This window comes from Suricata suricatta, chromosome 10 (assembly GCF_006229205.1).
Source record: "Suricata suricatta isolate VVHF042 chromosome 10, meerkat_22Aug2017_6uvM2_HiC, whole genome shotgun sequence".
Lineage (NCBI taxonomy): Eukaryota > Metazoa > Chordata > Mammalia > Carnivora > Herpestidae > Suricata > Suricata suricatta.
Window position 1 is genome coordinate 69,800,512 of NC_043709.1, and position 144,179 is coordinate 69,944,690.

Sequence of the window (144,179 nt, forward strand, 5' to 3'; positions counted from 1 at the left end):
AAGAATACATAAATAACTCTCTACACTCAATAATAAGAAAATAAACTAAGTTTTAAAAATAGACATTATTTGAACAGACACTTCACCAGAGAAGTTATAGAGATGGCAAATAAGCTCATGAAAAGATACTCTACATCATTACTCATTACAATAATGCAATCTAAAACCACAATAAAGTAGCGCTGTGCACATGCCAGAAAAATTAAAATTACCAAGTCCGACCACAGCAAGTGCTAGAAAGATACGGAGGAACAGGAATCTTCATTATTGCCAATAAAAATGTAAAATAGTACAATTGCTTTGGAAAACACTTTGGCAGTTTCATAGAAAGTTAAACATACATGGGCCATATGACCCAGACATTCCAGTCCTCAGTATTTTCCCAAGAGAAAAGAAAGCATATGCCCACATACAGTGCCTGAATGTTTATAGCAGCTTTACTTTAATAATTAAAAACTAGAAATATCTAAAATGTGCACCAACAGATGAATAGACATGCCAGAATATTCATACAATGGAATACCACTTGGCAATACAAAGAAAGACACCACATATAGATAGACACGCTATAGATAAATTTCAAAAAAAAATCAAGCTGAGTGAAAGAAGCCAGACCTAAAATGAGCATCTACATGCAAACTAATCTCTAATGGTCATAACAGGTCATTGTGGCAAAGAGTAGGAAGGATGACACAGTAAGTTTTGAAGGTGATGGACATGTTCATTATCTTGATGGTAGTGATGCTTTCATGGATGCAGACATAGATCAGAATTCCTCAAATTTTATACTCTACATATGTGCAGCTTATTATTTGCTAATAATACCTAAAGTTAAAGTTAGGACAGATGTTGTGTAAGGGTACAAACTTTAAAATTGTAAATAAATCCTAATGAGAAATCTAATACATATAGTATAGTAAATATAGACAACAATACTATATTGTGATCAAACTTGCTAAGAGACTAGAAACTAATTATTCCAACCACTAAAAAAAATGATAGTTCTTATGTAAAGTGATAGAGATGATTATTATGGCTATAGTGGCAATCATATTACAATATATAAATATATCAAGTTAATATATGTTGTACACCTTCAATTTATACAGTGGTATACAACAAACATATTTCAATCTTTTTAAATTTTAAATAATGGATAACATTATCAGAAAAAATAAAACCACCCTGCCTTTGATTAAGGTCTAATCGGTAATATTAAAACTGCTGACTTATTAGAGATCATCCAGTTCAATGGTTTTCAAGCTGTACTCTGAAGAGGTTCTTCAGGGCATGGAGAACAGCTGTGGTCTACATACCTTCCTTCTTTTTAGGACAAGCATTCTGTCCCTTATTCAACTTTTATATTGGGCTTTCTTTCAAGGTATGCTCAGAAAAAAAGGGGAGTCTGTTGCTTCATAAAGTTTGGGAATTACTGACCTAATACAAACCACTTATTACACGGAAGAGAAACTATAGGCCAGGTGGAGTGATTGCTCAAAGGCACACAGAGCTGGAACCGGACAGAACTCAAGGCTTCCAGATTTCCCACCTCCTGCTCTCTCAAATGCATACCACTGCCTCCCTCAGAGGCCTCACAATAATGTTGGCAAATGGAGCTGGTTCCAGCTAAAGAATCTCAGAATGAGGTCCTTGTCTTTTTTACATAAGTAGAAACACTATCCTGGACCAGTCTAAATGATGAACTATTTCCAGGTATCTTATAGACCCTTGTACTATCAATGAAGTATAGAAATAAAGTGCTAGGGCTGTGTTGTATGCTATTTGTTTCTTCATTTTTAAGTTATTTTTAATTAAAATTTTTAATGTTTATTTTTGAGAGAGAGAGAGAGAGCACAAGCCAGGGGAGGGCAGAGAGAGGGAGACACAGAATCTAAAGCATGCCTCAGGCTCCAAGCCATCAGCATAGAGCCTGACATGGGGCTCGAACCCACAATCCATAAGATCATGACCTGAGCCAAAGTCAAGTGCTTCACTGACTGAGCCACCCAGACTCCCCCGCTTTGTTCATTTTTTTAACTTCATGGAATATTAAATAAATGTTATTGAATACATCAAAACTTTGCCTTTGACTTATTGAGATAAATCAGGAGGAAAAGAAGTATCAGTAGAAGCCAGTGAGACAGAATATAGACATTGGAATCTGTCATGTTCAAATCCCAGCACTGCAAATTCCAGCTATGTTTGTCAACAGACAATTCACTTAGCTCAACTCAGCCTATTTGCTCATCTTTAGAATGGAGCTAAAAAGCACTCACTGTAGTGAGTTGCCATGGGAGGTACATAAAACAAGACATGTGATGCATTTATTGTGATGAGTGGAGCAGGATGAGAGAGGCAGACAAGGATAAGATCAAGGGGGAATATTAGACAAGGAAGCATGACTCTGCTTGATTCAAAGTAGGTGCTGTCAATATTCTCCACTGCAAGAAGAAGAGGTGAAGAACAGGACTAGAAACATGTTTGTCTTGTCCACAAACACTTAAAAACTGAAATGAAAATTTCAAGCTTCATTTGGAATAATACATATTTTAGGAACAAGGACCCTGGCAAGCTGGACTCCTAACAAGCATCAACTACCTCAGTTTTAGTATAAAGGGGACAGTTCCAAGACCCCCAGGGGATATCTGGAACCACAGATAACACCGACTCTTATATATAGTATGTTTTTTCCTATACGCACATACCTGTGATAAAGTTTAATTTATCAGTTAGGCACAGAATAACAATAACTAATAATAAAATAGAACAAGCATAACATACTGTAGTAAAATTAATGTGAATGCACTCTCTTTCCCCCTCTCTATCAAGATATTATACTGCATTCACCCTCCTCCTTGTGGTTATCTGAGATGATAAAATACCTACATGATGACATGAGGTGAGGTAAATGATCTAGGCGTTATGACACAGCGTTAGGCTACTATTGACCTTCAGATGGTATGTCAGAAGAAGAACCATCTGCTTATGGACTGTGATTAACCCTGAGAAACTGAAACCAAGGAACCAAAAGGCAGATAAGGGGGAACTGCTATATCTTTTTGTTTTTCAAGGAACAAAACACCTAGACCTGAGGGTCCCAATGAGGTATGCCAACATGACTGCAGCTGAGATGCTCACATCCCACTGTCTCCTGGACCCCTCCACCTGCTGTCCCATAGACTCCTCAAATGCAGATTGCCCAGCTCCAGATTCTTTATTCTTAATGCTGCCATAATTACCACTCTACAACACAACTCACAAATTCTGCTTCTCTCCATGTATTCTCCACCTCACTTGTGGCTTCAGCATGGCAGTGACTATTTCTACATGACAGAGAGCTGGGAATCATCCAAATTCCTCCCTCATCCTCCACATTCACCAGATCTTCAAGTTCCAACCATTTTCCATCTAACACTATTTCCTCTTGTCTGTGTCATGTCTCCAGTCTTCTTACTTACAGAAGCTACCATCTCTTACCTGAAATTTGTTGACAGCTTCCTAACTGGCCTCCCTCTGTCAATCTTATCCTCTCCTAAATCAGCTTCTGCAATATTCACAAATGTCTCCCTAAAATATAGGGGAACCAAATCACTCTGCTGATTGAGCCCTTTAGTGTGTCCCTATAACTACAAGATAAACACAAGCTCCTTAATGACATAAAAGCTGCTTCCTGATGTGGCTTTTACCTAGATTTCCAGCCACAGAGCTGTTGTACCCTCACCTTCCCATCTTTCTGCTCTGGCAATGATGCATTTCTAATTACCATAAGATACCATACTTCTGTGCCTTGAACACATGATTCTTTCAGCCTAGAAAACAATCCCCCTACCACCTCCTTTCTTCCACCACATAGTGAACTAAATCGAGCCTTCCATGACACACACCCCCATGGGTTCCCCCACAAAGTTAAATATTCTGGTGTTTATGTCTATACTGTTGCCCACATCAGGCTGTACTATAAGCATATGTTTAAATGACTTGCTACCACACTCACTATCGACTTCTCTTGTTTAAGTGTCGTGCCTCATTTATCTGTATATCCTCATTACCTTACTCGGTGCCTGTCGTATGGTAGGAGCTTAATCCAAAGTAACTGTTTACTGACTCCTTGCTTCTCTTCATGTTTAGACAGATAATGTTTCTTCAGCATCTACTCTAGGAATTTCTACATGCCCTGGTTATAAAGCCTAACAGAAATCAACTTTGGAATAAAACATCTTCAGTTCAAAACAGAAGAATTGAGGGGCTAAGCGTCGGGAAAGGGGACATTGAGACCAACATCAGGGTAAAAGCATTCCTGCAATGAGCATCATGAGCTAGGACAAGTGACGTCCACCCTGGCATTGCGGAGGTGGCAGGCATTGCGAGGGGATCCGAACTTCATCAGTGTTGATGCTTTAGGGACCATAAATCAGTCTTTGGCACTCCCTCTGGCAGGTGGTGACCTCCATCAGGAAAAGATGTTCTGTCACAATGAGTCAAATGTTTACTGCAGTGAGTCAGCAGCACCAGCTCTTCTCTGTCAGTACTCAGCTGAATGCTAACAACATCTCATTAACAAACAGCAAAACCCACGTGTCTCCTTGTGACATTCAGCATCAAACTGGAAAACGCTCAAAGCCAACTTTCCTAAATCCAACAGGATTGGAAACATGATAATCATCTCCTTATTCTGATTTATTCCACACCATGGTTATATAATTAATGGATTCGTTTAATGGCCTCCAAAACTTAATATCCTTATACTAACTTTAAATATCTCTTCCATGTCTGTTTTGCCTTTTATGTGAAGCTTCTTTTCTTCTCTTATTATTAAATCTAAAAGAGAAGAGGTTTCCTTTAAGTTAACCAATAAAGGCAGAAAGATAAAATTTATCAGTATGAAACTGTCCTTTATGGGAAAACAATACCCAGCATTCTAGAGTATGATGGCACATTAATGACATGCAAATTCCTCATGTGCTAAGACCTGGTTTCTGGGAATTTTCTTTCAGTAGAAATCTCTCTCTCCACTGAAAAATCTAACAGAGAATCCAGTGTGCTCTGGTCAAGCAGGAAGCTCTCTCTCTACTAACAAATATGATTTAAACATTTAAAGAACTCCATAGAATGGGATTCCACCTTGACCATGCAGAAAGTCCCAGAAGAGAGAGCATTCTCTGTCATAGAAACCGTAATGCTGTTCTACCAAGAAAAATGGCATGGCCTCATTCAGTTGCCTTTCACTGCTGCAGATAGTTTAGTTAAGTCTGTTTTCTGCCCACAATAGCACAAACTACATTTCTGTTTCTTCCATTTCAGCGAACCCTTAACTTGAGATTAAATACCTGCACCCAGACAGCAGAATATTATTCAGCACTAAAAAGAAATAAGCTGTCAAGTTATGAAAATGCACGGAAAAAACCCTAAATGTGTATCACTAAGTGAAAGAACCCAAGCTAAAAAGACTATGTTTTGTGGGATTCCAACTATATGATGTTATGGAAAGGACAAAATTATGCAGACAGCAAAAAGAGCAGGGGCTGCCAGGGAAGAGAGAGGGATGAGAAGGCAGAAGAGAGACATTTCAGGGCAGTAAAAGCATTCTGTGGGATACTACTGCAGTGGGTAATATGTCATTATACATTTGTCCAAACCCGTAGAACACACATCGGGAGTAAACACATAATATAAACTACGGACTTCTGATGATAATGATGCATCTGTGTACATTCAACCACTGTACCAGATGTGCCCCTCTGGTACGGGATGTTGACAGGGGGGAGGAGGGCTGCAGGGGGCAGGGACAGGGAAATACAGGAACTCTCTCTACTCTCTGCTCAGTTTTGCTATGAACCTAAAACTGCTCTAAGGAAATAAAGTTTATTAATTTTTAAAAATTACATACCTGATTAAAAAGGCCTGTCCAACCTGCTTATACAGAATGCCTTTTCTGTTTTATTGAGCCATTCCCAAGTCCTTCCTACGCAGAAGAGTCTTGGAAAATCTCTCTTTAGATTTCTATTTTTTTAATGGCAATCATCTGTCCCCTGTCTGGTCCCAGGCAGTCTACATAGAAGAGCTAAGGCAGAACTAAGAATAGTGGAGACACACCTTGCTTGATTTGCTCTCCTTTACCAGAGGATGCTGGGTTTCCAAAGAGAATAAACATAATGGGATTCCATTTTAATCAGTGTAATTGTTGCTGCCTTGGTACTGATCTATTACGTTTTATTCACAGATACCAATTTCACGGAAGATAAATTGCAGTGGGTGAAAAATACTTCCGAACAACATAACAAAAACACTCCTAGGCCGTCACACTCTATGCTGTCGGTTGCCATAGACAATCCTACTCGGAGCATATGCGGCGCGCTCAGACCCAGACACCCTTCAGATCAAGACGAAATTCATAAAGGTTAAAAATGCATGTCGCTGCTACATCTAGCTTCCTGTAGCACAGCTAGCTCCCTCCTTCCTCCAGCTCTTAACTCGGGCCCACACTCAGTTTCACCATAAAACCCTAGACTTCTAATAAACGATAAAATTAACCAGAGCTCTAAGATAAATTGCTCTTGAAAGCATGCAGTGATTAAAAAAAAAAAAAGAAAGAGAAAAAGAAAAATCTTCCAAGGAGATCTGGGTAGAAGCAAATGCAAGCCAAACTTTCAAGATTTTACAGGAGTATGCAAAATGTCTTTTCCAGCACTACGGACATGATGTTGCTTGTCTCGGAACCACAAGTGTGGGGGGCCAGCCCGTGAGAGATAGCAGGGAGCATTCATGCTGTTTCTACATTTTAGACAAAGATTTCCTAATGGTTTCTCCACTTGTCCTTTGCTTTTGCAGCTTTCATTTGTGCAGGTAGGGCGGAGCCCGTTTCCCCTCTGGCTGTGGGTTATGCAGTTCTCAGGCAATAAAACTTTGGACCTCCCTGTCGGAGGAGCTCCCTCCACATGATAGCTCTCTCACTTTTCCACTCTTCATCAGTCCCCCACCCCACTGCCCACCCCAAGCACACACACATACAGTTTATATTACATGCTCTTTCTTGTAAAAACAGATGCTAAGTGCTGTCCTACAATGGATTAAACCAACCCTATCTTCCTACCTCCTTCCACAGGGATTTTCATAGCCTGGTAATCCATAAACAGAAAAACATAAATGTTCAGAAACAGGCCCTGGTATATTAGCTGCAGGCTGAACGCTTTGGTTTGAGCAGCGGTTTTATAATTAATTTTTTTCCTCTGGCACTAACCCAAGTGCTTGGGAAAAGTAAATCATATTAACATGTTATCTTCACGTTGCTACCCTATCTGCTGCGTTATTTGGCACCTTGGAGGAAACCCATGCCGTTTTCCTACTGACAGGAAGCTCTCTGAGCCGTTACCATAGGCGGTCTCACACCTGCTTCTTGAGCCAGAGCACCAGCAGCTGTTATTCTAAGACCTGATTTGAGTAGGCTGAATTTTGTTGACACATTTCCCTGGTGCCATTTATGAGGTAATGTTTGTGGCTTGAGACCATGTGAATTGCTATGTACCCGATTGAAGAAATCACAGTTTCTAGCATGATCTACTTTTCTCATGTAGCGTACACACACACCCATGAGATCCTCCCACATTTAAATTTAGTCACAAAACGAAAGCCAGAAAAAAATCAGCATGGTAAAAAGTGAAGAACAGCAATGTCCTTGTCTCTGCATCTTGTATTTTCAGCTTAAACACCCCCAGGAGTCAACAGCCTGGGCTACGCCAGCCCCCTCTGCCAAGGATTTCATTGGCCCCAGGTAGTCTGCCTTCCAACAGTGGATGTGTATCAGACATGAGATATGCATGCAGCAAGGAAACGGTAAATAGCCCTCCAAGACAGAAACGATCCAACAAAGATCAATACATCAGAGCTATAACCATTCTGACTGATGTCTGAAGGATAAGCCTATTATCAATTGGAGGTATAATCATACAGATTAGATAATGGGTTCCCAAACAAACAGAAAAGCCTTTCAGTGCCAGAGTTTTGTAATCCAAGCTATATAGTACGAACTCCTTGTAAATTGTTTTCGGTGTTCACAAGCCACCTGTGGGCTGAGTGTGCATATACCTAAAACTCTCTAAATCCTATGCACATGACATGAAAAATACATTAGTCAAAATGTGTTTCTCTGTATTCAGTGATCTTGATTATATTCCTGAAAAGTTCTAATGACAAATGCCTTGGGACAGATCACAGGACATTTGTTATGGTTCAAAGACCTTCCAATGTAACATCAAATAAGTCATGACAAGGTGTTATTAAGATCCATGAATTTATTCTGTGTCTCCAGGCTAAAGCACCAGTTGACTACTACCATCAAAGCTTTTCAGCCCATAACACCAAATCCCTCATGCAGACCGTGGTTATTTTATTTCCTTGTACTGGTGTGCATTTCTATGAAGAACTAGCCCTTCCTGTGGCCCTACCTTTTCCCTTCATTCTCCACACTAGCATTACAGCACATGTACACATGGCTTATATCTTGTATTACATATAAAATAAAGCAAGGTATTTCGTGAACATGGAAACATTTGGTCAGACTAAGGAAGATCAATACACAGATGCAATTACCCAAGTGCAGATCATATCATCTTGCTTTCCTGAGGGGTTCTATCTACTGACTTGTACTTTTGTTAAATCCTTAACTTTCAGCACAGAAGAATCGTGGGGAACTTGGTCCACTGCCTCTTTCAGGGTTTTCTATATAATGGCCCACATTGAAAAACACAGACCTAAGTACTTGGAAAATTTTTTCTTTCTTTCAGGAACAGATCTGTTTTCCTTAGCAACAGACCAGTATAGTGGTTAAAGGCACAGACCCTGGAGTCAGATGGTCTGAGTTTGAAATTTAGCTCTACCAATTGCTAGCTATCTGCTCATGGGCAAACTATTTAGCCTCTTTGTGCTTTTTTTCCTCATCTGTAAATGAGTGTTGTGAGGGATCCATATGAAATAGGTATATAAAGCACTTAGAATAGTGCTCATCTCAGAAAGAAATGTCTCTCTCTTTTTTAACAATAAGAATTATGTGACTGCCTTTTCATTTCGACCATCAGGAACTTTAGGTCAAAATTTCAGCCCAGTTGCACCAATTGACAACACTTTGCATTCGAGGGATCTAGATTCTGTTTGTTTTTTTCCTCAGTCTTTGACTTTCTCCAAATCTATATTTTTGCTATTACGGACTTTTTATTGTTAAATTTTATCTTTTAGTGACATAATTCAAATTCATTATGTAAGGAGGAAGAGAAAAGTAAGTAATACTAGAAATTATCAATAAATATGTAGCTACAAATGTATAGATTAGGAAGTACCTAAACGAAATCTGAGTAACTAGGATAACTTTGTGATTTTAAAGAGGAAATTTAGACATTGTATTTTGAGCCGTCATAAGAAAGCATTCATCAGTGACATTCTGACTTCTCTGAGCCAAAGGTTTCTCACATGTAAATGCTGGAATTAGTGATCTCTACCTTTCAAAGTGGTTCTCAGGATTAAAGGAAATAACTATGTAAAACACCAAGCACAATGTGTAGCACATAGTAGAAGGTTCTGGTGGTTATTTGCTGTCTGTTCCTTCATATCCATTCTCAGCTCTTCTCTTGCCTCCTGAATGCTCTGGAGAATAATCTTGATGGACTGCAAACCTGGGTTCCTTAACCGTCTAGTTAAATCAGCAGATTGGAGATTGGGAGAAGAATAAAGATGGGATATTAAGTCTCCAAATCTATACCCCAATCTCTACCTCCCTCACTCAGCTGCCTCTCTGCTGGACCTTGGTTTAGCAGCAGTTACATTCTACTCCTATTCTGCCATGTCTGTCCCTGGGCCACAGCCTTTTTTGGGTCTCAGGAACAACTCCCTCCTCTAATTAGAGTAATTTCCTTGTCCAACTTTTCCTAGGATTTCCTTAGTGTTAGCATTCAATTCCTATATCCCAGGAACCCTTTCAGGCCTGGGCAGACAGGGGGTGGTTGGCTACCCTACCCACCCCCTCGCTCTTTCAGTCCCCAGGTAGAATGCTAATCTCTCTAAGCCTTTCTCAGGTTATTTTCTAAAGCTCTGGGATTATGAATGATTTTTACTTTTCTTGGCAATTTTCAGTCTTTTTTCAGAATAAATAAATATGAGCAGAACTCTGGAAGGTAGAAATCTTGTATTTTAGGCTGAACTCAAATTACATGGTCTTGGAAAAATTACTTAACCTGTCTTGCCATCCTCCAGATCATTTGTAACTGGATGATCTTACTTGCTGCACTGTTGATGTTGCCTTCTTCCCAAGGGAACACCAGACTATATCAATACTTACAGGTCTCTCAAGTCATGACCTAAACAAATGTCTTGAAAGAGAAACAATTTCCTATCTGTTGCATAACCCCTTAGTTTGGTTTCCAGACCACTATTCTGCTGAAATTGATCTGATTCAAGTCATTAATAACCTTCTTATTGTCAAATCCAATTGTATGTCCAGTCCTCATTTCTTTGACATTTGTTGTGATTTACTATTGTCATTGAATTGCGATCCACAAAAAGTTATGTCCCAACCCTAACCTCTGGTATGCAAGAATGTAACTTTATTTTGAAATAAGGTCTTTACAGATGTAATTAAGTGAAGAGCCTCAACACGAGACCATCCTGGATTTGGTGTGGCTCTAAATCCAATGATTGGTGTCCTTAAAAGAAAAGAAGAGAGAGATATGAGACATGGAGGCAAAAGGAAGAAGACCACATGCAGACAGAGGCAGAGACTGGAGTTACATCCAAGCTAAAGAACACCAGGAGACCCCAGAAGCTAAAAGGAGGCAAGGAAGGATTCTTTTCCAGAGCCTTTGGAGGAAGTGATCCTGTTGGCCTCTTGACTTCAGACTTTCAGCCTCTAGAACTGTGGGTGAATAAATTTCGGTTGTGTTAAGCCAAGTTTGTGGCAATATGCTATGGCAGCCCTAGTAAACTAACACACTTGTTCTTCTCTGGTTTTCAGGAGAGTGTTCCCTTTCTTCCACTCTTACCCTTATATACATGACCAGTTTTTCTCAGGTCCCTTCACTGGCTCTTCCCTTCTTGTTCCCTACAATAAAATGTTCCTGCGAAGCTTTGTGTTTGGCATCCTTCTATACACCTAACATAGGTTTCCTCAACTGAGCAATTCCCCATCATGGTATCTCCATAATGTGTATCTTCTGCAAGAACCCATGCATGTCTTTCTGGATGTTCTACGGTCAATTCAAACAAAATGCATCTAAACTCAAACTCATTGTCTCCTCCCACAGACTCATTCCTCCTTTCCTATTCCCTAATTCAGTCAGTGGCAACATCCTCATCTAACTATTCTTCCAAAGCTACAAAGATATCATCCTTACCACACAGAGTAGTCATTTCTACCTCACAGAGATTTCTGGAAATTCTTCCCTCTCCATTTTTCTATCCCCAAGCCACTGTCCAAAATCTCTCCTTCCACTGATTCTGTTTACAGCTACTGCCACCAGCTCTCTGGGACAATCATCTTCCCGTTGCTGTGCATTTTCATCATCACCATCAAAGTTATTCTCAATAGTCATAATCATCTTCTTTCCCCACTGTTCAACTTCCAAATCTCTGTTGCATTCCTGTTGGCTAAAGCATGGCTGTCAACGTCTTTTCTGGCCATACAGAGAACAGATGCTCATGTGCATCAATGGGTCACGGTCCTACACAATTCTTTGCATGTTTGTCATAGCCACATCCTTTACTCTCCCAATGAAGGAACACATCAAAATACGAATTGAGATGACATATTTACCTAAATAACTTCAAGTCTTCTTTAGTTGAGAGTAAATCTAATTATTTGAGGAGATGTCAGCATTTTATTATTCATAATAAATAACTTATAATTTTTCTCACAGGCAATCTTCAAGGTAGCATGGGATTAAGGACAAGTAGCCTATGGAAAAGTCTAATTCTCCTCGGCACGTCATACAAAGCCTTCACAATCTTGCCGCATTTTTTCTTATTGTCTCTCATTTCTGACGTCACACTTTGTACTCCAGTAACACTGATTTACACAGCATTTCTTGAAGTTATCATGTTTATTAACATTGAATTTGCCATTATGTCCCTCTGTCTGAAATGTCTCTCACCCCCTTGTTCACATGGTGCACTACTCTTTTCAAAATTCTGCTTAAATGGTATCTTCTCTGAGACACCCTCTCCGACCAGACACAGCTGCCCCTAGCTCCTTCCTGTACAGCATATTATACATACCTGTAATTGTTTCCTAAGGCTGTCATAATGAATTACCACAGGTGGCTTAAAACAACAGAAGCTTATGTTCTCACATTCTGGAGGCCCAAAGTCTGAAATCAAGGTTTCAGCAGAGTTTGTTCCCTCTGGAGGCTCTGAGGGAGAATCCCTCCTTGCCTCTTTCTGTCTTTTCATGGCTGCTGGAAACCTGAGCATTTCTTGGTTTGGGGCTGCATAAATCCCATCTCTGCCTCTGTCATCACACGGCCTTTTCTCTGTGTCTCAAATTTCCCTCTGCTTTCTCTTAAAAGTACACCAGTTAACGATTTAGGGCCCATCCTAAATCCAGGATGATCTTGCCTCAAGACCTTTAACTTAACTGCATCTGCAAAGACTCTACTTCCAAATAAGCTTACATTCGCAGGTTCTAAGGGTTAGGGCTTGCACATGTATTTTTGTGCCACTACAATACTTCCATCAGAACTGTATCATAATAATTTGTTCTCATGCATGTCTCTTTCATCAGACTGTAGGCTTCCTAAGGACAAGAATCATCTCCTACACTTTGGTCTTAAATAATCCCCACAGCTTGCCATAAGTCCTATTACCTACTAAGTGCTTAATGAGTATGTTTGTGAAGAAGCAAAAACAAGTGGGTAGGGAATGAAACTGTCTCTCTCTTCTTCTTACATGCAGCTTCTTTCAGCCCTTCGCTTCCAAGAATCTTCTATGCCCAATATTCTTCACTATAAAGGACCAGCACCAAAAGGCCAGGTGAGACAGAAGGTTTTCTTGTCTCTTCAGAGTTGCAGACGTGAAAGTATTCCAAAGTCATTTAGTCTCTGCCTTGAGGCACGTCTGCACAGTTAGATTGTCCTAGCATCTGATAAACTAGACTGGGGAGAATCATTCCTGCTTTTAAAGGCCAACAGAGAACACAATTTTGAAAGTCTCTCTTCACGATGCCATTCCCATTAGCACTCAGTTTAGAAGAAAAAGAAAAAAGAAGGAAAGAAAGAAAAAAACCAACTCATGTATTTTTATACATCATGCTGCTGACCATATAGTGGCCCACATTTTGAGACCCTCAGAAAGGCTTTCCAGTTGCTTCCTTGCCTTTGGAAACAGAACACAGCTCAAGAATCAGAAAATCTAGAGCTCTTGGTCTACGCCAGACCACTGAGACTTCCAAAGGCTCATCAGTGAGGCTATGAAGTACAAAGATATGCATCACACCACTTTTTGGGAAGAGTAGTGGATCAGCCAATTAATTACTAGAGAAGTTTCCATCTACAATTGTACATCCAGTACTCATCCATTTTGTTTCCCTTAACCCTAGACATTCAAGCTGCCTATAAAACCAAAAATATTATATCTTGCTATTGCAAAATTAAGTTCATATTTGCCACAGAAAGAAGCCAAAGCAAAAAGGAGAGAAGGAGAGTGAAACACCTCTAAGCCATGCATAGTTAAGGATTTGGTTTCAGATCAATGTTAAAAAGCAGAGATAATTAGAAACATCGTATGATTTGTGTATAACACGAGAGCTGCTTTGCTAACTAAAACCATAACTGACCTAATTTCACTGAATGTTCCAATGAAAATGACAGACATGCAAAGAAAGAAATATAATACAAGCAGTGGATGAGCCGTATTTTCCCCTTGGGTTTCAAACACATTCCTCCACCAGTAGACAATAGTGACATGTTAATGACAGTACAGACCCTCACATGGTCAACAAAAGGATGCCTGCACATCAGAAAACCCACAAGATTACAGATGCTTGACCCCAATAAGACTAAAGTTTGATTTGGTTTGGTTTTTATTAAACCTCAGTGAATGGAACAGAAAGAAAATTAAAAATCAATCCATCAGAAACATCTTCCCTTTTACCAAATCCATTAGTGAAACGTAAAGGTACTATAATGGAAATTCATTTCTCTCTTTCAACACAGGGCAAAATTAGCAACATCTCTATCCTCCCATAAATGATTCCCGTGCCTCCAACTGTACACTGAGGGTGAACAAGTGACGTCTCAAAGTAATCTCTCTCACACAGACACTTTCTCACGCCGTGTTGTAGGCATTCCTGAACGCAAACATGCTGGCGAAAAGGGCACGTTTCGTAAGTTATCTCAGATCATCTGGCAGGATTTAAGCTCTAAGCTGGCATTTTATTTGCCTTGCTCTACTTGGAAATCCCTTACCTCAGCCCTGCTTTCACAAAAAGAGCCAGGCTGTGCTGCTTTCTCTTATTCTTTGATGAATCCTGTTAGGCAAATGCTTGTGGAGCCCACCCAGCAGAGCGTCAAAGGGAGTACAATAGCAGCAGCAGCAAGATTGAGGGGACCCAGGGAAAAGTCGTGTCTGCAATAAATAAGAGTGAGAGCACCAGCAGATTGGAACATCCAACCTCTGGAACATCTTATCTCTATTGAGCCTGTGCTGCGTTATCTAACACCGCTTATCTGCCTCCCTCTTCAAGTAAGCACCAGGCATGCATTCCCAATGCCCACAGCTTTAGCAGCTAAAGAAAGGATACCCTTGCCGCAGAGGTGACTGAGTTCACTATTGTTTAAAGGAAGTTCGTTTATTAGGGAGGCGTTTCTCACAGAAACAGCGGATAACACTACTAGCTCCCTGTGCACCCACTGAGGTATTGTCTCTTCAAGGCTCAGGTAAAGATAGGGCAGGCCTGTGGCTAACCTGCAGATTGTTCCCACTGATGACATTCTCTGATGAATAGGTAGCAACTGCAGAATCCAGATTTCAAAGGACCACGAAGGCTTGTTACTTTTTCACTGGAAAGCAACTCTGTTTTTCCATGAATAGGGCCTTGTGTTTGATTTCTAGAAATTATTCTGTAAACTGCTCACTCATTCAAGGACTGTTGACTGAATAGGAGACGCGCTGCTTTGTGCTGGGGAGGCTCGTGAGCAACTCCCCCTTGCACGCGTGATGTAGGGAGAAATGTACATAGGAGATCATCATGATCTAGAACAACACTTGCTGGAAAGAATAGAGTTAACAGAACTGGGGTCAGAGTGCAGCTGTACAACATGCTGCTGTCTGATCGTCAATAATCTTTGGTGATTCTAAGTACCAGCTACCTGATCAATATAATAATCTTCTTCATAGATGTGCTTTGAGAACTCAGTGAGAAACTGTATATAAAACACCACATGCTGTGCCTAACACATAGAAGATAGTCAACAAAACATAATTGCTGTTACTGCTTTGGGCCCAAGTGCATGGGAGAAGGGGAGAGAAAGACTGCCTCTGCCCCCAAACATAATGCTGCCCAGTGGAAATAACATAGGAACTAAGTCTTGACGAATATTGCTTCAGGTACTTATTTCTGTATAACAAATTGCACTAAAACCTACTGCCTTAAAATATCGGTCTTGTTTTGTTCATGATTTTTGTTGGTCAGGAATTCAGGAAGGAAACGGGTGGGTGGTTCATCATGTGGCGACATTGAGGGAGCTGGGGCAAAAGCATCCACTCCCAAGAGGTTTCTTCACTTGTCTGTATGGTACTTCATTGGCCCTAGACCTCACCCTTTCTTCCCATGACATCTCATCCTATAGGACCTCTCCACGGGGCTTGGAATTCTCACAAGCATGGCAGTCTCAGGGAAGACAGGCCTATTATACGACAGCTAGCTTCCTCCAGAACTAGCATTCCAAGAGGTAGGAAGTAGAAGTTGCCAGTCCCGAAGGCCTGGGCTCATCATAATCTATTGATCAAGCAGTCACAGAGCCTAACCAGATTCAGAGTGAGGGAATACAGACCCATCTCTCAGTGAGAGGAGTAACAAAGCTTTGCAGCCATCTTTATCACAGATGTGTGGGGAATCATCAGGTAGGACAGTGGAGGGAAGCATGTCCAGACCTAAAGAACAGATTGTGTAGACAGAGGTTGGAGATGGACCCAGCTTCGTCTTCTCCCAGTTTGGAGGGGCAGGCACATAGTTGGAGTCAGGGGCAAGAAAAGGATATCCCCTGTCGTTCAACTTTTTAAACCCTCACTCCCTGTTGTACCTGTGAAGAGCTACGGGGCATCATCATTTCATTGGAAGTAAGGAAACTGATCCTCTAATTTGGCATTTCTCATCCTGGTGATTCCATATGTAGGGGTGATAGAAAGCCTAATGTTCAGAAATATTTTTATGTCCTCTGGGTCATATAACAGAGTATTTATGGCAGTATGTTGATATCAGAGACATTTTTTACTCATGATTCCTCACTGAACTGTCAGTTTGGGCCTGCATCTTCCTATCACTCACCTTAGCACCATGCCTTATCCGTTCTGAGTCAAAGACAGTTTTGGTTTTGGGAAAACATAATAAGATACAGTTTGTGTCCTCAAGGGACTTCTCTTGCTGAGAGTCAGTGAAATGAAGATAAACCACTACAACGCACTCTGGCAAACACAGAGCTAGAGGAAACATACAGCCAAGGTGGAGATATGTGTAAGCCAGCAGGCAGACTCCTCTGGGACCATCACAGGTCCTCAGGTGGCTTTACAAAAAGAAACATGCATAAATGCACGCGCGCACACACACACACAGTGAAAGAATGGCTAAGATACAAATTTAGAAGAGAAAAACATTCTCGGAGCAGCATTTTAGGGCGAAGCATATGTTTTAGGGGCGTGACATATGTTTATCATATAAATGATATAACTAAACCTTTTTTTAAAATTCTGGTTAACTTTTGCCTCAAATGACCTCACAAGGGAACTTTGGATTAGCAGGCATTTTCTTCTGCCTTAACTACTACTCCTCTGACCTAAAGTCCCATCATCTTAACTATCACTGAAGTAACTAATGAATTTCAGACTAAGCTTGGCATTCTCAACCAATAAAATTCACCCCCTTTCTTTTCAACCCACACCCAGACTTCCCTCTTGGTGTGAGATCATTCAGAGTGTACATGGAGAACCTTATCGGAAACAGAGGGAGGAACAGGAGCCAGGCAGCCAGCCATGATGAGCCACCCTCTGCTCTTCCCACACATTCTCCACTCTGGTTCTCTTCCTCCTTGTTCTGCTTCTCTTCCCTCCATCATCTGTTTCAAAGAACTGTCATAAAAAAAAAAAAAAGCATTTAAAGTCAGCTTAACCAGCTCTGTACAATTTCTATATAATTTAAAGGGAATCAAAGACCACCACACTCAACTTCTCACTTTGCAGAGGAAGAACTGAGGCCCAAATATATGGACTCCACCCCAACATCACAGAGTTCCTGACTCACGAAAGCAAGTGGCCTCTCTAGCCAGATCCAAGAGGTAAAGAGAAGGAAATCTGCAGTCTTTACTAAAAGAATTGTGAACAAAGATTATAGGAATGCAATTTTTAAAAAATATTAGCTGTTCTGCTGATCTGATTATAGATAACCTAAGAACATCTTAAGTTTACCCAAATTCAAGACAATAGGCTTTTTTAAGCAGGTAAAGACTTCTAATGCAAGTCAAGGAATGAAGCCAGAAATGCATAATTCCCTAAAGAAAGAACACACGAGATATGTCGGTGTCTTTTCTAACTGGAGAGAACATTCATTAATCAATTATTTTGCATGAAAATAAATTCTTCATAATAATTCACCCTAAGAATAAGGAAAGTCTGTGTTTTTCTTTAGGAATAAAATTCTTACCTTCCATAGAGAGGTAGTGATGATGTTGAATAAAATTTTGTCAGTATAAAATGATGGATGAATCCTGAATGATACAAATAGGGTTTTATTAACACACAAGTGACATTGTTGAATGGCTGTAAGAAAAGACAGTCCCTTCTTTAACCAGCAAAAAGGAAATTGGTTTACATAATAGCAATTATATAATTAGGAGGAACTACAATAATGTTTGACTATTCTGCCTTAATAACCGTTATGAGAGAAACAAAACACTATGTTATCCTCTCATTGTAGCCAATAAAAATTATAAGGCAGCTGATTTTATTTATGGATGTCTATTTATTACAGATTTCTTTTAGATTTAGCTACCACAAAAATGACTTTTTGGCTATAAATATGGATGACTGGATAATTTAATACTATACTATCTTAGCCAAATCAAATCAAACCATATTGGACTATTCTTCCACCAAGTAATTTTTCTTTCACTGTTTTTCTCTAAGAATTCTTGATGTGTTCTGACTCACTAGCTGTCTAACTTTTGGTTAGTGACCACAGTCATCCAGAATGACACTGTGCAGAACATTTAGGAGTGAGTCTTGCAGATAAGTCCCACAAGCACAAGAGGGAGGTGGCACCTGAGGATAATGAGCAGCTGCTTAGCAGCATCCGATGACAAAGCTCAGGGCTAGAAGGTAAAGGGTAGAAAGTAAAAAAAAAAACAAAACAAACAAAAAAAAACTGTTTCTTATGTACCAGGCCCCATAGCTGGAAGAGGCTGGAGGAAGTAAGCCCCCAGTCCTGAGGAGGTAGGGAGCAGTACTATTGGACAAGCAGACCCTATCTGTTCATGCACAAGCAGGCAGCATGTGTTAGCATAACCCACATGTAGAGTTCTAGCACTTCATCTATGGTCCAGATTGAATGAGACTGTTGGTAGGACAGTTTGTTGAGATATGACAAGCAGTGAGGAAAGCAAAATTCCTCATTATATCCCAGCTGGGAGTAAATTGTGGAGGTAGACAAATCATGGATTTAGTAAGTGAGATATGAAAAATGAGAGAACAAAGGGTAATCATAATGCTAAACATAGGAATGGCAAATTCATGGACCATTAGGATGGAATTTTATAGTTCTTGTTCCGGCTACATTTTTTTCCTTACAAGGCCATTAAAATATCTAGCTCAGGGGTGCCTTGAGGGGCTCAGTCAGTTGAGCATTCAATTTCAGCTCAGGTCATGATCTCACGGTTTGTGAATTCAAGCCACACATCAGGCTCTGTGCTGACAGCTCAGATCCTGGAGCTTGCTGCAGATTCTGTGTCTCCCTCTCTCTCTGGCCCTACCCTGCTCAATCTCTGTCTCTCTCTCTCTCTGTCTCTCTCTCAAAAAAATAATAATAAATAAACATTAAAATTTTTTAAATATCTAGCTCAAACTTAGAATATCTTCTGGTCATTTTTCTTTTTGTTTTAAAACACATTTTACCAGGTTTTCCTTTCTTCTTACATCTTTACAATGTGAAGATGAACATCTAGCTTTTCATCTATTTGGTACAGCTTCAAATAGGAATATAAGCTGCCTGAGGACATGGAACAAATATACTACTTTTATATTACCCAAGATGATTAACATGGTGTTGAGTGTTTAATTGGTTATTTCCTATATCCAAATGTCTCATTCCCAGGAGGTAACCGGGTGCCTTACCTTAAACAAGCACATGTTATCACTCCAAAATAGTATATAACACATTTAGTGCTCTTATTTGAAGGACTGAGTAATGTGAAAAATGCTTAGTACAATGGTTGGCTGAGGATGGAAGGTGAGCATGGAGATATTTTGGGGGCACAGCATTGGGCTAAATCTTGAGTCCCAGAAGGGGGGGTCTGCTGCCTTCCTGGCATCCAATGCTTGTTTGTGGCATTATTATCTTTCTGACAGAAAGACAGTGTATTTTTTTGAGTGACGTGGTTGCCAGCAGATAGATTGCCTTTCTGTTGCATAGTGTCCCTTTATCCCAAAGGATATAATAGTCTGAAAGGACTAATCCTAAATAATGTGTAGTCAGTATTAGTCAGGATACATTAAGAATAAAAGTAGTTCCTCAATGATAAAGTGCTCTCACAAAATAAATTCTGTTTTCTACTTAAAAGCATTTTCAACCTCATCTGAGTTTTTATATTATTCCATAGCAATGCAACAACATTGGACTTACAGTACATCAAAGCTTTTCCTTTTCTGATGTAACAGTAATGTAAGGAGGCAAAATAACTAGTTTTGTTAACAGGGCACTGTTTAAACTAGCCTATATTTAAGTTTACATTCTTATCATCTTCTAAATATTTAGGTGGTATGGGGTGGGTGGGTTTTCTTTTAGTTGTTAGATAGTTTTGAACATAAAAAGATATTGAAATGTTAAATAGTTGGCAAGTATTTACAGCCTCCTCACTAATATTAGTTCTTTACTTTTTCTGATGCGTTATATTTGCTTGAATTACTTTGAAATGCTATATGACTCTGATCAGAAAAACATATGGAACAAGGTACAGGATAAGTGACAAAAATCAAAAGGAAAAAACTTTAAAAGCCACCGAGGTGCCCAAGATTTTATTCCTACACCATCAAGTATTTATCAGCACTAGGAAGTATCCAAAAACAAATGCTTTTACTATAACTTTCTTTCTCTATCGTTGCCTAGTGCTTGATGGAAGTGCTGAGAAGCAGAAAAATGACAAAAATAAAAGAGTAGTCAAAATCAGGAGGAGAATGCCTAACATAGATGATCACAACCAGCCCCAGACTCAACTCAGGAAAGCCATGTCAAAGAGCTGAACTTATTGGGATCCTAATGTTTTTTCTAGTCCCAGTTTGTAACTATTGTTTAACACAGAAGAATTTTCCATGAATTGTTTGATTAATTGATGAATTAACTAATGATTTCATGGTCTGTTGACCTACAATTTATCTCTCATTGAAATTGTCTCTTCCCTAGCACTGGATTGTTTTCGGTTCTCATACATATTTGCCTAGATTCTTTTCCAGCTTGTCTTGAATATATTAGCCTATTACTTTTTTCTCCTATACAAATTAATCATTATTTAGGCATTAGACTCTCTTATCTTTTCACTCTTTGATCTCTCTAGGAGCTTTGGACAATACCCATAGTGCTATTTACCAGTATACAGATGACTCACAAATGCGTATCTCTAGCCCAGCCCTCTCCCTGAGTTCAAACTATATATCCAATAATTCACCCTTGATAATTCCATTTGGATGTCTAAAGAATCCATAGCAATGATTGCCCTACCTCACCCCAACCAAATATCATCTTTTGCCTGTGTTTCTCAGTAAATCATACTACCATCCATCCGTCTTCCTTAACAACTTCTACTTCTTCACCTCCACATTCAGTATCTTGAAACCACTAATTTCCTTTGGTCATTATCTTCATTGATATCATCTAGTCAAAGCTGCCATCATCTTTCATCTTCACTACTACTGTCTTTACTATATCCCCTACCATACTAAAAGAAATCAAAATGCAGTGGGGCTGTTCCCTACAAGTTCAAGGCCACAGCAATCACTCACTATCTCAGAATATCAGGGGTATCAGGAAACACCCTCAATTTGCATGGTTCTCAGCCATTAACACTGATGCCTCAAACGAAAATATACATGCATAAGTAAGATTCACAAAACAACACATTTGCTACCTATGGAAGGTTCAGTGTTCTTTACTGTGTATTGATCTTTCTACTCTTCCCATCCACTAGCCTTATCAACTTTCTAGTACCAATTTTAATCACAAGGCCCAGATCTACAACTCCCTTATCTGCATTGAGTACTTGCTTAAGGTCAATGCCAATGAGTGCCAAAGCCATGATCTAGACTGATTTATTCAGAGAAATGTTAAGTATTATAGCTTTAACATCTTCATTTTCACCTCTCAAAAAAAAAAAAAAAGATCCAGAATAATGACATTCATCAGGTTCATTTATATGTTATAATATTTTGGAAGGCGAGCTGGTGTGGCGGACTTCAGACGTGAAAAAACCAGAGTCTCAGCACAGTTCCACCACTTAGTAAATGGCTAATCTTTGGCAAACTTCTTAAACTTGGAAAATTGTTGGAAGAGTATGTGGAACAATAGAATAATAACAAGTGTAATGTTGTGCCTCTAGACTTTTGGGTATAGACATCAAGGACACTTACAAAAATTCAGGAGAGTTTCCTAACCTTCTCTGGATCCCAATTTCACCATCTTTAAAGCTGGAGACACTTTACTTACTTTACAGGATTAAAAAAAAAACAACAACCAAACAGTTCATAGACAAGTACTTGGAACAGTGACTGGCACTAGTTGCAATCAAGAGGCACCTGCAATGGGGAAATAAACTAGAAGAAAGTGAGACACATGCTAAGCAGGTCCAAGACCAGGAAAAAGGTGAGAGGGATGTGGAACAAGTTGCTGGGAGCCAAGTCAAAATGCAGGAAGAAAGAGAATAGGAAAATCAGGACACAGTTACCTAGAGCCAGAAATCTATCACCAGTTAGTAAAAATAAAAAGACATAATGAAGAAAACACCTAAAGTGAAGGAAATGAGAGACCATATAGTCCCAAAGAGAGAAAATTAGAGATAGTGGCTTCCTGATGATTTTCAGTTCATTTGGAACAACCCATAATTCATTTCTGTGAGATATCTCTACATTATTTTAACAACAAAACTCTTTTTAAAAATAACTGTAAAGGGGTGCCTGGGTGGCTCAGTCAGTTGAGTGACCGACTTTGGCTTAGGTCATGATCTCTCAGTCTGTGAGTTCGAGCCCCATGTCGGACTTTGTGCTGATAGTTCAGAGCCTGGAGCCTACTTCAGAGTCTGTGTCTCCCTCTCTCTGTCCCTTCCTGATTGCATTCTCTCTGTCTCTCAAAAATAAACATTAAAAAAAAATTTTTTTAATAAAAATAACTGTAAAGTAGAGAAATCTGACAAAATTACCTCAGCCAGGCGATCAAGGTCACCATTCAACAGTAAGTCATATCAATAGTATGTAACTTTGAAAGGATGTGATGACAACACTACTTTATGTTTGTGGTCTTCCTCTCAAAACACGTAACCCCAAAGTACAAAAAAAGTACCAGACAATCTTCAGTCATGAAACATTCTACAAAATATCTGACCAGTACTCCTCAAAGCTGCCATAGACATGAAGAACAAGGAGTGTCTGTGAAACTATCACAGCTAAGACACACCTAAAGGGACAAGATGATTAAATGTAATGTGTTATCCTGGATAGGACCCTGAACAGAAAAGGGTCATTTGGTAAAAACTAAGGAAATCTAAATAAACTATGGAGTTTAGTTAGTAATAATAGGCCAATCCTGATTTATTAACTGTAACAAATTAACTATACTAACCTAATATATTAGCAATAAGGGGAACTGAATGTTGAATATAAGGGAACTCTATACTGTCTTCACAATTTTTCTGTGCATGTTCTAAAATAAAAATTTTGTTTTAAAAAAAAAAACTCTTTCATTCTTTGATCTTGACTGAGATGAGGTCTACCCTTGCAAACAAACCATCCCCGGCTAGACCAGATCAAATCCTGGCACTGGCATGAGCTGACCTTGAACAGGTTACTTAAAATCATGGAGGTACTTTAGTCATCTATAAAGTGGACAGAATGCATTATAAGATTTGCTGGTGGATTAAATGGCTCAGTATGTGGACAGAGTAAGCACTTATTAAAAATAACTTAGCATTTTTACTCTCATTACTATTATTATTTAAAGGCACATTACCTACTACATGGTAGTATTATTTCTTTATCCATTCCCCCTGTACTAGTCTTTTATTAACACTTAGATACTCCCTAGGGTATCAATAGGTTTCAAATGTTGTCGGTACAAACTCTATTTAAACAAGCAAAGTATACATGCTTTACACAAAATGTCACACTAGACTAGAATAACCCATCTACTTAAGGAATCTGCTGTGGAGAGGTGTGCACTACATCCCAGGCCCACGGGCTGACAGTGTGTCATGGCTGTCGTTTGTCCCTTTTATCTTTTCCTCGCTCCAGGTTGAGCTGGCCTCAGCCTCACCCACTCATAAAATATGCCAGTGTTTCTACATGATCTGGCCCCCTATCCCACCACCAAATAAGGAGAGTTAAAAAGTGGTGAGGGATAAATAAGTTATCAAGACTGCATGTGGAATTTGAATTTTTAAAAAATCTTCCTATAATGATTTTTTAAAAAGCCAACTTCCTAACACAAGTCTTTACTGTGCCCTTTGTATTATTCAGGATGATATAAGTATAGCAAAAGAAGAAAGTAAGATTTCATTTTCTCTCTATTATTTCCATAAGGAAATTTTTTTTCCTATAAGCACAAAATATAATATAGTTAACATACAAAATACAGAATGAACAAAAAGGGAAAAATATTTCCAAGTTTGGAAAGCACATGTTTCCCTATCTTAACTCTGATATTTAAAATTCTCAACATTTCTTTGGTTTCTTTTATGTCAATAGAGAATGTTTTCAGGCTTGGTCTCAGCCTTGGCCCTATCAATTCTAATGTAATTCACTTTTATTTAATTGCACAAACATTTGGAAAATGTAGAATATGTACTTGGCCCAGTGCTAGACCTTGAGAGAATACAAAAGAGAAAAGACACGATCCCTGTCTTCAGGTGGCTTATTATACAGCGCAGGAAATGAAACATGAAGACAATTATTATATGTGTCTGGCTAGAAGATGCTGAAGGCTAGAAAGTATGCTTATTCAACTTGCCATTACACTTCCAAGGACAGAGAAGTTATTTACAACCAGAGGAATTAAGAAACTCATGAATAAGAGTTTGTCCTGAAAAATGAGCAGTATTTTGACTCCTGGAGAAGGAGTAGGAGGGTCCCAAAGGAATCCAAGCAGCATAAGGATCTTTTTGGAGCCAGCAAAGTGGAGTTTATAATCATTTAGTTTTAACTGTTAAGTAGTTAAATTTCACATCAACAGCACTTTGTTGCTTATTAAAGGCAATATCTCAATATTAACAAGTTTACTTCTTTAACTATCATTCTTCTTTAACCATCATTTTAAAGCTGGGTGATGTTCAATATTCAACTTTGCCTTAATTCCTGAAGAAACTTCCTTTCTGGATCTCTCCAACCTTTTATAGAAGAGATATGTGATGTCACCATGTTTGTTCCTGTTATTCCATTTGCCAAGTTCAAGTTTTGTTTGTGTGAATAACTCAGCATGACTCAGAAATCTGACTTTTAAAGAACCAGTACTATTGTGAAAGAGGCAGTACATGCTCACCAGAGTTACCTTATTTAACATTACACTTATAAACTAAAATATCTAAAAAGAAATGCGTTCACAGAACTCAGGAAAACTTCCCCCATCATTCTTGCCATCAATTGTCCTAACAGGGTTCCAGTTCCTATACAGTGTCAACCTTTTAGAGTTGTAGAATGTTTCAATCAAGTATGTGACCTTAGGCAGATGCTTGAATCCTCCTGAACTCCGTTTTTCCTGGGTAAATTAGAAAGCTGAGATGTCAACATGGAGTCAGAAAATTCATAGATCAGAGTTCAGAATCTGCTGAGAAATGGGCTTAGAAATATAGTTGAACCTTACAAGATGTGTCCCAACACCTTACAATAATTCTCAAATTTCCCCAAACCACTTAGTGAAACATGGGTGGCAAAAATGGTTCCCCTGTGACCTAAGATACTTTCTGTGAGATAGTGCTATAGCCTAAGGATAGCTTTGGAAAAGGAATGGTCATGACTAAGAATGTCTGTGATATGCCTGGGGTGGATCCTATGGACTCCCTGCTCATGCTTATCCAGTCTGATCAGCTCCTCTGGATAGAAATGGTCTTCCTTAGACTGTGACCAGATTCCTTTCCTCATTCTAATGTGAGAGCTCTAAGAAAAATTTAGTTGTATTTGTATAATTGTATTTCAAGGGATTGGGTCACAAGGGCTATGATATACCCAAATATTAGACATATAATTCAATCAGCTATCTTTATAATTACATTCAAAGCATAGAGGAGAGGAGAGGGAACAAAATGTCAGACTGAGTGTTGTAGAAACTAAGTCTTCTGCCCGAGTTGAGAAAGGCTTCCTGGAGAAGGCTGCATTTACTGAAACAACCCGGAGACTCCATCAGCAGCTGGTATGTCTGGTTAAATTGAATCTGTCCAGGACTTAAAATCAGAGAAACTCAAGTGGATTTTACTGTAGGAATTCCAATCAGGGAAGGCTTGACATATTCTACCTCATCTAGAACTAGCTGCACATGTCTTATTCCTCTCCTGAAGTGCAAGATGCCTAAAGGCAAGAACCTCGATAATATTGAGGGCCTGGTACGTGACACTTGGTAGGTGTCCATTAATTGGAGCAATTCATATCATAGTCCCAGAGCTGGATTGGTTTGGAGTCAGAGAGCTGTTACTCATTACTCCTGCCAGGATAGCTGGACTCTCTTCCCAGTCACGATCCTGTGAAAGGAGATGGATAATCCTTACAGATGGGAAGGATGAGAAAAAGCTCCAGTTCTGGTCTTTCCCCTCCCCAGGTGCAAATGTGCCTGAACAGAAAGCAGAAAGGTGGGCATATACGCTGGGCTCCTCAAATATTGCACATGAGCAAGGGTGCACTCTTTCCCCTTCCCCAACTCCATCTCATCCCACTTCACCCCATCTTCATGTCGGGGATGTATGGGTTATATAGACCTAAATGCTATTGCTAAGTTTAGTTACATTTACTGGGTACAGTGGTAGATTTTGTACTATTGTACCAAAAATTTGCTATTCTTTCCTGTAAGAGAATTATACCTCCCTTTCCCACTGGAACAGACTTGGCTGTATGATTTACTTTGGCAATGAAATGCAAGTGGAAGTAACTCTCTCCTCTGACAAGAAGCTTTAAGAGTTGGTCTGTAGTCCCACATGGTCGCTTGTCCCTTCCCATGAGACTTGCAACATTCCAGATAAAAACTGCTCATCAGTCTGGGTTCCAGATTAAATAAGTTGTGGAACAGAGCACAAGCTGACCAACCGTGGACATATGGTATAAACAAGAAAATAATTCTTTTTCTCACAAGCCACCAAAGTTTGAGGGTATTTTATTAAGACAGCATAACAGCCTGTTGCTGTTGATGCAAGTATACTTTGTAGGTGTCAGGCAATATGTCAGATGCTAAACCACACAGGTAAACGGCATGGATCACCAGGTTGAGTTATAGAGACAGAAATATTCTCAGCAAAATACTATATGACTCAGATTTGTGAGAAAAATTTCACAGAATCTCTCCTGATAAACTACCTTGAGAGAAAACAGTATAGGAGCACACTGCCGCTGATTGGGTAATACGGGTCACTGTGACCAAAGAGTGGCATTTGGAGATTATAGTATCCAGGAGATTCTAAAGGGTGCTTATATTTCACAAAAACCAGGTTGGCAGCATGTCCCAGTTGGCCCAGAACAGTTCAGGTTTATATCGTTTGTCCTAGTGGCACTGTGAACATCTTCTTTTATGCATCAAAACACCCTAGTTTATCTAACAATTATATAATCACCCTCACATTACCATGACCAGAGCTTACTGGTTGCTAATAGTCTAAGGATGGGATATTGAAGAGGTCATGTGAACTAGACAGGAGAAAATGCATACCCATAGATCCCTACTAATAAAGCAGCCCAAGAGACTCTTTCAGGGGAAAAAAAACTAAACACATATGCCTTAGCATTGGCCTAATTGGCCCTGATACTCTAGCTACAACTGATTAAACCTGAGAATATGCTGCCCAAGTTGACTATTGACTGTATGGAAATCCATGAGACCGACCACTTTGAGGTACCACATTCTGAAACTTGTTTGTTCATTCATCAAAGAAGTATTTATTGAGCATCTACTCTGGGACAGATCCCCCATTCTGGATAGTAGCACACTAGCCTAGCCATATGCTCTCTTGGGAAGTATGACAGTGAGATGCACAGGGAGAAGGAAGCAGCATGGAACAATGGGCTCCCTTTTGGAGCAGGTAACAAGAGGGCACATGAGCTGTGGTCAAATCAGAACCTAATGGGCCATTGTTCCAGCACTCCTTACTTCCCACTGAACACCACGGCCACAGAAGTGCTGGGAACCTATGTAACCAGTTTTGAGGCTGCAGAGGTAGGTTAACATATCTCCTGATTCTTACGTATATCCTTAAAACCAACCCTCATCTAGGGTTGCCAAAGGAGGTAAATAAATATACAGTAGTCACCACCTTATCTGTGGTTTTGCTTTCCTCACAGTCAACTGTGGTCTGGAAGCAGATGGTCCTCCTTCTAACATATCCTCAGAAGGTCAATAGTATCCTAGTGCTAGGTCACACTGCCTGCATTAGTCACCCACCTCACATCAGCTCCTGGCATAGGCAGTTTATCATCTCACATCATCACAGAAGAGTTGAGTACAGGACAATAAGATATTCTGAGGAAGAGAGAGACCACATTGATATAACTTTCATTGTATGTCATAATTGCTCTATTTTATTAATAACTATTTGTTGTTAATCTTTTACTGTGCCTTATTTATAAATTACGCTTTATCATAGATATGTATGTATATAAAAAACCATAGAATATATAGGGTTCAATACTACCTGTGGTTTCAGGCATCCAGTGGAAGTCTTGGAAGGTATGCCCTGTGGATAAGGGGAGAACTACTACACAGGATGCCAGTTATATTTTAATTTCAAATAAATAATGAATACATTTAAAAGTAATATCTGGGACATATTTATACTAAAAAATAATTTGCTATTTATCTTAAGTCAAAATTTAACCAGGTATCCTAGATTTTTTCTGGTACTCTTACCCTATGGAACAAGCAGGAATGGACAGGACAGGAGGTAGAGCACAAGGAGTGTGGTTGGCATAATACCAGTAGTCCAAGGATTTTATAGCAAGTCAACTGTGGTGCTGGTTCTGCTTTCAACATTCACAGACCTTCTACTTTGAAAACTTCCCCACATTGAATTCCATTTCCAGAATCTGGGACCCTACACTCCTAAGTTCTCATTTGGTCCCTTGAGTAGTGTGGTTTCATGTAAAGAGCATTCAAAACTTGGCTTTGCAATTAGCTGTGTAGGTGACCTTGGGCAAGCCTCCTAATCTCTGACTCTCAGTTTTGTCGACTAAAACATGGGATTAATAATACCTTTCAGGGTTGTTGAAAGATGGAAGGTCATTCACTCAATCAATTAATATTTACCAAAGCTTTCTAGACACCAAGGTTTCCTGTTAAATAATCAGGACATAGGCTCATCCCTCAAGAAACTCACGACTCAGTGGGAGATCCAGAAGTGAATAAACAGATGAAATGCACCACGACATGCACTGTGATTGGTGTACAGAATGTTGCTGGCCCAGTGCCTAGGTCAGTTGCTCAGTAAATGCTAACTGATATTGTTAGTCTCCAGGGTCTCTCAGTCTTTCTACTCCAATCTAGCATTGTTCCAAGAGCTTAAGAGCTACTCTGGTTTTCAGCCCTAGAGTGAACCCCACGCCCCACTCCCACCCCCACCCCTCACCTCCCCTACCCCACAGTAAGTGTCCCTGACACTTCAGACTGCCTTTCCAGACCTCCACCTTGATGTTCTGTCCCACCCACAAGCAGAGACCTCCTGGTACCTCCCTCCAGGCCTCCCTGATGCTGACCTCCCACTCTGACGGTTGGCCCTGACCCAGTGGTTCCCTCAGTCTCACTTCCAGGGATCAGGCATCCACAGCAGACCTTGTTCAAGTGAGGACAATTCCCACTGTACCCTTTCACTTAGGCAAAAAATATGCCTGTATCATAAAGCAATTCCCATTTTAGCAAGACCTTGTAAACGTGGGTAATCACTGTGTGACAAGCATAGTGTTGATGTTAAAGATTTATAAGAGTGTCAGAGATGGAAATAAAATATGATCCAGGTTTTCCAACCAGGAACTGTGTCTATTCATGGAGCGACCTCTTTAATTCTACTTCAACTTTCTAGTTTCTGGGTTGGCTCAAGCAATGTCAAAACCTGTGTCTGCAACACCGGCAGCTTGAGTGTGGGAGTGTCAGTGCAGATCTATTTCTGTGGCAAGTTCAGTACAGGCTGAATTTAAAATATGAAAAACAAAAATGAGGCTCATGGCTATTCCACTGAAAGAGGGAAAAGAAACACAGGACTTCTACAGAAGCACCATCACCCTTTTTCCCAACTGCGATCTATTACAAATGTTTCTCTATTCCAGCTCCTAACATGATGTGCCAAACTGAAAAAGAGGCAAACCATTGTGGGGTTTTACTGTGCCTGCTTTCAGTAGCCAGCTCTGGTCCTGCCAACCCTCCTATCCTCTCGCCAAATATAGAGTTGCAACACAGAGGAAATTGTCTTCTGCTGAGTAGAGGAATGGCAAAGTCCCCACAAATGAATAGTTGATGAACTAGTCTTACTGTTGCTTGGAGTCCAAATGGAAAAGGGAGGGGCATGGCTGTTGCATTACAGGGTCACACAGACTCTCCACAACATAGCAGGCATGGGGGTGGGGGTTGGGGTCACCTGGGAGGGGAGTGCTCTGTGTGTGTGTGTGTGTGTGTGTGTGTGTGTGTGTGTGTGTGTGTGTGTTAACCTAAGTGCTCAAAATTGTCTCCACCAATAGCTAGAGTCTAACATCAGTGAATAAGATTAAAATGACCCAATTACAAAATTAGCATTTCTAATGTTAGGCAGTCTTGTGTGGCAGTTTGTGTTCTTTGTGTTTCCTGATGGAATGCTATGCATTAGCATATCTCACATGCCCCTGATAGAGATAAAACTAGTGAAAATGCTGTTATATGGGAACTGACCCGGCATGTTCTAAGCATCCTCACCCATTGATTTTGGCTGGACCTCCTCAGTGACTTGAGAGCACTAAGATCATCTAATTTCTTCCATTCTTGGCTTCAGGGTGCATGAAGAAAAGGGAGCATTCCTATTTATAATAAGCAAGGAGCTTAAGATAACAAAATGGGGAGAAGGGAGACATAGGAAGTAGTTCCCTTTTGTTCCCTAAGGTCTACCCTTGGCTTTGCAGCATCTTTTGTCTGGAACAGCTTCTGATCTCATGATCTTTCATTGTTCAAGTGGTGATTTGTGGTGCATGGTTGCTGACTAAGTTTCCTTTCTCTTTAAATTCCTGTGTCTGCCTTTCTGGCATTTTCATCCTTCCACTCTTCCATGGGAGGAATTTCAAACAGAAAACAGAAGAGAGAATATTCTTCCTTTTATAAATATATAGGAATAAAAAATATAACAAAATATTTTAATACAGAGCTGAACTCAAAAGACAAAAAGGAAAATCTACCAGAAACAAATCCAGATCCAAAGGCAAAACATTTAGCTCACAACCCAAAATGATAATACAGTCTGGGGGTATATTGGATCTATCTGGCCATGCAGCAAATATCCAAGCAGTGGTAGGAAATATAGCTTTGAGGCCAGGCAAGGTAAAGATCTGGAAATGAAAGCTTTAACCGGGACTCAGGAAAAGAAAGACTGTCACCAGCTTTGGGGAAGTGTCAAGATAGATTATATCTGCTCAATTTTTATGGAGATAAAGTCTCCCATGAGAAATTGAAGTCTCAGGCCTTTAACACACAGGTGTGAATAGAGTATCATATTACCTAAAGTCTGAAAGAAACTGTAAAATGATAAAATTTTAATTTTAAGATTGTTTCTGGATCAATGAAACCCTTGGAGCATCTCATAGGAGCAAAGGTAAAACTACTATACAGCAACCTCTACCATTCAAAGCATGAACATGAAAGCCTTATAAATAAATACGTGATAAAGATGAGTTCAAGCACAAGGGGAGATGGTTTGCTGAGAGAATTAGAAAACTTAACAGATTAATCGAATATAAGATAAAATAGCTGGCAGTGACTAAATCTACCTCCTTAAAACTATTGAAAGAGTAAGAAAGAGGAGGAAAAAGTAGTAAAAAATAGAAAAAAGGGCAATATGAAAAAATGGCAACTTGAAAAAGAGCAATATCATAAAATGAAAGTATTAATTAAAATTAAGAACTCAACAGAGGAACAGCGTATTAAACATAATTAAAGAAATAATTAGTGAATTAGAAAATGACCCTGAGGAAATTATGTATAAAGGAGCACAGAGATGGCAAGTAGAAAGGAAAGGCTAATGTAAGATCTATCTGAGGAAAAGAAGACTCTGCATATACCTAATAGGAATTACAAGAAGAGAGAGTAAGCAGAAAGAGAGGGAGTATTTGAAGAGATAACTAAGAAATCTTAAGAATTGGCAAAAGACATCAGTTCTCAAATAAAAGAAGCATGCTAAAGGGCATAAATAAAAACCATCTCCCTCATACAGAATGAGACTACAAAATACCACTGATGTGATAAAAATCTTAAGAGCAACCAAAGACAAAAACAGTAGTCTGGTAACATACCTCTCATAATAAAAGCCAGAAGATAATGGGGGAAAGATTCTTTTTTGATAATGTTAAAGGAACAACAACTGTTATAACTCGGAGGCAAAAGATTCATTTAACTCCATAATTGAAGAGAATTCAATAAAAGCATTAGATACAAAGTATGAATAAGAGTAGGGTTTAGAAAAAAAAAAAAGCATCAAAGGATACACAGGCTCACCGACAGCTAGAAATGATACTCCTAAACCTGAAGGAATAAGAGGGAGGAGCCATTACTAGAACATGTAGAAAGTTGATGGGTAAGGCCACCTAACGACAGTGTTGGCCTTCTGTCAAGGGAAGCAGTCAACTTATTACTCATCAGAGAGGAGTTCTAGGAGGAAATAAACACCGCATCTTTTTCTCCTCCTTCCAATCTCTCTTCTACCAGTCTCCATTGTTTTATCCAACATGAAGCCAAGGAGACACCAATTTAGTCTGTATGGATCTCAGTCTCTTGGGCATCGAGAAGGATGTAGAAGAGTGGAGAGTGAGTCTAGGCAAGGCAAAAAGTACAAGCATCATCATCAAATCCTGCACAAACCAAACTATCCTTCAAACCTGAGGTCACAATAAAGATTTTCCCAAAGACTGAGAGATTTTACTACTCTAGATAGCTGAAAAATCTGGTAAAAAAATACATATATGTCAAAAGGAAGAAAGTAAGCCAAAAGAAAATAATAGGTTAAAGATTAATTAGCAAGAAATAAAATTGTAAATTTTTAGTAAAACCACACAAATATAATTGTAAATACAACAGTAATAGTGGGGGAGGACAACAATTTTGACATGGAAGGAAATGGTGAAGGGTATTACAGCATTAAAGTTTCTGTATTTGGCGAAAGAAAGAAAGAAAGGGATACTAATTTTTTATTTAGCCTTGATGTTAAAAATGTAACAATAACTACAACAAGAACAGAAATAGAATTTTTAACTTCCAAATAAGTAAAAGGAAGACAAAGAATGATGAAAATGTTGTGAATCCAGGAAAAAAATCAGAAATTTCTTTTTAAAAAAAGATATATGGTAACTAGAAAACACAAAGTAAGAAAGTGGAGATGAATTCTAATAAATAAGGAAGACGATTATACAATGTGCAAGAAGACAATTCAAATGTGATTGAAGCAATCTCTCCAATGAAAAGACAAAACAAATATCCTATTACAATGGCTTCTTAGTATCTCACTTAACACTTTTGCAATAATATATACAAGGCTCTGCCTGGCTCTGAATTTTATGATTATTTTGACTTTAGGTGACAGAAATCAAATTCAAACTTGCATAGGCAAAAAAAGAAAAGGAAAAGGAAAATAAAAAGGGAAAAGGTACGATTTGTTTGCTCTAGAACAAGAAACTGAGACGTAACTGGAGTAGAGATTTCAAACTACACTGCGACAGTCTCTTGGTTTTCTTCCAGAACTCTATGCCTGATTCCTTGTAGCATTCAGTACTTTTCTCTCAGGGTGCTGAGAAATACTTGCATATAATTACATAATAACAGTGACTACATTGCTATAATTGCTTATTTATAAGTCTGTGCCCTCGACCCAGTTACCAAATCCTTTGGGAACAAATACTGTGTTCCCCTCATCTTCATATTTCTATCCCTACTGTAGATCCTGACACTGTAGTAAGCTAATACATGCTTGATGACAAAAAAATATTAATGATGTCTCTGAATAGTTCTTATTTTTTTTAATAGTTTATTGCCAAGTTGGTTTCCATATAACACCCAGTGCTCTTCCCCACACGTGCCCTCCTCCATGACTATCACCCCCTTCCCCTTTCTTCCTCCCTTTTCAGCCCTCAGTTTGTTTTCAGTATTCAAGAGTCTCTCGTGATTTGCCTCCTCTCCTCTCCCTAACTCTTTTCCCCCAATTTCCCCTTCCCATGGTCCCCTGCTAGGTTTCTCCTGTTAGACCTATGAGTGAAAACATATGGTATCTGTCCTTCTCCGCCTGACTTATTTAGCTTAGCATGACACCTTGAGGTGCATCCACTTTGCTACGAATGGCCAGATTTCATTCTTTCTCATTGCCACTTAGTATTCCATTGTATATGTAAACCAGGTCTTCTTGATCCATTTGTCAGTTGATGGACATTTAAGCTCTTTCCATGTTTTGGCTATTGTTGACAGTGCTGCTATGAACATTGGGGTACATGTGCTCCTATGCATCAGCATTTCTGTATCCCTTGGGTAAATCCCCAGCAGTGCTATTGCTGGGTCATAGGGGAGTTCTATGGATAGTTTTTTGAGGAACCTCCACACTGTTTTCCAGAGCAGCGGCACCAGTTTACATTCCCACCAACAGTGTAGGAGGGTGCCCGTCTCTCCACACCCTCGCCAGCATCTATAGTCTCTTGATTTGTTCATTTTAGCCACTCTGATGGCGTGAGAATAGTTCTTATTTCTGTACATATACTCTCTTCCAACAGAATATCAGCTTCTTGCCATGGTCTCCTTCCGTCTATCTCTACATTCAATTCTCGAGCTTCACACACTGCAAGGCACCCAATATGCATTGAGTGATTAGGTGAATGAATAAAAAAGATTTTATTCCTTCATTTTAAATACAACTGACCTGTACAAATTAAATGCTATAATGTGAACGTTCAGCTTTAATTTTCAAATGCAATCCCGAAGTTATTACAAATGTGCTTTATACCAAACACCGTGTCAGTATGTGCTGACTCAGCCAAAGCAGAAGTGAATGGAGCCGTGTGCTCCTTCTGCATCCGGGATCCGAGTCTGTCCATGCAAATATGAGCCTCCAGCGGAGGCTTTTTCCACCACATTTCAGTGGTTCCTCAGTATTCTCTCCAAAGACACTTGCAAGCGGCATCAGTAATTTTTAATATTACCACATGTCAATCAACAAAAGATTATTACCCATTTACTCTAATACTACTAAAAAGAGATACTGATTGAACTTGACAACATTTAAGTAGAATCTTTATTTGTAAAATTAGCAAAAGAAGAGAATAAAAAGCCATCAATTAGCAGAAATGTAGGTAATCATGTAAAAGATTAGCAAAGGCACAGGTTGGGTAAGGCAGAAAATGAATGAGGACAATGTGAAACTTGTCTGGTAAGCAAATTCTCACCCTCCTTGTTCCTCCACCTTCCTAATAGACATTAAAAGCACTTAATTAAAACCAGTAAAAAAATTATAGCAAGGAAAAAAATGGAGTGCACCAGTTATAATTAGCATTGTAAGTGCCTTGGAAAGCCTGCCTAGAATAGTTTTTTTCCAAGCTTGTCAAGTTTCAGAGCTCACAAATCTCGTCATGCAGCTCAGCTCAGTTCTCTCCCATCCCCCTGCTCTGGTCCTCTTAGCCTCCTGAGAATGCATGTATTTCCATATGCTTATTGTGTGTCTCATAAAACGCATTGCCTCTATATGAAAAATGTATGAGACACATCATACTGAGCAAAACAATGTCTCCAAATTGGCCAATTATATTTTGTGCAAGTTCAGAATTGTTCATGATGATTCTGATACAGTGCGCTCCTGGCTGTGGGAACTGTGTTCCGCATAGTTAAAACAGAGGACTTGATAGCTTAATTGTGCTTAATGAAAGAAAAGGTGCTTAAAAATAACATGGAGAGTGATGCCAGTGTTTTCAAAAGGTCTGCTCTAGCATTTACATGTTACATAACCCTTTCGAAAAAGAGAGAAGTGTATCATTTTTAAATTGCTTAAAGTGGCTAGTGTTCTTTCTCCCCTATCTTTCCAAAATAGGAAGTAACCCCCCCCCCATCCAATATTTCCACTTCTTATCTGCTGCTATATTTATCCCCAGGTGGCTAATCCTCTCTTCTGACCCATCCTTGCTGTCTGGTTTCCATATGTTAAACTCAGTCATCCACTTATCCCATGGACCAGCTTCCTGTGTGTCTCTCTCTTTCTCTTTTTTTTTTTTGTCTTCTCTTATTTAAATACACACTCCCTATTAACTCTTTTCCTTCTGATGCTTGTATCACATGGCCTTTGTGAGACTTTATCTTATCTTTTATTTATTTCTTATCACAATTCCTCTGGTTTTTCCCAACTGTTCTCTGAAGTCCTCTCACTCAAAAGCTATCACTGAAGTGCAACCTCTATATTGTTGATCTAAATATTTTGTAAAACCCTCTGGTAACAAAAAAGACACATGATGATCTTTTCATGAAAGTATTCTCCTAGAAGTAATCTTATTAATATATTAGGAAATGTCCTTTCTCCATTCCTACTGAAGACCGCCCAAGAGAAATCTGTATGAACTCCAGCAATAAATACCTTTGTTAAACATAAAGAACTTTGAGACAGTTATTCTCTTGCAACAATGGTTACCAAGATAAATTTAAACTCTCTTTTTAAGGAGTCCTTAAAAATAGAAAACCTTCTCTAACTCCATTCACAGGGGTAACTTCCTTCTCTCCACACCAGAGTATTTATAATCTGAGCCACTCAACTCAACAGCTAATTACACACTGCCTTATATCATTATCTGATTATTTTGTGGATATATAGCTTTTCTCTGTGGTTAAATTATAAGCTCTTTGGCACAATAGTGTTGTCTCTATTTGTATCACCTTATAGTTAGTGATTTGTAAATACTCTGGCTTAATCCAAATACATTCATGATGGAGAATGGTTTAATGAATACTGTCCTAGTTAAAGAAAGGAAGCCATAGAACAGGGACAAAAATAGGGACAAAAATTAAGGTTCCTTCCAAGTTGATGATGTTTCCATCTTCCAACTCTTTTGTGAATTTTGCTCAAAATCAAATGCCAATATACTTTGCTGGCTTCCTCTGTTTCTTATGCCACACTCAGCTCCCCTTAGATAGGGTTTTCTGATAAATCTTCAGTAGAAATGAATCAAGTTCAGATGCCAGTCAGTCTACCTATAAGAACCATTTTTCATGAAAATGGTTAGGGGTATCTGAGTGGCTCAGTTGGTAAAGTGTCCAACTTTGGTTCAGGCCACGATCTCACAGTTCAGGAGTTTGAGCCCTATGTCAGGCTCTGTGCTTACAGCTTAGAGCCGGAAGCCTGCTTCAGATTCTGTGTCTCCTCTCTCTGTCTTTCTCTGCCGCTCCTCAACTTGAGTCCTGTCTCTTTCTCTCTCTCTCAAAAAATAAAGAAATAGACTCAAAAAATTTTTGTAAGAAAATGGTTATACTTACACTGACATGTTTGGGATAAAAAGTCCAATCAGTTCTGTGGTTCAATGTTTGAAGGCAGTGTTTTCCAAAATATGTTCCACAAGAAGTCAATGAATGTTACACACAAATTTTCCCATAGCAAAATTAAGTTTGGAAAAAGTGATTGAAACAATATTAACAGAGTTTCTTTTGCTACAGGATTGATCAGAATCCTTTATGTAAAATTTATTGCAGAGAACCTCAAAGAAGCAACACAGTATGCAGAGTTTATGTAACCACAAAAAGCTTTTTTCAGCCAACTGGTCCCCAGAACACATTCTGAGAAATGTTGCAAGGCTGAATGGATGAATAAAATAATTTTTGAATAAACTAGTTAATTGGCATCCTTCCTTTTCTAATGGGATGTGCATGTCTGGACAACATATGCTGCAACCAAAATTTTACGGCCACTTATAACTCACCAGAACCCTTAAATTGATTTTATTTGTTAAAATTCCTCTTTTGTACTTGTTAACCTGTCATACCTGTTGGGCATAAAGATACATGACAGGCATTGGGGTGGGGAGGAGATCAATATTTCCTAAGTACTTTAATGGTAGTGAGCACATTTTATATTTCTTTTTATCTCTATTCTCAAGATAGACCTTGCCAATTGGTTCTGTATCTAGAAAGATAATCAGGATTGTGCGGGGAAAGGGGCTATGTCAAGTGATGAAAACCTGAAGGAGAACGGGATTGCAAAACTGTCTTCAAACACCTGAAATGGATAAGGCTTTTCTGTTTCATTCCGAAGAACTGAACTACAATAGATGAGTGTAACCGAGGGATAATTACGTTCAGTACAAAGAAGAATCTGTAGCCCTACAGCTGTCCAAAAATCAAATAAAGATTATACGTTTTCAATGATTACTTTTTGGCAATGCTATTGAGTAGATTCCTATTTTGGGAAAATACTGATATCTAAAATGAAATAGAAAATTATTCATGTCAGTATGGCTGGCCTACCAATCATATACGAGCTGCATTCCCAATGAGAAAACAAGGAGAGTTCTTCAAGAAATACTATGCTTTAATTATAGCTTCTAAATATAACAAAGCAACCTTCACATAGTATGAGCTCAACAAGTGGGCTGTGCCTGAAATGCCAGGTTTTTGTACTAATTTTCTCACTACAGATTCTTAGGAAAGTCTCCTCTTGCCTGTCTCAATTGCTTTTATCTGACAGACTTCAAGGTTTATTCCAGCTTTAAAATTCCATTGGTTGTCTGTCTCCTAAATGTATTTCCAGGGAAGGCATTCCCCCTGAGAAGTCTCTGGCGAAGTTAACGCAAAAGGAAAGTATCTTGATTCTGTGCTGCTCCCTGCCTCGCCTGCAGCAGCTTTTCTCTGGCATTCCACGTGTTCTCCAGCCCGGCCCCTACTCCAGGCCCCTCACCCTCCCGCCCAGCCCCACCCCAGCTCCATTCCAGCTCACTCTTCCTTGCCCAATATCCAGTATCCTTCTGAGTGAAACCTCCACCACAGCAGGAATTAACATGAAAAACTATCGACAAAGGCTAGGGGAGCTTAAGAAATCTCCACCTTGGCTTATGGCGCACCTTGGTCTCATCTTAAGCCAAACACTGACCAGTGGTCAAGGAATGCAATGCAAAGATCCAGGTATTTACAGAATCAGTATCACTCATTCAGTTGCACCTCAATCACACACATTTCAAAAAATTCACAAAGAAATCATTTAATTTTTCACTGTATTGCACCCATTACAATCCAGGCTAAGTAAACTAAAGTACTATTCTAAGCACTTGACATGTATTAACTCAGAAGTAGGTAGGTAGGTAGTGATTACTGAAGTATAGTTGACACACAATGTTACATTAGTCTCAGATGTACAACACAGTGATTTGACTAGTTTATACATTATGCTATGCTCACCCCAAGTGTAGCCACCGTCTGTCACCAGACAACACTATATATACTAGTGACTATATTCCCTATGTTGTGCTTTTCATCCCTGTGACGTTTTCATTCCACAACTGAAAGCCTGTATCTCCCTCTCCCCTATATCCATTTTGCCCATCCCCCTCCCCGCCAGCAACCATCACTTTGTTCTTTGTATTTATGGATCTGTTTTAGCTTTTTGCTTTAACTTGGAAGTATTTAAAACCATAGTGATTTTAAACTATAATTCCTCTATAATTATTGGTGAATAATTTATCACTTTAATTGATCTCTTATTTATCCCAATCTTACCCATACGTTTTGCATAGAACACATGAAAAAAATGTGCAAATTTTGCAACTAAATTAAAACAACCCATTATTAAAGTTCAAAACTGAATCCATAACAAGCAATAGAGTGTGCCTTAGATTATCATTTTCTATTTCATATATATTAAAAACCTCCTGAAATATCCTAAAGCAATGTCAAACTAATAAATGTGTTGGATGTCTAGTGTTATCAGCAGATATTATAAATCAAAGGCAATGTGTTAAAGGGAATTATAAAAGAAATATTTCTAAAAGAGACTGATGTTTAGAATGAGATGCCTGGAGCATAACCAGACTTCTTTTTTCAATCCAGATATTTTGATCCTTAAAGCACGTTGTGATAAGAGTTTTTATACTTATATGCTCAAGTAATAAGCCCATATATTACTCCAACTTCTACTGTCAGAACTATAATAATTACAGACCTTTCTTTAAAGCTTAAAAAATGTATGAAGTCTGCATCTTCACAAAAGTGAATGTCCAGCAGTAAACCCACTCTGGAATGATTTAGCATCTGGATGCAAGATCACATATCTCTTTTGCTATTTCATTATTTAAGGATATCTTTCTTAACATCCTTTCTCAAACTAATACTTTAAATTTCTTCCACTTCTGGCCAAGATGAAGAAAAAAGGACTAGACTTGCCCTCCTACTTAAAACAACCAAAAGGAAAAAGAAAAAATGTATGAAACAGTGGTTGTCAAGACCCTGGACATTGGAACAGAAATGGAAAACTGATGAGGTAAGCACTGACTGCCCCAACTTCCTTCCTTGAAGGAGTTCCCAGAAAGTGGTAATGAAAAATGGGGAATAATAGGCAGAGGCTGGTGGACTACTTGAGTGGAAGAGAGACAAAGTAGGTTACCTGTGGCAGAAAGTTATACAGGAAGGAATTCCAGAGATCACCAGAGGTCACCTTCAATCAGTAGTCTACCAATCAGCACAAATGTGTGAAAAACTACATGAGGCCAAGGAAAGAACTACCCAAGGGATCAGGATTACCCAGCACTTAACGCAGGTCAAGACACGGCACCTGTTCCCATCAGCCAGACTGGAAAAGCTAATTTCCACAAGGTATTGAGTACCCAGAAGGGACTTGCATCAGCAGTAGGGAATAATCAGCCCTAGATTAAATACTGTTCTGGTCTCACCTAACAAATCTTAAAAACAAGACCCAAAATTACTAACTGATTAAAAATAACTAAATTATACTCCAGAACAAAGTTGAAGTTGAAGACAGTCTTCTGGGTCTCATAAAAGACCCAAATAGGAATATGAGAATATCCAGCATCCAAAAATATAAACTTCACAATATCTGGAATCCAATAAAAAATTACCAAGCATGGAAAGAAGCAGGAAAATGTGACCCGTGATGAAGAAAAAAAATGAATTAGCTGGTATCAACAGGAGCTTACAAAGATGTAGAGTTAGCAGATAAGAACAATAACAGCTATTATAACTCAACTCCATATATTGAAACTCTAAGTTATAAAAGACCTTTAAAAAGGCACAAACTAAACTTCTAAAGATTAAAACTGTCTGATATGAATAATACACTAGACAGGATGAAAAGCAGGCTGGACATTGCAAAAGACAAGGTTAGTGAACATAAACATATTGTAATATACACTAACCAAAAACGAAACAACAACAACAACAACAACAACAACAGCAAACAGAACAACAACAACAAAAGGAATAGAGCATTAGGGATGTTGGGAAACTCTGAAGCAGTTAAATGTATATATAATGAGATTCCTCAAAGATTAGTATCATGGAGGGCACAGAAAAACATTTGAAATAATACTGAAAAATTTTCCAAGCATTATGAAAACTATAAAACCACAAATCCAAGAAACACAGATCCTAAGCACAATTTCTTGAACAAAGCTCAAGAATATTCATATGGTGGCACCTGGGTGACTCAGTCGGTTAAGCGTCTGACTTTGGCTCAGGTCATGATCTTGGGGTCTGTGAGTTTGAGCCCTGCATTGGGCTCTGTGCTAATAGCTCAGAGACTGGAGCCTGCTTCAGATTCTGTGTCTCCTCTCTCTCTGCCCCTCACCTGCTAATGTTCTGTCTTTCTCTCTCTCTCTCTCTCTCTCTCAAAAATAAATGTTTTTTAAAAAATATTCCTAGAAATACAGAAGTATCCATAGAGAAAAGTACCCCAAGGTACATAATAATTAGAGTGCTTACACCAGAATACTTTAAAAGATGTTGGGGGGGGAAAAAAGGCATGTTACATACAGAGGAATCTAAATAAGAAGTCCAGAAGATTTCTCATTGGAAACAATGCAAATAAGAAGACAATTGAGAAACATCTTTAAAGTACTAAAAGCAATTAGCTGTCAACCTAGCATTGTACACTTGATGCAAATATCTTTCCAAAATGAAGGTTAAATATAGATGCTTTTGGGCATACAAAAGCTGGAGTGTTGGATCTGATGACTACCACATCTTTCCATAAAAAAAATATTAAAAGAAGTCATCAGGCAGAATGAAAAGCATACAAGATAGAAATGTGTGTTTACACAAAGAGATGAAGAACACTGTCCATGATAACGACGAGTAAATAAATAAGGTTTGAAATAACTCCAAACCAAAAACAACCCCAATACCCATTGATAGGAGAATGGATATTTATACCACATTATAATCAATAAACTACACAGTACAGCTTTTTATGCAGTAGCGCAGTGATCATTTCTGAAAAGTACTACAAATTTGGTTTTGGTCTCTTCTTTTACCAACATTATCAATGTATTCACTTTCATGTCTTTAGTTTTTTGATTTTTTAAATGTTAATTTCTATAACTAACATTGCTATCTTTATCTAATGTTATATGCATTTGTCTAATATATCCACTTATTTTTCTTAGTTATTTTTATTATTCAAGAGGCCTCTTTCCACCATCTTGGAGCATTTGGGGGTCTCCTTGCAACAGGACTCCTAAATTGATAAATATGTCTGAAAGGCTGTGGCCCAAGGCCATTTTTGCTGGCTATCAATGGGGTTTCCAGAACCAGAGGGAAGACACAGCTCTTCTTAAATGGAAGATGTTTATGTTTGAGATGAAACTGAATTCTATTGAGGCAAGAGATGTGCTTATGTGTACAAAGCAAAGAACAATACGGTGGCTCCTGGTGGCAAACCAGATATAACCAGAGTGATCTGGGGAAAACTAACTCATCCTCAGGGAAACAGGGGCATGGTTCATGCCAAATTCCAAAGCAACCTTCCTATTAAGCCATTGGCCATAAAATGCATGTGATGTGCATGTGTGTGCACATAAAATGCATGTGTGTATCCCTCAAGGATTTAAATTATTGAAGAGTAAATTTAAAAAAATGTAGATTTGTTCTCTTGTTTAAAAGAAAACTAAAACTTTTTATTATAAAAGAAAGATTTCACTTGGCACATAAAAAAAGTCAGGGTGCAAAATGGCATCAAGTCAAAGTCTCCATTCCCTTAGCACACAAACATCCCATTCCCTGAGATAATCACTCAGTATCTCTAACATTAGTTCCTCTAAGGTGTTCCATTATTATATTATATTAGATGCTTTTATCTCTATTTCTTGACTTATAAAACTACATCTATTTTCTTCCTTTTATGATGAATAATGTACTTACCCTAGAATCCACCTCCCATTCTCACTCTCAATTACTATTTCTGTTTCTTTTATGCTACCACTGACTTTTATTCATCATTTCCTTTATAACTCTGAATAATTAATTTGATCTATTCTTATAACCCATTATATAAGAACATATATTGACTCAACCTAAGCTAATACACAATGCCTATTGTAGTTATTTATAAGATCTGTTTTAAAAATAGGTAAGATTTATCTGGAAATCTCTTCTTACTTTATGAGGTACTATACATACAGTACATATAGTACCTGGCATGAAACCAACACCAACTCCCAATGTTTTGCCTTTGAAAATCTCTAATGTACTGTAAAGCTTGAGCTCACAGAGAAGTCAAGGCTACTATGAAGTAGGAAAGAAAGGAAGAAAAGGATAAGAGGAGGATTGCCTATAGTGAAATCCCTAAATAAATGTGGAGAGAATGTGATGACCGGCTGAGTGGATTACAGTCTGGCACTATTGCTCACAGAGAATTTTGACAAGAAGACCTGACAGAAAAGGACATATTGGTAACATTCATCTTGGACATCCATCAGAATGGCATTCCACCTCCCTCAACCAGGACTGTTTAAGTTTCTATTCTATTGAGTGACAGTTTCTACCTTTGGGTTGCCTTGGGGGAATACATCTCTCAGCTTTACTGGCAAAAGACTTCCTATTGTGATAGCACTCCAGTTTCTACATTGATTAGCATATTCACTAGGTGAGCCAGGCCTTTTAAAAGGATTCATATTAAAAAAAAAAATTATCAGATACTTCCCTGCCATATTGCTACAGGTTTCAGAGAGACTGTTCTATATTAGAATAGTAATAATGCTTTATGCTTGCGTAGAGCTTTCCAGTTTGCTCAATGCTTTCCCATATACAATCTAATTAGATGCTCACAATAATCTTCAGTATTTTTATACCCATTTTAAACATATATAATTTACAAGAATTACATATATTAGTAACTTCTTTCCATAATGATGGACAAGCCTGTTGTAGACCACTCTTCCCATGATGAAAAACAAGATATGAACTATGTGTACATGTATACCTATGTATTTTATTTCTTTACAGGCACTAGATAGTCTCCAAAGCTGTGAAAACTAAGGGGCCAAGATCCAAAAATTAAGGGAAACTTAGAGGGGCAATGCCAACATTTAGTATCGCTTTTTCCCTTACATCAGTTTTGGATTCCCAAGTGGCTACTAAGATATAAAGAAGCTGAGCAAAAATGGCAACTTGAGAGGCTAAAAAGCTGAGCAAAACTTTTTACAGTTTCATAAGACTGAGGGACAAAAGTTGGAGTTCAAAAAGAAAAGTCCATAATAAACTACCCAGATTTTTATTACAGACCACAAAGGCCTTAACTTTAGGAATAGAGAAAAACCTAAATTAAATCAATACTCACAAAGACTGCATTCCAGATTTGAATTAACTTAACCACTGATTTGGTTAAGGTGATTGACCCATACCCTAGCTGCCTGACAGATGCAAAATTCAATTCTCCAGGGATGCAGAAAGCACCATCCAAAGGCTCACTTTATCTCTGCAACTGATGTCCTGCAGTCAATCAAACATGATTTGACAGCTCAGAAAATAAGACTTTGCAGCCCCAAACCAAGGTAAATAAAGCAGAAACAAGCCATTAGAAGAAACAGTAAGTTATTAGACCTGTACTTTAAAATACCTCATTAATATGTTGAAGAAATAAAATTTTATCTAAAAAAAGAATCAAGTAGTAACTGTAGAACTGAGAAATGCATCTGCTACAATTAAAACTGTAATAGAGGGGTTAACAGCAGAAACAGACAGAGATGATTAGTGAGACTAAAGGTCAAAAGAAAATACCCAGACCAAAGCACTGGAGACAAAAGGTTGGAAAATATGGGTGGGGGGCGGGATGCAAAAGTGTGGTGTTCCAAGAAAATGTTTGGAGTCCCAGAAGGAGAAGAAAGAGAAGAGTTCAAAAGTAATTTTGAGGAAATACTTGCCTTCAATTTTGCAGCACTGAAAGAAGACATCAAGCCATAAATTTGAAATGTGTTTCAAATCCTAATCAGGATAAATTTGAACAAAACTATATCTACAAAGGATAGTGAAACTGCTGAAAAGCAAACACAAAGAAAATTTTGAAGCAACCGGGGAGGGGGTTTGAAGAAATATTTTCTTTCAAGAGAATCAATATGACTGAGGCCTGACTACTAAGCAGAAACAACAAAATCCAGATGACAACAATGAAAACTGAAAAAAAAAAAAACCTAATTACTAAATGCCAACTTAGAATCTGTTACCAAAAAAAAAAAATTCATCAAATCAAAGGCAGAAAGGAGATTTTTCAAACCAATAAAATGGACCCACATTAAATGAAACATTAAAGCAACTACTTCAGGATGAAAGCACAAGACGATAAGGTCGGGAAGAAATAAACATCAATAGAAAGGATAGAAATGGAAGTACATCTAAGTTAATGTTGAATTTATGAAGTAACAATATCTGCAATATCTGTGGACTTTAAAATTCATAGAATTTAAATACAAGGCAATATAACAAAAAGTGGTAGGGGGAAATGGAGTTAAAATGTACTAAGGTCCTTACATTATCTGGAAAATGGGTAAAAGTACTAACTGGTATAAGACATTAATAAGTCAAGACTATATATTGAAATATGTAGTAGAATTAAATTAGAAATCAAAAAGATTACTTAGATTATTTTAAGATGTGATTTTAAGAACCTAAACAACTTACTGATGAAGGAAAAATTATAATAGAAACTAGAAAAACTTTTAACTAAATGGTAAACAAAAACCATGTTTTGGAATTGGTAAGATGCAGCTAAAGCTGTTTTCAGAGGGAAATTTATAGTCTTGAATTCATTTATTAGGAAAATATAAAGGCTAAGAATAATTGTCTAAGCATCCATTTCAGTATGCCAGAAGAAAAAATAATTTAAATAGGAGGAAAAAATAATGAAGACAGAAGCAGAAATTAACAATAATATAAAAAAATATACAATAGAGTCAAGAAAGCCAAAACTTGTTTATTAAAAACACTAATAAAATTAATAAACCTCTAGGAAGACTATTCAAGAAAAAAAAGTAAATAGGAATAAACTCACCAATATAATAAGCATGAAAATGTAGTTATCAGTATACATTGTACAGACATTAATAAAAAGATTACAAATAACTTTATACTAATAAATATGAATAAGAAATTTAAAAATTTAATTAAATCTATAATGAAAAATCTTCAGAGAGAGAGAAAGAGAAAGACAGACTATAATACCTCGAGGTTCAGATAACTTTATTGGTAAATTATACAAAAAAATTTAAAAAGTAGTAGTAGCCATCTGACTCAAATCTTGTAGGCAATTAAGAGAAAAAAATGCTTCCCAATTCATTTAAAGAAGACAGCAGCGACTTCATACCAAAACCAGACAAAAATATTTAAGGAAAGAAAAATACAAACCATTATCTCTTGTAAATGTGCATACAAAAATTAACTAAATTCCATAACTAATCCAGGAATATATAAAACATATATATACACACAGTATGATCGGGCGAGCCTTATCCCAGGTATCCAAGGTTAGTTTAACATTCAAAAAAATCAATCAATGCAATTCCCCAATGAATAAAATAAAAGATAGCAATAGCAAGTACATGATTACCTCAATAAATGCAGGAAAAACTGAAAAAATTCAACATGTGTTTGTGATTAAAAACTCTTAGCAAATGGGAATAAATGGGAATTTACTTAACCTGATAAAATTTATTTTTAAAACTCCATAGGAAACATTATATTACATGTTTTAATATTGAAAGACTTCCCCTTGAGACAATGATGTGTGCTATTAGCACTTCCATTCAGAATTGTGCTGGGGGTCATAGCCAATGCAATAAGACTAGAGAAAGAAAAAGAATGAAACTACTAAAGATTGAAATGAAAGAAAATAAATAAACTTGTCACTGTTCACAAACAAAATGTCTCCATGCTCAAAAATTTTTTAAAACCTTGGATAAACTATGGGAAAGAAAATATGATAAATTCATTTGGAAAAGCTGCTGGATACAAAACCAATATTTATAAAAGTCAAGCACATGTTTATATCCAAGTAACAAACTATTAGAAAATTAAATCGATTACTAACTATAGCATCAAAAATTATGTGTAAGAACACTATACTGAAAATTGTTGATATAAATTAAAGAACTAAACAAATATAAAGATAAACCATATTTATAGATGGAAAGGTTCATTATAAGGATGTCAATTCTGTCAAAAGTTGTCTATGGATTTCATGTACTCCCAATCAGAATTCCAACAAACAAAATAGCCACACAAGCGGATATTTGAAAAGTGGCCAATGCACTTCAACTGAGGGGGAAAAAATGCCCTTTTCAGCAAATGGTGCTAAGATACCTGTGTTCCCATAAAAAAAAAATAATAATAAGTACAGATCCAAAACTCACACCTTATGCAAAAATTAATTCCAAAGGAATCGCACAACTAAATGTAAAACATAAAGTTAAAACTTTGTTTTCTTTGAAAAGGAGAAAAGTTGCATGACTTGCTTTTTGTGGTGTATTTTTTAATAAGACATCAAAAGTACAATTTACAAAAGAACAAAACTGAGAAGTTGGATTTTATTAACACTAAAACTTTGCTCTGTGAAGGACACAGTCAAGAAAATGAAAAGAAAAGCCACAGACAAAATATATATAAATCACATGTCTAATAAAGGACTTGTCATCTCCAGAATATGTAAAGAACTCTTAAAACTCAGAAAAAGAAACAACCTAATTTTAAAATGGGCAAAAGATCTAAGCAGACACTTCACCAAAGAAGATATATAGTTGTCAAATGAAAACATGAAAATGAAAAGATAAACAACATTATATGCATTAGGGGAATGCAAATTAAAACCACAATGAGATATCACTACATACTTATTAGAAAGACTTAAATCCCAAAACTAACAATAAATGCTGGCAAGGATGCACGTGATCAGGAGCTCTCATTCAGTGCGGGTGGGAATGCAAAGTGATACAGCCACTTTGGAGAAGATTTAACAGTTCTTGTGAAGGTAAGCATATACTTACCATAATACATAGAAATCACACGCCTAGAAATTCATCAATGTGACTTGAAAATGCATGTCTAAACAAAAGCCTGTATGTGAATGTTTCTAGCAGTTTCTTTCCTAATTACTAAAAACTGGAAGCATCCAAGATGTCCTTTAACAAAGGAATGGATGCTGTGACACAGCCATACAATGAAATACTACTCAGCTATAAAAATAAGTGAGCTTTTGATTTATAGACCAGCATGGATGAATCTTAAATGCACTGTATTAACTGAAAGAAGCTACACCCAAAAGCCTACATAGTATATAATTTCACTCACATCACATTCTGAGAAAGGCAAAATATAAGGAATGAAGACAGATTAGTGATTGCCAGAGAGATTGGAGAAGAGAGAATTTTGAATGCAAATGAACTTGCAGAGGAACTTTTAGGGTAAAGGAGCCCCTCTGGGGTGACGGACCCAGGACTCTATATAGTTGTCAAAATTCACGGAACTACACATTACAAAGAGTGAACTTTAATATGTGCAACTAAAACAAAGAAACCAACTCTCGGAAAAATTGTTTCGACTAAAAATTATAAAACCATAGACAAAAGAAATAGTACATAATTACTATACTCTCATTGACAAATTTCTTTCTCTTAGAGATAGTTTAACCATTCTGAAACTCCTTTACTTGTCTACTAGGGTTGAACAAATAGGTAAACAGATAATAGATGGTGAGTGCCAGGTACTCACCAGAGGAGAATTACAGATAAACAAGCAAGGAAGTCTAGAATGTACCTGGTAGTACTCAACTAGATATCAGTATAAACTCATGTTTAGTTTAATATATGAATTATTTGGTATATTATATATACAGACAGATATCCACAGAACACTTCTAGCTGAGCATGTACACATCGGTTATTCATAGATATAAATACACGCACATATATATATATGTATACGTATATAAATATATATATTCACTGCCCACTAAGATGCCCTAGAAACAATGGTAACCACAAGCACATTCAATGACCATTTCTTTGTTTCTAAGTACCATTCTCCAATAAAAAGAACAAGCACTCATTGAAGAAATCACTGATTCTAGGTCTAGGGCAGGGAATACAAAAGATAGGTCCAGAGCATCTTGTAGTGCCAAAAGGTGAGGAAGTGCTCTATAATCATATAGGGATATCAAAGAGACACAGGAACCAAGTTGAAAATTTCCCCATGACCAAACCTGGAACATCAGTTTGAGCATCAAAATAAATAAAGTGGAATGGATTATAATCCAAAGTATAAAGTAAATGTACATGAGTCCCTACTGATACAAATAAATGACTAAATCCATTAATTAATTAATATCTTTCCTTCAACAGGAAGTGGGTCTTAATGTCCTTACCACCACCACCACCACCACCACCACCACCACCACCACCACCACCACCTCCTCCTCCTCCTCCTCCTCCTCCTCCTCCAGTGTAGACCAGGCTTACTGACTCATTTTCAAAGAACAGAGTAAAAAGTGGAAAATATAACCTTAAAAGGGAGAAACCTGGCAAGCACTACTTTAACCAGGTGATGAAACCTGGCATCACCAGCAACTCCATGTGTAGATAATGTATCCCCTTATATAATGTGATGAAAAGGGTAATTCAACTCCGTTGTGTTCTTTCCAAAAACTCTAGAATAATCATAAAAATAACAACAGAAAATTTCAGACTAGAGACATTTTACAGAATAATTGGCCAGTACTTCCTATGGCTGTCAAAATCATAAGGAAAAATAAAGACTGAGAAATCATTATGGAAAAGACTAGAGAGACATGACAACTAGATGCCAAGATTGAATCCTGGAGAGAAAGAGCACGTGAATGGAAAAACTGGTGAAATCCAAATAAAGTCTTAAGTTTAGTGAAGAGTAATATATCAATGTCAGTTTCTAAGTTTTGATAAATGTACCATAGTAATATAAGATGTTAACAATGTGAGAAAGTGGATGAGGGATAAACAAGAACTCACTTTTTTCCCCCCACACATTCCTGTAAGTATAAAATTATTCCAGAATAAAACATTAAAAATTTCCCAACAGTTTGTGTAGAAATTTACAAGATAATTCTACATTTGCATTGAAATGCCGTGAACCAAGAATAGGCAAGAAAATCTTGAAGACAAACTGTAGGATTTATGCCCAAGATATCAAGGCATCTTAAATCTATAGCTATAAAGACTTTGTGGTATTAATATAAGAATAGATCAAAAGAACAATGGAATAAATTAGTGCATAAACAAACTTGATTTATGACAAAGCAGTTACTAATGAACAATGGGTAAATTTACAAGATGTTCTTTTTAATAGATTCCTGATCAATCAGATATCCAAGTAAATGAACCTGGACCATATCTTATACCATACACACACAAAAAAAAAAAATCAATTCCAGGTGAAATGTAGATGTATATTTTAAAATGTCTGCGAGGCTGTGGTCCAAAGCCATTGTTGCTGGCTATCAGTGGGTTTTCCAGAACCAGAGGAAGGGCACAGCTCTTAAAATGGAACGTGTTTAAGTATTACATGGCAATGAGAAAGAATGAAAGATGACCATTTGTAGCAAAGTAGATGGACCTCAAGGGTGTCATGCTAAGGGAAATAAGTCAGGCAGAGAAGGACAGATACCTTATGTTTGCACTCATAGGTCTAACAGGAAAAACCTAACAGAGGGACATAAGGAGGGGTAGGGGGAAAGAGTTAGGGAGAGAGAGGGACTCAAAACATGAGAGACTATTGAATACTGAAAATGAACTGAGGGCTGAACGGGGAGGGGAGAAGAGAAGAGGGGTGGTGGTAAGGGAGGAGGGCACTTTTGGGGAAGAGCCCTGGGTGCTACATGGAAACCAATTTGACAAACTTTTTTTTAAAAATGGAAGGTGTTTATGTTTGAGATGAAACTAAATTCTATCGAGGCAAGAGATGTGTTTATGTGTACAAAGCAAAGAACAATATGGTGGCTCCTGGTGGCAAACCAGAGTAATCTGGGGAAAACTAACATCCTCAGAGAAACAGGAGCATGGTTCATGCCAAATTCCAAAGCAACCTTCCTATTAAGCCATTGGCCATAGAATGCATGTGATGCTGTATCCCTCAAGGATTTAAATTACTGAAAAGTAATTCTGGGTCTCCCTTTCTCTCTGCCTCTCCCCTGCTCATGCTCGCTTGCTCGCTCTTGCTCGCTCTCGCTCTCTCTCTCTCTCAAAAATAAACAAACATTTAAAAAAAAGAAATGGGAAACAGTGTTATTTAACAGCCCTCCATCCAACTCCAACATGCACCATTACAGGTAATTTATAGATAAGGAGAGTGAGATTTAGAAAAGTCACATTACTACCAACACCAAGATATGACCTAGGACTACCCAACTCCAAATTCCATACTCTTTCCAGTGTATTGTGCAGCTTCCAAAACAAATAATATGAGAGTAAGGGGTGGATAAAGATTAATTCCAACTGGCAAGATCTGGGTAGGCTTCTTGTAAGAGCTGGGATTTGTTTCCCAGGTTTTAAAAAATAAACAGGTCTTTAAGAATGATGATAAGCAGCCACCTTTTTCCTAACTGGAAAAATGACCTCCCTTTTCTTTAAAACCACACCATTTTCTAAATTTGTCTGTGGGTTAAGACATCTGTTTATGTGGAAAAATGCAAGATGAAACATTCATTTACCCAGTTCTAGCCTAATCAGGGTAAAGCTAAATGGTAGACATCGTGGTGGTTTGGAAATTGGCGCAGCCCAGGCTCCAGGTGGCCTTCTCTCTCTCCCTCAACAACCCAGAAATAGAAAATAACTAAAAGGTCACTGTTTGTTCACTGCACAAAACTCTATATGCCACAGATAAAGAGTATTATCCAGCCATCTTTGAATAAGTCATACAATTGCACACCTTAGCTATCTAACTCCCTTGAATTCCAGCATGCAAGACATAGGACAGAACTTATTTTAAAAATCAGCATCTATTTATTCATCTATTCCACAAATATTTCTGGAGCATCTCCTGCATTTTAAGCTCTGAACTGTGGGCCATAACGATAGGATGTTTGTCCTCACTCTCCAAAAACTTGAACTCTGCCATTTCCATGTATTTTATTCCTAAACTCAGACTTCTCTTATACATTAAATCAAGCTTCATAAACACAGTGGATACTAAAAATCTCTTAATGCATAATAGACAGCTCAAACCTATGATGTCCAAAATTAAAGTCACCACCCCTCCTCAAACACACAAACATCCCTCCAGCCATCAAGTCTTTTGGAAACATGGGCATCTCTCTGTGCCTTACTACCAGCAGCTTCTCAGTCACCAAGTTATTCCTTTTCTAAATATTTATCAGATTGATTCTTGCTTCTCTGCCCTTAAGATTCCCATTCTGATTCCTCATTATCACTGGCCTGCAATAGGGCAAAAACCACCTAAAACTCTTCTCTCATACTCCTTTGCCCCACTGAGTCTAGTCTAATGCAAGAGACTGTCTCTTCCATCTTAACACAGTAAAGAACACGTTTCTTTCATGATATTGCAAGTCGCCTATGATCTGCCCACTACATATTTCCTTAGTCTCCTTAGTAAAGTGGTTATCATTTCTATGAAATTATTTGTCTTTATGCCTGTGTTCATGCTCTTCCCTTTCTTTGTTCTGCCTTTTTCCACCTTTCTTTATTTTCTATACTACTTCTTCTTCTCTTAGAAGGCTCAGCTTCTTCTAAAGGTCCCTCCTCTATACCTCCAGAACATACCTCATCTTGGCCCAACCATATTTTATTAATATCATCTGTTTACACAAAAATTCCAGAAGTAACAGAACTATATGTCCACTAATCTTTTTACCTCCAGGACCCACGACAGGCTTAGCATCCAGTGTTTAACATGTCTACCAGTAATGAGGTTATTTTTAATGAAGACAAATAGCACAAATTTTATCAATAACATTCTATATCCATAAAATTGAATACTTACAACAATGAAAATGATTGAACTATGGCCCATGCAAGGACAAGAATGACTTTTAAAAGCATTACGCTAAGGGAAAAAAAAAAGCCAGACATAAAAGACCACATCCTGTATGATTGTATTTATAAGACATTCTATGGAGGCAAAACCATAGTGACAGACCCATTTTTATAACCCCTGCATCACATAGCATCTGTGCAATGAGTAACCAATCCATCCTTTGTTTTGCAATAAAAATACTTCCTTCCAAGATACTTTAAAAAAAAAAAAAACTCTGGAGACAGAAAATATATCATTGGTTGCTGAGGTCTTGCGGTAGAGGGAGGGGATTGACTATACAGAGACTGGAGGGGACTTTGGGGAGATGATGAAAATGTTCTGTATCTTTACTGTAGTAAATAGTTACATGTGAAAATATACACATTTTATCAAAATTCATACTGTACATATAAAAAGAGTGAACAAAGTACACCTCATATAATGGGACAGTAGGTATACAAGCAGCATGTTGTGGGATGTCCAAGGAAAGGACAAAAACTGTGATTTGAGGAATCAGAGAAGACCTCACCAAGGAGAATGAGTAGTATTTAGACACTTGGATAGTGGAAAGTAGGACACTCCCTGCCAATATTCCAAATATTACCATTTGGTTGGGTAACTGTTAAATTACATAATAGTAGCTGTGGCTTAGAAATATTTTGCATGTAGTCTCAGAAGTTTTCTACTACTAATGGTTACAGACACTAAACATGCCAAGTTTAGTCCAGAAACCAAATGCAGTGGCCTGCTTTCTCCTTCCTTTGCTTTCAAGTAAGGCCATACCCCTGCCTGCACCTCGCCATACACACACATATAGCCACTAACTACATTTAACTGACATTTCCAGATTCTTCCTTTACTTTGACTCCTCATGAGGCAAGTGTTGGTTCACTTCCAAGGCAATCTTCTTAGATCATTTTTTAACCTTTTCAGTAAACTGGTCAGGCAAGTTATAGTTTCAAGATAGATCTTATTAGCTAATTAAAGAGGTGCGTGTAAAACCCGAATAACTGCAGTAGAAATTTTCTTTAGTTTTACAGAAAACAGGCTACACAAAGCACAACCTAAATGTACCACAGATGGCCCCAAACCATGATTCTTTCATTAGAACATAGAATGCTTCATAAGAACTACATCTGTGAGGAATTAAAATCCTGGTACTTAAAACTTAAAACATTTTGTGGAAATAATATTGCCTGTGCATACCATAATTGCTATATTTGAGGACATTTTCTAAAGTGAACACAAGGGTAAGAAATGTGTAATTGCTCTTAGAACCTTCCAAAGATGTAACAGAAGCAGAGAACTATGATAAATATTGGTTGGTCCAGACTTCACTTCTTTCTTAGGAACCAGCAATATGTTCTTTGCCAATCAGATTAAATCCAAACTCTTAACTCTAGGATTTGTGGAATGGGTTCACTGGTTCCCTATGGTATAGGCAGCTTCATTGTGCTCTAGTGAGTTATTCTGAGTGGCTCATTAGTCATCATGAAATAGATGAAGCCCTATACCACCTAGCTCCGGTTCCTCTGGTCCCTTTCCGATGACCAGTGCCGGAGCTGCAATTGTCACCCTGCAGACACTGGCCTCTCTCCGCCCTGCCCCTCCGGGAGGCAGCTTACGGTCCCAGGCCAGGGGCAGCCGACAAGGAGCTGTCCCCCCAGCACTGACTGCTTCACCCTCCGGGGACCCCGGCAGCATCAACTCAGATGCATCTAATTAAGTGTGGGGGACAAGCGGGACAGCAGACTGCTTGGCCCGCTGCAGTTTCTGGCACTCGACCTTATACTGCACGTGCAGCCGATTATACCTCAGAAAACCCACAAGGGACGGCGGACGCCATGTGCCGTCCTTTGCTTGCTGGCTGGGATTCTAAATGGGCTGAGATACTGCTCATTTTCTCGATTCAGTTTGGTTTTTTTAATAGTGATTTTATGATAAGACTGTGCATTGTTTCTTCCAGGACTTGTCACAAATTCTATTAAAATTTTTGCCTTCTTAAAGGCAACTCGGATCAGATGTCACTGACACCTGCTTCCATCAAGTATCTCAGTCATAAACCCACACAGGCCACCACTCTGGACGCTCAGCTCACTGAGGTGCTTCCCACTGGGGACCCTGCCGCATGTCTTCTATTTTAAATCAGACCATCCCAAAAAAGACCCAGATTTGGTGAAAATTTGTCCAGTCATTTCAACATAAAATAATAAAGTCTTTAATTCTATTCATATACATTATTCCTTATATTAGCTTTATAATATATGTACAATATAATGTGTATTAACTACTTGTTACATAGTACAATTTCTTCATTCCTAACCACCATTGTCTGCACACACTTTCAATCCTTTTATTATAGCCTCTTATGTTTTCATCCATTATGCTTTGATATAGATTTCTTTAAGAGCTAATAACTCAGAAATTTGTAGGAAAAACTGATGATTGTGTTTTTCCCAAAAACATGAAATTTTCTTATAATGCTATTAAATAAGTCACTAATGTTTCATTCTTGATGTTGATAGATAAATGTAGGTTGAAATACTAAATGTTTAAGAGAGCAATTAGTTATGTAAATATACTTCCAAAGCAGTGAAGAAAAGGAACTGAGAAAAGCTAATCAATACAGCAAAGACCAAAAAAGAAAAGAGAAGACAGCATGCAGACATGATGGCAGAAGTAAGCTAAAACTATCAGTTATCATGAGAAAAGTAAATAAGCTGACCTTCTCCAAAAAAGCCAAACTCTCCCTGATTAAACAACAAAATGGAATGAAATAAAACACACACAAAATCATATTGCTATTCACGAGACACACCTAAATTAAAATGGCATAAAAATGTTCAAATTAAAAAGAAGTAGCCCTATTAACATCAGAGTAGAATTCAAGTGAAAAATATTAAACAAAGAGAATTACTTTATTTCAACAAAAAGGTATATTCTACAGTGAAGATATTACAGAACTAAATATAGACCTGCTAAATATCAAATATCAAAAATATATAAAGCAAAATCTACTAGAAACACAACAAATAATTTTTAGGATGCAATTATAAGTGGGCTTATCTTTGGCAGATTAAATAGACAATAAATAAGAATATAAAAGTGTGGAATACCATAAAAAACGTTAGTAAAAACTGCCTGCTAACCTCTGCAAATTGAGACTACATTTTCCTTCTAAACATTCTTGGAATGTTTACCACAGCATAAAATAAATTGTTGTAAGGAAAACTTCAAAAAGTAACATAATATTGGCTTCATTGTGTTTTACAGTTTAAATGACAATCATGTAGCAATTTTAAAATACTCATAGGTAAGCTGAATTAAATTTTTTTTAATTTTTAATTTATTACATAAGCTACTTAGGGACTAACAACAATGGAAGCTAACTATCAAAACATATGGCAAAAGCTGCACTTGAGGAAAATTTGTAGCCCTAAGTGCTTTATTGGTTTAAATAAGAATAAATGAAAGTAAAGCATTTGCTTCAAAAAGCTAAGGAAATTATACCTAATTCTCACATTGACCAATATTGAAAAGAATTAGAATAATCATTGGCAATTACTTGATGTAAAAAAAAAAAAAACACACACACCATTGATCATATAAATTAGTACAACCCTGCTGGATTGCAGATTGCTAAAGAGCATCAAAATACCTAGACATTCCACTTTTATAAATTTATTCTAATGATGGATTCGCTCAATGATTTAACTTGGTATTTAAACCATCAAGTCTATGCTTATGAAAGTCAAATGTTTAACAGGGAATAAAAAATTAATATCAACTATTATTAACATAACTATTATTATAGTTATTATATACCATGATTACATTGACATTTCTTCTAGAACCACGACTGCAGAAAATACATTTTTCCTCTTTGTACCCATAAGATGTTTAAAGATTGGCCCCTGGTCCCTGCACACCCTGCACATCCCACCTCAGTCTCTATAATAGTGACAGAACAAAAGACAGAACGTTGTTCCTTAATTCAACCTCCTTCTCATGTTTAAACCAACGTTCCTCTTGGCAAACAGGTCTTCAAAAACCATATCAATTCATGGTAATCTGTATTCTACTGAGCATACTTCCTTACACATCAGTAGTTACAAAGAGGCACATAAGATCATCAGTCATTTAACTTCTTCCTTTATCCTCCTATAGCATAACTATAGCAATAATCTTTGACAAAATTGCAAGGTGAAATAAAAAAAATCCCAATTTCCATTTTACTTCTTTCCCCTTTAAAACTTCGCACCCTCTACAGGCAACTTTCTCTGCTTCTCATTTTTAATCTTATTCTCTGGAAAGTTCTTGATAAATTTATTCATACTACAGCAAGAATAATAAAGTTCATGCTTTAGAACAGTGGCCAGAGTGACTGCTAGCATTTTAACAGAGGAGGGGAAAACTTTCTAGAGTGCGTGAAAACCCTGAACATAGAATATGACCTAATATGGTCCAGTCTGGAGAAACATAAGGTTACAGGACAACTTTGAAATCTTCAAGTATTCTAACTTCTCAGCAGAAATTAAATCAATAGATGATAGATAACAACATATAAGATAACAGATTTGATCTATTTATGTCCTCTTCTCAAATGTTCTAACAGTTTCTATTGTCTTCTCAAAATGAAATTGTGATTAAATAAACATGGCAAGTTTAGATGAGCTCTCAAAATGGCCTGAGAAAGTGTTCTCGTTTATTTATAGACTTTCAGCCTGTGGATGTAAAGCAGATGCCTGAAGGAATGTATTGCATTAAGACATACTCATTTATATCTATATATAAAGAATCTATAAGAGTTCTATAAGATTCTCTCTTTATATCTATATATAAAGAATCTAAAGAATCTATAAGATTCTCTCTTTACTCTGACTTCACCTAATTCTGGCCCCAGCAGTGAGCTTCTTAGCTTCCTAGACAATCTTCCTTTTGTCTGTTGCATTGACCTAGGGTAACTGAGGCTTCTACACCTTGACAAGGGGTGCTATAGACAAAGTTATGTTAGCCATTCATACAACACTTATTTGTTTTGAAGGGAGTGGTATTTCCCCTCAATGGTACTTACATTTTCTACTATTTGTGCTTGCTCCTTTTATTATTAAGCCTTCCTTCCCCCAAAAATGGAAAAGAAAAAGAAGTCTGTTGTTTCCACATTGCTCTCTGGCTTACTAGCATCTCTCATCAGGAAACCCACGATAAATCTGGATCATGTGGAAGGTGTTAAAGAAAACCAAGCAGGGCTGACTTTGTGAAAATGTCTACTCATGTGCTGGAGGCAGAAAAAATGCAAGAGTCTTGGCCCTGGATTTTTTGTTTCCCCCCACAACTCCCCTAATCTTATCAAAAGATTCCAGGTCAATAAACTAATGAAAGAAAGAATCACCATTATATATGCTTTCCAAAGGAGGCAGAATACGAAAAGAAAGAAAAAGGGGAAGAAAAGAGGAGTGAAAGGTTTGGTCCCCTCTGGTTCCTCTTTGGCCAGAACTTAGTTACTTCCAGAAGGCCACAGGGAGGTAAACGAGTAACTCCATTGCAGGGAAATGAGAAACTGCTCCTTCATGAAAGCACAAATGCTGGAGAGGGGAAAGGAGAAGTTCCTAGGTGACAGAGATGGCACCATGTCGGGAGACATTTTGAAACGAGGCAGGCTTTATGGTGCTTTCAAGCCACCACTTCTGGAGTAAAACCAGCCTGACCACTGACTGCACAGCTGTGCTATCAAAAGGCTTGCTCTGCTCTTCAAAGATCTCTATTTCCACTAAGGAAAAAAAATTATATATATATATATGTATGTATATATATATATGTATATATATATATATATACACACATATATATATACCATGTATATGTGTGTGTGTGTGTGTGTGTGTATATAAAAGGTTTATAAGAAAGAATATGTATTTCATATTCTCAAAGAACTCTGAATCTAATTTTCCACCATGGAAATCTCATACTTTGAAATCTACCTGATATACCAAGAACAACTTTTTCAACAAAGGGCAGATTGAACATCAATTTGCAACCCTATTTGCTAGAGTATTTTGTTTTCTTCCACCTTCCAAGAAATTAAGCACTCACCTTACCCAAAGGTAATGGTAAAATAAGCCCTAAATCTTCAGACCAACATTTGGAAACTTGGCTTGTCCAAGCTTTTATGAAAAGTAATGGAAGCAGAACCTCAAATCACACACAAGGTTTCAGAGGTCCCCACCCCATCTTTAAGTCAGCTGTAACTAGTGCTTAGGTAAGTATCTGAACAACAGAAGTTTCAAAACAATGGGTCATTTAATTTCCAGTGTTGTCTGTTTTGTGATATGAAACCCTAACATTTCAAAAGTTACCATGTATTATAATATACAACTCAGCTTTTTTATGTTTAAAACATTCCCCACATTCCAGAGTGCTAATTTGAGGCCAAATGCCTGGAAAATGTCTCCTTTAACTCTTTCACTGACATAATCCCATCTGATATGTCTGTTGTCTTTTAACTGCATTGTTTTGATTGCTACATCAGAAGCTATAGGACCTAAACAAAGTCTTAAAAAATTACTGAAGTCGGATGAGGAAAGACAGCCAAGAGCTGGACAATTTTGTAACATCTTTCCCAAGCAGATATTGACTGCTGCCTGGTGAGGCTGCTGGAGAAGGGGACACAGAGGAAGTGCTGAGGGGTCCTACCCAGTTCAGCGGAATCCCTGGGAAGCCAGCAGAAAGGATCCCTGCTACATAAAAGTACAACAGCAGTCGACCAGGATGAGGGCCAAGCTGACAGTTTCCAGGGGGAGTCATCACAGTGCAGGAGAAGCTTTATAAGTAATGAATTTGAAGTTACATGGTTAGATTTCCTGATTTTTCTTTCCAAACCTTAATGATGTTGCTTTCATTCTTTAACCAGCATTTTATAATGTGGAAGTCACTGGGAGAAATTGTGTGCAGGCTTTTTTCCATTTTATGAAACTCAAGAGAAGAGAAAAAGTCAGCGAAGTACTCAGGGAAATTTTCTTCTAAAAGTCAATACATTCTTCTGGAAAGCTGCTCCCTAAGTTAATTTAAGCAAGTTGTTATTTGAAAACTATGTTATATCTTTCAAGGGTAGTATTGCCTTTTTTTAGTTTTCTGTTGAGAGAAATTTAAGTGTGCAAACATAATTGCCCGTCTTCTTTCCTCATCCCAAAGTAGATGTTTCTTCATACTATAGAGGAAATCGCCAAATACTCAAAACAGAATAGGTTCCTGCAATCCCCTACATAAACTCCATGATGCTGGCTTACACATTGTCAGCCTAGGATAAATAATGTTTAAATGAGTATTCACTTTCTCAGCCAGAAAGACTATTTCCCTACCAGAATCTCCTTCCGATTTGATTTAATTATGCTCTAAGATGCTATCAGCAACGTTAAGTGTGCTGTAAAATTGGAATTGTATCATAGTTCGTGTTCATTAGTATCCCCCTTTTGCTTTCCGAGAAGCTTTAGAAAGATTTCACACTCTTGTGGTTTAAAGAAATACTTCACTACAGCTTCTGGAATAGTCCTGAAGCCAAGAGTGCATTGGGAGCTCCCCCTCCCCCCAACAAATGTCAGTGTTCCAACTTGTTTCAAAAGAGCTCATTAAATCACACTTTCTCTTTACATTAATCTCTCCTACTGTTAGTCATTTTCATATATTTTAACCAATAGACTGCTTTAACCACCCAAGAACATGATGTCCCTGGAGATAGGCTTAAAAAAAATAGAAATCAGAAAGTCATTAGCGTATAAATCATATCACTGGAAAAAATATTGTGGATTGATGGAGCTGAGGTGAGCTTTCTAAGGCAAAGACAGGTTGGAAAGCCCAAAGGAGAATGAGTGTTTATTCATAAATCCAAATGGAATTAATTGAAACAATCTTGGAGGTTTAAAAATAATGGCATCCATCGGAAGTGCTACAATTGTCTTTCACAGTGGGCTCATTAGCCAGCACTATATTTTGATTACTCTTCTTCAGGGACCAGCTTTAGTCAATTAAAAATGATTTATGATTCTGGGTCTAAAATATAGTCGTTTTGGGGAAAGTTCATCCATCTACATAGCAACATATCCATCTAACTTTGGACTGAAAATTTTTCAAAAATGCCATAATCTGATTGGCTGACATCAAGAACTGAAAGAGATTTAAGAGCCTGTTATAATCAACATAAATGTTCTATTGATTCTTAAAACCAGGAGCAAATTCCTTGCAGTCAAGGAACCACAACCCTGCCATTCACTCTACACATTTGGGCTTCCTTCTGCGGGTCCAGTGTTGCTCTATCAATCTCTTGTTTGTTCGATATCAGGGAGTAGTGACAGACCATTCTGAGATTTAAGTTAATCATGTGCTTTTTAGTTAATGACTGGTGCTTATGGATTACAACATGCTCACTATATCCTACATCTTAAACCTGCCTTTTAAAATGAAATATGGAAGGAAAACATACAAATTTTTAAATAAAAAAATATTTTGAATGAAAAAAATCTTGCTCTTAAAGAAAATGAACTAAATGAATGAATGGGCTTTAAAGAAATCAGCAAAACTGCCCTTTGACTCTTGACATCTTGTTTATTTGAACAAAAAAAAAAATCTTGTCTGAAATACTTATGCTCTCCCCTTTTATAATGCTTCCCTTCACTCTTCACTTGACCTTCTCTTAACTCTGCCTTCCCATCCACCTCTTGCTGTTTCTACTACCTAGAGCAAGTCTTCATCAAATCAAAGTTGGGCCCTTGCAGTGGCCTGGTGGCTAGCTGTCATTTGCCTACTCTCTCTCACTCTCTCTTCCCATCATCTTGCACTTCAAGGCTAAAGAAACTCTTCTAGAATAACCTTATTGAGTGGTACGCTACTCTATTCCCAAACTCCAGTGTTCCCCATGCCTACAGCCACAACTGTCAACCTGTGCCCTACATGTGCCACAGAGGAGTCTCTGGTTCTCAGCAAGGAAGAACATCTAACTAGGTGGAGTCCACCTACTTGCCCATTTCAACCAGAGCATGTGTTGTCTGATCTGCCCATAAATTGAGTGTCTGTCTTTAGCATATTGGCCCTTTTACTTTTATCTGTTCAATATATTGGCAAAATATCATGTGAGAGAGTATTCCACAACCTCTAATGTGTTTCCAAGCCATTGGTACACATACAGAATAAAGACTAAAATAAATAAAAAATTGAGTATATTGTTCAAGACCATCCATGTTCTGAGCTTATCCAACCAGTTGAAGTGGCCACACAACTGAGAGCTGAGTTCAGCTCTAGGTCACATTACCGGTCCTCAAATGCAGGGCCTAGCCCTTTCTAGTGCTGTGATCTTCACTTAACCTATTACTTATCCTTTCTGAGCCTTTAAAGTGCTGTTAGGTACCTGGATAATAAGCTTACTTTAAGGATTAAATAAAATTTTATGGGGGATGCTCTTAGAACAGTGCCATCCACAAAGACGAGAATTAGGGTAAAGATCAGGATTTCCTTTCAATCCTTGGGTACTGTTAGTCCCCCACGTAAACTCTCTATTAGAAATGAACAGCCTTAGGGCATCTGGGTGGCTTAGTCAGTAAAGCGTCTGACTTAAGCTCAGGTCACGATCTCCACATTGGGTTCTGTGCCGACAACTCAGAGCCTGGAGCCTGCTTCAGATTCTGTGTGTGTGTCTCTCTCTCTGCCCCTCCCCAGCTCACACTCTGTCTCTCTTTCTCTCTCTCTCAAAAATAAATAAATATAAAAAAGTTTAAATAGAAAAAGAAAGAAAAAAATGACCAGCCCTGTCCCCATTTCACAAATACTCCCTCGGCTTTATTTGTACCTCACCTCGCACAGGCCCCTGTCCTCAGGCTGGAAAAGCCACCACTTCTAAAGTAAGAGAAGATATTGAGGAAGCATCCATTAAAGCACCTTAGAAGTACAGTCTTATCTTTGAACATCCTGCTTTCTGGCCACTGTTCACTGAAGTGTAATACTGAGAAATTAGTGCTATGCTGCAATGGGGGTGGGGGAGGGACTAGAAGATACTCATTTTTACTAATGGAACCTCTGTTGCTTAAGAAATACCGAACATGTATTAACAGACACCATCCCAAAGTCAAGTGCTTACAAAGTCATTCTGATCTGGAAAATTATTTAGATTTTAAAGTGAATGCTCCTTTTGGCCTGTTTAAACACTGGCCCCTTTCAAAGAATAGGAGTCAAGTTTCATCTTCTAAGCCAAATTTCTTCCCCTTGCTTCATTCCACTCTGCGTTGGTTTCCTTCATAGGGAATGTGTTTTAATATTTTTATATGCTTCCCAGAGCGCTTGGAGAAGGAGGGTACCTTATGAGCACAGAATAATATATTCCAACACAGACATTCTGCTTGTAATTACCCATGCAAAGACATCCTGAATTTTGATCACTAGGAGAAGTATAATGAAGCACATGACATTTGGGGATTTCCTTATCTCTGGGATTGCATTAAGTACATTCAGAGAGTGGGGGGATTTTAATCTTGTCAAGCCACTCGTACCATACCTAACACATTTGTTTCAGTATGTTCATCAGTTTTATGAAAGTCTCACTCCTATTTTCCATGCCAGTTTCCTTATTAGATTTTCAATTTTTGTACCATTGTGGTTAATCAGATAATTATAACCCTAGATTTAATATTTTTCTAGTTTTCCATTCTTTAGTAACCATAGACTTGCCCTATTATGTGTCTGCCAATTTCAAAATTCAGTGCTTAGAGGGCAGGAATCCTTTGCTTTGGCTCCCAGAGCTGTAACAAGAGCGCCATGGATTTCCTACAAATACACATCTGGCTTTTTGCCTTTGTTGTCCAGGACAAATCAGTTCCAGGAGACTACCAATCCCCTGGAAATCTTTGGCTGCATACAGAACACCAACTGAGTTGGAGTCTATTAGCCTATTCTATACTCTGGCAAAGATCAGGGTAGGATATATTGCTGTATTCATCCTAGGTCTTTCTTAGAGAGCTCATGCAATTGAAGGATGGAGGGGGAGATTATAAATTTTATTGATGACCTGCACATGGTAATGTGCCAGACATTTTGCTAAGTCCAAAGGGGTTCACCTTCTCCTGAGGAGACACACTCATAAACAAACAGGTAAACTCACCATTCTTGGTTACTGAGGCAAAACAAACTAGAGGAGACATTTACTAAATGGTTAGACATCTTATCTGGAGGTAGAGTACTTCCAAAACCCAAAGGAAGGGCCTCCAGAAACACTGTACCATATTTGGTTTCATGGATCAGGGTTGAGGGGATCAACATTCTAATTTGCCAGATATGAGCCCATCCTAAAGATAATTCCAAGCCTATTTATGACTATCGAGTTGAAGATGCCCTACCTTAAGAAAACCAAGTGAACCGGTTTTAAGAAATGCTCCTTGTCACCAAGGGGTTATATTCCAAAGGAAAGATCTCTGAGCTCCATTTTGTGAAATGTGACGTGTACACCACCGAAGTGGAAGACATGTCGCAGCTGGTGATAACAGGCCACAGGTGAGGAGGCCTTGCAACAGGTCTTTAACTTTGCTGAGAGGCATGCCATATGCTTCCAAAAGAACCATAAAGTTAAAACCTGCCTTTGCTCTCAGGAACACTTTCTGTTTAGTTGTGGTCTCCACACATGGGGTTAGAGATAAATAAAGTCAAGAATATTTTAAACTTCAACTGAGAAACTTGCCTACTCTATTTGAATTTTTTAAATTGTCTTATGATGATAATAAGAGAATATTTTTTCAATAAGCATCATCAATCCCTGATGGATATTCCCAACAGAAGGGAGAACTCAGAGAGAGTCCCAAATCTCCCTCACATCTCCTATTGTTCTCTTTGCACTGGACTCTGTAGATTTGCCTAAAGATGTGTAAAGTTTCATGTAGTTTGACAGTCCCCTGAGGGCTCTCCTGTGTGTTGTTTATTCCATTCTGTATGTGATAGAACACCCACTCACAATTCTCTTCCTGGACAGCTTTAGAGGCTTGGAGAGACTGTAAATATTTAGTTCTTAAAGTCAAAACTATCCACTTTTGTTCTAAATACCTCTGTTTGGGAAAGCCTCAAACATCTGTTTAGAAAACCCTGTAGCCAGTTTCTAACCTAACACAAACTACAAAGAAAAACACAACATGATATCACCTATAAGGGAGTAAGATGTGGAAGATAAGAGCAGGACATGGTCTGGAGCCCAGATGTATCAATTAGGATGTTTTGGGCTCCAAACAAGAAAACTCCACTCAAAATGGATTAATCAATCGGGTACACTTACTTTCTTCACGATAAATTGCTTAGAGGTAGAGAGGTCCCAAGATTAAGTAAGGCTTAATGACATCACAAGGACGTGAGTTCTCTCTGCCATCCTCAGTGGGCTTTTTTCTTCACTCTTATGTCTTCATGGTTGCAAGCTGGCTGCAGCTCCTCCAAGCTTTTATATCTCACCCACCAATCTTAAGGAAGGAGAGGAGCACCTGAGTGGCTGCTTTCACAGCTGACTCTTGATTTCTGCTCAGGTCATGTTCACCTGGTTGGTGGGTTCAAGCCCACGTCAGGCTCTGCTCTGCACTGAGCACAGACCCAGCTTGAGATTCTCTCTCTGCCCCTCCCCTGCTTGCACTCTAACAAAATAAATGGGTAAACTTAGAAAAAGAGGAAGGGAGGACAGAGTGTATCTCTTTCTTATCACTTGTTTAGAGCAAAGTACACTTTTTCAGATGCCATTATGCAGAACTATCTTTATGTCTTGTTCACAAGAATTCTGTCACAAGACCATTTCTAAACCAATTAATAGCAAAAAAAAAAAAAATGAAGTTACTATTCTTGGCTCAGACGAGTCACTATTTAACTTCCTGAAGCTAGGTCAATGTTTGAAGCTCTTGGCTGCCTAACACCTGAACAAAATTGAGGAGGGAAGTAGAAATGACTATTGGGTAAACAACCAAGGAAGGGTCTATCACACCTGAGAACACAAGTGGTCTGACTTTGCTTTTGGTCCAGTCTTTCTAATAACTTCTCTGTTGGTTAGGAAAGAAAGCACTATGAAGCAGCAGTTAAGACCATGTCTCCAGTCATATCTTCTATGTCTAGGCTCCAATCCCAACTCTGCTCTTTACTAACTGCATGGCTTTAGGCAAATTACTTTACTTTTCTGTGCCTTAATTTCCTCATGGGTACAATGTCAGAAAAAAAATAATACATACCTCATGGGGTAGACTAAATGAAATAATGTTAATATATACTTAGCCAACTATCTAGCACCTGGTATCAATAAAGATTAGTAATTGCTATTAACATAATCTGACTCTAGAAACTAGATCTCAATGCCTGAAAGGACTTAAGAATCCCTTTCATATGGCATTTTTTTAAAAACGCAGAGATCTTTCTTAAAATGCAAGGCCCCCCAAAATCTCTGGAGGTAGGGAAAGGAAGATAGCATAGTTTAATTGTATCAGTAACAGCACAGCAGTGCCTAAGCAACCACTTGCTTCTAAGTTCATGTTTGACACCTGGACTCATAGCCATTTCATTTACTTCAAGAAATAAAAAGAAAATCATATTTAGCAATTATAAAATAGCATATATTAATTCAAGAATAAGTTAGCCATCTCTTCAGAAAATATAGAAGGGCAAGATCACATGTTTAAAATGATATGCATTGGTGTGCCTGGGTGGCTCAGTCGGTTAAGTGTCCGACTTCAGCTCAGGGCATGATCTTATGGTTCGTGGGTTTGAGCCCAGGGTCAGGCTCTGTGCTGACAGCTAGCTCAGAGCCTGGAGCCTGTCTTCAGATTCTGTGTCTCCCTCTCTCTCTCTGACCCTCCCCAGCTCACTCTGTCTCTCTATATCTCTCAAAAATAAATTTAAAAAGTTTTAAAAATAAAATAAAATGATATGTATTAAGTTAACAGTCCATCTTTCCACCATATTCAGTCTCTGGCTATTATCCCTCTTCTTTAATTCATTTGGTGACTGCACCCTCTAAAAATCCTTAAAATTAAAATTTCTGTGTCTCCTCCTTCTTTCCTTCTCACAAGTACATTTGCCAAGGAACTTAAACAAGTGAGCAGGAATTTATAAACTCAGCTTTAAAATCAGTCCCACCTAAGTAAGTCATCCAGATACTCACTTAGACATTGTCTTCAAATTCCAGCTTGGTTAATTCTCAAAATGAAAGGCTCCCTAAGATACCTTTAGGTAGCTTCAGACCATCATCTTCTCAATCTTTGCCATACAGTACGTGTAATTGTTTATTATAAAGAATGTCTGATTTACTTGACCAGATGTTTTTGTTCTGATCTTAAGTGGATTTGGCACCCTAGGAAAGAAAGCCAAAAGGGTCAGCCAATCAAAACAAAAAGATGAACAGGTTCGAATAGCACTGCTCACTGATTGCTCTTTGCTCTAAGACCAGAAGTCTGTCACCTTTCTGATGTGTGACCAACACAAGTTAGAATCAAATGACACTTGTAAATTTTACTTGTACCCCTATTTGAAATCTCTGAGAAAATTTAAGTCCAACATGAAGCTATTAGAACTTTCGTGTGTTCTGGTTTGAATATGACAAATGAAATAGCAAATCTCCCCTCACATTTTTATAAATCCCTGAAGCAGTTTTTGAAGGTTGAAAAAAAAATGACTTGGGATTTTTCATAAGCTCCTTATGAAACTTATTCTATGACTTTCCTTAGTACCAAAAGAAGCTCTTAAGCCAGATGGATAGAAAGAAAATCTAGAAAGAAAGCATACAAAATCTAAAACAAAAGTACAAATCTCTGAATCATATAATACAACCTCCAGTTTTCTTTTGAGTTGTGAATTTGCCATATGGAGATAATAAGGGGAAAATTCCAAATACAATCTTTATGGATTCTTCATCTCAGAGAGCCTGAGACGTTAGTCCATCCTCACAGAAGGAAAAAATGCAAAGGATAACTAATATCATACATGAAGTTAGCTGGTAATTCAACTCAGAAGAAGACAAAATAATATTTGTATATAAGTAGACAGTTAAGAAACCTTAGTTGTTCCATGCAGAGGTAGTATTTACCCAACACACAAACAAAAGTGGGCAAAAATTCTTCAAGGCAATCTTGGGGGGAAAATCAAACAATATCAGTTAGGGCAAGAATTGAAAATGACACCGTCTAGGCCTGTTCTTGTTTAGGAATAATGTCAAAAGAAAAAGTCTAAAATAATTTTTGAACTTTTCTTTAAAAGAAAATTTTTCTTCTTTGTTCTGCAAAAACAAAAAACCAAACAAAAAAATTAGCAAACCACAGATGAGAATGCATTTTCTCATTTAACACAAAAATGTCTGCCGCTGAGGACTGTAACTGCTGCCATCTTCACATAGCATGCCCAGTTTTTCCTTTGCTTTTTTAAAATGCTGAACTTCAAGGAAGATACAGTGAGTTGTCACTTTAAGAGCCCTAGGAAATGAACCACATGAGATGAAATAAGACTTTGGAGGATATTATTGAGTTATCCCATCTAGAGAGACCACAAATACTTACTGAGCATCAACTCTGAGGAGTCCCAGCTACGTTCTAGTATGCTCTAGAGAATGAAAAGTATATGAGCTAAGTCCTTCCTTGCTCCTTACAAACAAGTAGGGGAATAGTGACTATATATAAAAATAAATCAAGTTCCTAAATACTACAACAAAGCTGTACAGAATCACAAAGTTTCAGTAGGGTTTATTATTTATTTTCAATGAAAATAGTTTGTTTCTATTTGGTTTTTACTCTCCACTCTCTCGAACACTGACAGTAGAGGGAAAGATAAACCCTGCCTGGGAGACTGAAGGGCCTGAAGACCTGCACTCCCAGGGCTAAAGAACTAAAAAGAACCCCTGAAAAAGTGTGAAGGATTTCCCCTTTGGTGTTGGATTCCCCACAGAATACAAGCTCCATGGGGATGAATAGCATATCTGCAGTATTTACAGCTCTTTCCCTAGAGCCTAATAAATGCCTAGAACCTTCCCAATGCTCAATTAAAATTATTGCCATCCTTATTATGCCATTCTGTGGAGGAATTTGAAAAACCCAAATTGCATGAGACAGGCCTGCTTATATTCACTGCTGACTTTTCATTGGCTAGCTCAGTTGTGCAGGAGGAGTGGAGGATGTGGTTCTGCATGAAGAGAGAGGCTGATAGAGGGATCATCTCATCCTTTGATCTCGAGGTGCACTCGTGCCTAGCGGGTGGATGGAGACACAGCTGGGATATAGGACTCCAAATGGTTACCTAACAAGGCAGAGCGCATCAGCCAGGATGGAGATAAGGCAGGGAAGCATGAGTAGGAAATAGTGCAGGGGAACAGGAGGGAGCCTGGGAAAACATCTGAGATAAGGGGCTGTTATCTCTGTGATGTATGGGTGCACCATCTATTGCTGAAGAGTTAGGGATCAAGTGAGAATTGATAAAAATTTGGTAACTCGTTCCACATCAGATGTAAGGCATTCTTTAATAATCAAAGGGCTCAAAAAGCACCATCTGAAACTTTTCAAGAAAAACTAAGGTGTGTAGTAAGGTGATTGATTCCAAAATAAATATACAAAACTCAGTAGCGTTCATTGGAATAAACAACTAGAAAACATGTTTTTAAGGATCCAACTCACAATAACCACAAAAATTATAAAACTAACAGAAATGTTCAATTCCTGTTTTAAGAAAACTTTATTAAGAAAAACAGACCAGAATAAATGGAGATAGCATACCTATCAATTCTCTCATAGTAATCTGTAATTTAAATATATTTTTGATTTATATCCAACTAAATATTTTTCATACCTAACAAATTCTAACATTCATCTGGAAAACAAAAATGTAGAAAAGAGTCAGGAAATAATGTTAAAAAGAAGAGCAAGTAAGTAACTTAACACACATTAAATCAATTAAAACACTTTGCTATTGGTACAATAATAAATGAATAAACAAAATACAGAGTTCAAAAGTTGACCAATTACATATAGAAATTTAATAAGTGGGAAACATGGCATATAAACTCAATAAGGAAATGATGAATTATTTGAAAAATGGTTTTAAAACACAGACTGCATTTGGAAAAAACAGATTCTTACCATATGCAAAAGTAATATCTAAACAGAAATTTTAACATAAAATATCACCTTAAAAGGATATTTTCAAAATATTACTGAGGAAGACTTTCCTATGCAAAACATATCACCTTGAAGTCAGATAGAAAAAGAATAAAAGATCTGAGTACCTAAATATTTACTTCTGCACAGTTAAAGAAGCCAGAAAGTCAGAAGATGAGCTACAGACTGAAATACAATGTATATAGTATAAGCAACTAGTGAGAAAGTATTCAGAGAACAGTTTCTGAAAACCAATATGAAAAGTTAAGCAATTAAGAAGGAAAAAAAGTGAATCAGCAAGTCAGAGAAGAAATAGAAATGGCTGGCAAATATTTTAAAGGATTATAAATTTCACCAATGATCAGGAGAAAATAAATAAAAATAACAGTATCATTTTCACCTACTTGATTAGGAGAAATTAAATTGATTATTAATCATTAGGTTTGGTCAGGGTGTTGGTATAGGAAAGACTCAGGTATTTGTAGAACTTTAAATTAGATACCCCTTGGAGTATCTGACTCAGTGGGTTAAGTGTCTGACTTTGACTCAGATCATAATCTTACAGGTGAGTCCAAGCCTCACATCAGGTTCTCTACTGTCAGCACCGAGCCAACTTCAGATTTTCTGTCCTTTTCTCTTTGCCCCTCCCTTGCTTGTGCTCACTCTCTTTCTCAAAAATAAACATTAAAAAAAGAATTAGGTCCCTCTTTATGAGGGTAATTTTGTAGTCTATATCAAAAGTTTAAGTGTATACCTTAGATCTTTAAGTTCTACTTCTCAGAATCTATCCTGAAGAAACACTGAGTATAGGGAAAACTTTTGTATCATTTGAAATAATAAATTTTGTGAGACTACTTCATTATCCAACATATTGAAGTCTATTATGGTCTCTTCATTTATTGAATGTCACAAAATCATTTTTTGAGAGGTAAGTTTATATGTTCTAAACATAAAAAGATGATCATGACACATTGTTATATTTTAAAAGTTGAGTTACAATATAAAATCTGATTACATTTCGTTTTTAAAATACTCAGAACCTACTTTGTGTATATATTAATCAAATTATGAATAAAAAACCAATTAAGTAGGAAAATAAGTATCTACAATGTGGCTCTGAGTACCAGTGCTTTGCAAAATTTAATATTGTTTTAACCATTTGAACCTGTTCTTCAAATTAGATCTTACACAAAAATTCAAAAAGCAGAAAAGATAATAAAGCAGAGTTTCTGTCTCTGAACCAAGCACCAGATGCCCCACAACAGCCCTGAAGTTCCTCAGAACAACCCCTGGGTTCCTCAGAAGAAGATTTGAAAACTACATTTGGCTAACGTTGGTACACACTGGCAAGTCCTTTATAGGACTTTCCGCTGCTCCAGCAGATAGTTTACAACAGAATGGCACCACACATGTAATAACATATTTATATTAAACAACAACAACAAAGAGCTAAGAGAGGAACCACATGAGCAATGCCGTGTGATTCTGCCCCTACTCTACTCAGGGTCCTGCACAGAGTGACCTTAAGGGGAAAAGATGAAAATGCTATAGTTTTTTCAGTCTTGCTTCCCAAATGTTCTCATGGTAGAAGTATCTTGTTGTGATGAATATAATTCTAGTATTTAAAAACCCATCCTTTTCTAATTAAGTTCCAGGAGCATGTTCCATTGCTGGAGAAAATTATGACTGGGTTGGCTTCAGTGAATGATGAAAAAATGTCAGTCACTAGCCAGCTATTTCATAGGAAATTTTCAAGAGAAAATTTCACAATGTAAACTTTTGCTTATCCCACTGACTTGAGAACCTACCTAATTCCCGTGGAACATGCAATCCCAAATGCATGAAAGGTGAAAGTTTCGATGCATTCAAGGACCAAAGTGGAGAGTTCATTGAACTAACTCAGCTGCAGTAGGCTTCAGGGAGACAAAGCTATATCAGAACAAAGACCCAAGCAAGTCTAAGTCCTCAATACAACAGAACAAATTGGGAAAGATGACACACAAGTGTGATGGAGCTGGTGACAACAGTTAGTCAGAGGAAGTCCATTCATGGAATTTAGCACAAAATCAGAGACCAGAGTATCTAGGAAGAATTTGCCATCAAGTTAGGTGGCTGCTGACAGGTGGACAACAGGTGTGTCCCAAGAACAGATACATGGTGAGGAGGAGTTCAGACCCAAAAGTGTGTGGAGATTCCAGCAAGCAGCTGACCTCAGGGAGTTGCAGTGCCAAGATGGCAAAGGCATGGCTTCAGCATCCAGGGCTAGTATTTAGCAGAGTGACCCGTTCAGACAGCCACAACCTGGGCAGAACAAAGTAATCAGCAAGCCACCTAGCCAGCAGCTACACATTCTACAATCGACAGAACAGCCTCCCACAACAAAGAATTATGTGCCCTAAATCATGCCATGGTTGAGAAACCCGGGTATAGGGGAGAAGATAAAAGCATAGTTATAGGAATGATGACATAAAATGGGGGATTAGGAGTTAATTACATGAACAAAGCAGACATGCAACACTGACAACTACCACAGCGAAGCCGAGTTGAAACTGAGTCACCTAAGCTATCAAACCAGGTTCTTTAGTTTCCTTCTAAATAGGCACCACGTAGGTCTGAGGATCTTGAGTGTAAAGCACACCAGCGGTTGATCCCTGTTCCAACCACTTACTAGCCGAGGGACCCTGGGCAATTTATTTAATCTCTACACCTCAATTTCCTTTTCTATAAAATAGGGATAATAATGGCATTACTCAGAATTGCTATGAAACTAAAATAGGATAATGTATGATAAGTGCTTCTAACATTGTGGCCAGGTCATATTACATGGTTGGTAATTAATAGTTGTAGATGAGGGTCAAATAGCTAGCTTGGGGGGGAATGTTTTTGAATAGAAGAGACAAAAGAAGTGAAGCAGGGTATTACTGGCCCAATTCATTCCAAAATTATCTGGCAGACGGTTTTCAGAAAAATAATTAAATGAGGAATTAGATTTACATAAAACCAGAGTTTTATCATGGGTTAGTGAAAACTAAAAAATGAGAACACCAGAAGGAAAATTCTCTGATCTACTTGCTTAAAGTGTTTTAATATTGGGGCACCTGGGTGGCTTAGGTGGCTAAGCATCTGACTTCAGTTCAGGTTATGATCTCAGGGTTTGTGAGTTTGAGCTCCCATCGGGCTCTGTGCTGACAGCCCAGAGCCTGGATCCCGCTTCAGATTCTGTCTCCTTTTTCTGCCCTTCCTCTGCTTTTGTTCTCTTTTGTTTTCTCTCTCTCTCTCTCCTCTCTCTCTCTCTCTCTCTCTCTCTCTCTCTCTGTCTCTCTCTCTCTCTCTCTCTCTGTCTCTCTCTCTGTCAAAAATAAATAAACATTAGGGGCGCCTGGATGGCTCAGTCGGTTAAGCCTCCGGCTTCGGCTCAGGTCAGATCTCACGTTCGTGGGTTCGTGGGTTCGAGCGGGCGTCAGGCTCTGTGCTGACAGCTAGCTCAGAGCCTGGAGCCTGCTTCCGGTTCTGTGTCTCCTCTCTCTGTCCCTCCCCGTCTCATGCTCTGTCTCTCTCTGTATCAAAAAAAAAAAAAAAACATTTTATAAAAAATAAATAAACATTAAACCAAAATTTAAAATTTTTTTAAAAAGAGGAGACACCTGGGTGGCTCAGTCAGTTAAGCATCCGACTTCAGCTCAGGTCATGATCTCACAGTCTGTGGGTTTAAGCCCCGCATTGGGCTCTGTGCTGACAGCTCAGACCCTGGAGCCTGCTTCCAATTCTGTATCTCCCTCTCTCTCTGCCCCTCCTACACTTTTGCTCTGTCTCTGTCTCTCAATAATAAAAAATAAACATTTAAAAAAAAAGTTTTTTAAGTGTTTCACTCTTTAAACTCCTTTGAGAAGACTAACCTCCTCTCTCCCAGAGTGATAAATTGTAGTACTCTGTGCTCAGCCTTGTATTCTGAGTTTTGTTGTTTGATTGGTTGGTTGGGGGGGGGGTTTCAAGTTTGTTTATTTATTTATTTAGTTATTTAGTTATTTATTTTAATGTGTATTTATTTTTGAGAGAGAGAGCATGAGTAGGAGAGGGGCAGAGAGAGAGAGAGGGAGACACAGAATCGAAAGTAGGCTCCAGGCTTTAAGCCTTCAGCACAGACCCCAACAGCAGGGCCTGAATCCACAGACCGTGTGAGTTCATGGCCTGAGCAGAAGTCGGCCACCCAACCGACTGAGCCACCCAGGTGCCCGTAAATTTTTTTTAAGTGCTGTGAGAGCTTCTTTTTTTTTTTATGTTTATTTATTTTTGAGAGAGAAACAAAGCACCAGCAAGGGAGGGACAGAGATAGAGGAAGACACAGAATCTAGAGCAGGCTCCAGGCTTTGAGCTGTTAGCACAGGGCCTAAAATGGGGCTCAAACTCACAAACCATGAGATCATGACCTGAGCAGAAGTCAGATACTCAACCAACTGAGCCACCCAAGTGACCTGATTGGGTTTTTTTTTTTTTTTATGTTTTCTATTTATTTTTGAGAGACAGAGAGAGCGCGAGCAGGGGAGGGTCAGCGAGAGAAGGAAATACAGAATGTGAAGCAGGCTCCAGGCTCTGAGCTAGCTGTCAGCACAGACCCTGACATGGGGCTCGAACTCACAAACCGTGAGTTCATGACCTGAGCCAAAGCTGGATGCTTAACCGACTAAGCCACCCAAGTGCCCTTGATTTTTTTTTTAATTTTTATTTTGTTTTATTGTGTCTCAGCCTTGTTTTCTGAAACATTATGGGCCGATATTTTTCCTTCACTAAATCAAAGATATTCTGGAATATGTTCAATCCCCCTTCTTCTCAAGACATTAACATACAATGCTCGGCTCTGTGCTTCAGCATCTAACACAGATGACTTAAGGACTCTGCCCAGAAAGATCCTACTTGCCCTAATCTAATACATGATTAATTTCCTGGAACTTACATAATGAGAGACCAAAAAAATGAGAGGAAGTGGAATATCATTATTTTGTACATTTGTTCCTAAAAGTAGCTTGGCTAAGGTTTCCAGCCCCCTGCTAAATCCCCAGACAGATCAAAGGAAAACATCAACATGTGCTAAAAACTCATCTTCATAAAGATGCCAATAGAATGTCAAGTATACTTCAATTTTTTAAAAAATATTCCAATAAGGAAAACGTCACGTCAACTTCTGGCACTTTGGGTCCCATCTAGGGATAGAGACTGAGCAAAATCCCAAAAGGCGCTTTCTACAAAATGGTTCACCTCCCCTTCCACCGGGACCCCAAAGACAGCATTTAGAAGGTACCTACGTAGTAGCTCCTGAGTTAGAGATGACTGTTACCAATCACCAAAGATAGAAGTCTTCATATATTTGAGTAGATGTAGACATTTGGAAATTCATGAATTCACTCTGCTAGCATATATGTATCCTTAAATATGATGATTTAAGATCCAAGGCAACCAGAGCCATATTCCTGCATCATGGTCCCTTATGGGCTCAACCGGCTCACGTGCCCAGTCTGCCTTTCTTGGAGTGTTAAGGGGAAGAGAGAGGCCACAAGCTTCTTGGCCTACTAATTGTTTCCAGGAAGAAGAAATGAGCATACTGCTGGGTGACATCTTTGATAATAACAACTAACATATCTAGTTTTGCCACCTGTTTTCATACGTTATCTCATTTGAGCGCAATGTGCCCACTGCATGACTTTCAGAAAACTAACCCTCAGAGAAGTTAAGTGACTCACCCAAGGTCACACAGGTAGAAAGTTATGAAGACGCACACTTTGATCCAACTGACTTCACGTCCCATTTTTGTGATTCCACACACCATGCTACTTCTCATCATTTTACCCGCCAGTCAAGAAATTACGAAGAGGAAAAAGACGTCTGTCTCAGCTGAGAGACTGCCCCCCACCCTTTCTACTGTACACTCAAGATGAAGAAATCTTCCAGCTTTGCACATTTCAGCCATCAACATGGAAGAATTTAATGTGTAATCTAGCCATTTCCTTCCTGAATATTCTCCCCACTCTCATTCACACAGGCAATGCTTCTTTCTGAGGGTTATCTGTGAAATTATCACTATGTTGTATCTAGCTCATAATGTTGTTCCCCCAAATTAAATGGCTTAGGTCCTCTTTTTAGTAGTAGTCTTCATCTCCACACTCAGATCAGATTGAGGAAGAAAAACTTTTAATTATGTCCAGGAGTTACATTGGACCCATGGACACCATGGAGTTTAGTAGTGCCAACCCCAGTGCAGTTGAAAATCCACATATTATTTTTGACTTCCTGAAAATGTAACTACTAATAACCCACGGTTGACCAGAAGGCTTTTTGATTACATAAACAATCAATTAATACATATTTTACATGTTACATGTATTATGTACCATATTCCAACAACAAAGTAAGTTATAGAAAAGAAAGTATTATTAAGAACTCATAAGGAAGAGAACATTACTGTGCTGTATTTATCTTAAAAAATCCACATGTAAGGGAACCTATGTTGTTCAATGGTCAGATATATCTTATTCTGAAAACTAACTAACATCACTATAGATATGAAAGAATTCACGCTTGGAAGAAGTGTCTGTTCATGTGCACACACGTGTGTGTGTGTGTGTGTGTGTCTGTACAGAGAGAGGAACACTCCACAAATTTCGCAATGTATAAAGGCTTCAGAATACAAATATGAATTCCAAAGTTCAAAGTGAAAAATCACTTGTGTTTAATCAGAATGGTAATGATAAACATTTGACATGCCAAATACAGATAAATGGTTAAGAATTTACCATTACAGTGCATATTTATTTAAAATAATTTTTCTTAATTGAAGTTATATTTAAACCTTTAAAGTCTGTTCTAAGTTTACTTCGGTGCTAAATTATGAAATAAATATGTGCAATTACAGGCAAGAGCAGAACTGCAGATTGTGATTGTGATGGGTTATGACAGATTCATAATCTTTGACATAATAATAATTTTTGTAATTTCTTTAGTAACATTCACCTTCAAAACATTAGCTAATTAAATGCTTTAAAAAGTTCTCACAAACCATTTGAACACATAAATTCCTCATGCCCTGTTGACATTTTATATATTTTCCATTAACTGATTTAACTTCTATTTAAATAACTTGAAAAAACAACTGAGAACTAATCTAACATGAAAATAAACTCTGAAGATTATTTTTCCTGGCTTTAGGAAGACAACCTAATTGCTTATTATTCTCTGCTTAAGATGTCTCTATTATTTGGAGAGTATGCTCTCCAGACCCATCCTTCATCTCCTCATGGTCTGGGTTTATGTAACATAAGGAGACAGTCATCCACCTATGACAACCAAAGTGAGAGGCGAATTGCCTTAGCTACATGGGACATAAGTTACTAGCCCAACTACTCCCAAACCCACATCCTCACAAAATGTATCCTCTGGATTAAAAAGAAGAAGGGGTTCTTGTATCATATTTTAATAAGTTCAAAATGTCTCAGTCACTTCTCCTCTTATTCTCTATTTATATGAATATAATAATAATTTATTGAGCACTTATTATCTATCAGGCAATATGTTAAGGGCTCTATGTACATTAACTCATTTAGTAATTATAAAAACTTATGAGGTAGATATTATCATTATCTTTATTATTGTTATGATGATGTCATTAATCTGGGTAGATAGACAAGATATTGGGGCTCAGAGATGTTGAATAATTTGCAAAAGATAAAACAGAGCAAAGGAGAGAAAGCCAGATCTACTTGACCCTAAAGCCCATTATACCCAGCAGTGTACCAGTGGTTCTCAACTTTGGCAGGCATCAGAATCACTGATAAAACATAGATTCCTGGGCCTCACTCCACAGTTCTTGATCTGATAGGTCTGGGAAGGGTCCCAAGAATTTGCATGTCTAATGAGTTCCCAGGTATCACTCATGAAGCTCAGAGCCATGCTTTGAGAATGAGGGCAGTATACTAATTGATGCTAAAATATTGATGCTTCCTCCCATTGGTGGCCCTGTCAAATACATAATTTGAAATATAAATGTTTATTTATTTTAGTGGATGTTGGCCAATGTTCTTCTGGTAGGATAAAAAAAAAACAAACAGGTGCTGGTACTCAAATAGGTATGTTTTTCCACAAAAATACCAGTCCTGGTAAGATCTTTTTTTCTGAGAGTTTCCTGTCTTCATTGATCAAATGTATTAGGGAAGACACTCCCCCAAATTCGTATCATTCTTCCTCTTTCTCCAAGAAGCCTTTAGCCTCCTCTTTATTCCCCTGAGGACAAGAGCATCACCTATGTGTTCATTTTCTGACCCTCCCTGGTCCGGGGTCACCGATGTGCAGCTTGTGCACAAAACTAGCAACAACAAAGATGCTGCCACCCTCTTACAAACTTGTAGCAGCTTTTCCCTGTCAGTTAACATGGGCTTGCTCTTCATGCCATAGGTTCAAGAATTGAGCACATGATTTAAGGCTATGGTAAATCTGCTTATGCTAAAAACTATGCCAAGTCTAAGCTTGGAACAAGATTTTATAGGCCAAGTGGTACACCCCGTACAATCAGGGCTTAAAATGGAAAATATTATTCAGACTAATTATGGGTCATGCAATTGGGTAGTGCTACAGCAAGCTTTTCTTAAATGTTATCCCAAATGAGACCATCAGAAGAACATATGTGCTAGAGACAGAGCCCAAATTCTTAGCCAGGAAGTAGAATAAGCCTGCGGTGGCAAAGGGGTGTGACTACCACCAACATCCCTGTGGCAATTTCCTCATTAGACAGCTGTGTAGTGAGACTTCTCAGGCCCTAGACAAAGGACAAAGGATAATGGTCTTTAGTTTTTAAACTGTTGGTTAGAGGAGAGGGAGAATGGAGAAAAACAGAAGAAATAACTCCTAAGTCAGGAAAAAGAATATCTGGTGGGAAATTTTTTCAAAACCCATTCTGAATAAAAATAAACTTGCTATGAATTCAGAATCAAAAGATTTCATTTCTGGGATGCAAACAAATTAAATGTATGAAACCTGTTTACTATAACGGCTACAATTGATGTAATTGTAATGATGGGCTATTATTTTTGTTCAACTTCATTTCAATTGAAATAATAGCTTCATGAACAAATCCTAAAGTCCAAAATGACTGATTGCCTTATGCGCTGAGAGATGAAATGAGTTCTAAATGTGAAATATTCTTTCCTTTGCCTAAAACGTACAGATGGGGTCTTTGCCGATAATTCTTGGTATTTGTAACAAATCAGTCCACCTTTCCCAAGTAACTTGGGAACTTTCATTTTATGATATTATTACAGGGCTTCGTTGAAAATGGGGGAGGGGGAGGAGCATTGTTTAAATAATGTTCTAAGAACCAAAGCAAAATCATGATGTACAAAGTAAGCTGTCCAAAGAAACAAAGTTTTAAGGCATTTTATTCAACAAGCCTGTATTATCCAACATTTTTTATTTCTTTCTATATTAATTTTTGAAAAGAGTTAGTATATACCACAAATTTCATCTTCTCATTGAATACCTTAATAACATAAAAAATGCACACTAAAAGAAAATGAAATGAATATGTCCTTGGAAAAAATAAAATTAAATTTATCACAACATTCTTTTTCAGTATATTTTCAGTATTTGCTTCATAGAAACTCAGAACAGCATCCAGAAAGGCAGCACAATCTAGCACCAACACATTCAAGGTTCAAATAAGAACTCAAAACAGATTTAATAAGACACTTAGAATTTGGCTACAGTGTTGGCTCGAAACCACTGGAGCTTCCCAGTTGAAATATGAAACTGGCCCCCACACACAGAGGGTAGGGAGAGACCAAAGAAAGAAGCAGTCCACTCCAGATTGGTAGGTGACACGTTTAATAAGCAAAGGAACTTACCTAGGAGGCTTATCCTGGGCCACCACAAGACAAGTAGATTTCCACCCCTGCTTGCCAGAACCTTAAACATTTATATGGAGAACTTACCTAGGCTAAGTCTTGTATCCAGTACAACAACACTTTACTCTCTCAAGGCTGCATCCTTGCAATGGCTGCTAGCAAGGAAAACAGTAGGCATAATGCACATTCCAAGTACAGTGGAGGAGGTAAGAAGCCTCCAATTGCCTGGGTCCAGTTCACGGGTCAACTGGTGGTCACGTCCTCTCAATGACCTATCCCAACACTCTACCTCTGGTGACTGGCTTTTATAATCTAACATGGCCTCTCCTCTGGAATGTGTCCTGAGTGGTGAAGAAGGGGTTTTATTAGCATGGAGGTGGATCATTTGGTGGCTGTCTTGCTGCATTAGAGGCAGATGCTATAGCAACAGTATAAGCATGTACAAGACAAAACACAAATTTAAGATATTGATTCTCAAGATAAGTAATAATCTGTTCCACCAAGAGCTGCATCATATGAACCATTGATTTGCTAAGTTCCCTAGGCTGCAGGTGCTGGGGGCCTGGGGGGGATCATATTAGACCACTCAGGGTGTTTATTTGTGTCCTCATATAATTTAATAAAAATGACACATTAGCAGACTCATCAGGTATAAACACAAAGCATTCTGTTTGGATAATAGCACAAGTACCTTCTTGTGAGGAAGTAATAACACCCAAAGCCATCCTATTTTGGAGGACAACTTTTCTCATTGAGACATTCTCAGTGTTCGGTAAAGATAGACTTTGTTGTCTATCATTTAAGGCTTCTTAGATGAATTTGGAAAGGGCTTCTATAAGTGCTATAATGTCCTCCAGGCTCCAGGAAGGAACAAAGATGGCGACCGAATGATCAAACCAGTGGAAAACAATGTGCCTGCCTGGCCTTGAGACGGAAGTGGCAGTTTTAGGAACTTGACCAAGTTATAACTACCATATATGTTGGAGGCAACACTAGCAGGCATGAAATGTACTGGAAGCAGGATGCACCAGACCAGAACCATCACCTTTCCACGGAGCAGGTTTCATTCCAAGGATAGGGCATTTCAATAGGTCCAGCTTGCAGCATGACAACAGGATCCCAGTGGAGACTGAGTAGCTCCCCCCCACCTAGGGTTTCAAAGTAACTCACCCATCCAGGTGGGACATCCCATCACAAATGCCAATAGATGACACCTTTCTCAGGTGTGAAGGGCTTGCTGTTTTTAGCAGCACAACCCACTGGTCCACCATTAGGGTCAGGCAATGGCTGTCTCTCATGACTTCTACACCTTTATATTAGGGATCAGACAACCTGGGGCACTCATGCATTTCACTGTCACCCACCATGACATCTTCCCCTTTGTTCTCCATACTCAGAGCGATTCTACCACTTAGTGTTCTAATCAGGCTTGGTCACAAACACCAGGACCTTAAACCTTCAGTCTGTTGCACCACCCTCTGCAGCTTGGTAAAGATTCCCAGCTGGCCCTGTTTTGCCACCTTGTCTGCCAACCTGGAAGCTACACATGATTCTCTAACCTGAGCTCTTCTTCCAAGCCTTCTAACTTGAGTTTCAGCCTCTAGCTGGGTCTTAGCGGGCAGGCCATCTGCCCACAGCAGAGGCCAGCCCACCCCAACAGCCATACATTTCCCTTCCTCCCCTCACCGTGCTCTGCGTTTTCTCCAACAAATGGATTAACCCAGCCAATATTTTCTGGGCACCCCAGACTCACCCAATGGTCTTCAATCACCCAACATGCAGGTCGCTCTTCTCCACACAGAGGCCAACAACCAGCTAGGGATCCCCCTCCTGTGCACACTCATTCTCCAGGCCCATTTCATCAGTCTCCTGGGGGCCGCCAGTTGATGGCTCACAACTGTCTGCAGGAGTTCCTCAGGTGAAATTCAAAAAAGGCCCCATACAGGGAGGGTAAGGGGAGACAAAAAAGGTGGCAGGCCACTCCACATTAGACGGTGATGGGATGAATAAGCAGGGGAGAGCCTACTTACAAAGCTTCCTCTGGCAGCTACAAGATGGGCAGATCTGCACCCCCACCCCTCAGAATCTTAATAGTTTATGTAGAGGCCTTAACTGGGTTCAGTCACGTTTACCATCCAGATGGTCTCAACAGTACCTTACTCTCTCAATGCTACTCCTTGAAATGGCTCCCACTGTAGGAGAGGTAGGCAGAAAATACATTCCAAGGACACGGGAGGTGGTGAGGAGCCTCTAATTGCCCAGATGCAGTTCACGTGTCAAACGTGAGGTCATATCCTCTTGATGATTTCAACATAGAGTCTAAATTTAAACTTAAAAAAAAATTCTGGGGGTGCCTGGGTGGCTTAGTCAGTTAAGCTCAGCTCTTGGTTTTGCCTCAGGTCATGAGCTCACAGGTTCCTGAATTCCAGCCCCACATCAGTTTTCATGTTGGCAGAGCAGAACCTGCTTGGGATTCTCCCTCTTTCCCTCTCTTAGCCCCTCCCACACTCATGCTGTCTCTCTCTCTCTTTCTCTCTCTCTCTCTCTCTCTCTCTATCTAAATGAATAAACTTAAAAGTTAAAAAAGTTCTAAAAGAAGATAAAATAATAATTCTGATCCCATTAATTTTGTAAAGGCAAATAATTTTACTCACTTCACCTTTTGGGGGAAAGGGATCTATTTTTACCATTCTTATATAAAGATATTGATAAGAAAGTGCCATAAAAATGCAAGAATCCTATTAACCCAGAGAATTGTCATTACATTAGTTTTATAGACTAGATATGCCACCGATCTATTCCTTTTTATTTTTTTCAACAAATATGTGTGATCACTACTAGGTGCCAAGAACTGTACTAGATGAAGAAGACCATCCTTGCCCTTAAGAAATTTAGTCTAGTAAAGGGATAGAGTGACATATACAAGAAATAATGAAGTTACATAATTGCTATGATAGAAGTTGGTGTGGTGAAATATAAAGGGAATAGTTAATCCTTCCAGTTGATGGATGAGGAAAGTGAGGGAAGGTTTTAGAAATTTTGGGCTTCACAAAGAAGGTGACCATTGAGCTAAGCAAGGGAAAATGTGTAAGTCTTCCCAGGTAAGTAAGGTATTCTCCAGAATTATGGGATCCAACCTAGAGGCGGGGAGACCATAGGACAATACTGGAATGATCCAGGTTGGGAGATAACGAGAGCCAAACCAAGGCAGTAGCTTGACAGTAGGAACTGGAAGAAGACAGAAGCAATCAACTGTAGTACTTGATTGGCTGAAGGAATGAAAAATAAGGAAACGCAGAGGTCATAAATGACTCCCAAATTCCTGGAAGGATAGTGGTTCTGTTTCCTAAAATGGTGAATTCATCTACAAGCTTTGGAGTAAAATACAATAGGTTTGGGTTTGGCCATTCTGAGTTTGAGGAAACTGTGAAGCATCCAGGTAAATATGTTGGGGGTGGAGAGCAAAGGGAAGATCATTTTAGGAAGCCAAGACCAGGCATCAGCACCTCTAGACCTCGTTCTACATTGAATGTCAGCCACAATTATTCACAATTAAGATGTCAGGCCACAGGTGGTCAGTCTACCCTTACTAACACCAGAGCTTCTTCTCTGTTAATATTTAAAGAAGATGGGTAGCTAAGTTTACTCTTGAAGTTAAAGAGTAAGGTGGTTTTGTTTAAGTGCAGATGAAGCAGAATGGAAAATGTGGCAGAAACATTCTAAGAACATCCCTACACTTCCATATTCTTCTCTGTCTGATGTAACCACTTATTTAGATTACTTGACGACCAAGGTTATCTTATACCGTAGGATTAGACCATGACCCTGATCCGGCAAAGTCAAACGTTGCTTCAGTATTTGGTCTGCACTATGATACTCTGATCAAGAAGCTTTGACTAACTTTTTTTCATCTACCTATATTTTATGTCTTGTACTTGACTTCTCACATAGGATGGTCTCTAACCCTCTGAATAAGCCATTCAAGTTTCCTATCTCATGCTCCAGTTAGATAACTTGACATTCCTAAACCAGCCATCTACCCAGTAAACCCCTTCCTCCAATACCACCCACGAGCTCAACACAATCAGCACATTTTATAGTTTAAAACATATATTAAATAGTCATAATGAAAGATAGTTGTGCTCACTCTATAAAAAAGCAAGCTAATTCTGATACTGTCCATTAGAAGTTTGGAGATGAATACAGCACACACAGACAAATGAAGAAGCACTAACAAAATACATATTTTAAATGTATACAATAAAAATTGCTAGAGACCACCTATATCCAAAGACCTCCTTCCAAAATAGCTAAAGGCTCTGAATATGTAGTTTATTTCCCATCAGAGTAATGTGTTTTGAACTTGCCTTAAAAGACCACCTGCTTAACATGAATGCAAGCCCTTTACTCGGTGCATTAGGCTATAAAAAAATAAATAATTAATTAATTAAAAAACTTCTGAGAGAAGGAATTAAACAAAATGCATTGCCTAGCCAGCTCCAGCTTCACATATGCCTGTCTCCATAAGCAATACTTTCCTTAAAACCATCCCACACGAGGTTTCAACCTCCCTGCTGTGTCCTCAGACTCCTGAGAACTGAAACAACAGGCTTCCAGCTGTTCCATAAGCTGGACTGGGGCTCAGCCGTGACCCTCCTGAATGGTTAATGGTTGGTGGAGAGGCTATGGCCAATCTTGTTGCAGGCTTCCTGGGGTCCATTATGAGGATCTCCCACTCATTACAAGATCATCCAGAGAATTTGGGGGATAATTTGAAGGATGTTCAGGCCCATCTACATTGACGTTAGCATAATTACAGGCTATAGAGCCCCGAAGAATCATCTCACGTGTGTTTGAAGCATAAACTGTAGAAAGCGTTGTTAAACTGAAGACCACCAGCCACAAAGACCACTTTAGAACCCAGGGTGGTCTCCATATGCAGATTTCATAGTTTTATATTATGAGCAACAAAAGGTTAAATACATGTGCCAGGTAGTAAGTGAAGAGTGAGCATGTTGAGTAAAACTAGTGTCAGAATGGGACACCTGGGTGGCTGAGTGAGTTAAATGTCCTACCTTGGCTCAGGTCCTGATCTCACTTTTCATGAGTTCAAGCCCCGTGCCAGGCTCTGTGCTGACAGCTTGGAGCCTGGAGCTTGCTTTGGATTCTGTGTCTCCCTATCTCTCTGCCCTGCCCCTGCTCTTTCTCTCTCCCTCTCTTTCTCTCTCTCTCACAAAAATAAACATTAAAAAAAAGTGATGTCAGGAAAAAAAATGACCACCTCTCACCTAATTATTTAAGAGACTTCAAGCAATGTACAGCACCAACAGAAGGCAGCAAATAAGCCTGTCTACCCTCAGAAATCAGAGCCACTGTCGTCTCAGAAGCCTCTGTTCTGAAGTTTGTCTTTAAGCTGGAGTCGGCAATCCCGGGACATGCAAACAGATGCCCCATCTAGGGCTCCTCTTATATACGCTACATCCCCTCTCCACCCTTGGGGAAAACAGAAGAAATCAAAGTTGCCCTAGGAGCCCTCTAGGAGCTGAACTAGAAAAAAAAAAAAAAAAGGTGCAAGCGCTGGACCAATAAATTCAGCAGGACTTCTGTACTCAAGGGCCCAACTCCACATGAGCAGGTTCTCTGTCCAGTAACACTTCTGCCAGTTTTCTTTCAGGCTTTAGCAGCCAATGGAATGCCACAGAAAGGCACAGATACTTAACAGGCTTTCACCTTTAAAGACAAAAATAGGGGCTCCTGGGTGGCTGTCAGTTGGGCAATTGACTTTGATTCAAGGCATGATCTTGCAGTTCATGAGTTCGAGCCCTATGTCCGACTCTGTGCTCAGAGCCTGGAGCCTGCTTCAGATTCTGTGTTTGTCTCTCTCTTTCCACCCCTCCCCACTCACACTCTCTCTGTCTGTCTTTCTCTCTGAAAAATAAACATTAAAAAAATTAAAGACAAAGATAAATATGAGTACAGATACGTACATGCAGCCATAAGCCTCTATAAGTAAAGTTAAATTAATAACAGGAAAACAGGGAGGGGGTGACTGCTGGTGGTCCTCTCGAATTTGGAATGTGTGGACCCCTTAAAAAAATCATCTCACTATATCCTTAATAAGCCTTCTTTTCCTGGTTTCTTTCTCCAGTTATCAAAGCTTACGTGAAGTCTCCACTAAAGGGATTAAGGAAGCCATTTGCGCCAGGCAGCTAGCAGAAAAGGAGCAGAACTTTCCAGTGCAGGTTGCTGGAAGGTATATTTATCACTGCTTCTTTATGTATGCTGCATGTGGGCTCTGAAATGAGCATATGGCAAAAAACGCCTCATTGTGGCGGGGATGTCACACTAACTTGGCCAAACGCATTGGGCTTTATAGCTGATCTTTGCACATTGTTAACAAATATTGTGAAATCCAGGAACCCTGCTTTTAAGCAGCTATGAGAATTCACTGATGTCTAATGCCTCATCCTAAAAGAGATGAATGGTTAATGAGACCCCATCTGAGTACTTTCCGAAAACTTAATTGTGAAGGTACAGCCCTAATAAAGTTATAGTAGCGCCTAGTTGATACAGGGTTTAAATTTTACTTTCACAGTTGGAATTTCAGTCCAGGACCAGGAGCTTATTTTCAGAAATTGAGGTTTTCAAAAAGTTTTAAAACACACCATGACCTTTTTTGTTTTATTTGGAATGTTCTTTGTTCAGCATTAGGTAGCTAATAAAATTCAATCTTTTGAACTCACCCTTTAAAAATGGCCTTATTTTCTGGAAAAAAAAAAAATGATGAGCCACTATCAAGTGCTTATAGCATAGTGTTCCATGGACATGAGGTATGCTGACTTCTGTTCTCTCCACAAAGAATCACAAAAATAGGGGTGCCTGAGTGGCTCAGTTGGCTAAGCCTCCGACTTCTGTTCAGGTCATGATCTCATGGTTCGTGGGCTCAGGCCCCATACTGGGGTCTGTGCTGAGAGCTCAGAGCCTGGAGCCTGCTTCAGATTCTGTGTCTCCCTCTCTCTCTCTGCCCCTCCCCTACTAGCACTCTACCTCTCTCAAAAATAATAAATAGATTATTTTTTAAAAATTAAAGAATCACAAAAATAAATAAATAAAATAAAATTGCCTGCAAAGCACATCTTAGTGACCAAAGTCCCAGATGTCATAAGGTATAAAGCATATCATAGGGCCCACAAAACCAGTGATGCTGATATTTGCAGCTCCCACTTCCAAGCACCACACAATTCCTTCAGAAGAGGTCCTAGCAGTGGTTTGCTTTTGTAGAAATCCCTAGACACTTTGAATCAAATTTCAGAGACTATAAAAATTTAGCTCTAGCCTTAATGCCCTCATACCAGGGATGAGAAAGACCAACATCTACCTAGATTAAATCACTTTCCTGGAATCAAACTAATACAGTTAAGTAACTAATACTTTACTGGATGCCAGGTGCTATACTAAATGCTTCACTTGGATTAGCTCATGTGTACCTCAAAACAACCCTAGGGAAAAGTGTAATTATCATTTGGTATTCGTTTTCTATTGCCACATGACAAATCACCACAGACTCAGTGGCTTATAATAACACAAATGTATTATCTCACATTTCCGTGGGTCAGGCACACTTTGGCTCGATTCTCTACTCCAAGATTTCACAAAATTTGGGGGTTTTTAAAAAAATTTTTAATATATTTTATTTATTTTTGAGAGACAGAGACAGTACAAGCAAGGGAAGGTCAGAGAGAGAGAGAGGGAGATACAGAATTTGAAGCAGGCTCCAGGCTCTGAGCTAGCTGTCAGCACAGAGCCCAATGCAGGGCTCGAATCCATGAACCATGAGATCATGACCTCAGCACTTAACCCACTGAGCCACCCAGGCACACCAATATATATACTTATATGGCAAAAGCCTAATCAAGAATTTGAATCTAGACCTTAATCAATATCAATAAATCCATGTATGTCACATACCTTCAATCACATATATTACACTGATTTGACTTAATGATGATTGGCATATGTGCAATAAGATGAGGTAATTAAAGTTTTCTAATATGTATATTAGTGTCCTTTAACACTTAGGTCTCAAATGTTTACCTGGAGCCAATATTCTCAGCTGCCCAGATTCCTTATTTTACTATGAACTGGTTAAACTTGATCTACCATTCCACCATACTCCATTATATTCCATCAAAATTTATGACATGTGATTAAACGTATGAGAGACTTGGTGGCAAGGAAATAGTATTTAAAAGTCATTCAAGTCCATGCATATTTCATGGTGCCAGGCACTGTGCCAGGTGCTGTAGGGGATTCAAGGGAAAGTAAGGCACAACACCTGCTCTCAACACACAGTCTCAGAAACACTGGTTTGAGAGGGGAGGGCCATCACCGAACAAAGTACTTTGTGAAGGTTATCCGACTGACTAAAAACCCCAACAATTTGATTTAAAAGCTATGTATCTGATGACAGAAACTTGTTACAGCCAAAGGTTAAGTGTAGCTTGACACCCATAATTTACCAACTGAAATTATCTTGTCTCTTTATATTTTCTTTTAGAGAACTTCAGGGGAATAATATTTGGCTTGGGTGTAACCCTGGCTGACTTTGAAAATTGTTCTTCAGTTTTTATAAATTGTTCTAAAGTTGTTTTCAGCTCTTTATTCTCCAACAGAGCTGATAATATAAATATAGCAAGTAAAATCAATTTATTCAATAAGATTTGGCCCAAATCCGAGTTTGAAGAGTCCAATAATTCAACGTAGCTCTGGAAACCAGTGACCAGGAGACCACAGTTGACAAGTTAGTCATATTGAATTCCTTCTACAGCTCAGCAACTATTAGCAGCTAAAAACATTTGTAAACATTCTTTTAACTATGTATTAAAATGGTCTGAGTATACTGTGTGAAGAGAGAAGGGATTTTTAGAGAGGTAGGTCAAGGACCCCACAGCAAGGAAAATTCCATTACCTTGACTTGGTGGTGGAATATCATCTATAAGCTAGATAGTTGTGTAGGAATGATTTATCCTACACATCAACTAGGCTTTTGGTCCATAGTTTGTATTGAACACATAGTATGTGTTGAACAGCCAATTCATGTTGAACATAGTTCTGCTTATGCAAAGTAAGGAGAGTAGCGGGGGACCCTGACCTACCAACAATGCAGATTTTAATTCTAAGATGGTTTAAAGAATTAAAATGGAGGGACATGTGTTATTTAGCACAACATAGGTGTTAACTTAGAGCTTAGATATACTTCTCATTACTTTTCCTTAATGGGAGTGGAGAGATAAAGGAAACTAAGAAGCAAGGGGACAAATCTTTTTTAAAGGGAGAAAGGTTTCCTTCTTTTAATTCTCTGTTGTTCACATATAAGACTACACATCTGTGATCTTGGGGGATGTGTCCTAGAAAGTCAGCAATTAGAATGTCAAATAGGTCTAAAGAAGTCAACTCTGGTGTGCAGACATTGGTAGTGGCTACCTGAAACCATGCACTGAGAAACACATGTGTCATATATTTGCCACTGCAGAACTGGACACAGGCATCTCCTCAACCCACACACTCCTTGAACCCAGAATCCAAGTTGGTATCTTGGACCCACCAAGCAGGAGGAACTTTTTAGACACCACAGGCTCACTTCTTGGTCTTCCTTTCTCTCCCTATGCCTCTGTATTCCCTATTTATCTTTTAAGCCACAGTCCAGACCTCAACCTCCTCTAAAGCTTCCCCCATAATTCCAGCCCCAACACATTACTCTCTTCTCTCCTCAGAACCTTTATTAAATATACAGTACATGTGACATAAGTTAGCATTCTACTATGTATTATAATGTTTTCTAGCAAAAGCCCAACTTCAATAAAACTACAATGGCTTGTATTTCTTTCATTATATATCACAGGGTCTAATGCCCTGTTAGTCACACAATACATGCTTTGTAAATGCTTGATCTTGTATTAATAGAAAGGTCGTGAATGCCAAGCTGTTGGCAAGCTGCTCTCAGAACTATCAAGATCATCTGTCTTAATACAGTCATTTATAGACCTATAGACAAGTTGCAATAAAAAGAAAAACGTGGCTTCTCTTCTCAAAGGGGTTGATTTGGCAAAGTAAGGACAAAGCAAAATAATCTCACTTTTAAGTTAGGCCCACATTTTCCAAATGACATCGAAGCCTTTGATTATAGGCTCTTCCTCTTCTCTTGCTACAACTGGTGTCACTGACACTCTTGGCCTGCTGATCACTTTCCTTATGAAAGGTTTCAGACCTGAATATCCCCTGCTGTTATTTATGGATGTAAATAAGACTTAGGACTTAGGACTCTCGGAATCCAGATATTAGGGCCAAGGTTTGTCTCTTCAATGGGGAGGAGGCAAATCTTCCTCAGGATTAGGATTTAATGCACAATGTGAGTAATAATGTCCATTCCATAGGGCTACTTAACCATGTTCATGCGCAGTGATGGGCCCCTGGTTGGGCCTCTAATACCATTAGGTAGGCTCAATAAATGGGGACAGTGTTGCTATTGTTGTTAAATTCTTGATTTAATTGTCCCTCTCCAACTTCAGCTTGGTGGAATACAATTTGTTCTGTTTGTTCTCATCATTTTTTATTCAGGAACTTTTCTTGCCCTTGCCATTCCCCACCGCCTCTAGATTCCTCTCTAGATGATGTGGCATCCATCCTATCTTTTGTCCAAGACTAAGATGGTGATAATACAATTACCAGGACTGACCTTCTCCCAACAAGCTGATTCACAGTTAACAATGGCAACTCTCAGATACTGTAAAATTTTCACATTTTTAAGTGTCCCCCTTTCTGGCAAGCTGCTTTTGGGTCTCTTTGTACCTTCTAAAAACCACATTACTTTGAGAAAAAAAAAGAACTAAATATCAAAACAGTGTTCATGAGCTGTTTGTTGCAATTCTGGTAAAAGATCAGATGGGATGTGGGAGGAGATTAAAATTAATGGATGAAATGAAGTAATGAAGCTTGGAAAGTATCTGTTGCTACCAATTATCTACATGCTTTCATGCTCTCCTCCCCACTCATTTTCCTCCTCCCATTACCATGGGCAATTGAGAAATGAAATATACAAATTCAGTGTTATCTAATTTGTAAAAGAAAGGAGTTGTACTAAAGAGTTATATTATGATAAAGAGGGAAAATGTAGTGAAGGAATTATTTTCTCATTCTAGAATATCATCATTTCTTATCCAGAAACTCTGTCAAGAAAGACAGTTTTGGGACACCTGGGTGGCTCAGTTGGTTCAATGTCCAACTCTTGATTTCAGCTCAGGTCATGATCCCAGGGTCATGGGATCAAGCGCCACATCAGACTCTGCACTGACTGTGGAGCTTGCATGGGATTCTCTCTCCCTCTTCCCTGCTCACTCGCTCTCTCTCTCTCTCTCTCTCTCTCTCAAATAAATTTTTTTATTTGAGAAAAGATAAAAGAAAAGACACTTTGCCTTGTTTCTGACTTCTGTATCAATCCACATACCACTTAAGAATAAAAGGGGAATTTACTTAAGGTCCAGCTTATACCTAATTTTAATAGTAGGACTAACTTTTTCTGATGCCAAAGAAAGAACAGAACTTCAACCTAAAAAAAGTGAAACTTTTCTATCTTGACAAGTCCAGTTGAGTTTCAATTCTCAGTATTTGTTCGCATCGCTAAGACTTGTATGGTCCTTACATAATTTCCTGGATTGTCCTACTTTATCTCTTGCTCTTTTTATTCACCCAGCAATCTAAGGAATGTAATATTCTGAATTGCAGTTAAATGCAAGATATCCTCTGGATCAATGGGGTTTTAAAACTTATATTGAATTTGGCTTTTTCCAACAAACAAACACAATTGGTCAGTTGGAATTTACTACACTTCATTTATGCTTGCTTCCCTTTACCTTTTCACCACTCAATGGCATTCAGCAAGAATTTGTTGAGCATCTACTCTGTTCCTCAACATACATAAAGGAAAAATAAAACATCATTCCTAACCATAGCAGCAGATAGATAGTCTAGTTGGAATTTATTTAGTTCCCACCATGTGCAAAATACTATACGAAGGCATGTTCACATTGTATGAACAGTTACTTAACAATACACAACAGAATACTAGGGTTTAAGAAACATGAGATTCAGTCCTCACTTTGCTCTTTCTTTCTCGCTCTCTCTTGCTCTCTTTCTCTCACCCATTTTTGAAATGAGATAAAGACACTACAGTCAAAAACTTGTAGTGGGCACTGGACCTGCAAGTCACTTGTAGACAAGGCAAAGCCAAGTGTGAGGAGCAGGTAAAGAGAGAATGAGCATTGTGGTAAGTTGGGAAAATGGCAAGATTTTTCTTATCCCCATAGGCAGGCACATTTGCAATGTGACTTTGCAGCTACTCACATCAAGATAAAATTTATTTCTCCATACTTTAAATCTAGACTTGGTCACATGGCTTGCTTTAGCCGTGTGGCACAAACAGAAGCTTTAAAAAGTGCTCCTGCACCAGAGTTTCAGAGTTTGCCCTCGCTTTTACTGTTCTTTGAAACCTTGAGACCACCATGTAAAGAAGCCCAGGCTAGGGGCGCCTGGGTGGTTTAGTCAGTTAAGTGTCCAACTTTGGCTCAGGTTACAATCTCACAGCTCATGAGTTCGAGCCCCACATGGGGTTCTCTGCTGTCAGCACAGAGCCGACTTTGGATACTCCATCCCCTCTCTCTGCCCCTCTCCTTTGCGCACTCTCTCTCTCAGAAATAAAATAAACATTTAAAGAAGAAGGAGCATCCCAGGCTAGTCTGCTGGAGGATGAGTGACCCTGGAGAGCAGAGATGTGCTGCCCAGCTGAAGACTCCCCGCCCCCCAATACATTAGACTGCCAACTGCCCGGCATGTGAATGAGACCATCTCAGGCCATCTTGCCCAGCTGAGCTCCCTCCTGTCTACGGATGCCAGTGGAGCCCATCCAAACCTCCCAGATGACTCACCAAATCAGGAGAAATAATCAAGTTTGGTTGTTTTAAGCCATTTGGTTTGGAGGGGATTTTTTGGTTTTGTTTTTGTTTTTGTTCTGTCTGTTTGTTTCACTAAGATTAGGTGGAATGGACACTTTTGTCACCTCAGTATTTTTTGGAGGGGAATGGTGCTACTCCTATGTGGGGGTGTCTCAATCACAGGACTCCCACTTTCCCACCACAGGGGTGCACATGCAGCATTTTATCACTAAGGATGAGGGCACTCAGTTTTCATTTCTTGCTGTCTAAAGAATGTTGTAGGGACACCTGGGTGACTCAGTCGGCTGAGTGTCTGACTTCAGCTCAGGTCATGATCTCACAGCTCATGAGTTCGAGCCCCTCATCGGGTTCTGTGCTGACAGCTCAGAGCCTGAAGCCTGCTTTGGATTCTGTGTCTCCTTCTCTCTCTGCTCCTTCCCTGATCACTCACTCTCTCTCTCTCTCAAAAATAAGTAAACATTAAAAAAAATCTTCTAAAGAATGTTGTAGTAAAACAGGACAATTCCCCACCAAGTATCTTTGCTACCCTTCCAAAAGTTGTTTCTGGGAGACACTGTCAGGACTCCATTCCCAAGGGCCCTGCTACCCTGGTCTGTTCACGTGACTAGTTCTCACTTATAGAATATGAATGGCAATGACTCGTGTCAACTCCATACACAGTGGTTAAGAAGCAGGTGTGCCTCCAACCTCTCTTTCTTCCTGTGTAGGTAAAGTAAATGTCATTGGCCAAGGAAGCCTTAGATGTCACACATTGGAAAAAATGGCACATCTTCCATCAGCTTGAGTCACTGAATAACTGTGTGGGCAGAGGACCACCTCCTCCTCCCTCCCCATGACCTTTACCTCCACCACCTCTTGGACTTTTTGAGAAACTACTATCGTGTTAAGCCATGGAGATTTCAAATTTATCTATTCTAGCAGCTGGCAGTACTTTAACACAAGCCCAGCAACACAAATTAAAATGTAAAAGTATTTTTATTAGCATTTTGAAGATTCTGAAACAATTGGGAAAAGCCTTTTTGGCAGGGGCAGGAGTCATCCGACACTTCTCCCAGTGAGCCAGTTGTCAGGATGCCAGACACTGACCCTCTCACTCTCCCTGCCCCCGCTCGATTATCTCCTTACCAGCAGAAAATGACATTCTGTCTCTTCAGCAATAAGCTGCTCAATATGTATGCTATTCAAGATGAATTGAGTTCTGAGGTCAGTGTTGACTTGTTAATGACATCATGGAGATGTCTCAACGCTTCTGCCTTCTTGGTACTTTCAAAGCTTTCAAAGGGACCCTGAGCCAGAAAGATGCAGGTTGGACAGACCTAAATAGAGATGCCAAGTAATATGTCCTCTGAGAGAAAGAACTGGAAAGAAGCTGGAGAGCTATGGTTTTTATTAGTGTGTATAATCATGTTTGAGTAAGACTGAAATCTTTGAGATATAGTCTTCAAAATTCTAAGTTTTCCACACCTAACTACATTAACAGGAGGCAATATTTGTCTTCAGTTTTGGGGGGGGGGGGGGGGGTTGCTCTAGTCCTTTGATAATAATAATAATATATCACTATGTAATAATTTTTGCCTTTGTAGGCTGTGTGTGTGTGTGTGTGTGTGTGTGTGTGTGTGTGTGTGTAAAGGATCAAAATGAATAGAAATGCTTCTGAGTGTTGTCTGGGCACCTGGTCAGGAGGCCTCCCAGAGCCTGACCCTCAGGCCCTGGACCCCACTTTGGAGGATGTCTGTTTGAGGTGAAGGAGCAAGACCTGGGCTAGCACAATCCCTTCCCACCACAGCTCTGCAATCAGCCACAGGTAAATCCATAATGTCCCTGTGACCACTTCCTTAGCTGAAAAAAAACAGAGCCATGACTCTTTGCTGCCCTGCCCCCACAGAGATTGGGAGAGAATACACCAAAATGCTGACATGATAACACGCTGACATGGAAGTCAGGCCTTGAAGTCAGGGGGCTCCCGTGGCCATCATTTTGTGTGGCCCTAGAGTCATTGCCCTGAAGCATCTGTCCTCTAACCAACTTTGAGCTGGAGAAAGGGTCAAACCGTAAGTCTACTTCTCCCAGTTTCTTCAACTATCAAACAAGGAAAACAATACATCCCTGGCTGTTTTGTTGTGCCCAGTGTTTCTGAGATACTTGAGTGCAATGATAAGTGTTAGGCCTGCTCCAGGCAACGTCTCCATGAAGCCCTAATGCAGAGGGTGTCCATATTCCTGCCAAGGTTATTTCCTGTCCTACATACTCGTGTCATCTATCAACCCCCACACCTCAAGGTTTTGTGGGGTTCTTTTAGATCTCAGTTGGGGGAATTAGGAACATAGCCCCATTATCTGCCCCCCAGAGACCACCTTGAAAACCACTCTCTTGTAAGCCCACAGTAACCAAGTCAGTTCCCCTTGGATCACCAGAATAACCACTTTGTGATCATAATTGTTCTCTCTCAAGTGCTATTTACCTTTATGAAGTTATCTTTCTCTTCAGAGTATGGTGTATCTTTACATACATATATATATATATATATCTTTATATATATCTTTATATATATTTATATGTATATATCTTTATAGATATAGATACATATCTTTATATATCTATGTATAGATGTATAAAATTTCCATTTCTACAGTGTGGAAAATGGTATTTGCAAAATTCTTTCTTGTAAGTTTGATATTTAGAGTTAAGACATTTTGGAAAAAGATTGCTAACGACATAAAAAAGTAAAGTGACTTATGTTAACTATGTGTGATTACGTTTGATTTTGTATAGATCTTAAGATACCAGGTTCTTAAAAGAGTCTAAGAAATATTATCTGATGATAACTTTGATGGTTTTGAGGCAAATTACACATTCTAAGAATATGATATAAATTCTAGTCCCCTGGATGCCATAATGTCTCCTTTTAAGCCACCTTGTCAAGACCCATTTACAACCTTCTTACTGGGTTCATAATTCTTTGTTCTTACTTAGAGATTTTCTACCCATTAGAGACCATAAATTAAAGCACACCAAGATAACCATTTGAAGAACGTACTTTCATTATGAAAGCTTCTTGGATAATACCCAGTATCTTTGTTTCCAATTCTTATGAAAATTTCTTGTCTTTCTCCAAAACCTCAAAGTCCCAATTCACCTAAATGGTCAATGCCCCATACATTTTCTATTTCCCAACGCAAATCCCCTTTGAAGTGATATGATTACAAATCACATATACATTTTCTCTGTCAAACTAAAATGTTCCATTTCTGTTTTAATATTACATAAGGTTTTAACACAAGTTATCACCAAGCTATGAAGCCAATACATGAAAGAACCAAGATTTAACCTTAAAGAATCTGCTTTGAATTTTAGTTACGAATCTCAAAAGGAGAATGCCTTGAGAGACTGATATAACATATAGACCGTTTTGTATGACAATTTGTCTTATCTCTGTCAGTAGTATGTATCGGGGAAAGAAAAAAGAAGGAAGGAAGGGGGGAAGGAGGGAGAGAAGGAGGGAAGGAAGGTAGAGGAGAAGAAAGGAAAGAGGGAAGGAGGAAAGAAGGGGAGGAGGAAATGAGGGACAGCAGGAAGGATGGAGGGAGGGAAGGTGGGTAGGGAAGAAAGAAGGGGTGAGGTAAGGAGGAAGGGGGAATAAGGAATGGGAGGAAGGAAGGAAGGTATAAAAGGAAGGAGCATAGAGGGGAAGAAGGTCAAGGAGGGAAGGGTGGAAGGAGGAAGGGGATAAAGAGGGAAGGAGTAACGAGGGATGGAAGGAAGGACCAAAGAGAGGGAGAAGACAGGAGGGAGGGAAGGAGGGAGGAAGATGAAGATCATTTTCTAAGTTGTCTGGTTTCCTCTTTCAGTAGGTGGTGAGGCAAGCTCTTTTCCACTTCCATGATTTCCCAGTGCTGCTCAGGAGAAATTTCTACAGGACAAATTTCTCAGCAGCAGAACAGTTGCCTCTGAATCTTCGCATTTTCGAGAAAAAGCTGCAAAACTCTTGTTCCATAAGGAAAAAATATAGGTTGTGGGAGTCTACAAGTCTATTTTTCCCTCTTTGTGTATGAAATATGATTCTCTCAGCCCAGATTGGAGATTTTAGCTGCTCTGATTCAACAATATAAAATGTAAGAAAATAGTTGTATTATTCTCTGGAGTTGAACAGTCAAATCTCTACCATTTTTGTGTTTTTATCCACATATACAATTTAGCTTTAAAGTACATTCACAGAGTGGAATTCTTTGTTTCTCTGGGTTGTGATAACAATGTAACAAGCTCAATTTAAATAAACTAGGCAAGAAAATGAACCTTGTAACTTAGGCATCTATTACATGTAGATGTCATGAAGGCGGTTCAGTAGAATTTTTCACTCTTGTGCATGTAACACGGCCCTTGCAATTCTTCCAGGAGTACCTTTGTTCCAAAGCATACACACGGGGAAGATATTTACATTTCTTCACAGAAAAGACTATGCATTTGCTTTACCACTGACTTCCATTTCACCAACTCCCCAGATGAAGAGGGAATAGAGGCCCTGCAAACCTGCTAATATGGAGCCCCACATTGGACGGGGTAAAAATGGATTTGTCAAGAAGTCACTGAATTTCTCTTTTCTACCTGCCAGACTAAATAATCAATGAATTCTTCTCCTCCAATTGCATTCATTGTACTTCCTGAACTTTGAAGAGTCACTGGATATTAATATGCTTGGCTCTTTCTTCTGGCCAAGGGGGTCTCTAAGCTCAACTCCAGAAGAAACCTTCCTTTCTTGCTTTCTGGCAGTCTGTAAATATGTTAAATCAACTCATACATTGCTTTAATGAGAAATAAAGTTTATGAGCTTCCCTGAAGCAGAGAGTTAATTCTTAAACAGGAAGAAAAGATTGCAGTAATCTGAGAACATACACGGATTCTGTAAATATCCATAGTTGCAAATAACATAAAACCAAGTACTCCTTCTGTCAGTAAAGAAAAGGTAGTTGGGGGTGCCTGGATGGCTCAGTCGGTTAAGTGTCCAGCTCTTGGTTTCGGCTTGGGTCAGGATCTCGCAATCCATGAGATGGAGCCCCACATTGGACTATGTGCTGACCGTATGGAACCTGCTTGAGATTGTCTCTCTCTTCTCTCTCTGCCCCTTCCCTGCTTGTGCTCTCTTTCTCTCTCAAAATAAATAAATAAAAACTTTTTATAAAGGGAAGAAGTATTCATGCCAACTTTTCATAATTATTGAGTTTTCTCCTTTCCTCTAGAGCCAAGCATCACATCGACTCCTTTCCTCCCAGGACATAGTTTCTGTCTGTTCCCTGGGTCATGGATGCCAATCTCCTCCAACTATATCTTCAACCTGAGTATTAATAGAACCTTGCCTCCAAGCTGTGAAGAGAATTCAGGGAGTGTGAGCCACTGAGGCTCAGATTAGGTCACTATTGGCATCACTAGGGCTGGAACTGAAAATCAGTCATAAAATAATGTCAGGCGCACAATTAGCCATACTCCCATGGACCCTTCAATCTAAAACCACTGTAGCCCTTGGGCCAAAGAGGCCAGAGGTGATGCTTATCCCCCCTCCTCATTGGGGAGAAAAGGGAAAAATAAACAACTACTCAAGCAGAAAGAGATGCAAAGCTCACTTTGCCCTTCTTGCCTGCGTGCTAAAGAGGATCTAAGAGCATCTTTCCACACTAGGATGTGCTTTTTGTCCTACATCAGTTGCCCAATTTTATAACTTGGCATGAAACTCACCCCCACCCCAAAACCCAGCCCCATTTCACCTTTGCTTTTTCTTCTCTTAATGTCACTTTCTCTAAAAAGCCTTCCTGAGTTTCCAAAGCTAGACTGGGTAGGCCATTCAGTGCTTCCAAGGCCCTTCTCCCACTGTTTTTCAGCTGCCTGCCTGGAGTATCCCTGGGGACTGAGACATGGGCCAGTATGGAGAGGGGAGAGCAGAGGAGGAGCCCTGGCTACACACTTGCTGAGTCAATGAATAAACCACAATCATACCTCCCCATTTTCTCCCCCTGTTCTTTTATCATCTATTCCTTGTCTTGCTCAACTATCTCCACGACTGCAAAGATAAGAGAGTTGTAGAGAAGAAAACCCCTATATTTGGCTTCAGGAGTCTCAGAAGTCCTAACTGTTATTGTACTATCTTTGCTACCTTAGACTCAGTTTCCCCTTCAGCCACTTTCAGATTTGTTGTGAAGATAAAAATATAACACACTAGAAAACAGCTTGTAAGCTTTAAAGTGTCACTGAAATGTAAAGTACTGTTAGAAGTCTTATCCTCCCATACCCACCAGCTGAATATAACACCTGCTGTGGTTGGATAAAAGTTCTCTTTAAAATCTTTCATAGCTATGACATTCATCTTACTACTGAATGTGTTGGTCAAGGACATAGGAGCAGATGGAAGAGAACATGAGTTGGTGCACAAATATCTGGATATCTGAAATCCAACTCAGGAATCAAGAATATGGCTTACCTTCACTGGGCCCAAGGCCATGTTATACCTTGGCCCTATTCTGAAAGCCTTCTGGATTCTAAACCTGCCTGAATAATAATCTGGTTATTTTTCTCCACATAAACTCCTTGCCTTCTCTGGCCCATTCTTATTGTTCCTGTGTCCGTCCACATGAACTGCCCTTCCCCTTACCTTTATCAATATTGTTAATCCCCAATAAACATATTCCTTTGCAATAAGCTTATTCCACTAAGTCACACATGAAGCCCATTCATTGCAGAGAGAATATTCATATATACCTTAATTCATTCCATAAGCATTTACTGGCCTCCTGCTATGAACAAAGCACTGCTCTGCATATTGTGAGGAATACCAAAATGAATGAGACCCACTCCTTCCTTAGAAGAGCTTACCCCCAAGCAGAGAAGACACAGACTAAATGAACTGTTATTTGATGTTGGGAGAAGAAAGAGAAAAGCACTCTGAAAATCTATGCATCGTGGCAGCATGAGGGAAGGCATGATAGTTTCTAATCAGGGCACCCAGGGAAGGCTTCACAGAACAAGCTTATTTGAGCTACACCTCAAAGAAGAGAACCAAAGAGAGATTAAATTATTCTAGGAAAAGGGAAAATATAAGTAAAGGAACGGGGCCCATTGGAGATCTGTGAGTGGTTTGCATAGGGCATGTGGACAGACGTAATAGGACTTTAACCTGGAAAAGTTAAATGGAAGCCCAACAGAAGTTTCTTATGGCCAATAAGTTATATACATTACTTCATTCAGATGAGGTAAATATAGCCCTAAAATAAACTGAAGGGATACTAAGTGAACATCTGATAAGTATGTATGCAGGAAGCATGCAAGAGGCTCTAGCCTTAAAGAGACTGATAAACAGGTAACTACAATGCAGTGCCGAGATGGAAATACAGAGTGCCAGCCAGTGGGGAGGTTAGTGGGGCAGAAGAGGTATGGTCCGTGACAGAAGAGCTGGTGGTTCTTGCTCACCCTCTATCTCTAGTGTTAGTGGTAGGAAAAGGTCTGGCTCAGAGTAGATATATGGTAAATATTTCGACTGAATATGAAGTGAGTATGAAGCTTCACCTAATCTCAAATAATATGAATAAATAGGGACAGCCTGCTCTGATATTGCCAAAAGGTAGCCTATCGAAAACTTTCAGAAGTACATATTAAGAGTGACTTTTGCATCCCAAGTTCTTTAATTTTCTACTTACCCCTGTAATTTGCTGCCAATGCGTCCTAGCACAGGACTTGATACAAAGTAGGTACCCATTAAAAATGTATTAGATGAATGGTTGGGTGAATTAATAAATGGATGGATAGATGGATGGATAGATGGATGGATGGATGAAGGACTGAGGGAGTCATTCATCTACAAGAAGGTAGATATAATGGGACGGCTGCATGACTCAGTTGAGCATCCAATTCTTGATTTCTGCTCAGGTCCTGATCTCATGGTTCATGGGATGGAGCCCTACATTTCGTTCTGCACTGACAGCACAGAGCCTGCTTGGGTTTCACCCCCTCTCCTCTCCCTCTCTGCCCCTCCCCCCCTCTCAAAATAAATAAACTTTATTAAAAAAAGAAGCTAGATATATTGAAGAAACTCTATGTTAACCTCACTACATGTATTTTTCTGGTCCATGGAGATGACTGAGAAAAAGTCAACAAAATTTAAACACTATTTAAAAAAAGATACATAAATTTTAATAATGTAAAAACATTTAAAGTTAATAATGTACACCCTTGTCCAATAATTACTGGTCTTATTAAAAGAAAAGAGCAAAAATGCAAATTCTATAAAATAGAACTCAATATACTATATAATAATTCCATAAATGAAGAGGGTTAAATAATACAATCACCATTAGGAAAGAATTCTCCACTAAAAATTAACTACTGAAACCACCTGAGGAATTTTTTTCTTTAAATATATGCTTCTTTGTTAAATATAACCACATATTCTCAAAGACATTAGTCTTATTTCTAAGGCCCAGCATTTCAAGTGCAAAACTTAACTTTAAGTTATCAATATAAAGCATCTGCTTTGCACATGTGTCAATTTTTTCAGTTCTTCAAAAATCACATTTTAATGATATCTAAGTTTGCCACATGTTTAGGACTTAGAAAGGCCAGCAGTCAAATAATTTTCATGACATTAAATTAGACCTCTAAGAAGTCCTGGATTTCAATAATAATAATTTACTCATAATAACATGTGCCATATATTGACCTCTATGATATTTTAAGCTAACCATACAACAAGGATTAGTTCTAATATTTATGATTTGCAATACAGTCACAGTTGGCACTAAAAGATACTTCTTCAGACTTTCCAAACTAACCATGGCCCATATATACCAACAATCACAGTGTAAATGGGATGTAAACTGGAGAGCACTACAGGCTGTATCAAAAGTCTCCAAACTACGTTCGCTTTGAGCCAGAGGTTACAAAAATAGGAACTTAACCTAAGAAAATAATCAAGGATAGGCTTAAGTGTTTTCTAAAAGGAGAAGTTCTTCTGGAGTTTTTATAGTAGCAGAATATCGAAAACAATTTTAAGTGTCCAACTACAGCCATGGAAAATTATGTTATGCAAAAAAGAGTCATGGATGTTAAATATCATAGCCATGGTTCACAACTGAGAGGGGAAAGTATGTTATCAGACTTCACGTAAACTGGTCCAAAACGTGTGCATGCTGCTGTGCGTACACACTCCGAGGTGTCAAAGGGGCTGTTCTAGGTAGTAGGACTGTCAAGGACTCCTATTTCCTCCTTTTCACTTCTCTGCAGTTTTCATTTTTTGCTTTCGCCATCTTGTCTTAAGATGCCCCGGGGTTATCACCTCCACATTTTACAGCCCAGCAAATTCATAATGTGAGCTATTTTAAAAGTCCAAAACAGTCATATCGTGAAAAATGACAATATGCCCCTTCCATTCATTGCATATGTTTCTTGGTCCCTCCTCTTGCATTTGTAGTTGATTTGAAGAGACTGGGTTAGCTGAACTGTAAAGTCTACCAATGCTCCCAAGCTTCACATACATGTACGTACACACACACACACATGATTTGTCTGATACATTATTTAATAAAATCATTTCTAACTAAAATCTTAACACAATTGAAAATATGTAACTATCAGGGACACCTGGGTGGCTCAGTCAGTTAAGCATCTGACTCTTGATTTTGTCTGGCTCAGGTCATGATGTCACAGTTCGTGAGATCTGCTTGGGATTCTCTCTCTCTCCCTCTCTCTCTTCCCCTGTCCCCCTCAAGATAAATAAATAAAATATCTGTCAGTTTTCAAGGTGACATTTTGCCACCTGAAACAAAAGAAAATCCCAGTTGTACCTGTTCTTTTGTTTTGTTTTGTTTTTCTTTTTAGGCTCCACCACTCAGGAAAGAATGCACCAAACACTTTTGCATTTCTTTTCTTTTCTTTCTTTTTAATCAACTGACAAAGATTCAGTTTACCAGCTTAACATTTTAAGCCTAAGCTTAATATTACATATTTGAAACAATTGCCAAAACTTATTAAGATGCTAGTATTTGTGCACATCTAAAAAAACATCCTCAATGTATATTAAATGAGAAACATATTACCATTAATATCTCTCACTACTAAGTACAGAAAAAAATTGAAATTAATTTTGAGGAAGATTCATTTTGGCAATATTAACTTCACAGCAGGCTGATTCTACTTGGCTTATGTTTCAAGCACAACGCAAAAGTGGGTCCACACAGTGTTAGTGCATGAAAAAGCCAGTCATACAGAGATTTACAATGGTCTTTCTTAAGTTTATTTATTTATTTTTGAGAGAGAGCAAGCAAGACCAGGGGAAAGGCAGAGAGAGAGGGAAGAGAGAGCATCCTAAGCAGGCTCCACACTGTCATCACTGAGGCCAATTCCAGGCTCCTAAACCATGAACTGTGAGCTCATGACCTGAGCCAAAATCAAGAGTCTGATGCTTTAACCCACTAAACTACCCAGTCGCCTAACAACAATTTAAAAAATTTTTTTAAATGGCCCTATTATGGTGCTCCAACAACAAACTCAGAAGTCTGTAATAAATAGAGTTCCAGTGAGCTATGTATAAATGAATATAGGTACAGTTATACTGAAAGCTGAGTTCCTCTGAAATCCTAAAAAAAAAAAGTTCCTGTTTATCCTCAAATGGTGCTGGGTATAGTCAACTTTCTGTTACATGCACACACTTAACCATTTGTCATCTAAGGTGGCAGCCGCTCCTTACCATTTATCATTAAGGACTTTATCCGGTCATCTTCTTCAACTTCTACTCTTTCTTGACCACTCTGGACAATTCCCTTTGTAGTGATTTTTCTACCATTAACAATTTTAGTACAAGGTGACATAGATTTGAGGTTACCCATCCCAGTACCACCAAAGGCCACAGAAGAAAATGAAATGAACCCCCCCCACCACCACCCGGTGACCTGATGAGTGGAAGGGAGTAAATCCTGTATCAGTGAAGAAAATCCTTCTTCAAAAGATGGAAATCCACTGAAGGCAGAGGAAAACCACCTTTGCTTCAGCTCTTGCTTCTGTAAGGATTTCTTTGATTCCGACACAAAACCAGCCCCCAAATGGGTCTTTGAAGAAGTCGAATGAAAACAGGTCCCTTAAGCTAAGAAATATTCTGAAGACCTGGTCTGGGCTGTGGAAGGTGCAGCCAAACTGAAAGGGACTGTCGAAATGACCGCCACCTCCACCTAATCCTTCTTTGCCATATTGATCATGACGTCCTGCAGCTGATAACACCTCAGCTACTTGTTTGGGTTTTCTCTCCACTTCCTGTATATTTTCAGTAATTTTATCAGGATGCCACTTCAGTGCCAGTGTCCTATGTGCCTTTCTAATATCCTCGACTGAGGCATGACTTTGTCAGCCTAAAACTTCAGAGTGATCTACCAGGCCAACAGGCTGTGGACTAAGTGCGAGGAAGAGCCAAAGGGCGCACCAGGCTGTTGGGAGCAGGGTGCAGGAGCCACCGGAGGTGGGCGGGGCGGAGAGGAGGAACCTAGGGGGCGCGTGCGGGAGCTGAGGAGCGGGCACGAGCCACGAGGGGGCAGGGGGCGTTGCAGAAGCTCCAGGGCTGCTGTGGGCGCCGGATTCTCACGGGCTGGCGATGCTGGAGCCACCGGGCGGGGAGGGAAGTGGGGGGGGGGGGCATGACCAGAGGCCACGGCCTCGGAGCTCTCCGTTTTCTCCCTTCACCTACAAACGAGCGGTGAGTAAGGTGTCACTTGTTATTCATCCCATTCCAAAGAAGTAGATGCTTGTCCAGTGAGCCTACATATAACTCCACTTTTAGGTTCAAACTTTTCAAGTAAAAACTGAAGTACACGTCTATTCCGTCATCTTTTCTTGGTTTGTTGGGTCGTGTTTTCCGGAAAATAACGAATATTGGAAGAAGTCCCAGAAAGACTGGGGCAGGGCCACTATACGTCATGCATTTTCACATAGAATTCTACTTTCAAATAGTTTTATTTTCAGCCTTTTAGTTTGGAAAATGCTATTTTCTGAGGTATATGTAACTAAGTTCTCCGAGCACCACCACAATGAGAGATGCACGATCTGCTTGCAGGTAGGACAATTAACTTCCCTGTTAAAATCTGTTGTTGGTGGTGGTGGTGGTGGTGGTGGTGGTGGTGGTGGTCAGACCACTTGCCTAAGGCTGGGATGAAAATTATACCTACACAAAATTTTAATGTATAAAAATACAGACATAGAAGTACAGGGAGAATGCCGGTATGAGTGTACAGGAATTTTGCATTGCATAGTGGCCTCTGTGAGTCATACAAAACTGGGTTCATAGCCCTTCCTCGGCCATTTTCGAGCAGTGTCAGCTTGAGCTAGGTACTTAACTTCTGAAAAGCCTTAACATCCTCATCAGTATAAGGGCTATAAATGAATCTACCCAACAAGGTCCTCACCAGGATTAAATTAGATAATCTTATAAAACACTTCACAGAGTGCCTGACGTGTAGTAAGCACTCCATAAACATGCGTCATAGTCTTTTCTGAGACATTGCCGTCTGCTCTATAGGCTGATAGTTTCCAATATGTATTGGATGAAGATCATAAGACCCCAAAATGATGGCAAGTCCTCTGAAATGCATAATGACTCTCTGTGGCAAATAAAGTGCTAATCTGCCATCTATATACCACCGTCTGACCTTGAAAGTATTTTCCAGACTCTGGTGAAAGTCATAGGAGCTCAGGTTTGCAATCGCAAAAGGAATGTGGCTCTTAAAAGCTTACGACAGGCCACAGATATGGGGCAGTTAACTTATCTAGAGGAAATGGGCTCTGGTTTTCTTTGCAGGCCTCAGATCCAGGAGCTGCAAAGTTGAGTCACCAGCTTGCTATCTGACCCCAGGCCAGCCACTTAACCTCTCTCTGACCTCATTTCCTTACTTAAAATCAACTCTCTGCTCATGTTCCGTTCCAGTCCTTATCTCTGCCCACAAAAATGGGTAGTGACTAAGATGTCCTGAAGATTTTGAAAATTAATGATTCAGTGAGACAGGTATACAAACTAGAACGGTGAAAGGTTTGGAAATGAGTAAGTCCGGCTCTGCTTTTTGGTGTTTTTGGTATTATTTTAAGAACTCTCTTCCTGGAACAAAATCACCAACCCAGACAATAAGCTTTGTCTGACACTGTGACCCGAGTTGCTGATGAAGCTTTCTTGTGTTGGTATTTCTGGGAGTGACAGAATGGAAGAGAACAGGAGCGCCTTTGTCAGGAGGTAGTCAAGAGGGAAATAAATTTTAGTTATTTAAAGAGAATTCAGGACAAGTGAGGCAGTGTCATTTGTGAAAGAACTAAACCAGCAGCTTGGATTATTGGGTTTTACCCTCAGCCACTGTCTCTACCTAACCTAGGACAATTTAAACACTTCCAAGTAACCATAGGAGTATTCCCTGAACTAATTAGCTGGCCCAACTACCAACTCACACAAAATAAATGTACATATATGCCCCTCAGTACTCACTCGGGCAAATTTCCCACCTCCCTGGGGTCTACTGTGAGCACCTTGAACACAAAGGTCTATTATGTGGGGGGGGATTGCCCTCACTCACACAATGATGAGCTCCAGAAATACTGCTGACAAAAGAGATGATGAGGGAAAGTGTCTAAAGTGTTGCATCTAAAAGCAACTGAAGTTTCCCCAATTTGTCAGAGTTTTTCACGTGTCAACCATCTTCAAACAAAAATTTATGGAATATTCACCTTTTCCTGCCTTCTGGCTGACTTGACATTAGCCGTATCACCATGAGTTGACTTCCTGGCCTATAACAATTTTTCTGTTTCCTTACTTGCTAACACAAGCAGCCCTTCCTGCTTCTCATTTGACCCTTTGAAGTGACTGAGAAATCAAATTAACAAGGCATATCAGTTAAAGTTAGATTCAGCTGGGAGTAACAGAAACCCAAGTGTAGAAGCTTCAACGCAACAGGCGTATTTGCTTGTGTAAAGAAGTGCAGAGCAAGAGGTAAAGAGGACTCCACAACGCCATCTGAGGCCTGTCTGCTCTGCTCTGTATGACTTGTCATAGTCTAGGAAAGCTTCTGGGTCTCTAACCATTCCAGCCCCCTGCCAAGCAGCGGAAAGAAGGACAAAAAGGTACAACTCATCCTCTTTTTTACAGAGCTGTCCTGAAAGTCCTACCAACATTTTTATTACAGTTTATGGGCCAAAACCTAGCCACATGGACTACACGTAGCTAAAAGGGAAGCACAATTCTCCAAACCAGCATTTTACATGTATATTCAAAGACTCTAAATGCTTCTGTTTGTTTACTTTATTATCTCCCTATTCTCAAAATGTAGAGATTGCTAGAAATCTGGCCTTCTGATAAGCAGCAATTATCCGGAATTGTCAGGAATGGAGCATTACAGGGAGATGTTATCACTGTGTACCGGTGCTGGGTGACATTTGGAAAGCAGGCAAGATCTCATCCTTTCCGTAAATTCTAAGACCGTGTTTTACAATCTCTTAAAATCCATGGCTTCTTTTAAAAACATAAAAATCACATGCCTTCCATTATTATTTGAAAAAATTAAATTAGATTTTAAGATTCAAATAACTCAGATCATAATAATTTTAGAATATACTTTTCAAAATAAGCAAACACTCACACCCACCAATGGAGAGTCTGAATTCACACCTGCCACACTAACAATCATCTGCTTTGAGAATCACTATTCAAAGGCAATGTCAAGCAAAGACACACAGCGTTGGTAGATGGTTTCACAAGAGGCTTGGGAAGGCTGAGAAGATGAACAGAGTCATGTCTCTGGATCCAGATCTGGTTATTTGGACTGCTGATTTATTGGCCACCAAATTGGAGAGGTAAACTGGAGATCTGATCCAAATTAACTGTAGTGTTTATTGACAAAAACAGAGACATTAAGGCTAATGAAAACGCATTAAATAGATAATGCATTTCAACCAAATGCAAGGATATGTCATATTCATGGAGAAGATGACTGTCAGAAAGCGTATTTAAATCTTCCAAGTACACATAGATGGCGTCATGCTTTTCAGGGACCCAACAACTCATTGAATGAATGAATGGACATGGTACGGTGATAGGCACAGACCAATAGATGAAGAGAATGAGATAGTCAGATGAAAGGAACACCAAATATCTCTGTGGTTTCCAACCTGTAAGTAGAAGATCCCAGAGGGAGCCTAGTAACCTTTACAGACGTCTTCAACTCCTTATATGGAATAATCACTTTCTGTGGCATGAACAAAGGAAAGTACAATCACTATCATGATAAGGTGGTATGGTGTGCCAGAATATACCCAAGAATCCACAAAGCTACTTATAAGAAGTTTAACAAGAGAAAATCTTAATCTCCCAGGCAAATGCTCAGAATCTGATAGAGAAAGGACAGCTTCAGGTTTCTAGCTCTGTGGAGCATTTCCTTTGTATAATAAATTCCTAAGGTTTCCACCAAAGTAGTCCTTTAAGACTAAGAAGAGAGATTACCAGAGCCTGTAAGATTTTCCAGCACATCCCAAAGCAGTGCGCAGCATCAGCATTGGAATTTCTTTGAAGTTTTCTCTTGAATATGCATATAAATTGTATTCTACCCAATAGATAGTATTTTTTCATTTTTAACTTCACTAACATTAAACATGATTGCCATATTCTCCCTCTTATTATACCCTCCATGCCTCCTAATATTCTGAGAGTCCACATAGCTCATTTTAAAAACTGAAGATCTATGGGGCACTTGGGTGGCTCAGTTGGTTAAGAGTCCGACTTCGGCCCAGGTCATGATCTTATGGTTTGTGAGGTCATGCTGTGTGCTGACAGCTCAGAGCCTGGAGCCTGCTTCAGATGCTGTGTCTCCCTCTCTCTCTACTCCTTTTCCATTCATGATCTGTCTCCCTCTCTTTCTCTCAAAATAAAGAAAGAAAGAAACAAACAAACAAACAAACAAAATTAAAAAAAAAATTTTTTTAATCTGAAAATCTGACCTGCAGGTAACCCAAGGGATTATTGTGCTTAACCTTGCTTGAATATTTTTATGTGCCACTAAGATAATTTTTAATGGGGTTAAAAAAGGCTCAGCCCTTAAGTATTTCTAAATTATATTCTGCCATCGCAGTTAGCTGGGCCTCCCCTGGCTTCATCAGCTGAGAGGGAAATGGGGAAGATTGTAAACTACCAGATGATAGTTAATCAACCACATGAAAGGAAGAGAGAAATGGATTTTATGGAATAGCATCTCTGAAAGATCACTAACATGAAACCAGAACTATGTTTTTCAAACACATGTAGGAACCTCTTTCAAAGGGAAATTACCCATAATTTTAAGTGAGACCTAACCATTTTGACTAAAATGGCCTCTATCAGAAGGCTACTAAATGTAAATAACAATAGTATAAAACTTGGTATTAACTATTTCTGTTTATATTTTTATACAACTACATAATCAAAACAAATTTACCTATTAAATAAAAGCAAAACCAACAAATTAACAGTTTTAATTTTATGTAACCTATGATGTTGTATAGAAAATAAATCTTCAGTGTGAATAAGATTCTGTTTATTACATTTTATTTTTTTCAAGCAACTGTAAATTAAAACTTGAGCACAGAAATTGCAGAATGTTAGTTACAAATTAGTCACCCAGATGACCAAGACTATGCTTCAAATTTTAATTATCATAAAAGTGAATGAAAAATATTTTAATTATCAAATACCCAGCCTTCTAAGGGTATATCTATAGACTACCACTCCTCCATGCCAAGTTTAGATGCATTGATCTAGCGGAAAGAATAAGAAGATATAAATATAATCAGAGTTCTTAGCATACTGCATTGTTTATCTGTTTATGTGCCTGTCTCCAGCAGTAAAGAGAATATTCCAAAAAGAAATGCATAGTCTGGTTCATTAGTATATTTCTAGATCCTAGTGCAGTGGCTGGCACATAGAAGGCCTTAGAAATATATTTATTGAGTGAACAAATTAATTTCCTAGATTTCTACAAAAAAAGTTTCAATCTAGGTGCTGATCAACAGGGTAAGAAAAAACTGCTCTAAAAGTCAGTGGAAGATGTGCAATGATAAAACTTTGATCATTAATAGAGACTCATCTCTATCTGGGAGCATGATCATAGCAGCAGTTGAGGTGTAGGGAAGGTCTGGGAAGTGACTGGAGTTAGTTGTGTTGCCAGAAGCTTTGGAGGAAATTGTGATTCTAAAGGATAAGGTTACCAGTGATGTGTGTTGGTTTATATTTTACTTTCTTAAAGAGCTCTTTCTAGAACCCCAAAATAATTTTCAATTTATTTGAATATTAAACTCAAAAGGGAGATGGAACCAGTCATTTAAACCCATTTTTAAGTATTAATAACATAATTGTGAAATATGTTGATCACGTAATACTAATTTCATTTTCCTGCCAGTTGAAGAAAAGCTGGGAAAGACATTAATTAACCAGGATAGCAAATTTCTTTTATTTCTTTTTTCCTTTTTTTGAACATAAAAATAATCTTATATTTTCCTGGGTATGAATTATAAAAGTAAGTAAGTGAAATGAAAAAGCCATATTATTTTAAAGGAGGCAGAGGATAAGTTTTTGTGTATACAAAAAAATTTAGAATTCAATGTGTAATTTCCAGTCCTTTCCCTCTCTCCTAAGAAGATTAACAGTAATATATTCTCTGTGCAAAGGCCTAACATTGGAAAACATTACTCATTTTATCCATCCTAAGGAACAGGTGTGACAAGAGAGACTGATCACATGATCTGGTAAGAATGGAGGAAATTACATAAAAACACTATCTCTGTGTAATTTAAGATACAAAAGGAAATTTGTTTTAACTAAAAGCTTCCTATGTTGAGAGTTTATAATTTAACTGTTACTTTTCCTTATGTTTACTTGTTCAAACTCCCCTTTTTAATCTTAAAATATAACCTAATTACACTGGAAGATTTCCAAAGTGGAAATGTATAACTCTAGAATAGGGTCCATAAGAATGTTTTTTGCTAGGTTGTTGCTTGATCCATCAATTAAAACTCATTTGGGGTCATTACCATGTGACTAACATGTTCTTATCTATATTTCCCTTGATTCTGAATTTTTTATTTTTAATTTAACATTTTAATATAGTATTACTTGAAGTTCCATCACAAATTCATCACCTTGAAGGAATAATGTGGAGGATGGATAGATGATGGATGAATGCACACACAGATGGATGGCTGGACAGATGGGCAAATGGGTGGATGGATATACAGTGAGGGAAATAAAACTCTATTAGCACATAATTCAGTGAAGATTGTAAGACAACATATTAAAAAAAAAGCACAAAAATGTGCAATACAGATTCCAATGCTGACAGAATCCAGGAGAATTGATAAGTGGTGGAATTGACAGAAAAAAATGTTTTATGTCTTTTAGTCTCACACCAAAAAACTCCAACACCACACTGAACACACAGAGTTTTCTTCTTTCTGTTAAGGCTGCATTCATGGCTGGGGAAAAAATCACATGAGCTCTCTCTTCTTCCTCTCAGCAAAGTCTGCAGCTTTTATAGCTTTCTTCCGGGTCTCTAGTCTTCTTCCCTCCCACTCTCAGAAGGCTGTATTTCTCATTCACCTGTAGAAATCAGGTGAATTTCCTCAATCTCTTTGTTGTTGAATCCAATGAATACATTTTTGTCCTTGACTTCCTTGACCTCTCTGAGGCCTCTGACCTTGCCTGTGGCTTTTCTTTTATTAATACACTCCCGTCTTGGCAACTGCAAAGTTCCCCTTGCCCAGATTCCCTCTTACCTGTCTAGTTCATTCTTCACTAGTCCTTTCCTGGTTCTTCTCTGTCAATTTAGAGTTGCTATTTATATTATTAGCAATTGGTAAAATAATGGTGCCTTACCAAAAAAAAAAACAAAACAACAACAAAAATTCCCAAACTCAAGTGCTTACAGTAACAAGCATTTATTTTCATATTTTCAAGTCCACAGCCAAACTGCAGTTCAAACTGAGGTGGAGGGGAGGGTGGCTCTCTGGGTCAGACTGTGTGTCAGTTGGACATGACTCCAGGTTGCAAGTCAGGCTCAGGTCTATTCTACCTGTTTTCATTCTGGGCCCAGTCTGAAGGGACCATGACAACTGGGGCATGTTTCCCTCACAGAAGATCACCAGAACATAAGAGGGTATGTCTGTTCATATCATGCCCACTAACATTCCATTAGCCAAAGCAAATCATAGAGCTCTGCCCAATGTCAAGGTATGGGTGTAACATTTATCCACCATGAAGACACTGCAAGGATGTGGATATATTATAGGATTACCAGGAAGTAAGGAATTCACAAATCATTTGATTTTGTTTTCCAGGGTTCTTTCCTCATTCCCTTTCCCTTCTCCTTTCTTCTTAGGTTTTAGCAGTACTCATTACATGTTAATGATCCCCTCCCTAATCTATAGCTTCAATGCAGATTTTCCTGCCAATTTCCAGATCTACGTAACCGATTTCCAAATCTCTGGTTGGAATTACCACAGGCTTTTGAAATGCAAGATGAAAGTAAAAGTTAAGGAACTGAATTTCTTACCTAATTAATATTTAGTGAGGGGGTGTTATGTATCAAGCTCTGCTCTGCCGATAAAAGATAGAACAATGGAGAAGGAGGAGAGGGAAGAGAGGTAGGAAGGCGACGAGAAGAAAGCAGAGGAGGGGGAAGAGAACAAGGAAAAGAAGGAGGAAAGAAGGAAGGGGAAGAATAAGGAGAAGTAGAAGAAGGAGAAGAATGCGACCCTCATGTTTCTTACATCCCAGATGCTTGTTAAATAAATATAAATTTTTAGGTATCAGTCAGGGTTGCATCACTATGTCACTACAAATAATGTAGAAAACTAATTTGTTATAGAGGTTAGACCATATGCAACTATGAGAGTATTCTCTGCAGGCTAATGGAGGAGTCTATATAGGCTGTTTTCTCTGTAACTAGGGTTGGTCCACTATAGCTAATTCATTCTAGGTCAGCCAGACTGGCACTAGGGGGGGAAAGCTGAATGTAGATGAGAAGAAAGACGATCAGAAGCCATGAGGATGAACTCGGACCTATGTCTGTCTCACATGTCAACCTGGGTGCCCTAGGTGACCTGCTGGTTCCCTACCCTGTGAAGCTGCACATTCACTTGGCTTAGCACTTGGGGAAGCTGATGGAGGGGACCTGGTGAGAGTTGAAGGAACTGCAGAACTGGGAGCTACCCTGAAGCTAGGAGAGCCAGCAGACCTGCAGCTATGTGGGTGGGTTGCTACAGTGGCTGGTGCCTGGCACCAACCTTGAGAACTTAGTATGGCTGTGACTTCACCTGAGCTTTCCAAACCCTGGCCAGAATGTCTCCTGTGGCTGATACTAACTAAAAACCATGGCGCCTGGGTGGCTCAGTTGGTTAAGTGTCCAACTCTTGACTTCAGTCAGGTCACAACCTCATGGTTCATGAGTTCAAGCCCCACATTGGTCTCTGCACTGTCAGCACAGAGCCAACTTGGGATTTTCTCTCTCCCTCTCTCTCTTCCCCTCCCCCACTCGTGCACACACTCTCTCTCAAAATAAACTTTAAAAAGAAAAAATACTAACCAAAAACCATACAGGGAAGAGAATTCTGGGAAGCATAGTTCCAGAGTACATAAGTCGACAGTACAAAGTCATCAGTTTGTTAGAATATGTATATTATATATATATGTGTGTGTACATAATAAATATACATGTGGTACATAAATATGAATATTATATATGTGTATGTATATGTGTGTACATGTGTATATATGTATATAGAATGTATATGTATAGTGTGTATATATAGTATAGTTCTATATATATAGAATATCTATATATAGAATGTATAGAACAATAGACTATAGTATGTATAGAACTCATTTGTGTGTATATGTATATAGTATAGTTGTATATGTAGAGAACCTATATGTATAGTGTGTATATGTATATAATTCTATAGATAGAGAGAACTTAAATGTGACCTGAGTAGTATGTAGAATTTATATAACCCTAGAGGTGAGAGGATTCACCCAAAAGGCAAAAATAAGTATTAACAATTTGTCATGCTAAACAGTTTGGCCTAGCTTCAGAGGCTTATCTTTTAGGAAAATGTGATTAATAATATACTTACCTGCCCGGTGACCTTACAAACATTTCATAGAACCTGATCAAAAGCTGCTAGTAAGTGAATATACAAATCCAGGGTGTTGAGTATTTTTCATCTTTTAGAGAAAAAAATCATACATATAGACAAAAGAATCCATTCTTTACATGTCCAAGAACTTCAGGCCACATAGGAGCCATTTACTACTCCAGCAGAATAATTTATTAAGGGCCTAAAAAAGTACATGCACCAACTCCATGACTAACTTAACATGCAGGTAGTAATTTACTCTTCTGGAAGCATCTGGCTCATCACTTTTCCTCTAGTTTTCACACGTACTCTGAAGAAGGTGTCAATCACTTGACTATCTGGGTACAATGGATCTAATTTAAAACAGATGTCACATCTCAATAATGGAAAGAAGGTTCTGCTCAGGAGAATTGCTCAAGGGGACAGGAAATGCTTGCAGCTGGCCAGCCCTGAGGCAGAGCCCATAGGCACAAACACTGTTAGGCAAAGGTTTCAAGTAGAAGTTGACCTACAGTACCTGCAAACATCCTCTTTCTTTACCCTTTTTCCCCTTTCTTTCTCTCTCTGTCTACTTAGCATGCTCCCTGGTTCTAAGGAAAGAAGCCAATAAACTAATTCACACTAAGGTGTAAAACCCTGATAAGACAGCTATGGGATATTCACAAGGTCATAAGCCAAGGAAAACAACAGAGCAATGAGATGTGAGGGAATCTTGAGCCAATAAGGGAGGATATAAACCTTTCGATTCCCTCACATTAATCCCTCTACTCATTTAGAGCCTGTGTTATGCCCTATCACGGGGGAGGGGGGGGGGCTCACAGATGGCAGGAACGAGGACTGTTTTTATTCAGCGCCAGTGCTTCCCCAACTCCAGATGTAGGGGAAACTTCAGCTTACCCTTTGTGCTTATTTCTTATGAGCAACTTAGGTGTTCTAACCAATAACAGGCCAGCACTATCCCCTTCTATATGCTGCTTTTTCTACTGACTGAAACTCAGAAGCAGTATGCTCCAAATATCTTTCTCAGTATTAATTTCTCTCAGTACTGACATCTATCCCCAAAACTAATTGATAGGACAGATGGAGATAGATCAATAGATGATAGAATGATCCTATCATAACAGTGAAATGTGAATTTTCAAGTAAGAGAACAAAAAGAAATGAAATACAGAGAAGCCTGGAAAGATTTCCTTTCTTGAGGTTGGAAAGGCTTTCAAACCAATGCTTGAGTGTACACACTGTATAGTACTATACTTACAACCCTCTGGATTCCTAAGGAAGCATCCTTAATGGTCTAGGCTTGAATCATCCTGTCCTGTTGTCTGCCCTCCCCACTGTGCCAATCCGCCATATCCCCAGCCCTTAAGCAGCTCAGATCCATGTTAATGCCAAGAGAGCACTGCATGGGGCTCCAATTTACTGGAGCCAAGGGCAAAAATAAAGCTATGAAATTGTTTGCAAGAGCTTAAAATAACTAGTCTGGCAAAGCTAAGCTACACTTTGAGAGAGACAGCAGGGCAGCAGAAGAGAGAATTGTAACCATCCCACTGCCCATAAATGACCTCCCTGCTCTGCCCAGTGGTGCACTTCCTCCCTATGAGAACATCTCCCCTAAGGCAGTGACCGTCATTCAGCTTTTTATTTTTCACCCACATAGCATCTTTTAAAATGTCTACTGAATAGTAAAAGACCAGTAGCAATGAGAGAAGGGCTCTTAATGTAATTTAATATGACTTCAGAAACCACAGCCAGGAGACAAATACATCAGTGGATGTATTTTTCTTTTCGAATGCCCAAAATTTACTCATCATGAATCCTCTGTTGTAAGCATGTCCCAAAGGATTGCAAAACAAAAGCTAGATTCACCGGCTTCTTCCTTGCTAAACAAGACTCACCCTGTCCCTTGGGGCAGCCAGCAACCAAATAGGGTTTTCACCCTGCCCCACAGGGCAAGCGACTGAAAGCAAGAAGGAGCCTAAAAAGAGGAAGACTGGGTGGAGGAGGTTCCAGCCCCACCCGCACCGTCCAGGGCACCGAACCAAGTCACTTGGATGGAAGTCCAACAGTTGAGGGCAGGTTAATCAACACCAGTCTTGGCGTTTCTCTGCAGCAGGCACAGAACCAACACGATGCACCATGAGGTGCACAGACACTTGCCTTCTTGCCAAACCCTCAGGCAAGCTGGATCCGGTCTCCATTATCTAATTTGATTCTGGGCCCCTAGCTACAATGGTGGATGAGATCCAAATCCTAGTAAATCCCCATGCCCTGAATGGTTCCCAGGAACTCAGGTCAGCTCTGGCACCTCGACAGAGTCAAGGCTCAGACTACATACCTTCCCCTTCTCCTCCACCAGCAAACAGTTTTCAAGCTGGGCCCTGGAGACTTCCAAACTGGAGGGAGCCAGAAATTAGACAGGATATTCTTAAACAAATATGAGCAGAAGCTGGCATTACCACAAGGCTAGGATATCTGAGATGCCAGGAGCCCTTATGCACTCCTGAATATGCGGACTCTCAGACTGATGACCAACATTTCAAAGTTTCATATCTCCCTCAAATGTCATATTAAAGACTAAACTTACCCTAAATAAATCTATATTCATCTATAGCCAAAAGCCTCACAAGGCCTTTTTTATTACAATTCTGGCTACCTGATAACTTTAGGGGGCTTAGAATCAACTTTTGGTTCTTCCTGGTATCTCTAGAATCTAACATTGAGTCTGGCATACAATGTATAAGAAACAAAACTTTATTGAAGTGAATTATTCTTATTGGTAATATGTTACATATCACAGATCACATACTTCCTTTTGTTAAACATATTTGCATATTACACTGAATTTACTTATATGCCATATTATAAGCTTATAGAGGATGAGAGGCATCCTAGGTGACCAATGAATACATGTTCATCAAATAAATGAAGCTGAAGAAATCATGAATTTCTCAGAACTATGAAATTTTTAAAAAAACCATTTCAGACTTACTATTTTGAAATATCTACCACTGAATTAGCCACTATTGCTAAGAATAACGTATATTGTGTTGAAGATTGTTGCAGAACGATGTATATTGGCTTTAAACATCTCTTCTCATCAATATTCTAATGAGCACAAAGGGGAAAGGAGAAACATCCCCCAAATGTCAAAGGCTTATTTCAAGAGCAAAGAGACTTATTGCCTACCAGTTTCTATACTAGCAAAGCTACTTGGCAGCTCGCTATAATGAGAAAGGTATCCATAATGTTGGTAGTCCCTGGCTACCAGCTACTTGTCTCTGGGCTTGTTACCCAGTGGTTTGCACCATGGGTATATATATTATTTGATTAATATACTTTCAGTGATAATAAATTCAAATTGGTGAATTTTACTAGAAAACAGGAAATTCTTAAGTAAAGGTGAAAATTTAATGCAAATCAACGTCCTCTGCGATAGAGGTTATGATGCAATTTAGTAAATGAAACAGTATTTCTCAAAGAGTCTAGAAAAATAGAACCTGGATGACATCTTAAATATACACCATTCTAATTTTACCCAAGCTAAATAATTGTATGTTATTATAATAATACACACAATCACCAGGTAATAATAGGGTTGCATTCATATACTAAGCACTTTACAAACTATAAGTACAATGGTTTTTGCTGTAATGATTACCATCAAGTTTGCAAAAAGCTTGCTGCCTCCATTTTCACATGCTCACATGCCCTAGTACAACTGAATTTTCCAAAATCCTTACAAAAATCACAAAGGCAGAAGATAACTGAAAAAGAGAAAGGTGAAGGAGGTTTGCTATTTGCAAAAGGATCTTGGTTTATGAAAAAGAGCATGAATTTAGCAGTTAGACTAATCTGGATTTGAATCCTGGCTCTTATGTACACGCCATGTGACCTTGGGCATGTGATTTAACTACTCTTTTCTAATCAGCAAGAATAATGATTTAAAAAAAAAAAACCCTTCAGAAAACCAATGCAAAGATTAAGCCATAGTAATGTATGTGAAAGTACCTTGCATCACACTTGGAAGATAGTACATGTTCATAAATATTTAGTTTTCTTTTTTATATAACATAGAGTGAATGCTTTGCTTAAAATTCACAGCTGACACTGGGGAGTATGAATAGCTTTGCCTCCCCCACTCCATTTTCCCCACATTCTCTGAGGTAGCCAGGCCCCATCACATTTCTACTCTCCATTCTCCCCTTATTCTTCAGGTAAAATGAAATTTTTGGTCTCAAATAACTGAAATTAAAGTGAGCTAAATCAGGATACCTTCCTATAGACAGGGGAGGTTTTCGGGGGATGGTCTAGAATTTTTGATTCACCTTAGTATCCTAAACCAGCATCAGAGAAAGTAGTCTGTGAGGTCTTTCATCCAAAAAAAAAAAAAAAAAATATATATATATATATATATATATATATATGTAAAATAAACCACAAGGTGAAAAATCTGAGTTCCCCTCTTCTGGAGACAGGGTGGTAACTAGTTCAGTGGAGACAGAAAGGAAAATGCTGTGTTAACCAACTCAGAGTTCTTTCATATCAAAAGTTCCACTTGTGCTGAGAATATATATGCCCTACTTTAGAAGTTCTGGAACTCTCTCCAACCAATAAAGGGAACAAAAGCTTTAAAACTGAAAGCTCCTAGTATGGCTTCCCTTTAGGTTATATTTAGTTCGATAAAGGAAAAGTAATTTACCTGGAAGATTTATTATGCATTTCCAAAAGGTAGACATTTACTCTCTCCTCATGACCAGGATTAGGCACAATTATGTCATTAACCTTCCAAACATTCCTTTTGGATGGTGGTGAATTTCCTAATAACCATTATGGTCAAGCTGAGGTCAGAGGTAAACAAAAGGTTAAGTATCACAGACTCTAGGGTCATATAACTTCAGAGGCAAAAACCACGATTGGAATCTTGGTTCTCTGGCTAATTACCTCACTGCCATCCAGACTGGTGTGTCTCTTCTGATGCCTATAGAGACTTTTCGGATATTCACAGGTCATGAAGAGAGCTCAGAAGGGATGCAAAAAAATGATCAACTAACGAGGGACAAAAAGAGAGGCTCTCTGCCTGCTTCATCATGGTTATTTATGGCCTGCCTATCAGGGACACAGCTTACACCACTAGGGCTTTATAGAGAAAAATCTAGACCAGATGAGCAAATGTATTCAATGTGGTCAACCAGTCTGGGACAGAGCAGTACCAGCCAGAACAGAGACAAAACAGGGCTCTTGCAGCTGACCTTTTTCTCATGCTCTGTAGTTAGGACATAAGGAGCAAATTCCTTATTACTATCTAGTTTACAGCTTATAGCTTAAAAAAGTTAAAATAACTGAAATGTACTGAGATTCTATTGCATGCTATATACTATGTTGGACATTCTATATACATTTTTTTTTTTTGAGAAAAAAGAGAGCGCTCAAGGGGATGGGGAACAGAGGAGAGGAGAGGGAGAGATAGAATCTTAAGCAGGTTTTATGCCCAGTGTCTGGAGCCCAAAGTGGAGCCCAATGTGAAGCTCAGTCTCATGACCATGAGGTCATGACCTGAGCCAAAATCAAGAGTCAGACATTTAGCCCACTGAGCCACCCAGGTGCCCCATATTTTCTTATTTAATCTTTATAAGAACCCTACAAGTTATATATTATGCTCCCATTTTGCCACTGAGAATACCAAGGGTCTAGGAGACCAAGTGATTTATCCAGGTAAACCAACAGAGCTTGGACTCTAACCAGGCAAGGTTTAGTAGACTCCAGAGTCTGTGATCTTTCTGCTGTGTTTCCATTTTCTTACAAAGAAACTCTCTATAAGGTGAAGGCCAGATCAGACCATTCTTCTCTCTAGACCACTCACCCACAACTTTTGACAAGTGTATTTAGCTGGAATTGAGTTCTTTGAAGTAAAATGAGTTCAACCCCAGGAGCCAGTTTGCCTTCTATATGTGAAGGAAAGACTGTACATAGATGTAAACCACAATACCTCATGAATCACAGGATCCCCATCACCCAAACTATAAACTTTCATAAAGGGAAAATGCTGGGTTACATGACTGCCTGAAATGGTTGTAGACTCCATTGCCTCCTAGGATAGTAGTGTTCAATGTTATACTTGCTAGAAACATAACAAAAGCATAAAAGATAATCTTTAAAATAATCATGACCTCTGTCATACCCTTTTTTTGTTGCTTTTTTCCCCTCTACCCCTGATTTAGGACCTATCTCTTCTCTCTAGAATCCAAAATGTCTAGAGCAAGGCTTCTCAATGTCAGCATTGACATTTGGGGCTGGATAATACTTTGGCACAGTGAATGGGGACTGCCCTGTCCATTGTGAAATGTTTAGTAGCCTCCCTGGCCTCTACTCATTTAGATGCCAGTAGCAACACCCTCCCCAATGATGAATCAGAAATGTCTCCAGATGTTGTTGAATGTCCCCTAGAGGACAAAATTACCCCTGATTAAGAATCACTGGCCTCAATTATGGACTTAGTTACTAAAAAACTCTAGGGAGCTCTAAATAGAATGTTATTGTACAGCTCTGGGATCATTTTCAGGACACAACAATGCTTGCTCATTATAAAAGGCTGGTATTCTAGACTCAAAAGAAAAGTAGATGGCAGCCTCCAGGTGTTATCTGCGGTGAAGGAAAATAGAAAAATTCCAATCTTAGAGAATTTTGCAGGAGGCTACCATCTATTTCCTAGGTAGTAAGTGAACCAAAAATAAATAAATAAGAAGAATTCTAATATGAAGAGTCCATCTTCAACATGTGCCCTTGTGGGGACCCCTGGGTGACTCAGTCAGTTGATCATCTGGCTCTGGATTTCAACCCAGGTCATGATCTCGAGGTTTGCGGGATTAAGCCAAGCATTGGTCTTGGCTCTGACAGGGCAGAACCTGCTTGGGATTCTCTCTTTCTCACTGCTCTTGCTCTCTATCTCCCTGTCTCTAAAAATAAATAAATTTTAAAAATAAAACAACAAGGGGCTCCTCGGTGGCTCATTTGGTTAAGCATCCAACTCTTTATTTTGGCTCAGGTCCTGATTTCATGGTTTATGGGTTTAAGACCCGTGTCAGGTTCCTAACTAATAGTGCGATGCTGCTTGGGATTCTTTCTCTCACCCTCTCTGCTCCTCCCCCATTCACATGTGCACACACTCTCTCAAAATAAATAAATAAACTTTAAAAAAATAAAACAAAAAATGTGTGCTTGTGTATGTACCTTTTCAATTGAATTTTCTTAAACTAGAATAAGTGATGGAAATGAGAAAAACACAATTTTCCACTTCTACCCACAATGTTATTTAGTTTTTCTTTAGTGCAAATAAATCAGAGACTAAAATTTAAAGCTACTAAGATGGCTTCCCTTCTCAATTACACTTAAGTACCAGTTAGTAAGAGCAAATTTTCTTTTTAAAAGTATTTTCTTTTATTGTCAATATGTTGTTTGAGTTTTGCAAAATTACTTTAAATCTGCAAAGTTTTTGTCTGTATTCCTTGGCCTTAATAAATTTATAAAATGAGGAGGAAATGGTACAACTTATCAGTATAAATATTGATTTAGTTATATTTGATCTTCTTTCTACCTTTTTCTGTTTTAAATTTTTTGTAATCTGGCTTGAGTCAGTTTTATCAGGAATTAATCATTGAAGTCCTTGTTTGTTAGATTTGTCTGTGAATAACAGTGTATTATAGGTGAGATACCTATCAAATCTCTCCATGGGCTGCGGTACAGAGCCAGCAATGGGAGGGTTAGATTGGGAGGGGCTAGAGATAGAACAATTTGAAGTAATAGGACACAGGAACTATCTAATCAGCAGAGAAGTCATTCCATGTTGTTAAATAGAGATAGAAAGCAGAGTATATAGATAAAAATAGGGCACATACATAATGATTTAACTGTCACAACAACCCCAAGAGGGAGATTATGATTATCTCATTTTTCTGGCAACATGGAGGCACAGAAAAGTAATAGTTCAAAGTCAAATAGTAAGAGGCAGAGGTGGAACTTAACCCTGGCAGTTTGACTCCCAAACTCACTCTACTAGTGCACACAACTCTTTAGGAGATTTAGAAGCAAGGATCTAGGAAGAAAATGGGATCATTTGTCCCAAAGAGTAAAGTGATAGATCATTAAAAATATGGCCACCCTGAAGGAAGATCTAGCAATAATTCTGTTAATTTCATCAACATACAGAGAAATTCTTTGGAATTGGGAAGAAAGGAGCTTGAACCATCCCTTTCTGCTATCTATACTCATTAAATTAGCCATGTGATTGCCAAATGCCAAGCTTACTTGGAAGATTCCGCCATAATGTTATTCTTTAAAGGTAAACAGTTTTGTAAATAAGCATCTTCCCACTCCCACTCCCACTGACAACTAAAAAGCAGCTCTCTGTAGGAGGCTGAGTAATTACCTCAGATCTGGAGTGAAGGACTCTAAACCCATGAGGAGATTCTTCATGATTACCTCAGAAATACTGCTGTGCTCCAACCTGCTGCTACTATTTCTCTTTTCTCTGGTCTTAGAGGTACCACCTTGCTTTCCCTGGTTTCCCCCTTCAGTCTTTGCTGCCTCCACCTGCCCTCTCAACATGGACAATCCAGGGCTCTGTCCTCAGCCACCATCATGAATCCAACCATCTCTCCTAAAGCAATCCTAAATCTCAGCCTCCAGCCTGACCTCCCTGCTTAATTCCAGACCCACATTCCTAGCTTCCTGCTGAACGGTTCACTCGTTAGTCCAAAACGGGACTCACATGCTCCCCCCCCCACACACACACACAACTAAAATAAGGAAAATACTCATGTCAGTGACCATAACTAATTTAAGTCACTGTGTCCGTCACCCAGTTCTCTTTACTATTTCTCTCACATCTCAACATTTACCTGATGCTGGCTTCAAAGTTGCTCTGTAAGGTCACATACTCACAGTTGCTCTGTAAGGTCACATACATCACTTTTACTTCTTTCTCTTCATTTTTATAGCCCACCTAGATTTCTTCAGTGAGCTTCTAACAAGTTACCCTGGCTCTAGATTGCACTGCCTAGTACTGTAGCCGTGAGCCACGTGTAGCTAAGGAGTGCCTGAAATGTGGCTAATCTGAAATGAGGCATGCCCTCAGTATAAAGGCAGGCTCCGTTTGAAGCTTTGGTTGGAAAAAAAAGAATATAAGATATCTCATGAATAACTTATATAGTGATCACATACTGAAATTATAATATTTTTATGCATTATGTGAAAATATGGAATTACTCCATGTTTCATCTTATATTTTTTTAATGTGGCTGAATAATGGCCTCCCAAGGTGCCAACATCTGAACCTTCGGAACCTGTGAGTATGTGCCCTTACAGAGCAAAAGGAACATTGGAAATGTGATTAAGTTAAGGATCCTGAAACGGAAAGATCGTCCAGATAAGTCCAGTGTCATCACAAGGGGCCCTGTAAGAGGGAGACGACGAGATTTGACTGCAGATGATGTTACACTACTAGCTGGGAAGGAGGAGGCCGGGACCGTGGCCCAAGGAGTGGAGGCTGTCTCTAAAAGCCAGGGGTATCAAGGAAACAGATTCTTATCAAAAGACCCCAAAAGGAAAACAGACCAGCTAATACCATGATGTTAGACTTGTGGCTTCCAGACTGGTGGGAGAATAAATGTGTATTGCTTTAGGCCACAAAGCTTATGGTAATTTGTTACAGTAACAGTTGAAAACTAGTACATATGGCTACGAGGAAATTTAATTTACATGTGGCAACCCTTGTAGTTCACATTAGGTTTCTGTCGGAGAGCACTGCTCTAGAATCTTCTCCCTGTCAGTCCATTCCCCAGCTAGAGTGATCTTATATCATCGCTCCTTTGCTCAAATGCTATCGATGGCAAACAGGTGGATAAAACGTAGCCCAAATTCTTGTTTGGCTCTCAGATCTCTCTCCATAACCTCCATCACTTCACATTTGCCAGCCTTTGCCATTTCACGAGCACTACAAACCCCTAAATATCTTATACACACACACACACACACACACACACAAATATGTACATATACATATATATACATATACATACACATAGATATAGTTGACACACCCAGTGTTACATTAATTTCAGGTGCACAACAAAGTGATTCAACTTCTCTACACCTTACGCTATGCTCACAAGTGCAGCTACCATCTGTAACCATACAGTGCTATTTATTACAATACCATTAATCGTATTTACTATGCTGTACCTTTTTCCCTGTGACTTATTAATTCTGTAACTGGAAGCCTGTATCTCCCACTCTCCTTCACCCACTTTGCACATCTCCCCATCCCCCTCCCCTCTAGCAACCATCAGCTCTCTGTATTTATAGATCTGATGCTGCTATTTTAAATATCTTGTCTTTCAACCAGTTTGGTCTACCTCTATTGCCTCAAATTTGCCTTATTTTCCTATTTTTGCCCCCTTTGCTTTAAAAAATTTTTTTTTAATTTTTTAATGTTTATTTTTGAGAGAGAGACAGATGCAAGCAGGGGAGGGGCAGAGACAGAGAGAGACACAGAATCTGAAACAGGCTCCAGGCTCCAAGCTGTCAGCACACAGCCCAATGTGGGGCTTCAACTTCAGAACAGTGAGATCATGACCTGAGCCAAAGTCAGACTCTTAACCGACTGAGCCACCTCGGTGTCCCTTTGCCCCCTTTACCAAGATGTTTTCTTACCCTAAATGCATTTTATTTTCATTTTTGACCATCAAAATCCTGTCTATCCTTCCCAATTTAATTTAAATCCCAATTCTTCCGTGTAGCCTTCCACACTTCCCAGTAGGAATTAATGTAGCGCCACTCTGCCTGCATCTCTTAGTGTGTATTATCAGTTGTCCCACAGCATAACTGAACTCTGACCAAGGGACGGGCCAGTGCTGGAGCACTTCCAGAGACAGGAGCCTCTGACCCATCCTGTTCTGTGTTCACTAGTGGTGCTCTCCCTGTGCCAGCAACACCAGTGCACAAGTTGTGGGTTTGCGTCCTGAGGGGCACCTCTGGGTTTCCGCTCCACTGTCGTAGTATGGGTGCTGAGGATTGATTTCTGGGCACAGTGGGACTGTTCAGAGAAGGGGCCTCCAGGAAAGACTGGGCTGCCTTTGTGAACTGGTGGAGTTTCAAAGCTGGTAAGATTTGAGATTAATGCTTCATTGATACAATTGCAACTGTGCTTATAAACTGGTGAAAGCTGGAGACAGAGATAGGCAAGACAAACTGTGATGTCAAATAAAGACTTTAAACAGAAAAGATGGGTTTCTCAAAGAACTTGGATAGTATTTATGCCAACCTCCTCATTTCTGGAAGAACCACAGCCAGTGGACGGGTGTCATCCACTCAGATAAACTACCTTGCCCAGTCATTTTTCTGGGGCAAGATCTTTGAAGATATATATATATATATATAATATTTTAATAAGCCTTAATTTTAAACTTTATTCATTTAAAAATCTGTGCTGGGGAAAAACATCCAGATGAAAACTGTTATACAACTTCAACATTAAAGGTCCCTTGATTACATTCGTAGGTGATGACAATTCTCCATGCTTAGTTCCCTGAGTGACACCAGCTGTCCACCATAAAAATTCTGAAACATTTCCACAAAGAACAATATGTTAAATTATTCCACTTTCACCACCTTGTGAAAGGCATAGCCCAGTGCCCATGACCTAAAATTTCTGCCTTCAGATGGGTCAGGATGAAATTGGACGTAAATGTAAGAAAAGCATCTTTCATTCATAGAGTGATATACATGCTGCATTATTTTGGTTGATCTGCAGAGTAACTTTGGAGGGTTGGTAAAACAGATATTTTTATCCCTGTTTTAGAACTAAGGAAGTTCCTAAAGCTTGGATGTGATAGAGAGGAAATTCAAATTCATGTTGTCACGTGATCAGAAAACATATCTTAAAATGTACAACTCATGGACTGTTAGATGTTTTAAAAATCACTGTTGGGACTCTTACATCAAAATAAAAAGCTTCTGCACGGTGAAGGAAACAATCAACGGAAGGAAAAGGCAACCTACAGAATGGAAGAGGATGGAAGAAGATACTTGGAAATGACATACCTGATAAAGGGCTAGTATCCAAAATATATAAAGAACTGATACAACTCAACACCCAAAAAATAAATAATCTAATTAAAAAATGGGCAGAAGACATGAACAGACATTTCTCCAAAGAAGACATCCAGATGGGCAACAGACACATGAAAAGATGCTCATCATCACTTATCATCAGGGAAATGCAAATCAAAACTACAATGAGATGTCATTTCACACCTATCAGAATGGCTAAAATCAACAACACAAAAGACAACAGTTGGTGAAAATCTGGGGAAGGGGGAACCCTCATGTGCCATTCAGAATGCAAGTTGGTGCCACCACTCTGGAAAATAGTATGGAGGTCCCTCAAAAAGTTAAAAATAAAACTACCTTATAGTCTAGTGATTGCAGTATTGGGTATTTACCCAAAGAATACAACAACACTAATTGAAAAAGATACGTGTACCCTTATGTTTATCGCAACACTATTTATAATAGCCAACATGTCTATCAGTTGGTGAATGCATAAGGAAAATGTGGAATATTATTCAGTCATAAAAAAGAATAAAATCTTGCCGTTTGTAACAAGGGTGGCACTAGAGATTATAATGCTAAGAGAAATAAATCAGTCAGAGAAAAACAAAGACCATACCATCTCATTCATGTGTGGAATTCAAGAAACAAAACAAGCAAAGGGGAAAAAATAGAGAAAAAGCAAGAAACAGACTCCTAGCTATAGAGAACAAACTGATAGTCATCAGAGGGGATGGGTTAAATAGGTGATGAGCATTTTTCATGATGAGCACAGGGTGATGATGTATGATGTATCAATTTTTAATTACTATATATCTATATAGAGAGGGCTTACATGTGTGTGCAAGCAGGGAAAGGGGCAGAGAAAGAGGGAGAGAAAGAATCCCAAGCAGACTCTATGCTCAGCATGGAGCCCAGTGTGGGGCTCGATCTCACAACCATGAGATCATGACCTGAGCCAAAATCAAGAGTCAGATACTTAACCACTGGGTAACCTATCTTATAATATTATATACTGGGATGCCTGGGTGGTTCAGTTGGCTAAGCCTCCAACTTTGGCTCAGGTCATGATCTCACATTTGTGGGTTCGAGCCCCATGTCAGGCTCTGTGCTGACAGCTCAGAGCCTGGAGCCTGCTTCAGATTCTGTGTTTCCCTCTCTCTCTCTGCCCCTCCCCACTCAGGCTCTGTCTCTCTCAAAAATAAATAAAACATTAAAAGTGTTATACCCTTAAATATAACTGTATGTTAACTAACTGAAATTAAAATAAAACTTAAATACAAAATTAAAAAAAGAAAAACAGTCAAAGGATCCTCTAGTTCAATTCCCTGGTTTTACTGATAGAGGTAAGACTAGGAAGTGTTTGGGGTGCCTGGGCTCAGTCAGCATCCGACTTCAGCTCAGGTCATGATCTTGCAGTTTGTGGGTTCAAGCCCTGTGTCGTGCTCTGTGCTGACAGCTCAGGGCCTGGAGCCTGCTTCCGATTCTGTGTCTCCCCTTCTCTCTGTCCCTCCCCTGCTCATGCTCTGTCTCTTTCTGTTTCTCAATAATAAGTAAATGTAAAAAAAATTTTTTTTAATGACTTGGAAGTGTTTGCTCCTCTTATCATTGAGCTTCTGGCCCTGCTGGTCCCACTTTATAAAAATACCAGCTATCTGGGCACTTGGGTAGCTCAGTCGAGATGTGTGTCTGACCCTTGATTATGGCGTAGGTTATGATCCCAGGGTAGTGGGATCTAGCCCTCATCAGTTCCACACTGAGCATGGAGCCTGCTTGGAATTCTCTCTCTCTCTCTCTCTCTCTCTCTCTCTCTCTCTCTCTCTCTCCCTCCCTCTTTCTCTTTCTGCCCATCTCCCCACCTTGTGCTCTCTTTCTCTAAAATAAAAAAAATTTCTGAATACCAGCTATCTTCTACTTAACCCAGATCTTCACACAGAGCCTTATTCTCATGCAGGCAGCACTGACTGATCTTCCTACTAATCCAGATTCCCCTATTCAGTGCTCTTCTTGAACCATTGACTTCTCCATAACACTTAACCACTACAATAATTTTTCTATATTTATTCATGGGATTTTTTTAATTATACAAGATCATATAATCAATTTTAATGTCTATGTTCCCCACTAGTTTATGATTCATGAAGGCATGATTGTATCCCCAACATCTAAAAGAATGCTAAATTTGTATAACTATTTATACTAAATAGATGCATTTGTCTTGAATTTGTCTTTTGACTCTAGTCAATTCTTTTTATCTATTGCACCATGGAAACCTGAGCTAATTCTTCTCTACTTACAGTCACAAATTGCTTAGAATCTTGAGGATTCTTTTCCGAGTACTTTCTTAATTAAGAGAAAGTGAAAATTCCACACACAAACTAGGCCTTAGGCCCCTATGCCTAACAGAACCTGCCTATGAAGAGAATCTGGTTCATTAATCTTGCTATCCCAGATGTAGCCCAAGTATCTTAGGCTTCACTAAATGGTGAATACAGATAGATCCCTGCTAGAATTAATAACTAATTGTCTTTTACTTCAAAAGGTATGTAAACTTTTAGAAAGTCTTCTTTCAGCCACAAATATGTGAAGAAATCTTCAGGAAAAATATCCCTGACTGTTTATTATTCCCCATCATGATCAGGCAACCCGAGACCATACAACTTTAGCCCCCAAAATCTACATGAAGTCAACTGTGAGTCAGAGATTCTATCTACTTCTATGACATTGCTCCCTGAAAATTCTGTGGCAGTGAAACTAGCATACCACATTAGGGCTGAGTAAGAGTAGACTCTTCTTTCTGTCTCACCTTTATTTAGAGTCCATAGCCATGCGACCTAGTGAAGGTCTACCTCTCCATAGGCTGACTCTTTTTCCCAGAGTGCTTGGGTCAGAATGACAGTTAGCTGCCATACTTCTCCCCTCTGACCTCCAGGCCAAGGCTAAATCTGACTCTGTTGAGCTGCCTCCCTCTTCCACTTTGATGCGTCTCTTCAGAAGCCTTCTGGGGCCTCTAGACGTCCCAAACCCAAACTCCATATGTGTTGCTCTCATTCAAAGGATATATTTTCATCAGTCTGGCTGGGTTCATATTTCTTCCTAGTGGGTCTTTAGACCCTTTGTAAACCAGGAAAATGTGCCTGAGAGACAAACTTCCCCTAACTCCAGTTACCAGAAAGATCTGTGCCCTAGCATCTCCCCAACAGAAACACCCTGTTTGAATAAGAATGGACAACTAAGCCTTCCAGGTATTAAAGATACTTGAAAAGCTATCCAGAATATTAGGAAATATCACAAGATATACAATAAGAGAGGGGAGCCTGGGTGGTTTAGTTGATTAAGCGTCTGACATTGGCTGAGGTCATGATCCCACCATTCCCAAGTTCAAGCCCTGCATCGAGCTCTGTGCTGACAGCTCAGAGCCTAGAGTCTGTTTCAGATTCTGTGTCTCCCTCGCTCTCTCTGCCCTTCCCCTGCTCGTGCTCTGTCTCTCTCTGTCTCTGTCTCTCTCTCTCAAAAGTAAATAAACATTAAAAAAATTTTAAAGATATGTAGTAAGAGAGACTTTTCCCTAAATCCCATTATTAACTATCTAGGTTACCTCCAGCAAATTTCTTAACGTCTCCAAGCCAAGATTTCCTTGTCTATTAACTGGAGACCAAAATACCTAACTCAAATGGTTAGTGTATTAAAAACAAAATACTACATGTAAAATGGCCCAGCATGGGGCGCCTGGGTGGCTCAATCGGTTAAGCGTCCAGCTTCGGCTCAGGTCATGATCTCATGGTTCGTGGGTTCAAGCCCCGCGTCAGGCTCTGTGCTGACAGCTAGCTCAGAGCCTGGAGCCTGCTTCAGATTCTGTGTCTCCCTCTCTGTCTGACTCTCCCCTGCTCACGCTGTCTCTCTCTGTGTCTCAAAAATAAATAAAAAACATTTTTAAAAAAATAAATAAATAAATAAAATAAAATGGCCCACTACAAAATATTTTTGGGTTCCTGGAAAAAAAAAAAAAGAGAAAAAAGACTAATAAATGTGTTTGGCTGCTAAAACAAAAATAAATAAATAAATAAAAATAAAATAAAATAAAATAAAATGGCTCAGCATGGAGAAAATAAAACAGACATTACTGCCCTACCTCCTACCTCTCAAAGACATTGGGACTAAGATAAATAGAGGATGGGACCCCTTTATAAACACAGCATAGAAGGAAGAGTCAGAGCCCAATACTAGTGTCCATTGATTTACTCAGTACAAGAATTCTTTCTTCCAAAATATATTCTGAGGATTGATTGATGCAGCTGCTGCTGTCAAAGTATTCTGAGAAAATTGAAGCACAGAGGAAGAGACCTCCCAGGTTCATCTAGGAAGTCATTAGAAATGTGAAGTAAAATCAAAATAATCATGAAGGATAGAATAAAAATATCAAAAGGAACTATAATTTTAGTCTTCTTCGTATTTAAAAACAGCAATATAAAGCTCTTTATTTTGAGCCTACTGCCTATCACATGTTCTGTTCGGTGCTTTATGCAATATTTCTATTCAAGAATTATTTGTGGAGCATTTTCCGTAATCCAAGAACCATCCTAGACTCTGAGAATATAATGATAAGCAAAAGGAAATGTGACCTCCATTCTCATGCAGTAGAGACTCCGTGGAGTCTCATGGAGACAGACACCAAGCAAATAGTTACACAAGTAAGTGAATAATCACACACTGTGGGAAGCACTATGGAGGAGAGTTATACAGTGTGAATAGGGGGGACAGTGATGTGTAAGAGACAGCTTCCAGGAAATGTGGCTGAAATCTAAAGGATGGGTAGTAGTGAACTAGGGGACCAAAAGGGAGAGAAGTCTCCAGACAGAAGAAATCACCAGTACAAAGACCCTGGGGCAGGACAGAGGGTAACATTGAAGAAGTTAGGTCCAGGATGCCTGCTTCACAGACAAGAGGGAAGAATGAGGTCAAATGGGTCTGGAAAGACCCTGCAGGACCTAGACTACAGTGTTGAAAACTTTGGGCTTTGTCCTAAAAGCAAAAAGGAGTCATTGAATTGATCAGTTAGTTGCTCTATTGAATGTTTCAGGATCTTCCTGGTATATTATCATACCACAAACGTATCTGTATAATATGTGCTATAGAATTCAGATCCAGTAGACCACTAAATACTTTCTGCATCCGATTCATAACCCAACAGCCCTTGTGAGTTAATAGCTGACAGATAGGCCTGAGCCTTTTTTATGCACAAATTGTGGTGCAGACTTTTAGAATCAAACAGGCATGATGCTCTATGCTGTACCATTCAACACGTGGGCTCAGTAGAAATGGAAAACGTACTCATGATGCTAAGCAGATCACCGTTTCTTGTATCCCTTATTATAAAGTAAGACATTTGAGGTAAAAGCTGAATTTTGGCTTCAAAGGTTCTCAAGACAGCTACATCTGCACCACTCAACATAAGCAATCTGGAAGTTCACATGGTGAGAATTAAGCATTTCTCACTCGGTATAAACTGTGAGATTTATTTGAAAATAGAGTTTTCTGTTAAAATTAGCATTTTTTTCATACTTAGCCAACAACTGCCTTTTTTTTATTTACAAAGTCACATTATTTATAGCACAAAGACTATTGGGAGAGCTGCTGCTCTGATCTCCATGAGCTATCACAGGCTTAGAGGAAGGCACATCAAGTGAGAACAAGTCCCAGTGGCGCTCAGTACTATGGTGAGGTACTGTAAGAGCAGAACACAGTTCATCAGAAGACTGCTTTCAGGCAGTGTTTGGGAAAGTCGAAATTGAACCTAAGTAAAGTTTCCAGATGCAAGAAACGTCACAAGGAGTCCATAATTTTTAAATGCTTTTCATCTCCCGCCCTTACCTATGCCAAAGATTGCAAACATTTTCAGTGTTTCCAAGCCCATTTTGGATTTAGCAGTATCTCTCTTTTTTTCCTTAAACTCACTTTATTTCTCTTAAGTTCACTTCATGAGTAGCATGCCACTTTTTAAATTAAAATGAGTTTAATTTAAAAGTTTTCCATTAAAAAAACTTTATTAACTTTCTCATAATGTTTATTTAGAGAGACAGAGACAGAGTATGCACAGGGGAGGAGCAGAAAGACAGTGAGATGCAAATCTGAAATAGGCTCCAGGCTCTGAGCTGTCACCACAGAATCACAGGGCTCAACCCCACAAACTGTGAGATCATGAGCTGAGCCGAAGTCGGACACTCAACCAACCGAGCCACTCAGGTGCCCCAATTAAAAAATTTTTTTAAATATCTGTAGGGTAAGCAGAAATATCCTAGGTTTTCTTATTTAGTGTAGCTAAATAATCACTGCTCTCTACCTTGGTCAGACTAAGGATCCTAGACCAAACATACAAAACTTATAAAAGATGGAGGGGAGAAATCTGTGTTAAATATTCAGGGTCAATTATTTCCAATCACAAGTATTTTAGTTATGAAAAATACATGTCATCATTTTAGTTAATTTCTAACTTCTGAACTGGCAACTCATCCATGTCCTTTATTTTTTCCTGTCCACCTATTAGCCATTATGATGATTACTACTGTTTGCTCAGCATATTGTTAAGGGAAAGGAAAGCAACAAGATGAAAACAAATCTCTATGGTATCTTGTTAGCATATCTGTGACAGTTTAGTCCTCTCTGTGACTGAAACTCTTCAGCCCAGTGAGATTTCTGCTTCATCTGAGGATGGTCTGTTTTCATGTTCTCCCTGTCCATTGTTAACATTTCTAATCAAGACCTTGACCCACATCTCTTTGGGGTTTAGAGAAGAACACAACAGCACAAGAAATTCTAACTGCTGAATGCCCAACACATTCAATCTCCACAACATAGTTCCACATAAAAAGTTGTGTGGGGTCATGGTAAGGGCACTGCGTCTGAGTCAGGAAGGTTGAGTCTGTGGCTCTGCCTCCACTAGGAACTTGACTCCTGATCTTTCATAAGTGAAGGTTCAGGGCAAATGTCTCCACTTTTCACAACTATCCCAGTAGCATGAGACATTCTGTCATTCTCAGTGCTTCACAAGCACTGTTCCCACCTCTATCATTAGGTCTATAGTAATAGCTTGTATACATATAGATATCCCTTTATCCACCTCCAATCTTATCCTCATCCACCACCTTTAGTCTCCTTGGGAGCAGAAATAAATCATTCATTTTTATCTTCTCAGGGATGTGAACAATGTTTACACAGAAGGCATTTGACAAATGTTTGGTACATAAATGGATGCCCATGAATTCTCACCTCTGTTTTATCCAAAAGGAACTCCTTTTTTCCTCTCTGAATATTACTCAGCACCCCTTCTGAACTTCCTTTTCTGTAGATTGTGTTCTGGTTATGGTTGGATAGTAAGTTTTAGGCTGTCTTAAACTAGAAGGAAATTTAGCCCTAACTTTGACATATCAAATCCCTCTTGATCACCTAACAAAGATTGGTTCTTAACATGACCTTGGCTGAAATTCTCTTACTCCCCAGCAGAATAAGTGTAGCAGACAGCCACAACAATATTTCTTACCCACATGTTCTTCTAGAACCTTGCCATCCCCTATCAAAAAGTGGAATCTATGTTCTCCCCCACCCCTTGAAGCTGGGCAGGCTTTTGTGGCTACTTTGAATAACAGAGCACAGGTGAAGTAATGCTATATATATCTCCAAGTTAGTTTATACAAAGCAATATAACTTCAATCTGGCTCTTCTTTGACACTTACTCTTAGAATGCAGACACCATTCTGTGAGGAAGCCCAAACCAATGGGGAGGTCCATGTGGAGGAGAGCAAAGCCCCCCACCTTCAGCCCCAGCTAAGCTCCCAGCAAATACGTGCCTACTTGCCAGGCATGTGAGTCATCTTGGAAACAGATATTTCTCACTTCAGTCAAACTGACACTGCATGGAGTAGAGACCATCTCTGCCAAAATAACAGATTCATGAGCAAAATAAATGATCACTGTTGTTTTAAGCCACTAGGTTTCAGGGGGGTTTCTTATACCACAAATGTAACTTGACCAATAATACTCTGGTGGGAGCTAGCCAAGATGGCTAATTTTGCTTTTTAGTTGACTCAAAAGGAAACTCCTGCATTCAAACACTTCACAACTTAATAAGGTTTGTGATAATAAAAAATTTTTAATCTTAAATAAACCAACTTGAATCCGGATTCACTTTTGAATAGAGCCTTTGGCATGCAAATACTTTTCCTGTCTTATTTCCTGCTTATTTGGGGTCCTAAAATGGTCAACTTTTCCAACTTTACAAGTCTCCATATTTTTAACTCTATTTTTATTTATATTTATAAACACATCCTGAGTTCATCTCTTATTTTCTACTTTTTAGCCAGTAATAAACAGTAGGCACTACTACCTACCATTCTTTTTTTTCAGCCACTTCCCCAGGAGGTAGAGGCTGTGTGGGACACGTGGTCTGCTTTCCAAGTTATCCCAGATAATGGTTTTACCAAATGTTTAGCCACCACATGATGAGTCACTGCTTTTATAGTCTCTGATATCCATTCCCTTGATGTCCAACTCTTGCCAACTTCCATCCAACTGCTAAGCCAATCTCACATCTTTTAGGCTTTGTTAAGGCAAAACATCACTTTCAGTAGCAGTATATATGTTATGATAATGCAAATATACAAATCTTAGCAGCTTAACCAGTGGTGTGCTAGCAAAATGACTCTCTAAAGTAAGAGCCCTGGTTTGTAGCACTTGCCAATTTCTGTATTGTGAGTACTCCAATTATAATAATTTCAAGCTATCAACTTGATGTCAGTTAGCTTACAAAATTCCCCAAGACTTAACATCAGCTCTTGCCAACCAGGACAAGCCATAGAAGGCACACCAATGGACTTAACCCAATGTATAAAATCCAGTCAACAGTGGAAGAGGCTATAAAAGGGAGTTTACTTCACAGGGACCTAGGGTGATGAAGGCTCTACCATGTTCAGCACATGCTTTTCAAGGTCATCTTAATACCAGCATCCAGCCAGAAGACAGGGAAAGAGAGTAGAGGATCCCAAAGGAACATTTTATGGGTCAGGCCTAGAAGGAATGTAAATACTTCCAGTCACATTCCATTGGTCAAAATTCAGTTTATGGCTACACCCAACTGCAAGGGAGACAGGAGAATGTTGTCTAGCTGTGTGTCCTGGTGGAAAAGAAAACAGGGTTGGCAAACACCTAACCAGTCTCTGCCACATTCCCCTAGACACAAGCTCTAGCCAATCAGTAGTACCATTAATATCAACAGTCACTTGAGAGCTCCATGTCATTAGCCATAGAAAAGGAAGTTATGGTCACATTGGTATCAAGTATAACCTAATATTGTCAGGAATTATGCAATAATTGTCACTCCAAATGCTAAGCAAATATACTTCTTGTTGGCATTGGAGGGAGAGGGGTGCAATATACACCTATGTGGCCAATGTTCTACCAGATTCATGGTAAGGTCACTTGTCCAAGGTACAGTAACAGAACCACTAGCTTTCTAATCTGCTCACACAATATTGGACACCCAGGATGACAAGAAAAACATTGAACTTGGAACATAGAGGAGTCCAACTCTAAAAAAAGTGATAGAGTTTGAGTGGTCTGAGATTCCCATCTCAGCTTTGTCACCATTAGCTCACTCTGATTCAAGTTCTTGTGCAAAAATTGTATAATTACACCTAGTCCACAGAGTAATGATAATTAATTTAAATAATTATTACAAAATATTGGCACATAATAGGTACTTGGTAAATGTTATTTCCTCCTCCCCTCCCTACCTAACAGGGCAACTTGGACATGTTCTAGCAGGCAAAATTAGTTGCTGGGGTGCTCTTTTTATTTTTATTTTCTTTGTCTATTTATTTATTTTGAGAGAGAGAGCACATTCAAGCAGGGGAGGGACAGAGAGAGAGAGAGAGAGAAAGAGAGAAACACAAGCAGGTGCCATGCTGTCAGCATGGTCAAGACTTAGGACTCAAACCCACAAACTATGAGATTATGACCTGAGCCGAAACCAAGAGCTGGACACTCCACTGACCAAACCACCCAGGTGCCCAGCTGGTGCTTTTTTTAGTACCCATTCCTTTTGACGTGATCTACCACATGTTCTAAAGTTTCCCTCTCTTCTCTTTCCCCAAGAAAATCTCTGGAGACTTTCTGTCTGGGTTATGCATAGCTCTCTACTAACCTGGTTAGTGTATTTAGTAATGCTTGAACATTTTGGAGACATTGTTGTAGCCAAAACAACTGAAAGGAGAGAGTCAGAGGTATTAAAGAGTTTACTATACCCAGGAAATTCCACACAACAAAAAATACTGTCCCATAATGTCAATAGTGCCTCCCACTATACGGAATTTTTGAATAGCAGAAATTTCAAAATTTCTTACAATGGAGACACAGAGAAAAGACTTTTCTGAAACACCATAGGATGACCACTGATCTGCCCCTATGTAGTCTCCCTGAAGTATTTCTGTGAGAGAGAGTCTTGTACTTCCTCCCACCTTTCTCCAAGTAACTGCATCATGTCCGCCCCCATCTCTACTCCCAGAGTATTTTGCCCACTCTTTCTATGCATCTGACCTCATGGTCTAACTACATATAATAAACTCTGTGGGAATCATCCCATGGGTTAAGGTCATTTCTTTCCACTTAAAATGGTGATGATTGACCTGGGAAGCAATAATTAAGTCTGAGTATAGATAAACAATAGGCAAACTTGCACAACCAAAATTTTCATTACAACCCGGTCAAAGTTAAAACTAATGACAAGTTGTGTCAAAAATAATGACACACAAAACCCCCTCACTCAAGTGTGTTTAGTTCAAAGACAATCACTTCTAAGCATAAAACAGGCCTCCTATTCATTTGGATGTCATGAAGTTATAAAGTTTATGCTGCCTAATTTGGAAAACTGTTAGCTGATGCATATTTATATTTCTGTTTAAAAACTAGAGTGTTAAATCTTTTCCCCTAAAGAGATGTTGAGTTGATCAAAGATACAGGATTGTCCTAATTCTTTTCAAATGTAGAACATCTTTTAAAAGTTATAGCAGGAAACGTGTCTATGATTAAATAAAATTAAACCCCTTACAATGCTTACAATTTAAGATTTTTATCTTTTTGATGGGACTAATCTCAAAGCATTTTATTACTGGGTCAAATCCCTTTTTCCATAGCATGGGTTCTATGTCCAGGATCCAGCAGGTCACAGGTTTGCCTCTCAAAATATACAACTTACGAAATAAAACTCCTCCAATGCTGAGCTGAAAAGCACAGAAGGTTCTCAAGGGCAGCAGTCTGCCTTAAATCCTGTGTTCACAGGCACTGGGCATCTGGCCCTCTGGCTCCAAACCAAGGAAGTTGCTTCAGAACTGGCTGGTTCATCCCTGGGGTCATTTAACCTTCGCTCATCAGGCTGAGCTTGTTGGAGTGTTTTGCTCTTCAGATCCAGTTTTTGGCCCCCTCGTTCTTGAGAGGCTCTCTAAACCTCTTGTTTCTTGTCTTATGACCCACAAAGGACCTCTCTGCTTAGAATGAAGGAAACAGATGAAGCCCCACCTAAGCGCTTTTCCGTAAGCCTGAAATCTCTACTGACATCTCCTCTGCTTCTCAGCCAAGACATTTTGAATCAGCCAGAACTGATCTGATTCCCCCATTTCATGTGATTACCTAAACAGAGTGCATCACGAACCCTGGACAAGATGCACCAGGAGGTTATAAACTGAAACTCCTTATTCCTTAAGATTAAAAGATATATGCTAATTCTGCTTCCCAAAGCCTGAGGCATCAAATTTCTCTCAATGCAGACTTCCCCCAAATTGGAAGGGAACTGTCATTAAAAACCTCATTAAAGATATTCTATTTCCAAGCAGGGCCCAGCAACCCTGGAGTCAGATACAGCTGCTTTCCCGTTGCCTGAAGACCCATTCTTTGGAACTAGACAGCATCCAAGGGGGGAGGGATATACTTGGTCATATTCTCACTGGGTCCTTGTCCAACACCAGTCCTCACCAATGATCTGCCCAGTAAATAACTGGTAAACATCAGTCTTCTCAGGGCCAATGACTTGATGGTGAGGACCTCACAGCCATCTATGAGGTCCACATTTTTTCCTCCGTTTTATGTCTGAGAAAGCTCTGGGATGGCCTCCATAAGCAACAAAGGGTTGAAGGAAGAGGGGAACAGAACCAAAACTGGAACCCAAGTGTCTGCCTCCAAGACTAGCACTTCTGCCACCGCCCTGCAGCCAGCCTCTCTCAATGCCTCTCTTTCTGGCAGCAGCAAAGAGCACCCACTGTGCTTGAATTCTTGTTTACTGAGTGGTGCTGGTGAGTTGACTGCAAGAAGCCAGCAAGCATTAACTTGCAACTACTGCGGGTCTCAACTTTGTGTATGAGCTTTTTTAATCACACAAGTCTAAATAGGACACGAGTGTGGGTATTTGTTTTAATTCAACCTCCAGACTACAACTGGAGAGCATGTTGCTGCTGGTTCTTAGCAGGTCAATTAGTGCATCCTCCAGGAGCCATATCCTGCTTTGTAATATTTAGCCGACACATATGCCTTTAAACTACAGGAATTGAAATACAACACATTACATGCCCAGGGAGCCACCCATGTTCCATCAAAACTGGCTCAACTAGGCCCCCACTTGTTAAGGGAGTTAAGGGCAAACCAAGGCTGCTTGTCAGAATTATCCAGGGGCGTGGGATTTTCTGTGCTCGGTCGACAAGCCCTATAAACCCAAGTCACTCTTTTGAGTGCCTTATGTACTTCATACATGTTCTCTCTACAGGTTTATGTGAATTTTCATATTTTACGGTTTCTGTACCTTCTGTGGGTATTTCCAGTCCTAACAGAAGTGGCTATTTGACAAACCGCAATTTCGGCAGTTGTAAGACACCCCACTAAAGACAGGAGCGGACCTACTTGAAAACAAGTTGTCAGTTCATTCTTGTGCCGAAATACTGACACACACAACCAGCTTGTGTATCCCCTGTTAGCCGTGTAGAAAGGCTCCTCCAGCAGTGGCAAGAGACCCTAACTGTTACTTAAGTGGGCCTTCATCATTCATTCCATTTCTCTTGCCACCAAGTTGCAATTTCTTCCATACCCTGCAACCAAATCTTTCTGAAGAGGTTATTCTCCAGAACATTTACATCCATTGGAGGGGAGAAATATACTAAGCTAAACGTGAATGGGTCTGTTCTTCCCTTCTATGTGAAAGTAACAATGGGATTTGTTGAACATTATTCTCTGGCTCTTTTTACTGTAACGTTTCCCTGCATCTAATCACTTTTCCTTCTGCTGTCTGCAGCTGAATAGGCAGCTGGAAGTCAGCTGTACTGTGCCTACTATAGTGGGTTTTTAAATGTGTCTCTGTTAATTGTGTGATGTTGTCCCTCATTCTGCTTTGTGAATGGACCACACTGTCTTCTGGAGCTAAGCAGACGGCTCAGTGATCTCTACCATTGCTTTGGTAGACAAGCTTTCCCTGTCATCCCTGCAGCCTAGGTTAGAAAACCCAGAAGTACAGAGTTGGGGAAGCAAACTTTGAGGGTGTCCCAGTGCTGAAGTTCTGACTGTGGCATGGCCGTCCCAAATCCTGAGGGCTCTCCAAAACCAAAACCAGTGTCCAGTCTCATCCTTATTAACAGTTTTGGTCACCTGCATAATTCTTTTTATTGCCGGGGGAGGGGGGGTAGTCTCCACTTTTATGATTTTATAACCCTGTCATTAGAATGTTTGAAACAGCATTCCACCCTCAGGTTGCATTGTGTGGTTATGAACTTCATTTGATCACTGCTCCATCAATTTGACATTAACTACTGCAATTTACAGCTGCTCCAGCTTTCTGTCTAGTATTGTACCTTCTGCCTGTGGAAAAAGGAAGGGGGGGCGGGGGTAGACCTCTGCTGCCCAGGGGAAGTTTAAAAGAATGTGATGTCTTGTTAAAACCTGAAGGGGCAATGAAGGGAGGGAGGGGGAATCTCTGAAGACAGCAAACCCAGTAATGAATAAGCCTTGCTCCCGCTGTGAACATGGGTGACCTGGCGTGTCCTGCACAGCCCAGAGTGCATAATTCAGTGTGCGAATCACAGGCCTCCTGGTAGGCCGCAACATTGCTTTGTCTTACAAATATGTTCTCCCACAGAATCCTACTTGACGGGCGGGTTCCCTCAAGAAATGTCGAAACAAAAGCCTTGTGTGACAGAAAGAGCACCTTGTGATTTTGGCACAAGGCTCCCAGTGCTGAGGTTCCCGGGGAGCGCTTGGCTGGCTACCACATCGGCAAACATCAAAGGAAAGGTAATCAAGAATGCAACAGGTCAGAAGACGCTGAGGCCTTGTTCTTGTCTGATGAAAGTGTGATGAAGTCAGACAAGAATCCATTTTCACCACACACTCAAATTGAAGTCACATTCATTGTCTAACTTGGACCCAAAAAATGAAGAAAGTATAATGCAGCTGGGAATCCCAGATGACTTCTTGACCTTGGCTGCAATTAAATTTAAGAGAGAGAGGGGAAAAAAAAACCAACAGTATTTTTCCTTAAATGAAGAACCAGGAAGTCATCTGGATTGTTGGGTTGAAGTTAACTCTTTCTGGTGGCTTGAAAGGTTACAGAGGGCTTTTTGAGGCCAAGGCAGTTGTTGGTTCTCTCATTGTTTTGGAAGAAGGAAAGAATCAATGTGAGATCAAAGAATAGAATAGTCCACGATTTGGACCCCTCTTTCTCCTGGAAGGGGACCAGGCAGCCATGAAGAGATAAACGAAACAGGAAAAACTTAGAGCCAGCCCCAACATTTCACAGACTTACCTCATTCGTTATGTTCTCCTCTCTGCTGGTCTGAGGAAATGTCATGCCACAGAAACTGGAAAAGTACAGAGAAACTGCCTCAGAAACACTCTGACACTCCCATCCTATAGATCAGTATTTCTACAACTTAGCTGACTTTTAAGTACACGACTGAACACATATCACATTTGAACAAAGTTTACTCAGCTCTGAATTACTGCTTAACCATAGCTAAATTGCTGGTTGGCACATACCATAAACTGCAAACTAAGCTAATCCAGCCTTAAAACATAGACTCCCCAGGCCACCCTCCCAAAACTTCGAGCAGAGTCTCAGATCCAGGCCTGTCTCATGAGAAAGGGCCCTAAAAATCCTAAGACCAAGTAACATAGACTTGGTAAATCAAGTCACCCATCTTCACCTCCCCACATAGGCTTGAGTATGAAAACTGCTCACATCAGCCATGGGCTCTTCCACTGTTCAGGGTGTAAGAGCTCGCATTGGCCCACATCCTTGCAAACCGTTGGCACTGCCAATCTTTTTAATTTTGACGCGTAGTGGTCTCTCGCTGTGATTTTAATTTCTATTTCCCTGGTAAGTAGGGCAACCACAGAATGTATCATCTAAACCAAAAGAGAAAGGGGGTATTTTTTAAATTTTAGCAAGTAAAACAGAGTAATCTGGTATTGTTCCTAGCAAACCAGGATATATGGCCCCCCTACTGCTGACTAGCAAGGTTAAATACCTTTTCATGTTTATTGGCCCTTTGGGTGTCCTCTTTGAGAACTTTTCTATTGGGTTGTCTTTTTATTGCAGACAATAGTAGTTTTTAATCTATTATCCTCACACTGTAATGAATATATATATTTATTTTTATATTTTCATGTATGTTTTTATATGTATAAAAGGATGTATGTATATCCTTATGAAATAATTATATCAATAAAATGCCACTTATCTGTTTAATATGTTGGAGTTTGGGATCATACATTACTAACATGCTTAAAAATCAATACTCTAGAATGTTAGTTAAAATGCACTATCCTTAGTTTTTATCTAGATCACACAGTAAACCTATCAGTCCATGGTGTGACATACTAAGCTTTTACTCAGAGTCCATTTTTTTTATTGAAAGTCTTCCTTATAAACAGGGTTATACTTTATTTTAAACTATGAGATATTTTTATTGACATTGAAATTTTGGGGGGTGCCTGAGTAGCTCAGTCAGTTAAGCGTTTGACTCTTGGTTTCCACTTAGGTCTTGATCTCACGGATCATTGGTTCAAGCCCCGTATCAGGCTCCATGCTGATGGTGCAGAGCTTACTTGGGATTCTCACTCTCTCCGTCTCTCTCTCTCTGCCCTTCTCCTGCTCATGCACTCTCTCTCTCTCTCTCTCTCTCTCTCACTTGCTCTATCTCTATCTCTCTCCTCTCTCTCTCAAAATAAATAAGCTTTTAAAAAAAGGAAGAAAAGAAAACATTATAGATACAGTTGAAAATGCCAGCATGTCATTCCCCAATCCCATTCCATTTATTCCACTCCAAAGAAAAGCTCTATAATGTATTCTATATTTTTCATTTTCATCTAGCTTTAATGATATTACAAATTTTATATGTATCTATAGTTTTTTAATGTTTATTTTGAGAGAGAGAGAGAGAGAGCAGAGGAGGAGCAGAGAGAGAGGACTAGAGAGAATCGCAACCCAGCTTCAAGCTGTGAAGGCAGAGCCCAATGCAGGGATCTCATGAACTGTGAGGTCATGACCTGAGCTGAAATTAAGAGTTGGACACTTAACTCAGGTGCCCCTGTATCTATTGTTTTATATGACAATGTTTTCTAATATATGTAATATACATATTATGTTTTGTATATATAACCACTCTGTAGTTTTTTTGCTAAACAGTTTTTATATGTGTCCGTATTGATACACATGGTTCTAATTAATTCAGTTTAAACTGGTAAGTTAGTAGTCTCCATTGCGTGACTATAGCACAAGCCATGCACCTCTGCTGAGAACAAGTGCAACAATGCACGAGACTCCTTGCTCACAGTGTAAACCTTCTCCACGGGGTGTGTGCAGAAGTGGAAAAGCTGCTTCATAGAGCACGCTCAGGTGACACATGACAAGATACTGCCAAAGTGCTCTCCAAAACACTGTCCCTGGCACCATATGTTCCTCTCTACGTCGGCCAGTGTCCCAGCGGCTCGACATCCTCCACCGTGCTCAGTGTTGTTCATTTTCACCAACCTACATGTGAAATCGCATCTCACTGTTAATTTATATTTCCCAAATTACCACTTAGTGTGAACATCTTCTCATATGCTGCTTCTCCATTTTAACTCCCTCTTCTTAGAATTATTCCTTTTGCCCATTTTCGTTTCGGTTGTTTCTCTTTTTTTGTATTAATTTGCAAGTGTAGCTTTATAAAATCTCTTTTATAACTTTTTGTCAGTTATATGCATGACGAATATCCTGCTTCCGTTCTGTGGCTCATCTGGGAACTCTAATAGTGCCTTCTGTTGA

At 39.0% G+C, this 144,179-nt stretch overlaps 1 pseudogene; it reads right to left on the reverse strand.

Annotated features, from left to right (window-relative positions):
• Window positions 1-104,286: 104,286 nt before the first annotated feature.
• Window positions 104,287-105,527, reverse strand: LOC115305237 (annotated as a pseudogene).
• Between the last annotated feature and the right edge of the window lie 38,652 nt (window positions 105,528-144,179).